This window comes from Saccostrea cucullata, unplaced genomic scaffold (genome assembly GCF_032062105.1).
Source record: "Saccostrea cucullata isolate Sc308-1 unplaced genomic scaffold, CSIRO_AGI_Scuc_v1 ctg2246, whole genome shotgun sequence".
Taxonomy (NCBI): Eukaryota; Metazoa; Mollusca; class Bivalvia; order Ostreida; family Ostreidae; genus Saccostrea; species Saccostrea cuccullata.
In genome coordinates this window covers 8,731-152,909 of record NW_026919055.1, presented here as the reverse complement: position 1 = coordinate 152,909, position 144,179 = coordinate 8,731, and the positions used below count along the sequence as shown (strand labels likewise).

General features: G+C 33.7%; 7 protein-coding genes across 8 annotated transcripts; 4 read left to right on the top strand and 3 right to left on the bottom strand.

Moving 5' to 3' along the window:
- Window positions 1-13,708: 13,708 nt before the first annotated feature.
- On the top strand, window positions 13,709-16,896 carry LOC134278542 (uncharacterized). The gene is made up of 3 exons (XM_062760848.1): window positions 13,709-13,919; window positions 14,069-14,140; window positions 16,424-16,896. Exons 1-3 carry the CDS (start codon window positions 13,724-13,726, stop codon window positions 16,894-16,896), a joined length of 741 nt encoding a protein of 246 aa, XP_062616832.1. The 5' UTR covers window positions 13,709-13,723.
- A 6,084-nt stretch (window positions 16,897-22,980) lies between these two features.
- Window positions 22,981-39,275, top strand: LOC134278533 (xylosyltransferase sqv-6-like). Its single transcript, XM_062760841.1, has 5 exons — window positions 22,981-23,295; window positions 33,683-33,770; window positions 34,042-34,215; window positions 34,837-34,982; window positions 38,688-39,275. Exons 1-5 carry the CDS (start codon window positions 22,981-22,983, stop codon window positions 38,823-38,825), a joined length of 861 nt encoding a protein of 286 aa, XP_062616825.1. The 3' UTR covers window positions 38,826-39,275.
- Window positions 39,276-48,809: 9,534 nt separating this feature from the next.
- Window positions 48,810-52,067, bottom strand: LOC134278521 (CD209 antigen-like protein D). Its single transcript, XM_062760835.1, has 3 exons — window positions 51,726-52,067; window positions 50,467-50,563; window positions 48,810-49,006 (listed from the first exon to the last, which is right to left on the bottom strand). Exons 1-3 carry the CDS (start codon window positions 52,065-52,067, stop codon window positions 48,810-48,812), a joined length of 636 nt encoding a protein of 211 aa, XP_062616819.1.
- A 4,282-nt stretch (window positions 52,068-56,349) lies between these two features.
- Window positions 56,350-109,717, bottom strand: LOC134278483 (lectin BRA-3-like). 2 transcript variants are annotated; one of them, XM_062760809.1, is made up of 3 exons: window positions 109,660-109,717; window positions 57,110-57,206; window positions 56,350-56,636 (listed from the first exon to the last, which is right to left on the bottom strand). In XM_062760809.1, the coding sequence occupies exons 1-3, from the start codon at window positions 109,708-109,710 to the stop codon at window positions 56,401-56,403; spliced, it is 384 nt and encodes a 127-aa protein (XP_062616793.1). In that variant the 5' UTR covers window positions 109,711-109,717; the 3' UTR covers window positions 56,350-56,400. The 2 variants fall into 2 exon arrangements, with proteins under 2 accessions (XP_062616793.1, XP_062616788.1); XM_062760804.1 differs by lacking the exon at window positions 109,660-109,717 and adding an exon at window positions 57,337-57,411.
- Window positions 73,695-79,273, bottom strand: LOC134278501 (perlucin-like protein). The gene is made up of 4 exons (XM_062760817.1): window positions 78,970-79,273; window positions 77,527-77,600; window positions 77,300-77,396; window positions 73,695-73,967 (listed from the first exon to the last, which is right to left on the bottom strand). Exons 1-4 carry the CDS (start codon window positions 79,271-79,273, stop codon window positions 73,732-73,734), a joined length of 711 nt encoding a protein of 236 aa, XP_062616801.1. The 3' UTR covers window positions 73,695-73,731.
- Window positions 86,948-99,747, top strand: LOC134278475 (uncharacterized). The gene is made up of 2 exons (XM_062760797.1): window positions 86,948-87,280; window positions 99,634-99,747. Exons 1-2 carry the CDS (start codon window positions 86,948-86,950, stop codon window positions 99,733-99,735), a joined length of 435 nt encoding a protein of 144 aa, XP_062616781.1. The 3' UTR covers window positions 99,736-99,747.
- A 6,714-nt stretch (window positions 109,718-116,431) lies between the features above and the next one.
- LOC134278512 (uncharacterized) lies at window positions 116,432-124,691 on the top strand. The gene is made up of 4 exons (XM_062760827.1): window positions 116,432-116,764; window positions 123,351-123,438; window positions 123,718-123,891; window positions 124,501-124,691. The coding sequence occupies exons 1-4, from the start codon at window positions 116,432-116,434 to the stop codon at window positions 124,689-124,691; spliced, it is 786 nt and encodes a 261-aa protein (XP_062616811.1).
- Window positions 124,692-144,179: the final 19,488 nt, after the last annotated feature.

The window sequence follows — 144,179 nt, the reverse complement described above, 5'->3', positions numbered from 1 at the left end:
TTGATTGGATACCAACAACTTTTACCCTTTGACCTTGGCCTTGAAATTTTAACTACTTTTTAAAAACTTTAACCTTGGTCACAACTTTTAAACAGTGGATACTAGGACTTTTATATTTCACATATGTATTCCTTGTGGCAAGACATTTCATTGGATACCAACAACCTTGACCTTTTGACCTTGACCTTGGAGATTTACGTTCTTATGAAAAAACTTTAACCTTGACCATAACTTTTGAACGGTGAGGGCTAGGGCTTTCGTACTTCACATATGTAATTATTTTGAGAAGACCTTTGATTGGATACCAACAACTTTTACCCTTTAACTTTGACATTGGAGTTTTTAACAACTTTTTTAAAAAACTTCAACTTTGGTCACAAGTTTTGAACGGTAGATACTAGGATTTTTATATTTCACTTATGTAATCTTTGTGGCAAGTCCTTTCATTAGATATCAACAACTTTGACCTTTTGACCTTGACCTTAAAGATTTACATACTTATGAAAAAACTTTAACCTTGACCAGAACTTTTGAACAGTAAGGGCTAGGGCTTTCATACTTCACATATGTTATTCTTGTGAGAAAACCTTTCATTGGATATCAAAAACTTTGACCCTTTAATCTTGACCTTGAAGTTGACTTACTTTAAGAAATTTTTTTACTTTTCCATAACTTTCATTTGATATGTTCATATTACACACAATATGTTATAAAAAATAACATCTCACCCACAAAGACACCGAAAGCGGTGGACCCCAATTCTTTGAATTTGCTTGTTTTATTTATAATTTCTTAACCATTTCCCAGTACCATATGCCTTATTATATTTCTTGCAGTGGACATTTTTGTAATACTGACAATATACACTGTAAGTTCAATTGTAGACTACTCTATGTATTGTTATATTTCCAGCGGGAACTTATTGCCTGAGACTATCTATTTCCATGTATGGATCTCATATCGGATCTTTGGAGATTTTGACAAAGGAAGGCACTAGTGCTGAAGTAAGGCATAAAATCTACAGCGGAAACCAGGGGAGAAATTGGTTTAATTATTCAAAGGAACTCACTCTAACACCATTAACAAAGGTACTTAAAAACAATATTTTGAACAACGAGCATTTGCTAGAGGTCACAATGGCTCAATTAAAATATGGACTAACTAAATACAATTCAAAGTCTAAATTAAAAAAAATAAAAAGGGTCCACTTTTTCACTTTAATTGACCCTCGATTATTCCGCGTTCGTGAACAAAATCGTATGTGTCATTGTATGAAATAAGCATGCTTTTATTTATAGCTATTCTAGCTTGCTTTATTTCAAAAATATAAACTTAAAATTTTTATTCCACAGATTCATTGAAGTTAATTTTCATCATACATTTTACTTGCGCTAGCTGACAAAGAAAAACAATGTCAGTCGATAAAAAACCATGTAAGAAAACACACATACATGTACATGTAACGAACCCGCTTATAGAAAATTCTTATTTTTGATTTTATAATAGTGATTTCAATTCTCCTAACCCTTTAAAAACATCGAACAATAAAAGTATATATATTGAATTCTGCTTATAATACAGCAATATAATTATCCTTCATGATATTTTGACATAAGCGTGCTTTACATTATGTTTTACAGTATATTATTTGGCACTGTAATGAGAGTACAAAGTTGAAGTGAATTGATGATTGATAATTATCCGTCCCTTACTCTTCTTTATAAGCCGATTTTTATTGTATATATATAATCCGTCCCTTACACTTTCTTTTAAGCAGGTTTTACTGTATGTAATATCCGTCCCTTACTCGTTCTTTTAAGCGGATTTTACTGTATGTATTATCCATCCCTTACTCTTCTTTTAAGCGGACTCTACTGCATGTATTTTCCGTCCCTTACCTTGTGTTATAAATGGATTTTACTGTATGCACTATCCATCCCTTACTCTTCTTATAAGCAGATTTTACGGTAGCTATTATCCGTTCCTGACTCTTCTTTATAAGCGGGTTTTACTGTATGATGTGGTTCTCAGAGGTAAAGCTTCAAGTGAATTGAGAAGTTTGTTTGCGTTACAGTATACTACATTGTTTTTGGCACGAAGAGGTGATGCTTGAAGTGAAAGTATATCATTTGGTACTTTGAGTCGTAGGCTTAAGTACTTAAAGAAGTATGTATGTGTAACAGTATTCTATTTCGTACAGTACTAAGATAAGAGGGATTAAGTGACTTGATAATTGTTGTAGATCATCATCAGGACCAAAGTTGGCGGGAACAGGAGAAACAGTTATAAAGGAGACATTGCTGTAGATAACATTTTACTGGAAAATGGAGCCTGTGTCTAATGACGTGTTTGACTGTAAATCTGGAATGTGTACAGACCAAGAACTGCCTCTAATTTTTTTTTTACATGAAAGAAGAAAATTAATTGTAAGATTTTTTTATATACTCTGTATCCAAATTTTAATCTTATCTATAAAAAAAATAATTTTTAGATTTAACATTAAATCTATTTTATAATAAACGTCACATGCTGATTTTTAAAGATTTTAGCTTTTGTATTTCTTAATGAAAAAAGGAAGATAATTTTGGGGGACGGAAATTGAAAATAAATAAACACAACATAATACAACTTTTGAAGAGAGAATATAAAGAACAGAAAATACCAGAGATGGGGCCAGATGCTTAGTCAGAAAAGCTTAATGGACCTGTCACATCCGTCATAATTTTATGTATTAATCGGGTTAATGAAATATTCCGTAGTCAAATTAAGTATTAAAAGAAAGGTTCCACAACTGTAGGAACATACAAAATAACATTACAAATATAAAATCCTCTCACAGATTTAATTTTACACTTTAGGCAAATACCCTGTCATTTTTTTTTAATTTATATTTTGTATGAGAGATCCAATACCTTTCATCATTTTTTAAAAAATCAGTGGCCTGTTTTCTAATCCCCGTTACATAATCATTACAATGGAGACTTACAAAAAATGATAAGAATTAAAGATATAATATTAATGTTGTTGAATTTTCTATCACTTTGATACCTTAACAGGTCATTTCATAAAGCGTTCTATTACGCTATTTTGCATAGGGCAGTAGAATATCTTGATCTAGCCTTGACGACAACTGAAACAAATAAAAAAATTTAATATGGATGTACGGATTGGTGTATATATTTTCTGACTTATTATACCCCCCGCTTGAAAAGCGGGAGGGTATATAGTGATCGGGATTTCCGTCCGTCTGTACGTCTGTCCGTCCGTCCGTCCGTCTGTTACGCTTTTTCTCTTATCCGCAACTCCTCTTATACTACTGAGTGAAATTTAATGAAACTTTCACAGAATCTTTATTACATATTGCCATTGTGCACCTCCTATTTTACTTTTTTATTCGACACATATTTTTACGTTTCCTAGAGCAAAGCATGGACATTGCCATTTTTTGTTTACCTATGACGTCACATAATAGAAGCTTCTGGATAACATTTGATTGGACGAGTTATTCCTCTTTACACATTACCGTAAAACAATATATAGCAACACATCGACATTATGGGAGGCGGGGGTATCATTTAGTGAGCTCATTGCTCACAGTACCTCTAGTTTTGGTTGTAAATGATGTAACTCAATTTCTTATATACAGTATATACTAGGAATATGTCAAATTTCTTTCATGATCAAATTCAACCTTTCTGCAACTAAACTTATTAGTATATATATTTTTTTCATACTTCAAAATCTTATTATTTTGATATTTTGAATACAAAATTAGAGAATCTGTGCGGTTACACTTTTTCATTGTACCAATATATTTTATAACACTAAGATTGTTATTTTCATTTTAAAAACTGTTTCTATCATCTGTCCTTAAAATAATCGCGTCTTGCTGTCTATTGTGTCTGAATACATGCTTAATCTATGGTATAAATAATAAGGTCAGTAATTTAGCTATTTTATCTTTACATGTTCATTTTTTTCAAATGATTCATATAATTATTAAAGATGAAACCGCTTCGTAGGAAATGTTTCTATCTCTACATATACCGGTAAACATGAGAGCATAAGGCGACTGAACGTCTGTTGATATGTATTTTACAGTTAAAGTTAATTAATTATGGAGTTAGTCTTAGAGCAAGATTCCAGTTCCCTCAGTCTAAGACTATCTCCAAAGGCGCAGCTGAATCCTTCAATTATTTACTTTTTTTCAACTATGTTATGACACCATACAAAGGTGTTTTTTTTTTAAATTGAGTATAACGAAAAACTAAAAAAAACAGTTGTTCATAAACATATCATAATGATGCAAAAGTAAAATATAGAGGATTACAAATAACCAGAAATTAGCTTTAATGCAAAATATGATGTAAGAAAACAGTACTTTTGAAAGCTTCATTAAGAAAAAAAGGACGGATGCTTCCCACATACAAATGTTGGCATAAATTAAGACATGTTAAATACACGAAATGAGTTCATGCAATTGATATATAATCGAAGATAATATAGTTTGACATTTGAAATAACTCAACATTCTCTAGAAATGCATTTTATTTCAGGTTAAATTAAAGTAAAATGGTAATAAAACTTATTGCAGGACTTACTGAAAATTTTATTTCTTTTTTTACATCTGAATTTTAGAAAGAAATGAGTGTAACTTAAAGTTCATAGTTTATAAGTTTTTCTAGCAATTGTTCCCACCTCTAATGTTTTAAAGGCTCTGCTTCTTTTGTATTGTTTTTTATGGATTGTGAACCTGAATTTTGATCGTCATCTCATTAATGTCCTAAATTAATTACCAGGGTTGTCCAATAAATACTGCCAGTTTATATCACCACTTTTTATCTCATATTTTCATAGTAAGAAGCTGGACAACAAAGCCTATTCGAGACACTACATTGAATATGAATGAAAAAGAATCTGTAAACTAGAGTGAAATTGAACGCTTTATTTAAGCTGCTGTAAAACTTGATAAGTATCCCAAAGAAATATTCAATGAAATTTGTGAAAGTTACAGCAACCAATGTATGTTTAATAGACACATGAGCAGGTACATTTAAATGAACAATAATGATATAATGGGCACCAAAAATAGCTATTGTCCTTGGCGACAAGGACTTAAAACTACTAATGTTCTGTTTGCCGAAAATCAAAATTGATCACTTATGGGTACCAATTGCACTCCTGTATTACCAAACCTATTTTTATATTCATATGAAGCAGAATTTGTACAAAATCTAATGCATGAAAAGAAGAAAACACTTGCTGTGGTCTTTAACTAGACTTTTAGGTATATTGTCAATTAACAATGGTAATTTCGATTCCTACGTTGATACGATATATCCTAATGAGTTGAGATAAAAGATACCACAGAGTCTGACACATCTGTTTCATATTTGGATATTTTACTTGAGAAAGAGGTTAATGGCAATCTAACAACCAAGCTTTATGATAAACTTGATGACTTGAACTTATGCAGCAATATACCTTCATCACCTGCATACAGAGTATATTTATCTCAGTTGATTCGATACGCAGGAGCATGCTCTACCTATGAACAATTTCCTAAAACGAGGTAAATTATTGACAAGCAAGTTGATTAAACAAGAATATCATCAGACTCGTTTAAAGTCATCATTTGGTAAGTTTTACAGTCGATACAAGACCTTGTCAACAAATACAATTTATCATTGAGTCAAATGCTGACTGACATTTTTCATACTAATTGTTAGTGTATTATTTATACACTGTATTGACAACGGGTTTTTCCGTTATTTCCTGATCATGACAAGGAGCACACGGCGGGTGTGACAAGTTAGCAGGGGATGATCACTCTTCCATGGCACCTGATCTCACCTCTGTCACCCTGTGACAATCTTATTAGGGAAGGCAGTTTGATTTCTGGAGGAGTCTAGAAAGCAAATTTTTTGCACAGAAATCGAAATGTTTTCTAGATGAAGGTACTAGAATTGGGAATCCATTTCATTAAATTTCTTCATAACAGCGTCCAAAACCAATCACCATGAAAAGTTAAGGAATTTTGGAGATGAATAGAAAGGTAATATTTTGTCAGACAAAAATATCTGCTAGATCTCTCACCTTTTGACCTTGTTCATTTTCCAAGCTTGAAAAAAAAACTCTCAGAAAAAAAAATCCAGGGAATCATAGTATCTACAATAATCCAGTATACAAAGGGCCATACTCAAAACAAGAGGCCCAAGGGCCTTGAATCGCTCTTCTAATAAATTGTACAATCTATCACTTCTATTAGAAGCCTCCAACTCTATAAGTATCATAAGACCCAAAATGAATCAACTTCCAAAGTTTGATAATATTTAGCCAGTTAAGACTGAAGATATTATAAAATAATCATAAAATGCCATAAGTAGGTCACAGTCACCTACCTTTTGATTAAAATTTTCTGAGGACTCAAGATACATTAATTGACAAAGACTGATAATTCTAATTAAATAAGTACCTGAGATATTCAAACGTAGGTCACCATGACCTACTTTTTGGTCAACATTCTCTGAAAACCCAAGATGCATCAACTGACAAAGTTTGGCGATTCTAAGCTTATTAGTACCAAAGATAATTAAATATAGCCATCAGATGTCAAAAGTACGTCACGGTGACCTACTTTTTGGTCGAAATTATCCAAAAATCCAAAATGCCTAAACTGACAAAATTTGATGATTCTAAGCCAATAAGTACCTGAGACATTCAAAAGTGGGTCACCGTGACCTACTTCTTGTTGGGCATTCATTGAAACCCTAAGATGCCTCAACTGACAAAGTTTGATGATTCCAAGCCAATAAGTACCAGATATAATTAAATATAGCCATTAAATGTCAAAAGTAGGTCACAGTGACCTACTTTTTGGTCGACATTCTCCGAAAACCCGACATTTTGCCTCTTTCCGAGCAACTAGGACATTATTTATGGAACAGCCTTCTAAGTTATTATTTGACATAAAATAAAATAATCTTTATATAAAGAAAACACGGTTTTGCACAGATAAGCAGTTCTGATGATACTCGCATCGTTATTTTTATTTAAATAAAAAAGCAAAAAAATAAAATTGTCATTTAATAAAAAAAAGAAACGTATACATCATCCTCAATTAAATTTCAAACAAACACAGTCGTGCATGTTTTACAAGCAAAACCAATGGGAAATAACATATTTAGATTTTAAATATCAGTATCAGTTAAAATATCAAATTTAAATGGCCTTCATTAATTTTATACAGAGTGTACAAAATGATCTTATTACAAAAAGTCAAATGTCTACATCTGGGAGACTCCTTATTCTCAACTCCGTTGCTTTCTGAAACTTTTGATATGGTTCTTCTTTTAGGGAATTTTGATATGACTTGAGAGATCCTGAATAGTCTCCACAGATTTGTTGACAGATTCCCAGTATGTGCCACGAGATATCTCTGAGATAAAAAGGTACGTGAATCTCATCATTATGAAGCAGCAGAGTCTGTAGATTACGTAAGGATTGCTGGGACCTGACCGTGTCACCAAGCCTGTGGTGATTCAGTATAAACAACATGTGCATCATCAATAAAGGTGGGATCAATAATGTATTTTTACTGATCTCCTGCTCTAACACTAATTCATCAATGTAACTGTACAAATGATAAAGCTTAATATCGCTTACTAAAGCTCTCCTCATCTTAGTACTTAGGGTATTCCTTTCCATGCAGTTTCTGTACATATCTGCATTAACATGATCCTGATACATGACATACGGCAATGACATCCTCTCCTGTGTTTTATGTAAACAACTGAGTGAGTCTTCATATCTACGTGTTTTGTAGAAGTACATAGCAAGATACAGAATGTCAGATAAACAGCCAAACTTACACGACTTTTTAAGTAATGTAGCTACTTTATCTTTATAACGAACCTTATTCCTATTTTCATTTTGATACTCACTACTTTGTAACAACATTGCGGTATTCCGTAGCACATTTGATGTAAAACATTGTAAAATGACTGACTGATACGGTGTATACCCTCCCCTTATTATCATCTCTATTTGTTTTATGTAAACTGCAAATTCCTCAAAAAACTGAATATCCTGCGAAGATACTGTTAATTCAATAAATAAGCAAATATCTAATTTTGTCATTGATATGATACTGCTCTCGTCTGTACGGAAACTAAGTGTCCCATTTGATATCGCAATACTTAGGAAAGGTCGAACTGTTTCACTTAATAGTAGACATGATATCCCCTTGTTATATAATGCATACAGCTGATTGAACAACGAGGTTTGAACAGAACCAGTTACTTTGACTCTAAACATGTTGTTTTGTGGAATAAAAAAGTTTGGACATTCCCCAGTATAAGCCATGTGTATCAATAATTTGAAGCTGTTCCAGAAACAAGTCAATAGGTTATCTGGTGTCCAAGACAGGGAGGTATTGGTATGTATGACCCAAAAAACAGTAGTTTTGATGAAGTATGAGCAAAGAACAGGTGTATTGGTCTGACCATTAATAACTTCTTTCAGGAAAATTTTGAAGAGACCATAACACAAAAACTGACAGTGATTCATTGAATAAACGAGTTTTTGTTCTGCTCGAGAGAAGGAAATTCTCCATTCGAGTTCATTTTCAGGTGAACTTCCGATAGGAACAGCATGAAATCCCCCTCTTAGGGGACGACCATTTGATTCTGATGGGGGGGCCTGGCAGATTTTGGAAATAAATAATCTGTCCCTGAAAATGTTGAAAATAAATAATCTGTCCTCCACTACAGAGAAAATAAATAATCTGACCTTGACTTCTGATAATTAAATATTGTAAAAATACCTTTTTTATTTACGTGTACTGTAATTTAATCTCAAAAGTCTTCAATTCAAATTTTTTTTGGGCTCGCTTCGCTCGCCATTTTAGAACCAAACAATATTTAAAATCAGATTACCAGACTGGATACTTAAGTCAGTTTATCAACATGACAATGTGCACTCAGTAGGTGTGAATAACTTTAAACACAAACCAATTCTTATACACCACAAAAGATCAATTTTCTTGTCGAATAATTATACTTTTCAGATAAATTAATACAAAATATACACAGGCAGATTTAAGGGGGACGTACATGTGTATGACCTCGGGGCCTCCCTTAAATTTTCAAAGTATGATACGAATAATAATGATAATGCCATATTTTGGGACAATACCAATATTTTTGTGCTTAGTTTTACTCTTAAAATACACAGAAACCCAAGAGCTTCAGGGGGCTTCGCCCTTAGGCCCTTTTCATTCAAAGTACGATATGACTTAATAATGTCATACTTTGGTACACATCTAACCAATTCCTACAAAAGTTTTACTCTTATACATATTGAAAAACCCAAGAGCTTCAGGTGGCTTTGCTCCCTGAACTTACTTCATTCAAAGTACGGTATGATCAGTATTAGTAATGTCATTCTTTGGTTCATAATAACCAATACCACTATAATAGTGCCTGGTTTTACTCTTAAAATACACGAAAACCCAACAGCTTCGGGGGGGGGGGGGTACTCCCTTGGCCTCCACCAGGGCTTCGCGCAGGACCCACAGGGGCCCTTACGGCGGCCCCAGACCTCTTGCCTGAACAAAGTTATACCTGTCCCCTCCCCAAATCCTGTAGCCGAATATGGTATATAAATGATTAGTCTTTTAGAATCAATTGCTCAAGGTACGGTAAGACATAAAAGAAAATAAATAATCTGTCCTTGTAAATCTTGAAAATAAATAATCTGTCCTCGACAGGCATGAAAATAAATAATCCATCTCAAAAAAATTTGCCAGCCCCCCCTCAGAATCAAATGGTCGTCCCCTTATTATATCTGAAACGATGGTCTCTTGTGGCCATCCCTGTTCACGACATCTTTGTATCCACGGTAGTGCTGAAGTAGGCCAATGGTGTGACTGGAAACAGTACGCATTGTCCGCTTCTGTATATTGGAACACAGAATATGTAGCACAAGGTCCGTGGGGGACAGCAGTAGGGATTGGGAAATTACAGGTCTTTAAATGTTGCAAATGGTGATCTCTGAATAATGAACTTGAAATAAATACTTTGTTAATCATTGCTACGCAGGAGAAAATGATTTCTGCATTATTTGATTGACTCAAGAGTTTAAGTCTGGTAAATCCCGGTGGTAAACCATCACAATCCATCAGGATCACAGTGTGGTGTGGGGAACGGTAGAGACTGATCTGAGAGGGATCACATATCACTTTGTGTTCTGGGTACCATAACATCCAATCAATATCAGAAGTACTCAGCCTGAATCCTTCACGTCTACTCCCACTTATCATCCTATCAAAGCCCCTCATGATGTACACAGGTTCACTCACCAATTCCACATTGTCCTGAACTTCTCTCCTGATCCTCACTTCTGTTGGACTCCCTATTTCATGACACAGTCCTATATATACAGCCTCTGACCGGCGAGGTATGTGATCCATTACTATATGTTATAAAGGAATCAGACAGCAAATACGTGTATCTGAAACATGAGGAATTATAAATCAATGTTTTCTGCTTTGTGTGAATTTCTTCATAATTTATTTATAGTGTTTATTGATTGACCATTCAATTACTTTCCATTGGTTATTTTGTGTTTGAGACACAGTAAACAAATCATTTTAATAAAAAAGCAACTTAACATATATGTCAAAATACTTTTTTAAGATTGATCAAATGATTTATACATTTATTAGTATTTTACGAGATTAATTTAATCCTTGTTTCAAAACATAAATTAAGTCTATACCGTAACCTTTTTATCCAAGGATAAATATGACATAATTAGTTCTAATAAGATGAAACCATTTTGGAGTACATTTATTTCTAAATACCATTCTATGACATACAATAGAGTACTTTGGATAAATGTTAAAATGCAGTATGACAAGGGGCACCTGATTAAATACATTTTTCTTTACTCATATAATTCATCTGTATGCAGGTATCAATCAATTTTGTTTATTTTAAATCTACAGGATATATATGATCCGTAGATAAACATATCGATGAGCGTAATAGTAGAAGGTGACAAACAGTATACAGACTCGTAGATAGGGGATCGAGCGTAATAAGGAATGTTAGAGATTACGAAATTGTGGCAGTTTTTGATTAAAGACGTCGTAATAAATATTTCAACTAGACTTACCTATTTCCCTTGAAAATGACCGAACTACAAGTATTCATTTAAAACAATAACAAATGTTCACCCAAATTTAACTTTCGGTTTGTTAAGTGACGTCTTTACCAGTACTCTTTTTCTGACTATCAATGACACATCGTTATTGTTAGCAAAATCAATGGTTTAAATAAAAGGTCACGTTACCTTTAAATACAATGGATGCGATTTAATATTTGACTCAATATCAAAAGAAACACATTGGACCATTTCATTTAATTACATTGTACATGTATTTCGGTTTAAATAGACAAATATAAAGTTATGGTTAACTTTGGAAAACTTTGTGTAAATTGTTTTTTTATGAAAGATGATAGTGCTTTGTTGTCGTCTGTTAAAAATTAAAGTTTAAAATTGCTGCCATGAATCATATACGGTGGCTTAATTGTACCTTTTTAACATTGAATTTTACATGCTGCTTTTTAAGTTTATAGCTTTTGTATTGCTAAATAGAACGAATAATGATACAATCAGCGATCCATCAGAAAACTACTTCGAACAAGACAATCTTGATGCAGAAAACTATTGTAGAGACGGAATAACACGTCATAGGGTTGACAAAATATTACGAGGTCTTATTTTATATGAAAAGAAAGGCCTTTCAAACATAAATGTCAGCATAAAATAATTTTATCTAAAAGTATCATAAAAATATCAGCAAATCATATTCTTATAAGATGGATATGGAGATAACAAACAGTATTTAATCTCCAGTTCTTTAAAACAATGCAAAACAGGAGCAGGGCAAACATGGACCTCCGAGATACAGAGGTGGGATCAGGTTCCATGGAGGAGTGAGCATCCTCTGCCGACCGGTCACATCCGCCGTTTGCTCCTTGTCATGATCGGGAAATAACGTAAAACATCATTTGTCAATATAGTGTATAAATAATTGACTTACAATTAGTATGAAAAACGTCAGTCAGCATTAAATGATTAATGATAAGTTGTATTTGTTGACAAGGTCATTGTACCGACCACTGAACTTGCGAAATGATGACTTTAAACGAGACTGCCGATATTCTTGTTTCATCAACTTGCTTGTCAATAATTTACCTCTTTATAGAAATTGTCACATAGAGCATGCTGTTGCGTATCGAATCTTTGAGATATATATACTCCTTATGCAAGTGATGAAGGTATATTGCTGCATAAGTAAGGGAAGTTGACGATAGAAATGATCAGGTCATCACGTTAATCATATGGCTTGGTTGTAAAATTACCATTTTCTGTTTTTTCAATTAAAAATCAAGTATGAAACAGATGTGTTAAACTCAGTGGCATCTTTTATCTCAAGTGGCATCTTTTATCTCAAGTTCACCAGGATACCAGTCTATCGTATCGACATAGGAATGGAAATTACTATCCTTAATTGACAATACGTCGTCGATATATCTAAATGTCGATTTGAAGGCCACATCAAGTGTTGTCTTGATATTTATTTCAACGATGCATGATTTTTGCTCTTTGCAGATGAACACTTAGAAGATTACTGACTTTTTTGGTGATTGAAATTTTTAGCGGACTATCATCAAAACGCAAAAATGTGCAAAGATTAGCAACCTCTAAAATAACCAGCTATACGGTAGCTCACATATGATTCGATACACAAGAGATTTTTTTTTACACATAAAAAATATATACCATTAAGTCGATGAAACAATTTTTTAAATATTTTCCTTTAAAGTAATCAATTCGCAAGTTCGATCTATGGTCGATACAATGACTTTGTCAGCAAATACAATTTATCATTTAGTCCACTGTTGACTGACTTTCTTCATACTTTTTGTTATTCCATTAGTTATACATTGAATTGACAAAGAATTTTTCCGCTATTTCCCCTTTCTGACAATGAGCACACGGCTGGTGTCACCGGTCGGCAGGAATGATCATTCCTCTTCATGGCACCTGATCCCACTTCTGATGTTTTGAAGGTCCAGTTTGCTCTTCTTCCATCTTGTATTTTTTATGAACTTGAGGACTGTTATCTCCAAAAAGTTTTTCATAAGGACAGAACGAATTTTTAATACGGTGCTTAATATAAAGTTAATAGATTCTAAATACTTAGAAATTGATATATGTATGTTTTGTATTTACAAATCCCGGTAAATAAAATCAATTAAGCTAACTACTTGTGTATATACCCTAACAAAAATGCTATTATAAAATCAAAGTTAAAAAAATTTCACTATAGTAAATCAAAGTTTTTACCATAGTGAACCAATGTTTTCACTGTAGTAAATCAAAGTTCAAAGTTTTTCCTATAATATTAAATCAAAGTTCCAAAGTTTTAACTTTGGTACTATAGTTAACAATAATTTTTTGTAAGGATATATGCTCTATCATTTAAATTGTAAACTAGCAGCCTAATCAAATCGTAATTTATTATATCAATTGATTGTTTTCTCAAATGTGAATAACATGTTTTGGTCTTATCAAAATATAAATAGTTCAACGTATAGCACTGACCTCAAAGATAGCAAGTGTTTCGCACTACTTAGAGACCGACATTACAATGCAACAAACGTTTTTGTTGACCTTTTGTGGATTTACTTTTGTTTTCATAGTTTGTAGCAGTGAATCTGAGAAAAGATTGTTAATTACAGACCAGAATGTTGTCCAAACCTTGACAGAAGAACTCAGGCTCCTTAAAACAAAGTTTACAAAACTAGAAAACGCTCAAACTCGTCTTATGTCCGACCTAAATAAAGGTATGTTTTGCTTAGGTTCTTTTGAATCCTATGTTGGAGTAAAATCCTTGATTTCAAAACCCGACACAAAAGAATTTTAAAGAATCGATCATGCGATTTCAAAAAAATTTAATGTAAATTTGTATGACTAAAACCAAGATGTTCAGCAGGCAGGGCCGTATACACGAGATGGGGAAAAAAGACCTGTCCTTCTTTCAATGAGACCAGTATTGTCTATTCAGGTAAGAATTATTGTCTGTATATTGATTAACGTCCCTCTGGAGAATTTTCAATCATATGGAGACGTAACTACTTGCCGAGATGGAGAGCTACAAATCTTTTCCCATACTCGACACTCAGGGTCATTGAGCTGGAAGGGATCTTTTTTTTTCTTTATAAACGTAACAAAAACCAAAATTGCTGTATGAATTTAAAATACTCTGAAATCACAACTTTCCTTTTTGGGGGTGAGTGGGGGGGGGGTAATTTTCGTTGTTTTCGAGGGATCAAGAGATCCACAAATTTATGCCCATCACGAAATGTAAATATTCTACTAGACGGGTCTTTATTTACGAAATTAAATCCCCATGAACCATCATTTTTCCTCAAACCACGAACATATGACCTTCCGAAAATATGCGATTTAACAGTAATCAATTTACCAGTTTATAATCAACATACATTTTGTGTCATTGGATTTTAATCCATATCTATTTCTTATAATGATATTGGAACATTAAAACAGTAACAAAATCTCTAGTACGAAGGTTTATCCAAAAGTAATGTAACATCGTCAATATAATTGCTACAAATCAACATGAAACATCAACATTTTAAATGACGGAAGCAATATTTACTTTTTATCAGACCTGAAAATTTAAATTTTACATGATTTATATTAGTTAAAATATGGCAACATTAAAAATACACGCTTGTCTTTTGACATTATCAAACACCAGTTTAACTTTTCCGCCCGACCTCTCAACGTTCGGTCGCCTTATCCCTTTGTTCATCATTCAATACCCATCATCATCATGAGTTCCCTGAAAGCATCCATAAATAACACTCTAATTTACATTTTTCACCCTGAGTCTTTTTAATGAACTCTATATACTGGTAATGTCCCCGTTTTGAAGTAAAAATGCATTACAGTTCGTTACATGGTTTTATTCCCCATCTGACAATTTCTTTGGTCAATGCATTCAAGTATATAACGCAATGTTTATAATGAGAAATAGCATTTGATTTTTAACTACTCATTTAGAAAATTAAATTATTTTTGTCTTCTCAAAATTGTGGGTGATAAGCAGCGTTTTAGACTTTTCTTATGTGTTTGTCTTTTTATTCTTAACAATATTCTATAAAACCTGACATTTAGTTGTGATGTGGACGACTACTGCTTGATGCTAGAAACATACAAATAAACATATATATATTTAACATTATAACACCGAAATTTGAAAGTTATTTAAGAAATACAAGGGGCCTCTCGGTAGATTTGATCACGTACCAACTAAAAGTTCATTCCCCAGTAAACTTTTTAACATTGTTGTTTATTACTTATATTTAATTTTAGGACGAATAAATTTCTAGTAAAACTGCATTTATTACACGAACGCCACCATAGCTATGTTATGACGCGCAATGACCTAGAAGTTGTTTGTTCTAGGAACTTCACTTTACCCCCATATTTGAATTTTTACATTCATGTTAAGCAGTCCAGTTCAGGAAATATCTGTATATAGTAAAAGAACAATGATCGCTGCTGAGAATAATCTTTTTCATATGTTCTTACAATATTTGAAGTCAAAAGCGGTGGTATCGCCTGTTTAAGTTGACATAACTTCAAAGGAATACCGGGTTAAAAGGTAAGTGCGGTTTTAGGCTATTTAGAGTTTTCAAAACCTTATTCACATCGAAAGAAATTTATTGTGCATCTCGTGATTGAAAAATGTCTACATTGTTTATTATTTTCTCCTTTTCTTCGTTATTAAGTTAGAAATATTCCAAAACAAATCGCATCGTGATAGAAATATGTACACAAATTATCATCTCGCTCTGTGATTCAGTCGCACTATGACCTCTGACCCCCAAATAACATTCACACAGAATTGAACATATTTTCTCTTCAATAGGTTCAGCTAGGAAAGATATTTGCAAATGTAAATATTTAAATTTATTTATGTGTATATTTTGCTGTAGGCCTATTATATTTAAAAATTTGACGACAAATATAAAAGATATGTGACATTACCCTTGGATCAACGCTAGTACAATTTTAAATACAAATATAGGTGCCTTTACCCAATCAAAAGATTAAGGTTCATGATGAATGTGACCGATCAACATGAATGCTTACTCTTTCATGGCACCTCATCCTACTTTTAAAAAATCCAGGGGGTATTTGGAAGTTCTTTCATTCTTTGCATCGTTTGTTTGGACTTCTTATGATAACCAATATTTGTTGTTGTTAAAACTTATAAATAATCACCTAAGAAATGAAAGGAAATATAAAATGTTTGTAGGTATTACCGGTGGAAAGGCTTATTATCAAAAGGGAAGTGGTGTCACAACATTGTGTCTACCCCACGATCCAGAACCTGTGCCGACCGACTTTCCGACTCGTCCATTTTCAGATGAAGAAGGTACACTTTGGGGAAGTGAATATCAATTCAGCTTTCGTAAAATTGCACATGATGATGACGTGCCATGCGCTGTTTGCCAAGTAACGTCCCAAACTACCATAATGATACCTGCTAAGCGAACATGCCCCACTGGTTGGAAGAAAGAATACTCTGGCATTTTGATTGGCACCAATGCACAGGATTATCCATCTGAATATATTTGTATGGATGAAAATCCAGATTTCTTTGAGGGAACCCGCAGTCATGATGATAATGGACGAACTCTTTATCCGATCAGGACGGTATGTGGTAGCCTCCCATGTCCACCTTACGGAAATCATCAGTTTGTTTCATGTGTCGTTTGTTCTCAATAAATCAAAGACATGTGCACACTTACTACTGAGACTTGATGTTCTATATCCTTTTACTATGCATCTGTTACTGTCTTCCTTGGATTGATTGTATATTGTTTAACGTCCCTCTCGAGAATTTTTCACTCATATGAAGACCGAGGTCATGTCACCGAGTGGACCTGATTGACCTGGTTTTGTAAGAAGGGTATGGAGATTACGAACAGTATTCAATATCAAAGTCCATAAAACAATACAAATTAGAAGCAGAGCAAATAAACACCTCCAAACATCAGAGGTGGGATCAGGTGCCATTGAGGAGTGAGCATCCCCTGCTGACCGGTCACATTCGCCGTGTGCTCCTTGACATGATCGGGACATAGCGTAAAAATCCGTCGTCAATTCAAAGTACATGTATAAATAATGGACTAAAAATTACTATGCAAAACATCAACAACTGACAAAATGATGACTTTAAAGCTGACAACACAGACAATACACAATTCTAAAATTTTATGCAAGTAAATTGTCTAAGAATTTTGATTCTAGGACATAAATTCAAAAAAAGAGAAATTGCATTTTTTTTCAAGCTTTGTCATTCAGATGATTGTGGATATTGACCCGATTGACATGGGAAAATAATAGCTCACAGGTAGAAATGCACGGCACACTGCGAGCGGAAATACCAGAGTTATCTTGTATAAAGCAATTTTCTTTCGCTGTCTCAGGAAAGGTATTAAAAATTTCAGATACTAACTGAAGATGATTCAGCTGCTGAACTTCGTAATTTAAGATATTAATGAAATCAAGCTTCAACATATGAGCACTTTCTTGAGAACTACATGTAAGAGATGTTGACGTTGTAATCACAACCTTTTGTAAAACACTACATATTTCATGCAGTGACACATATCTAGAAAATTTTTGATAGAGTTTTCATTTTGTGTCAACTTATGAACATTATATGACGAGCTTTAACACCTTTCTTATCAAATTTACCTACGCAGGTGACACGGATAAAGTGATTTGTATAGATGTGCAGCAGTTGAGCTTTTAGTGAAACGGTTTTCATGAAACTCCTCGTGTATTATGCCAAACTGGAATATTATCGTACCATAAGCTTTCATGGTCTTTAAACTTCTTTTTGGGCCCAAAAGCTGTCGCAGCTTGCATTCAGTATAAATAGATATTTCTTCAACCTTAAAACTGGGCATTTTGACATTCTTGATTGAAAAAAAAAAACAGAAATACTAAATTAAAATTATCACATTCTTGATAATTTTCTAGGAAAGTTTCAGATTTCTATTTTTTAAAGCAAAATATTTGATTGATTACCATAAAATATCATAATACTATACCTGGCATTTCATATATTCTACCATACGAAATCACCAACATTTGGACCCTCTAATTTTTATGTCTCCTGCTTGGCAATGTTTATGTCAAATCGCCTGCCATTGGGGTCAGTTGACGAGTTTGAAGTTCTTCACACATCTTAAGATTTCACGCCACACGTATGAAACATAATGTCCAGGAACCCTTTATACTGTAAACTTTGTAGTTCAGTCATATTGACGGTCCCCGATGTGTAGAACTTTTCAAAATCTGCAGCTCTTATCACTTCTTTATGCTGTACAGTTCTCTTTTCCAATCTTTTTTTCTCAGTCAACACAGTCAAAAACATTTTGTTGGCCAAATAAAAGTCAACATTGTTAACAATATCAACTTTCTATGTGTCAAAAATGTGTTTATACCCCGAATCTTATTTTTGTATCATTGACGTTTTTGAATACAGGTCCCTATTCTTAAGAACTTAAGAAGCTTCTTTCTTTTTATCTTAGTTTGGGATTAAAACGGTCTGGGAAAATTTAAACACCGAAAAAATACAATGTTTAGTGTTAGCACTGTCTTTTTAGCTCACCTAAGCCGAAGGCTCAAGTGAGCTTTTCAGAACAAAATGTGTCCGTTGTCTGTCGTTGTTGTTGTAAACTTTTCACATTTTCATCTTCTTCTCAAGAACCAATGGGCCAATTTCAACCAAACTTGGTCGCCCGCGTGGCGCAGTGGTTAGAGCGTCTGCTCTAGAGTCGCGAAGTAAAGATTCAATCCTTACGTCGCGGGTTCGAATCCCACTGCGGGACGTGGACACCGGTCCTTCGGATGAGACCGTATAAACCGAGGCCCCGTGTCGCAGTAGGTGTTGGCACGAAAAAGATCCCTCACTGCTCAAAGGCCCTAAGTGCCGAGCATAGGACAAAATTTGTAGCCCTCCACCGGCAAGTGGTGGCGTCTCCATATGAGTGAAAAATTCTCGAGAGGGACGTTAAACAATATACAATCAATCAATCAATCAACCAAACTTGGCACAAAGTATCCTTGGGTGAGAAGGATTCAAGTTTGTTCAAATGGAGGGCCGCACCCTTTTCCAAGGGGTTATAATTATGAATAGGAGAAAAATTAATGGCATTTGTAAAAAAAAAAAAAAACCTTCATCTCAAGAACCACTGAGCCAGGAAAGATGAAATTCATGTGGAATCATCCTCAGGTAGTGTAGATTCAAGTTTGTTCATATCATGACCCCTAAGGGGTAGGGTGGGGCCAAAATGGCCGATCAAAATTTAACATAGGAATATATAGGAAAACTTTTTAAAAATCTTCTTCTCAATAACCATTAAGGCAGGAAAGATAAAACTAATGTGAAATCGTCCTCAGGTAGTGTTGATTCAGTTTTGTTCAAATCATGATCCCCGGGGCTTGGGTGGGGCCATAATGACCGTTAAAAGTTTTATATAAGAATAAATAGGAAAAACCTTTAAAAATCATCTTCTCAAGAACCACTGGGCCAGGAAAGATGAAACTAATGTGGAATCATCCTCAGGTAGTGTAAATTCAGTTTTGTTCAAATCATGCCCCCCGGGAGGATGGTGGGGCCAAAATGGCCGTTAAAGGTTTTATATAGAAATATATATGAAAAATCTTCTTCTCAAGAACCATTGAGACAGGAGAGATAAAACACTTGTGAAATAATCATCAGGTAGTGTAGATTCAAATTCGTTCAAATAATGATCCCTGGGTTAAGGGTGGGGCCATAATGGCCGTTAAAAGTTTTATATACAATGTAGGAAAAAATCTTCTCAAGAACCACTAGGACAGGAAAGATGAAACTCATGTGGAATCATCCTCAGGTGTTGTAGATTCAAATTTGTTCAATTCATGACCCCCGGGGGTAGGGTGGGGCCAAAATGACCGATTAAAATTTTACATTGGTATATATAGAAAAAATCTTCTTCCCAAGAAACATTGAGACTGGAAAGATAAAACTCGTGTGAAATCATCCTTAGGTATTGTAGATTCAAATTTGTTCAAATCATGACCACCGGAGGTAGGATGGGGCCAGAATGGTCGATCAAAGTTTAACATAGGTATTTATAGGAAAAATCTTTAAAAATCTTCTACTCAAGAACTACTGGGCCAGGAAAGATGAAACTAATGTGGAATCCTCAGGTAGTGTAGATTCAGGTTTGTTTAAATCATGATCCTCTGGGGTAGGGTGCCTGGTCGATCAAAGTGTTTCATAAGAATATATAGGGAAATCTTTTAAAATCTCCTTTTAAAGTACTTCAAAGCCATGATTAGTGATATTTAATTTTTTATGGAATCATCCTCTGGTAGTGTAGATTCTAGTTTGTTCAAATCATGAATCCCTGGGGGGTTAAAATTTAAGCCCCCCTCCAACCTCAGTAAACTTTCATTTCTGATCTTATATTTGCTTTTTCCTAGCCGGTGTGCTCATGTGAGCGCTGTGGCCCCTGGGCCAATTGTTTTCTAATATTTTCTGTAAATCTACCGACGATAAATTTTTAAACGTTCTCGTCTCGGTCTTCCTGTAAGCAGCGCCAACATAATTATACGAATCTCTGCACAGTAAATGCTGTGTAACGAACCAAGGGACAAAACTCGTAAGTCTTTAGGTCTAGGCTTTTTTTCCATATCGTGTACCGTCACAATTAATTACATAGAGTATTATTATGTGAATTTGGTAAGGCCAAATAATCTAAAAAAAATAATAAGCGCTCATTATTTATAATGACAGGGTTATTATATCCCGCATGCAAAAATTCTTAGATCATTATTGCTGTAAACAATACTATTTGGATTCATTGATGAGTTTAAAAGCCTTTTAATAAACCAATCAAATTGCAGTATTATCAAAAGAGGTATAACAAAGTTGGTTGGACAAACTTCTAGGTCAAGGTTAAAATGTCAATATTCTTGGTATCTTAATAATGTCTAGTCACAATAAATACATCTGTGCAATATGAAAACAGTAGTATTAATGGTAAAAAGCTTATGGCTTTGGTTGAAGTATTTTAAAAGGAACCGGATTGTAAGGTCTTGATCACAATGTCAAAGACTTTGACACCCAATGATAGTTATTGTCATAGTTAATACACATATAAAGTTGAAAGCTGTAGCACAAACTAGTCAAAAGTTATGGCTATGGTTAAAGTTTGAAAATTGCTGGTAAACGTGGGTCAATATTCAAGGTCACGAGGTCACATTTGGTGATACCCAAAGAAAAGTGTTGACACGAGGAATACACCTGTGAGATATAAAAGCCACATTCCCATCCACTTTAAATTATGGGCAAGGTTATAGTTTATTGGATAGACGGACAAATATATAAACAGGCAAACAAACAGACAGACATACAAACGCACGAACAGGACAAAAACTATAATCATAGAATCTTTGATAAAAGGGGTTGTAACAAGTGTTTTGCAATTTTTTTACTGTATCAAAAAATAAGAAAATAAAAACTTTCTAATCAGTATTGTTTCAGCAAATTTTATTTCTGGGCGGTCCAGAAATTCCACCGATATCTCTATGGTAAGGAGTTTGTGTTGGAGACCGATTGTCATCCATTGGTGTACCTAAACAGAACTAAACTTGTAAATTCCAGACTTTTGAGGTGGGCAATAATTCATCATCCCTACAGATTTCATATTATTGCGAAAAGGGGAAAGGAAAACGTTGGAGCTGATTATTTGCGTCGACAGGAGTGAATCTGTGACAGTCAGTAATGAGTATACTATAAGAACATTGTTTTTATTATTTTATCTTTATGGAAAATTAAAAAAAATTGTATATAGGAAAGTTCTTTTTACTTCATACGTTAATTGTTGAACTGTAAAAGTACTTCGTACTTATTTAAATAGGAGAGGTGTGTCACAATTAACGTCCAAATATTGTTCCATACATTCTAACATACACGTTTTTCGCTATGTAAATGACTTATTTAAATGTCATAACTGTGTTCCATAATATTTTATCTGTTCAGTAGAATATACTTGGCGGGTTTAAATCCTGTGCTGTTATGTGGTCAGTTTGGGTGTTGCAATTGAGTAGAGAAGTACATCACTTGCACGAGCATTTTAGTAGTATACTTTTCTAAGTATATTCGACCAGACTTTACATCTCGTCTGAGAACCCATATTGGTCCAGGAAGCCATTCCACCCAAACAGCACACAGATCCAGAACTTTTAATTATGTCTTAGGCTAAATAAATGTGATAAATTTAAAGAACTAAGTCGTTGTATTCCTTTTGTGTGGCGACCAATCGGCCCGCCTGCGACAGTTATAAAAATTGAATTCCCTAATTATCTAATCGAAATGATATTCTGTTTTCATTGTTTCTGATTGTCATGCAGAGTTGTAAATAATAGATAACTAAAAAGAATTCGTACCAAAGCTCCTTTACATTTTTTTTAAATTCACATAAGATCATGTCAATAAAAAGTCATTTAATGGATTTTTTCCCAGTATCATGTAGGTAGAATGGATATAAAAATGTCTTCATACCGATTCTAGACATCGATTTTTTCCAGTCGTTATAACTGACACTTTCACGGGAAGCAATTAAATGTAATATATAAAAAATCGAAGTATTGTTCAATTGGAACTCTTTTGAACAGAGGTTAGGTAACTAGATGAAACGAGAGCGGATAATATATAATGCATTAAATATACCCAACTTTCTGATATCAACTGTTTATCGCTATATCATTAACTGGCGTCATACAAGAAGATAGCTAGCTCGAGCAAAGATGGCCGATCTGGCCTGTGTCTTATGCTTGCTAATTTTATTAGGAATACCTAAAAAGGCTATCGAAAACTTGACTTCAGGGTATTCTAAGTTAAACTATGGCTTTAGACTAGATAGGGGCATGATAGACTCCTATGTCGAGTACAGTATTCTAGAATGCGTCGGAGAATGTCTCCGTACAACTCGATGTGACTCACTGAATTATTACAAAGGAGCAAACTACTGTGAACTTAATTATGAAAACAAGACCAGTGTACCAGGGAAATTTGTAGAGAATGAAGGATGGATCTACAGCGAAAGACAGGACTGGGAGAAGGTAGGCATACTTTATATAGGGAACATTTATGATTTAGCTATTGGTAAGACTATAAAACACATTTCATTATCTTGTATAATTATAAGATATGTAGAGAAGATCATCTCACATATTGGTCATTTTTATGCCAACATTCGGAGATTTTTATGCCAACATTCGGAGATGAATTGTTTGTTTAGTGCTGTCCCTCCAATATTTAGTGCTTTTTGATGGAAATTGGTCTTTTGAACACGACATCTGCTTTGATTCAATATTTACGTAAATGTTTATAACCAGGTCTTCAAAATATTCTTATCAAATTTACTCAGTTCCATTGAAGGGTGTAGTCTTTCTCAAAAGACCTAGGAAAATCTATATTTCATCTTCGACACAGGAATACAGATTTGGATCCGTAACAGTGGTTAGAACGTCTGCTCAAGAGAAGCGAAGTAAGGAGTTGATCATTATGTTGCGGGTTCGAATCCCACTGTGAAACGTGGAGACAGGTCCTTTTGATTAAAACATATAAACCCTGGTCTCTTGTCCCACTAGGTGCTGGTACATAAAAAACCTTACTGCTCAATGGCCGTAAGTGCCCGTAATAGGACAAAATTTGCTATTTTCCACCGGTAAGTGGTGGCGTCTACATATGAATGAAAAAGAGGGACGTTAGACAACATACAAACAAACAAATCTACTGGCGACATAATTTAAATATTAAATTATATATTTTATTGAAGTTTATGTAGATTAAAATAATCCTATGAATTTTAGTTTCCGTAAAAAGCACAAAGTCTAGTAACAAACTATATTTGATTTTACATAATCAACTCATGTACAAAAAGGGACCCAACGCAATTATCGAAAGAAAGAGATGTCTCAGTACTTCGTTTTCTGTATAGTTCCGGAAAGACTTCAATACTGGTGAAAATGTGCGATTTTTATCTTGTTTAAGTGATCGACCAAACGTACTTCGACTCGCAGGATTCGATTTCGAGTAAATACATGTATAACCCAACTCAAACGCTAGTTGAATGAATGAGGTTTCAGTTTTTAGCTCACCTGAGCCGAAGGCTCCAGTGAGCTTTTCTGATCACATTTTATCCGGCGTCCGTCTGTCTGTCCGTCTGTCTGTAAACTTTTCACATTTTCGACTTCTTCTCAAGAACCACTAGGCCAATTTCAACCAAACTTGGCACAAAGTATCCTTGGGTAAAGGGGATTCAACTTTGTTCAAATGAAGGGCCACGCCCTTTTCCAAGGGGAGATAATCATGAATTTGTTAAAAATTAATGGCATTTTTAAAAAATCTCCAGAACCGCTGGGCCAGGAAAGATGAAACTCATGTGGAAGCATCCTTATGTAGTGTAGATTCAAGTTTGTTCAAATCATGACCTCCGGGGCAAGGGTGGGGCCAAAATGGCCGACCAAAGTTTTACATAGGAATATATAGGAAAAATCTTTAAAAATCTTCTTCTCCAGAACCACTGTGCCAGGAAAGATGAAACTCATGTGGAATCATCCTTAGGCAGTGTAGATTCAAGTTTGTTCAAATCATGACCCCCGGGGCAAGGGTGGGGCCAAATGGCCGACCAAAGTTTTACATAGGAATATATAGGAAAAATCTTTAAAAATCTTCTTCTCCAAAACCACTGGGCCAGGAAAGATAAAGCTCATGTGGAAGCATCCTCAGGTAGTGTAGATTCAAGTTTGTTCAAATCATGACCCCCGGGGCAAGGGTGGGGCCAAAATGGCCGACCCAAGTTTTACATAGGAATATATAGGAAAAATCTTTAAAAATCTTCTTCAGAACCACTGGGCCAGGAAAGATGAAACTCATGTGGAATCATCCTCAGGTTGTGTAGATTCAAGTTTGTTCAAATCATGACCCCCGGGGCAAGGGTGGGGCCAAAATGGCCGACCAAAGTTTTACATAGGAATATGTAGGAAAAATCTTTAAAAACCTTCTTCTCCAGAACCACTGGGCCAGGAAAGATGAAACTCATGTGGAATCATCCTCAGGTAGTGTAGATTCAAGTTTGTTCAAATCATGACCCCCGGGGCAAGGGTGGGGCTAAAATGGCCGACCAAAGTTTATATATAGGAAAAATCTTTAAAAATCTTCTTCTCCAGAACCAATGGGCCAGGAAAGATGAAACTCATGTGGAATCATCCTCAGGTAGTGTAGATTCAAGTTTGTTCAAATCATGACCCCCGGGGCAAGGATGGGGCCAAAATGGCCGACCCTAGTTTTACGTAGGAATATATAAGAAAAAATATTTAAAAATCTTCTTTTCAAGAACCACCAGGACAGGAAAGATGAAACTCAGGTGGAATCATCTTTAGGTAGTGTAGATTCAATTTTGTTCAAATCATGGCCCTCAGGGCAAGGGTGGGGCCAAAATAGCCAACCCAAGTTTTACATAAGAATATATAAGAAAAATCTTTAAAAATCTTTTTCTCAAGAACCACGGCCAGGAAAGATGAACCTCATGTGGAATCATCCTCAGGTAGTGTTGATTCAAGTTTGTTCAAATCATGACCCCCGGGGCAAGGGTGGGGCCAAAATAGCCGACCCAAGTTTTACATAGGAATATATAGGGTAAAGCTTGTAAAATCTTTTTCTCAAGAACCACTGGGCCAGGAAAGATGAAACTCAAGTGGAATCATCCTCAGATACAGTAGATTCAAGTTTGTACAAATCATGACCCCCGGGGAGAGGGTGGGGCCAAAATGGCCGACCAAAGTTTTACATAGGAATATATAGGAAATATCTTTAAAAGTCTTTCTCAAGAACCACTGGGCCAGGAAAGATGAAACTCAAGTGGAATCATCCTCAGGTAGTGTAGATTCAAGTTTGTACAAATCATGACCCCCGGGGAGAGGGTGGGGCCAAAATGGCCGACCAAAGTTTTACATAGGAATATATAGGAAATATCTTTAAAAGTCTTTCTTAAGAACCACTGGGCCAGGAAAGATGAAACTCATGTGGAAGCATCCTTATGTAGTGTAGATTCAAGTTTGTTCAAATCATGACCCCCGGGGCAAGGGTGGGGCCAAAATGGCCGACCAAAGTTTTACATAGGAATATATAGGAAAATTCTTTAAAAATCTTCTTCTCCAGAACCACTGTGCCAGGAAAGATGAAACTCAAGTGGAATCATCCTCAGGTAGTGTAGATTCAAGTTTGTTCAAATCATGACCCCCGGGGCAAGGGTGGGGCCAAATGGCCGACCAAAGTTTTACATAGGAATATATAGGAAAAATCTTTAAAAATCTTCTTCTCCAAAACCACTGGGCCAGGAAAGATAAAACTCATGTGGAAGCATCCTCAGGTAGTGTAGACTCAAGTTTGTTCAAATCATGACCCCCGGGGCAAGGATGGGGCCAAAATGGCCGACCCTAGTTTTACATAGGAATATATAAGAAAAATATTTAAAAATCTTCTTCAGAACCACTGGGCCAGGAAAGATGAAACTCATGTGGAATCATCCTCAGGTTGTGTAGATTCAAGTTTGTTCAAATCATGACCCCCGGGGCAAGGGTGGGGCCAAAATGGCCGACCAAAGTTTTACATAGGAATATATAGGAAAAATCTTTAAAAACCTTCTTCTCCAGAACCACTGTGCCAGGAAAGATGAAACTCATGTGGAATCATCCTCAGGTAGTGTAGATTCAAGTTTGTTCAAATCATGACCCCCGGGGCAAGGGTGGGGCTAAAATGGCCGACCAAAGTTTATATATAGGAAAAATCTTTAAAAATCTTCTTCTCCAGAACCACTGGGCCAGGAAATTTGAAACTCATGTGGAATCATCCTCAGGTAGTGTAGATTCAAGTTTGTTCAAATCATGACCCCCGGGGCAAGGGTGGGGCCAAAATGGCCGACCCTAGTTTTACGTAGGAATATATAAGAAAAAATCTTTAAAAATCTTCTTTTCAAGAACCCCCAGGACAGGAAAGATGAAACTCAGGTGGAATCATCTTTAGGTAGTGTAGATACAATTTTGTTCAAATCATGGCCCTCAGGGCAAGGGTGGGGCCAAAATAGCCAACCCAAGTTTTACATAAGTATATATAAGAAAAATCTTTAAAAATCTTTTTCTCAAGAACCACTGGGCCAGGAAAGATGAACCTCATGTGGAATCATCCTCAGGTAGTGTTAATTCAAGTTTCTTCAAATCATGACCCCCGGGGCAAGGGTGGGGCCAAAATAGCCGACCCAAGTTTTACATAGGAATATATAGGGTAAAGCTTGTAAAATCTTTTTCTCAAGAACCACTGGGCCAGGAAAGATGAAACTCAAGTGGAATCATCCTCAGATAGTGTAAATTCAAGTTTGTACAAATCATGACCCCCGGGGAGAGGGTGGGGCCAAAATGGCCGACCAAAGTTTTACATAGGAATATATAGGAAATATCTTTAAAAGTCTTTCTCAAGAACCACTGGGCCAGGAAAGATGAAACTCAAGTGGAATCATCCTCAGGTAGTGTAGATTCAAGTTTGTACAAATCATGACCCCCGGGGAGAGGGTGGGGCCAGAATGGCCGACCAAAGTTTTACATAGGAATATATAGGAAATATCTTTAAAAGTCTTTCTCAAGAACCACTGGGCCAGGAAAGATGAAACTCATGTGGAAGCATCCTCAGGTAGTGTAGATTCAAGTTTGTTCAAATCATGACCCCGGGGCAAGATGGGGCCAAAATGGCCGACCCCAGTTTTACATAGGGATATATAGGGAAATCTTTTAAAATCTTCTTTTCAAGTACTTCAAAGCTATGATTAGTGATATTTTTATGGAATCTTCCTCAGGTAGTGTAGATTCTAGTTTTATCAATTGCAAATGATGAACGCCTGGAGGGGGGGGGGGTAAATTCAAGCCCGATGTGCTCAGGTGAGCGCTGTGGCCCCTGGGCCTCTTGTTTAACGAACATTTATCAACTTATCGCTGCTGTGCGTGTGCTGTGCTTTGTAATTTAAGCACTTGAAGTTTGTTCGGTTTTTGGTCAGCATTCAAACATTCATAATTGGTCGTTTTAGATCATGTATTCGTTGGATTCATATTTATATTTGTATATTCGAATATTTGTCAGTATTGAATTTTTAAAAAATTATTCTATGGAAATTGTTTTAATTAGAGATGGTTTATTTAATTTTAAATAAATAAATCATATTACTAAATGTATCTTGAAATGCAAGATTTTTCATTATTATACCCCCACTTGAAAAGTTTGAGGGTATACTGTAATCGATATGTCCGTCTGTCTGTCTGTTACGCTTTGGGGTACCCGTCTCTTATCTGCAACTTCTCTTATACCACTGAGTGAAATTTAATGAAACTTTCACAGTATCTTTATTACATATTGCCATTCTGTACCTCTCATTTTATTTTTTGATCCGACGCATATTTTGGATTTCACGGCAACAGCAAAACGTGGACTTTGATAGTATTTTTTTTGGTCATTCATATTTTTTATTTCTGTCATAACATGCATCATACAAGCATTACAAAGTTACAACATAGTGGAGGCCAATATTTATACATAATAGACATAAAGTATTTCCATTAAACAGTTTTGAAAAAAAATGTACAATAATACTTACTACTTTTCTGTATCTTATTTTCACTGACAGAGAAACGTTTTCAAAAAAATTCCAACATTGCTTTATCATGTCTGCTTTTTTATGAGAGAGAGAGAGAAAAGATGGAAAAAAGCTCTATGGTTCTATAATATTTAAGTACTTCCAAAAAAGCAAGAAAAGAGGGCGTTATATTTTTCCATTTACAATTCATTATATATTGCTTAGCAATAAGAATAATTATGTTCAAGGATCTGAAAACAGTTTTACTAGAATTATCATATCCAAATATAATTTCTTCAGGTGTAAATTTAATTATTAAACCAGAAGTGTTACGAAGTTTATCTCTTAAATTAGACCATAAAGTAATGGAAAAAGGACACAAGCATATTAGATGAATGAGTGCTTCTTTAGTATCATGACAAAAGGAACAAAGTTCTGTTTCAGCTAAATTACATTTCATAAGTTTGCTATTTGTATAAAATATTTGATGTAAAAGTTTAAACTGAAAGCATTGAAGCTTCGTGTCCTTTGTTATTAAATAGGGTAAAGAAAATGAGTTTTCCATTTATTTTCAGGAATATGCTTTGATAGTTTTTCCTCCCATTTTCTTAACGCCGTTATAGAGGACTCTGCTATTTTTTCAACAAAAAATGATCAAAGTATTTCGTTACTTTAACGTTTCTTTGAAGTTTTAAAATATTTTCGCTTTTAATTTCATTTAACTTTTGATGATCTCTAATTACTTGCTTCCAATGTTTAAGGATTGCTGATAATAATCCAGTATATTCCACGAAATTTGTATTTAACATGTATTTATTATTAAATTGGTTAAAATTCATGAAATCGCCATTTTCCGTGATTAAATCATTAATGAAAAATTTGCCATTGGTAATCCATTTTCACTTAAACACATATTTTTTTCCGATTTTGATATTATTATTTAGCCATAGTTGTTGACTAAGAATTTCACAAGGGGCTGTGATAGAGTTTTGACTAGCCTTCCCCCAGGATATTAATACACTTTTCCAGAATGGATTAAATTTATTTGCAATGGTTTCTAAACCTTCAGATCTAAAATACCACATTTTGTCGTTTCCGAATTTTTGTGTCGTGTCGGAGAGCAAGAGTTTCCATGTCGAATGAATATTAGGGTCAAGTACTTTCATGACCCATGATATGTTCAAGGCTTGGCAGAAAGATGCTAGATGAGGAACCTTAAGCCCTCCGTTTTCTGTTGAATTATATAGAACGGTGCGCTTGATCTTGTCTGCTTTGCCTTTCCAAATAAACTCAAAAAACATATTTTAAAGTTTTTTTTAAAAAATCTGAAGGTGGGTCTGGAAGAACAGTAAAAAGTTGAACAAAAATTGGTAAAACCAGTGTTTTGAGCACCGTGACTTTTCCGAACGATGTGAAGTTTCTAAAAGACCAATCATTAATAAGCTTTTTGGCAGCTTGTAACTTTTCCTCATAATTATCGTAAGTGATATCCGGTTTGTTTGAGTCAAAAGTTATACCTAAGAGTTTAAATTTACCGTCATGGCCCCACATTATTTTTTCTTTTGTCTTAATCTCTTGACCACAGCCCCTTTTTGCACCAATCCATAAGGCTTGTGTTTTTTTCGAAATTGGGTTTTAGCCCGGAGCAAGCAGCAAAGGAGTTTATGCATTTTCATGCTAAGTTAAGGGATTTTTCATCATTTTCAAGCGCTAGAGAAGTATCGTCTGCATATTGGCTAACAAGATATTCTGAATCTTTAATGTTTATTTCTTTAATGTCAGGATTGTTTTTTGAAGAGGCGCTGAGGAGCTCTATCACGAGAATAAATAAATAAGGCGAAAGAGGGTCCCCCTGTCTTACACCTCTTCCTATTGTGAAGAAGGATGAAAAATGACCGTTGTTAAGCACACAGCTAGATGCATCGTGATAGAGTAGTTTAAACCATTTTATTATTGATCCCCCAAAGTTGAAAAATTCTAAAGTTTTAAAAATAAAGTTCCAATCAACAGTATCAAAAGCTTTTTCAAAGTCTAATAATAAAAGTATGCCGGGAATATTTTCTTCGACTCTTTGAATTAGATCATATATGAGACGAGTGCATTCTCCGATATATCCGTGTAAAGCAACTAAGGTTAACTTTTTATTAAAACATTTTAAATCTAAAATAATGAAATTCCCCTCTGAGTCAATGATTTCTTTACATATTTCAAATTCAAACGAGTTTTTAAATAAGATCGCAACTCCCCTGCTGCTGCTACTGTTTGAACTAAACACCCCTTTAAATCCCCATTCAGTTTTCCAAATAGTTTGCGTTTCCGTCGAGCTATGCGTATCTATAAGGAAAGTAATATCAAATTTATCTCGAGATCTGTTAAAAATATCCCTACGTTTTATATTATTTGAAGCAAGTACCCGACAATGTTGGCAACCAATTTTTAAATCATTCATAAAATAACAAAAAGAATATGATAAGATTGTTTGTTATTTCTACAGTCAGTCGGAAAATTGTTTGTATATACATGTAGACAGTTTTTATAGTATAAAACCCTCCCACACACTGATGTAAACACCCTCCCATTCAAGAAAAAAAAAACTTCCGCATTTTAAAGCCCCGGGATATTGAAAAAAAAACATACTGTACATTAAGAATATTTCACACTCTTATTTTAAACAAAACGATGTGAGCATAAAAATATTTTAATAATAGTTACATGTATTCTCATAAAATACAATTGTTAATTAAATACTACACATTTTGGCCTGACAGACGTGTGAAAAATTATTTACAATAGAAATATCCCAGGAGCTCCAAAAACACCACTCACACCGCCATTCGTCAACCGGAAGTCTCCCTATCATATGAGAGGCGGGGGGTATCACTAAGTGAGGTCATTGCTCACAGTATCTTTAATTTAGTTTGAGAAAAATAATAATTACATCAACAACAACAAGAAGATATATACTGGACAAAAAAGTTAAGGATCATCAATTTAAATATGTTTTACAAACACTGTATCATAATAAAACAGAATGTAATTTTATCATCGTATCAATTTTATATTTAAAAAGTGAAAATTAAACATTGGATGTGATAAATTTGTTTGTACACTCGATACGAATTGTTCATTACTTTAGAATTCGGCATATTATGGGTATACCTGAAAATGAGATTTTTTCAGAAGAGTCAAATTACGTCAGTATTTAGAATGATTGCCAGTACTTTGTATGACCTCCCCGCGAGGCCCTGCAGCGGAAACCCGTGCTGCCTATCAGCCGTCCAAGGCTAGCCTGAGGGATCTGTTGCCATTCCTCCTGCAATTCTGTCTGAATCTCCCGTCGATTTTGGGAAAGTTTAAGACGAACTGAAATGCGTTGCTAAAGAATGTTCCAGGCATGCTCAATTATAACTTCATGTCTAGAGAATGGCTTAGCGCGTCCATAGCAGGTTCACTTTCCATGTTCTCGTTTAAGATTCCGACTCCATGAGGTCGAGCATTATCGTCCATTTAGATGAAATCCTCCCCCAGAGTACATGCAATACGTCTAACAATAGTTTGAAGAATATCATTTTGGTATTTTAAACCTGTCATGTTACATTCAATAATATACAGATCAGCGTAGCAATCAATACTTAAGCCTGCCCAAATCATCACCAAACCTCCATTTACTCTGTATTGCTCAGAAATGACACAATCAGCATATTATTTCCAATATGCAATCCAAACAAGTCCTCTGTCATCATGGAAGTCAAAACAAAATTGCGTTTTGCCAGCTTCCGACATCCCTACTGCCATGGATTGTTCGTCCATACTCATATGTCTCCTCATAGCGTCTTATCACCAGTTCTGGCCAGATATACTGAAATTTTCTGATGTTCTTTAAAGAAAACCCTCTTTGATACTTTTTATGCCACGTACTTTCTTGACCAATATGTCCCGAAACTCATTAAACACGTGTGACTTAAGTATCGATTCGTGTAAATGACATGTTTTTAAAACTACTTAAGCCTTGTTGTCACATAAATTTATGGGTATGAAATATTATTCTTGTATAAAAATATGATCCCTCACTTATTTTGCCGAGTACATATTACATGAAGAATTTGTTTTGATGATGTATTTCTACAAAAAAATTTCGATTAGCAAATTTCACTAAGTCAGCGACAATAGAGAGCACTTGATTCGATGCTGCAAAATCGATCCGAAACTAGGAAAATAGACTGCTCTGTATCTGTATCATTCATATTGTGTGGGAATTTTGTACCATTGATTTGAGAAGTTGGGATATAAAGATTAAACAAGAACATTTGGAAATTCAAATAAATTTAGTTGTATGTAAGACGTAACTATACAAACTGATCCGTAACCGATAAAATGATAGTATATGTCAGGCATGTAAATGCTTTGTTTATATACCCCCGCTTGAAAAGAGGGAGGGTATATATTAATAGGGATGTCCGACCGTCTGTACGTTCATTCGTCACTTTGTACGTCCGTCTGTTACGCTTTGGGGTCCCCATCACTTATCCTCTGAATAAAATTTGATGAGATTTTCAGGGAATCTTTTTTACATTATGCCATTGTGCATCTCCTGTTTTACTTTCTGATCCAACACATATTTCAAGTGTCCAATAGAAAAACATGGAACTGCCATTTTATTCACATGGGAGGCGGGAGTATCATTCAGTGAGCTCACAGAATCTTCTAGTGTTTTTCAACCTGCTGCAAATCAGGAAAACTTACTCGTACTCTAAAAAGACATGAAGATATATGATCTGTAAGACTCTGGTCGTACACTTCCTACCAATGTGCTAATTTTATTACAGGAATTAGCAGGACCGTGCTCCAGTAATGTCTGTGAAATCAATGAAAAATGTATCAACGTCGGATGTAACACTTTCTGTCAGATATCAGGTTTGTTCATCTGAAATATTTTTGTAGCGACAAGATACTAAAAATTTCTTCTATCTGTTTTTTCTATCGTGAATTCTTTTTAAAATTGATAACTGTTTGTTCATTACACTTTTGAAACATATGCTAACGTTGCAAGCCTGGGTCTTCTGTTTGATTATTATTCTACTTGGTTCAAATAGCCAATTCTTGAGAAAGGTATTCTTCAAAATTCGTTCTTTAAAAGAAGTTTTTTTTTTAAATGTTAACATTTTCTTATTATTTCCAATAACAGATTGTGGGGACCCTTTCACCACTAGGATGACGTCAGACGTCGTTGAGCGGTGGGACGGTATTGGTGTGCAAAGACGAATACATGTCAAATGTTCTGATGAGTACCAGCAAAGCGGAAGTGGAATATTTATATGTAACAGAAATGGCAAATGGAACAGTGACATGAGTTGTAATGGTATCTTTTTTCTTGTAAATTTGAAAAAAAGCATTACCTTAATGTATGCCTGCTATATATCGATGGTTGCTTCGCTAAAAGCTGATGTATATTTTTATTTGTTCAGTTGCATTTTATAAAGAAAAAAGAAAAGGAGTTATGCACATTCATGAAACATTCGCATTTTGAGCCCTTACTTGAAATTTCGCTTACGTGGAGCAGCAGTTGAAGGCGTGCAGTTAAGGATTTGATCCTTACCTCATGGCTTTCATTAAACAAGGGCACGTAAAGATAGGGTTTTCCGGTTACAAACGTATAAAACAAGGTCATGTTAAAGTCGATACCGGTAGGATCTACTAGGTCATCAGTGCAGAGTACTGGTCTTGTGTATTGCTTGATACCAACTTGTATATTATCAAGACGTTTCTTATTTTTTGTCAATGACTCGTACATTTATTCTTGGGAAAATTCGTATTTATGTGATTTAAACAGTTTCGATTACACAAAAGCCAATGGTTTTTGAGCCTTGAAGAAAAATAGAAAACTTTTTCAAGTTAAGATAAAAAAAATTATGTTTAAAAAACGAGTATTTTTCCCTTTAAAATATCATATACTTACTTATCTTGTATCAATGTTTTTTAGGGAAAAGACTAGGATGTTTTAAAGACGAATTTCCAAGGGTCTTTGAACCTCCGGATTTTGTGAGATTTTATAATACAAATAGTCTCACTTTTTGCACTAGGCACTGCTTTGGAATTGATAAAGAATTCAAATATATCGGACTTCAGGTAAACTTTCTATTTTTTAAAGAGGAAACAATTGCAGTCGACTGAACATTAAAATGATTTCTGTTCTAGAATAGTCTTAGTTGAATTCCTTTTTCTCAACAGTTAATCTCTAATTCAAGAAAACAAAACGATTTTGGAGTTTGGAAATGCAGATTATAAAGGCATTTTTAGCTCACCTGAGCTGAAAGCTCAAGTGAGCTTTTCTGATCACATTTTGTCCGGCGTCCGTCTGTCTGTCTGTTGGTCTGTCCGTCTGTATGTAAACTTTTCACATTTTCGACTTCTTCTCAAGAACCACTGGGCCAATTTCGACCAAACTTGCCACAAAGTATCCTTGCAGGTAAGGGAAATTCCAGTTTATTCAAATGAAGGGCCGCGCCCTCATTCAAGGGGAGATAATTGGGAATTAATGAAAATTTGGTGGAATATTTTAAAAATCTTCTTCTCAAGAACCACTGAGCCAGGAAAGATGGAATTTATGGGGAAACATCCTCAGGTAGTGTAGATTCAAATTTGTTCAAATCATGACCCCCAGGGGTGGGGCGGGGCCAAAATGGCCGACCAAAGTTTTACATAGGGATATATAGGAAAATTCTTTAAAAATCTTCTTCTCAAGAATGACAAAGCCATTATTAATCATATTTATATGGAAGCATGCTCAGGTAGTATAGATTCAAGTTTGTTCAAATCATGACCCCCGGGGGTAGGGCGGGGCCAAAATGGCCGACCAAAGTTTTACATAGGGATATATAGGAAAATTCTTTAAAAATCTTCTTCTCAAGAATGACAAAGCCATTATTAATCATATTTATATGGAAGCATGCTCAGGTAGTGTAGATTCAAGTTTGTTTAAATGTAGACCCCCGGTGGTAGGGCGAGGCCAAAATGGCCGACCAAAGTTTTACATTGAAATATATAGGAAAATTCTTTAAAAATCTTCTTCTCAAGAATGACAAAGCCGTAATTCATCATATTTATATGGAAGCATGTTCAGGTAGTGTAGATTCAAGTTTGTTCAAATCATGACCCCCCCCCCCCAGGGTAGGGCGGGGCCAAAATGGCCGACCAAAGTTTTACATATAAATATATAGGAAAATTCTTTAAAAATCTTCTTCTTAAGAATGACACAGCCATAATTCATCATATTTATATGGAAGCATGCTCAGGTAGTGTAGATTCAAGTTTGTTCAAATCATGACCCCGGGGGTAGGTCGGGGCCAAAATGGCCGACCAAAGTTTTTAAAGATATATATAGGAAAATTCTTTAAAAATCATTTTCTAAAATATAGCAAATCCATGATTGGTCATGGGACTACTTTTGGATTTAAACTTTACAATAAAAAGCCATTTTCTACTTTTTCCTACCCTTGGTGCACAGGTGAGCGATGTGGTCCATAGGCCTCTTGTGTTATGTGTAGTATCAAAAGTGTGTAGCCTTTTTCATATAATTTTTAATCCCAGAAAGAAGAAAAGATGTTTCATTACAAAGTTAAATAAGAAGAAGATAGCATTGACTACTGCTACTTACCTATAGAAAAATTTAGAAGTCAAATAAATCATTATACCTTTATCTCTCTCCATTAGTATAATACGGGAATGTTAATGTTATCTAACAGATAACAGCAAATTGCGCTTATAGTAATGAAACTCTTTTGTCCATGGCACTTTTTAGCTCACCTGAGCTGAAAGCTCAAGTGAGCTTTTCTGATCAGCCATTGTGCGTCGTCCGTCTTTGTCTGTAAACTTTTCTCATTTTCAACTTCTTCTCAAGAACCACTGGGCCAATTGAAACCAAACTTTATACGAAGTATCCTTGGTTAAATGGAAATTTAAATTGTAAACATCAAGGGCCAAGTTCCTTTCCAAAGGGAGATAATCAAGAAAATACAAAATAGGGTGAGGTCATAAAAACACCTTCTCAAGAACCACTAGGACAGAAAAGCTGAAACTTATGTGGAAGCATCCTGGGGTATTGTAGATTCTAAACTGTTCAAATCATGAACCCCAGTGTTAGGGCGGGGCCACAATGGCTGACCAAAGTTTTATATAGAAATATATAGGAAAAAAAACTCTTCTCCTCACTGGGCTAAAAAGCTGAAACCTGTGTGGAAGCATCCTGGGGTAGTGTAGATTTTAAATTATAAAAATCTACCCCCGGGGGAAGGGCGGGCCATAATAGAGAATCCAAGTTTAACTTAGAAATATATAGGAAAAACTTTAAAAATCTTTTTCTAAAGAACCAATGGGCCAGAAAAACTGAAACTTATGTGGAAGCAATCTGGTGTAGTGTAGATTTTAAATTGTAGAAATCATGGCCCACGAGGGTAGGACGGGGTCACAATAAGGAATCCAAGTTTTACATAGAAATATATTGGAAACAACTCTAAAAATCTTCTTCTCAAGAACCTCTGGGCCAGAAAAGCTGAAACTTAATTGGAAGCATCCTGGGGTAGTGTACATTCTACATTGTTCAAATCATGATCCCTGGGGTTAGGGCGGGCCATTATGGGGAATCCAAGTTTTACATTAAATATATATGGAAAAATCTTTGAAATCTTCTTCTCAAGAATCACTGGGCCAGAAAAGCTGAAAATTGTGTGAATCTTGGGGTAGTGTAGATTCTGAATTGTTCAAATCATTACCACCGTTCACGGTAGTCTAGTGGTAGAGCGTTCGCTTCGTGATCGGGAGGCCCGTGTTCGATTCTCGTTCTCGGTGCGGCGTCAAACCTAAGACGTAAGAATAGGTAGTGACTGTTCCTTCGCCAAGCGCTCGGCATCAGAAGTGAAAGTCACGGGTGTTTCGGATATGACCTTAAAAACGTAGGTCCCGTTTCACGGTAGGCGCTGGCACGATAAAAAACCTTCACTGCTCAATGGCTTAGAGTGCCGAGTATAGGTCACAATTTGTAGCCTTTCACCGGCATGCGGTGAAGTCTCCATATGATTGAAATATTTTCAAGAGGGACGTTAAACAATAAACAATCAAATCATTACCCTTGGGGATAGGGCTTGGTCACAATTACTATTACAAAGGGGGAAATCTGATAAAGAACAGCATGACCAAAGTTTCTCAGGTGAGCGATGTGGCCCATGGGCCTCTTGTTTTTAAAAAAAAGTTTACTGCATACTTTATATGTAACATAAAAATATAAATATAAGAATTTTCATAAAAATAAAGAAGAAAAATGCATGGAAAATTGGTTTACATTTACCTCGCAACAATTAACCGTAAATTCTCTATATCATATTGCTGATTTCGAGATTATTTATTGCAATAAACAAAATATTTCTTTATGCATTCAAAATATGAACTGCACACAAACAAATCATTTTAATTCATTCTTTGTGTAAGTGTTTGGGGATATTCATTTCAAGCATAACTGAGCACAAAGAAAGTTTCATGACATCAAAATGAAGCCTTTTCAGGTATCTTACATTTTCATGTTTGTTTCTAGAGCGAGGTCTATTGAGATGGGCCTTATCTCGATGAAATCTAGTTTTGCTTCTAATGCACTTATATGAAAAAAAAGAGCAAATTCAAAGATAAAGATATACATTCTTAAAGAACGCTATCTTAGTAAAAAAAAAACACAAACGAAAAAAAAAACGGAAAAGTTTTTCTACAAAAAATGTTACATAAACTATACAAAAAATAAGAGGGAACAGCTCGAATAATTTTTTCATCTGCATCATATATTTTCAGGCTGGCTATGCATGTTTCTGTGGCCACCGTATGAGGAAATGGCCAAAACTTCCAGACGATGAGTGTAACGTTCCCTGCCCTGGTGACTTAAGTCAAACATGTGGAGGGCCGATGAAGAATGAAATATTTACTGTCTAAGAGGAATTGGAAAACTTTGGGAATAAGGCTCTCTCACCAGATAATAAGAGTCAAACGTCGAACTTATTAATGAGATATTTTTCAGAGGGGATTAAGAACGTTTAGTGCTTTTCCAACTGTATCAATAAGGGTTGAACTATTAAAAAACTTCCCACCCTACTGTGATGTCATAGATTAAAACAAAATAAGGAAATTATATTCATATCAAAGAGAAATAGATCTGTCGGTAGATTTCTTTCCAATTGCTTAGTGAATCAGAAGTCTCTGTCGAGACTGTAACTTTACTGGTTTGTACTTATAATAAAGGAAGAGAAAAGTAGCAGTTGGGACATAAAACTTAACAAAAGCAATAAATAGAATAATGATCGTTGAATAAGTATCTTTTAGTGGCAATATTGCAAGAAGACTACAACTGTAGGAGTAGCTTACAATAAAATTTTACAGAAGTAGGAGGAGATAGTTCACAGGAATTTTTATTTTTGGTTATCACAGCAACACCGTTCATCGAAATCAAAAACTGATATGCAGAATCTATGTATCTTAGTGAAGTCTACTTGTGTGCCAAGTTATATTGAAATCAGACCAAAACTGTAAGAGGAGTAGCATTTTGAAAAATTGTTTACAGACAGACGGACGGACGACGGTCCACGCATTACTATCGCATAAGATCTTCTGATCTCAAGTAGAGCTAAAAATAATGTTTTAATACAAAAATATTTTTTTAACATAAAACCCATGGGCCATATTGTCACCTGAGCACTGTGGCTAGGAAGAAAATGAAAAAAAAACAATCCAGTTTTTTTTTCTGTATATTTCCAGGTAAAACTTTGATCGTCCATTGTAGCCCACTCTCAGGGGTCAGGATTTGAAGAAAATTGTCTTGACACTACCTTAATGCTTCCATATAAATATAATCAATCATGTCTATGTTGTTCTTGAGAAGATGGTTTTTAAAGATTTTTTTCCAATAAATTCTTCTGAAATAATACTGACTCGGCGTTTTATACCGACAATCAATCCAATAAATTCCTATGTATAACTTTATATCTATTTTAGTCTCACCCTACCCCCGGGGGTCAGGATTTGAAGAAACGTGAATCTACACTACCTCAGGATGCTTTCACAGTAGTTTCATCAAAACCAGCCAAGTGATTCTTGAGATTTTGAAAACACGCCTCCAAATTTTTACTATTTCTTAATTATCTATTCTTGAATATGCTCCTGGCCATAGTCTTTTTAGGACAATCAAATATATAAACATACAGACATATAGACGCCCGGACGGGACAAAATCTATGAACTTACAATCTTTGATTAGGGGGTCATAAAATGTGTTTTACATTTTTTTCCCTGTACCAATAAATATATAAAAACTTTGAGATATATTATTTGTATCTTTCTGATCAGCAATTTTTTTTTTCATAAATCGGACGCAATGCATCAGACTCACACTTCTTAACTGAAAAATAGTTTTTAACAGGGTTTGACTTTGACATCTATCACGATAAAGTAAAATAATATTTCATTTGAAAATCGAGAAACAATACTATAAAAATACCGGTAGATAATATTTATTCAACGTAAAGTGTAAGCAGTTCCATTTATTTCTCAAGATAAATATACATTGTATAATTGAAAACAATTCATTATGATTCAAAACAGATCTAAAGAACAAAACAAAACAAAGTTGGACCTCACTGTTGATTCAATTGTCCTGCCAACCAATGATCATTGATTGCCTGAACTCAAAATTTCCGTTATCTCTTCAGGACACTGGAGAAACTCTATACATGTATAAGTGAACAAAGTTAAATGTAAAATTAACAAATACCAACTGTTCCTTTATTAGACGCTCTGAATTAGACTGGAAAATGCTAACAACATACAATCAATCTATTAAGTACAGGTCCATATAAGAATCAGGCAATCAGCGATAAGTCGAATGTCTCGGATTAAGCCAAAAATTTTTCACAGCAATACATGGAATAGTAGTAATCTAAACACAATAACATTTTTTTCAATTGGCACATATAGGCTGTGATATGTTACTAAAAATAGATTCTGGCACCCATGAGCCAAGATCTTGAGCAAAAAAGCCAGAAGTTCAATGCTTCAATAACAAGAATTGTTGTTTTCATAAAATAGCCAAAATTTTTTTTTTAAAGTAGAAAATTTGTACTTAAGTTATCAGTTGTCATGGAATTGTTATTTTGACCGTATCCATGGTAACCAGTGTCATGAAATGACACGTTATTTTGCCATTAAAATTTATTGTGATTTTAAAACTATATCAATTGAAACAGCAAACATATTATTTAATTTGTTTAACTCAAAAAAATAAAGCAATCTGTGGTCTTTATTTTTCCAGTTTAAAAAGTGTGGAAAAATCAAAAGGAAATTTTTAATGGAGATAAAAACTTGTAAGAAAATTAGATAAATTTCTTCATATTTATAGACAATTTTCTTAAAATTAAAAACAATATGCATTAAAATTGAGTTTCCTAAAAGAAAAACATCTCAATCAACATTTATTTTTCTAACTGTCGTATGTTATTGTTCAATATTATTTAGGTAATTTATTTTATTTACAAAAAATATGGTAAATCGATCGGGATCGGAATTCAATATATCATGTATCCATTTGGGTTCCAAATTTTCTCTGTCAATAACCATCAGGGATGTGTGATGATGATATGCATCTTTTATACCGTGCTTAAACCTTTATCAACTTGTAAAGACATTAATTTGCCATTTCCATTTGTTTTACATCTTATTCAGATTAAGCGAAGGGTTCATTGCTTTGATTTCATTCTGTGTTATTTTGCATCATAAACATCGTTCGTCCATCTTAGCTTCGTCTGACACCCGTAGTGACGGTAATCAGGGGTTGGTTGATTAAGTTATGTATAAATTTAAAAATTCTCAGTCTCTTGTTACTGAGAATTTCCTCATGTCATCGGCTATTAAGATGAAATCAAAAATGGATATTTAAACAAAATAATTCTGATAATCTGAGATTCCTCTGACTCTATCCCTTGCTTTTATATTGTGACGTGTGTATTCTCGGATTAATAGCCTGATAACTACACAATGACCATGTATGCACTTATTATTCAGGGATTTATGAACTATTCAAAATGTCAATTACTCCCTTCCAACGTTACTTATCGACAGTACATGTCCCGTTTGTCCATAAATATACTCCCCGCCAATGAAAACGCAACACTCTACTTTTAGGTTGAAAAATTATAAACGGGATATAAATATGTACCAAACAAGTTAGGACATCTTTTGCTTTGCCAAATAAGTTATTTAATGGTTGAATGGTTTTTTAAACCATTACCGAAAGTTGCTTTTTTAACCCTCTGAACAGATAACATTGAAATAAAACATCCCCCCTTCCAACAATTTAATCAAAACATGCTAGTCCGCCATGTACAATATTAATGTACGCAGTCCGATTTCTACCATGTCTTAGGTTTACTAGTGTCTTTATCTGAGCGAAATAAATATTCTTGGGCATTTTTAATTGCCTGTTGTTCAGATACAGCGGTCGAATTTTCTCTAACTTGGCGTAGTGTAGCAACTCTTGGACTTCCGGTCAAGAAACTGTTATTTATGCTTTTGAAACACATGAGCCTGAAGAGTGTTTAAATAGTGTTCATTTAGCATCTGCATTTCTTTTTTCTTTATTTTGAGAATTTCCACCATTAGCAACGAAAATCAGTCATTTTTAGGAAATATAGGCATCACATCCGGTAAAGAAAGAAGATTTTTTTTCTCGGGCTTTTAGTACATTACTTATGATAAACAGCTACAAAATCTTGAAAACCCAAAATATTGTTAAAGATTTTATTTAAAATTCAAAATTTTGATTTCTATTCAGAGGGCTAAAAAGCAACTTCCGGTAGAGGAAAGAAATTCATTCAACCGTTAAATAACTGATTTGGCAAAGTAAAAGATGTCCTACCTTTTTTGGTACGTAGTTATAACCTGTGTTTACTTTTCACCCTAAAATTAGAGTGTTGCGTTTTCATTGACGGGGAGTATATAATAGTCTGGTTGACAAAAGTATTGCTTAAATAAATAAATACTAATTTCAAGGTTGCTTTAGCAGGTCCAGTGCAATCTCTTGATTAAGCTATATAGCTTTAATAAGCTTAACTGAAATGTAAATATGTTTCATATTTACCTAATTTAATGGTGTTAATAATCTTTAATACATTGATCATCAATGTTGTTTTCTTTTCAAAATACTAAAAGCAATTTGGAGAGTAAGTTTTACATGCATAATATTCAGAAGAGTTCAAAGGTATTATCACTGCAACTAGGTGCGACTTTTTGTACATGCTGAAAAAATAACACATCTGAGAAAAAATTGACGTGACAAAAATTCTAAATCAAGCTATTTTCAATAGCTTAATAAAGCTATTTAGCTAAATCAAACCAGAGACATATAAAACCTAAATCAAGCTATATAGCTAAATCAAGAGATTGTGCAAGTCTTGTACCCAGTAGTCTACATGCAGTTGAACTTCAGTATCTCGATCAAAACCAATATCTTGGGTTAAATACCATGAATATGTTGATAGATTTTTTTTTAATACTTGTACACATAAAATTTAAAGATAACACAGTAGAACAAGCACTCTGAGAGTATTGAATAAGCAATACATGTCCCCTACCGGGTTTCCTTTTTCTTTAGGATGTCACTTTACAGTATGCAAAATTTATATGTCTTTTCTCGCTTCAAATTTACCTTGTTGACCTTCGGAATGAGTGCAATACAAACATAATCTTAAACCATTATGAAAAATTAAAAATGCCATAATTCTGTCAAAAATCAATGAAGCGAAATGAAATTCAAACTTGATCTGTAACTCATCAAGATACACTCACATGCCAAATTCAACTCGAGGTCTGCAAGAAAATCAGGTAGGACATATGGGGACAGACAGATGGACAGACAGACAGCTAGACAGACAAACGCAGAGGAAACCTATAGTCCCCTTTGGTTTCAAAAAAAAGTAATGCACAGCCAAATACCGATATTTAATACCATTTGAAAATATAATCAAAGCACATTGCAAAAGATCTTTAACAATAAAACAGTTTTACGACTTGGTGTTATGTTGTACAATTTATAATTTGCAAGAGTTCCTTAAACTGTTCATTATAGTCCACCATGGACTAAATAAAATCTAAGACAGTTAACAACCACTTAACCTTATGAGTCTTACAACAGTTCAAGTTGACCCATTATTTGTCACCAAAATAATCTACATATTTTGATCCAAGTCATTTACATTGTAAAACATGAATCAATATACTGCATAATTATTGCAAGGAAAGAAAACTGGAATATCACAGTTTTTTTTCAAAATTACTTTAATAATTGTAAACTTCTTTTTTTAAATGTGTAAATTATAGCTCTGTGTAGATGTGATTTGTACATCTTATATGACATACATTTCAAAACTAAAACCTTACCATAGTCTATACTATCACTCTGATATTTGTTCAACTGCATCATCTTTTTTTTTTTACCTTTTCTTCGACCTTGACCTCAATTATCAGAATTTTTTGTTAAGCTCAGTTTAAAAGAAAGTAGTCAAGATATTGTTTACAAACTGCATATAATGATACATATTGATACGATAAGAGCTCTTACACTGAATGAACAATTCTGACCTTTGACCTTGACCTCTTCTTATCAAAAACTTCATACATAAGTTTAAATTTTCATGTTACATAACAGTATCTGATAACAATCACTCAATATCATCAATCACATTTTTTCATCAATGTTAGCAAGTGCAGCAAACCAATACTTATCACCATCAATTTCAGTCTTCAACAAATGTATTTGTGAATCTTCTCCGGCTAGGCCCGAAAGAATTGAGGTGATTTTGATGGGGTTTAACCACTGATTAACCTTGAAAACAATTGTTCACCATTTGATTCTGTAATATTAAGCTGCTTCAAGTTAAAAGATTGTCCAGATTGAGAACTGAATCCACAGACTCTTCTGCTTTTCTTTTATGGTAACGTATGATACTTTCCCCTGCTGATGAAATATCTGTGCAAAGCTGTGCACTCAGGGCTTGCCTTTCCGCCAGTTACCATTTTCAATACTTCATTTGCATTTTGCATGGTTGTTTCCATTTCATCACTATATGTTGATATTTGCGAGAGAGTTTGGAAATTTGGTACATCTGAATCCTGTAAGAAGAAAATTAATTGTTCAGATGAAATCTGAAATAATTGTAATGTTATGCAATCAAATTTATACATGATGTTCAGATAATTTATTGTATTCTCGGGCTAAGAAAGTGCAGTGGCGTAGCGTGCATCAAATATATGTGTAGAAACTAGAAAATGAAACCGAAGGCTTCACTGAGGCGAGGAGGGCTGAAAGGGGGTAGGTGCGGAGCCCCTCCAGCTAGGGGATTTTGGGGGACCTCCCCGAGAAAATTAAAAAAAATAAATGCAAAATTATAGCACTTTTGAGAGAAGAAAATTGTTAATTCAAACAAAATATGTATGCTTGTTTATAGTTGTTTATTTGGGCATTTTGGGAATTTCGGATTTTGTGATTTTTGTTCTGTAACTTGTTTGCACCCTACTCTTCTGGGGGATTTCATGTACAAGTTGATATTAACTGTTATTTCAAAGACTAATATATGGAAATTAGAAAACTGTATGTTTTCAGGAATTTATGATAGCTGCAGCATTTAAAAGAAAATTAAAAAGACACAAGACACTTCAATCAGAAAGCTCACTTGAGTGTTATGTGGTCCAACATTACTGGAAATAAAATACAAACTTGTTAGTACTTACATTATCAAAATATTGCAGACAATCATGTTCTCTCAGATCATATCCTAGGGACTCTTCAGTAGTACATACATCATACTGCAAAATAAAATGAAAGATGAATAAATAAATAAAAGAAGTGAGTAAAGGTTTCATATTTTTAAATACTATAGGAAAATTATGAAGCATCCATATATATGACACCCAATTTAGGGAGGTATTTTTGTCCTGGTCAGGGGCATAGCCATCAGGGTACTTGGTACTTTTATGTGAACCCCTTAATAGGCGGGGGGGCTTAAGCCCCAGAAGTTGTTGAATTTTCAATGATTTCGATGTGCATATATTTGACCCTTCTGATGGCATTTTTCTCTAAAGATTGAAAATAACAAAGACAGAAGAATTCTTTTCAACTCTATTACTTGCACATTACCTATTTACATGCAGTAGTGTACATTGTATACAATTTAAAATGAATGCTCATAAATATTCACAAATCTGGTATCTAACTTTTTGCAACAATTATAAAACATGTAAAATATATTATTGGTTTTAAGGTAGTGTTACAGATGTGTTATGGATACTGAATTGTGATTTTTGAAGTCTCGCATGAATCCAAAATTAGGTTAATTTTTTTTGGGGGGGGGGGGTATCGTTACAGACTTAGCCAACTTGGGTTTTATTGTGTGAAATCTACAATAGAGAAACTCTTTAAGAATGTTATTACACTTGGAAAAAACTCAGCAATATTCGATTATACCATTCAATTGCAAAATCTGGGAAATCCTTTGATTTCAGTGAGGTGTATACTATTGTATTTTCTCCTAAAACTAATTCTGTTGATTTTCATTTACCGGTATTTTTTATTGTTAATTCTAAATTGTTTCTAAGTATTTGTTTTATTTTCAAAATTAAGTAATTATATTTTGCAAAAATGATGAGCATGTTTTACAATATTACGCCTGGTCGCTCTCCTTTTCTCTTTCTCTTCTTTCTTTTTTTTTTTGAAAATGATGTGGACATGCGACATTTGTACGTACAAACATACGCCTGGCTACGCGCCTGCTGGTAAATTGGAAATTGTTTTCTTCAACTTTGGGTTTCACATAAGCAAAATTTTTATTAATGCTTACATATATTGTGTTTATGAAAAGAATGATACTTTAAATGCTTACATATGATAGAGAATCCTGTCCATTGTCTAAATGGGAGATATCTTTGCTGTAACTTATCAGACAGCCTTTTGCATAGTCCTGCATAAGAAATGACATATTTATGAAGAACTGCTTTTTTTTATTGGTATGTTTAAACAATAAACATAAGTTCATAATCAATATTCCAAATAATTATATATACACTGTATATGTAATGCCCATCCAAAGAGTGATTTTACATTTCCTCAATTAAGTGAAATTTGAAAAAAAAAATTAAACAGATCTTGAAATGATAAACATTAAACAGTCACCTGAACCAATCACCAGTAACACTCCTAATCAGTTCAAGATATTTCTGCTCATTTCTGCATTTACTCCTTTTTGGGGTTTTGAGCTCCCTCATGTGATGGGTATGCACTTCCGAGGAGGTTCTAGGGCCATAACGATGGTATGGACATACTGTCATCGATGGATCAAATCTTGAAATAATAAATTATTCAATTTTTTATTTATAAACAAAATTCTCGACTTAATCATTATGAATGAATTTTATGCCTCCTTTTTGGGGGGAGTGTATATCCCCCACCCAACTACCCCATTTTTGGTTTGGTTTGCTTTGTGTGTACTATATTGAAAAATCACAATGATGTGATTTAAAAATAATAGGCCTAGTCAATAGTTCCAAACTTCAACACATACATAAAATGCTACTAGAAATATTGGATGCTTATTTATAGGATTTTTTTTTATTGCTACTGTTTATATCAGTATTATACATAAATCATTCGTCAAGGTAAAATCAGGGACCTTATATACTAGTAAATTAATTTTCTGAGACTGTGCAGATATTACAATTAAATTTCTATTTATGTGTGATATTGTGATTTTACGAGGACTGCAAATTTAAAGTCAAACTTAGTCAATGACTAGACATTTTGAGTTATAACAGCTGATTTCTGTAATCAACATATCGACCCGACGACAGTTAAAACACAAGCGAACCAAAATGAATATACATACTGGTGTCCTTTGAATCATATTAACTATGATTACATCATCTATAATTACAAAATAAAGAGTGTTTATCTAATTATTTACCGAAGTAAACCAATGCGCAGGGTAACCTAATCAGACACCCCTCCGGGCCCTCGCTGTCGGCCGCTGCACTCACGCTCGTCTGGTGACCTCCACTCAACTAAACGGTGTGTAGATACGTCTCTTTGACAATTGCCGAGTGTTGTTAATCCTTTTTCTTTTGGATATGGCTTGTAGAATCTCCTGCATAATGCCACACACCACATTTTAACACTTGATTTCCATCGGTTTCCATATTTCGCGCACTAGCGTGCCTAGCAACATCACGCCATCTAGCGATAAACGTGTTACATATCCAAGAACGGTAACCCGATTTCGCCAATATTGCTTGATTTTATCGGGAAAAATTTAACTCTGGTCGAAATTTTCCAAACTTTTTAGAACTGGAGTTAATAGTACAGAAAGTGCTTGATTAATATATAATTGCATTTTTACCAAAAGGTTTGCTGTTTTTTTATCCAAAGCCCTAAAGATGCATGACATTGTATAGATTTGCACTAACAGTCAAAATGCAATTTTTGAAATTATCGACCCGTAAAATTTAAACAAGGCGGAATATTTCCAATCTGACAAGTATTTGTCTTATACATGTCCTGTCTATTTCGTACATGATATATGAAGTGATTTCTCGAACCACGACTTATCACAAAAATTTGATTTTGCCTGATTCTTACGTGGACCTGTACTTAATCAATCTTACAATTTTATTCGATATTTCTACAGATCCATGTTTTTTATTGTATGTGAAAAAACTTTCTAATATTTACGAAAAATATTTACACACAACATGTACGAGCGTATGATTTATCTGATATAGTTGTTCACTACACTGCTTGCAACACTAGTGATATTTTTTACAAGTGTAGGAAAACATACTCAATGGTTTATCCAATATTTGTTAATTTTACGATTTTTAGCATTTTTAATCTTTTTCACAAATGTATGAAAACGTCGCCTCATCACAATTATAATCTCCCCAGATCCCACCACGACAAATATGTACACAGTCCCCTACCCAAGCATTATCCGGTTCATCTGGGTGCCAGTTGGAGTAGGAAGTGACGCCACGGTTGTTTCCTGTCCAGACAAATCTCCCCTCTTGGTCAATATCGTTGGCACCTATCCAATTGGAACAGCAATGCCACCATGTACTGCATTCCCCTGAAATTTTTTCAATGAAAATAAGAAATTGACTTTGTTTTAGTAGAAGAGCAAGTACAAATGTCGAGATTAAAGATCCTACTTGTTATCCAATACTAATCAAGGGTGAACCGGGATTAATACCAGGTTTTGTTCCATTCAGGCTGAGGCCTGAGTACTCCTTTGCTTGGAGCTGGATAACGAATTTGTTTCTTATTTACCCCAATTAATTCTTTATAAACATAATTCCAATCAACTGTTTTTCAACTAATCGATACGATTTACTATATGTTTGTATTACAAAGCATCATACGAGGGATGTTCGAAAAGTTTGTTGACTTTTGTCATATCTTTTTTTTTATTTGACGTCATATGTTAAAGTCATATTTAGTAAGTTAAAAACAATGCACTTAATAATGTCTGTAGTCGCATTTTCTGTAAAATGGACAAAAACACAAGACAACCTTGAAATAGAATTCAGAATTGATTCGTATTCTAAATTATGGCTTGATATTTTGCTTTGTTAAAAGGTATCAATTTAGGTAGTCCGTATTGAAAACGAAAAAAAACAAAGACGTTTAAGAACGTCACGGAGGAACAAAAAAGAATGAAATTTTGTGTTTTACTCAGGAAAATTTTTTAATAAAATTTCAAAATGTTGAAGGAATAAACAAAAATATGTCACAAGCGATTGGTGCATGTGTATACAAATAGTACAGGCAGTATTTTAGTGATAGAGACTGTATCGGGTGAGGACAATCTGAAAAGAAATCGTTTAACTGTAAAAATCTGAACAAAATCTTTAAAAAGTTGGAACCTCAAGGAAAGACATTTGAGCTACAAAGTTGCTTATCTTGTGACAGCAGAGTTCATGCAGATATAACAGAAAATCCAACCTTAACAAAGGAAATTATACATCGAGAACAATTGTAAAAAAAAATTAATGTCAAGTATTAGAAAAAAAGGTTTTTAATGCGTGGATATTGGATAACACTATGAAATGTATAGGGATAGTATTTTTTTTTTTTTTTACAAATTCTCGACGCTATGATTTGACATTACATTGCCATTAAGTGTGATCCAGGGGTGCAAAACATGATGAATTTAAAACAAAATAAAATTAATTTTTGTTAAATCAAATGGAATCTTACTTCATACATCAAGGAAACATATATGTTTACATATTATAATGTGCTTGTTTTAAATTTCAAGTGAGTAATATATAACGAAGATAGACATCGTCCACGAACTTTTCGATTAACCCTCGTACTGTAATATAATTTGTTCTTGTATCATAGAAAAATTATGCATTGTGACCTCACGATTTTTACCTAAAGCTAAAGTCAATTATACCTTTATATACCCCTGGCTTGCTAACCAATCAAATCTTGTGTTACAAGGTTGATTGGAAATAATATTTTTATCAAGAAAAACTGTACCGGAATCCCAGGCTGGCAGGAAGGTTTCTGTTAACCACGTGTTCTCTTCTTCTGTTTCTATGGAAACCAAGTAGGCCCCTAACCTTTCGCACTCAAACTGAAATGGACATTAAATTTATCAATAGCCATTAGACTGATAGGAAAACTACCATAAATGGGACACAGGCGTTTGTTTATATCAGGATATATGAAAACATGCATGATAATTGAAATTTTATTCTTCCCTTGGCATTTGGCCATGTAACCCTATTCTTGATTTGTAAGTAATAATGCATCTCATACAACAGCCAACCATCTCCTATAAAGATCAAATTTGTAGGTTTCAGATGAATTTTCTTTAGATCTGTTATCTTTGAATGTAAAGAATGTGAAATGAAATCGGAGAAAAATAGTTTAATATCATAATTAATATACGTTTTGAATACTCTTCTGTGAGCGTGCGTTTTTAAACAGATAATACAGACAATTTTCTCAATCAAGATCTTCAAAATAACATATAATTTAATTAATAGGTTTAATCGCTTTAATTTTCAGTTTTATAATAATTGACTTTTAAGTTATTTCCATCCTCAGAGTTTTAGTGGTTCAAAATAAAAAAAACCGCATTTATTTTCACTTTACTGTATATAGTTAAAATTAACCAATAATAGAAAATTAGTATAGGTTACCATCTTTTGTAAGAAGGTAGACAGTATTAAACAGAAGTGTATCTCAGCATTAATAACCGTTCATTTTTAGTAAACAGTATTACACACGTTAGGTAAAAAGTGGTTAAAATGCGCAATTTTGATGTTAAACGTTCCAAAGTAATTGCTACTTTAAAAAATTACTAGAATCAAGAATATCAGGGAAAGCATTTTACTTGATATTCAGGATAATGAAAATGCCAGAATACACGAGGAGTTATTGCTGTTTAAAAGATTTTAAATGATTAAATAATTAATTTAACAAAAAAAGGAAATATACATTTTTAAAAATCTTTCCTTAACTATTATTTGTTTTACACCTACTGAAAAGCGTTTATTTAAAAGATAATTTTCTAATAGGTATAAATAAAGATAGATTAATAACAATTTTTGCAAAAGCCTATGACATCACAGAAGGGCGGAAATGCCGTGATGACATTTTGTAAAGATTTTAAAACGGTTGTTACAGAAGGGAAGAATTCTAAAAATTGAAAAAGGTGAAAATTTTGTAAATTAAAATATTCTTTATTAGTCAATCGCAACCAATATTCCTTTTAAAAAAGTAATACATACATCTTTTTTTTGGTTTCTTTCATCTGCCTTCATTTGTTTATATTCCTTACCTTCTAATTTTGAATTATAATACCTCCAACCAGTTTCGTAGTCAGCTATAGTCACAGAATCACATGATTTATAAAGATGACATCTCTTTTTCTGGGAGTTGTAGCCCAGACAGTTACAGTTCTGACCACACATAGCGAAACATAGAGCGAGAGAGTCCGAATGGTGTGCTGACAGGAGAGTGTCGTAAAACACTGTATCATCTAAGTCAGTGTCCGCCAAATAATGAGACTGGAAGAGAGCCGCTCTTGTTGTCAACACACAGAACATTAAAAAGATGGCGCATCCCAGCATTGTGAAAAGGCTAAAGATTTAAAACAATGGCTGTAATAAATCTTAACTGTATATTGATATTAGAACGATACCATGCATAGTATATATGTCATTCATAGGCTATACAAATGTTTGTCATAGGTATATTCCTAAATCTTTCTTAATCTTTTTAGCTTCTCTTCTTATGTGTCTCTATAAGTTCACTGAATTCTTCTTTTAAACCTTTTAGAAGTCTACCCATGTAATTTGGTCGATTCTTAATGGATTATGATACAAATTAATTATCTAAAAGAAGAAAGCAGCACTTCATACATGATAGCAAAAGCGTAAATGGTTCTTGATATTTTGAATTGTATAAAATGACAGAATATATCGATCTGATTTTATTGTAGAAAATGTGGCAATTTCTATAACCTCTGAGAATTGAAGCAATATAGTCAGTCAACTTTAAAAACCTGGAATGCTAATGAAAATCTTATTTCTATTTTATCTCAAAGTTATAAAGAGATCCATAAAATAGCGCTACCAATTAATGAAATGAAATCCTAAACATTCTTATCTGAGTAAAATTCACGGAATATAGTTTTCGATATTTCCTTGACTGATTCCAATATTGCATTTCTGTATACTGTATTTGTATTCCAATATTGCATTTTCGAAAAATCCTTTTTTGTGATGTACATTTTTTAGTGGATTGAAGTAAAAATATTTGTGTTCGTGGAGATTTCATTTCGTGGATAAAGAGAGGCAGAGTAGTTATACTCGATTCCTTGTAGAAGTATATGACATTTTATATTTCCTGCTGGAAATACATTCCATCTTCTTACAGCAGAAACAACGGACGCCTAAAATTAGCGATTTCACAGTATGTCAATTTTGAACATCTGCTATTCATTATAGAATACTGTATTCGTACATAAATAATGACAGGTAGATATAGTTAAATTCTGTAATTTTCCATTAAATTAATTATATAAAGAATAAAGATACTGAGATGGAGTTTTCAATTATACTTGAAATACAGTAGGCTTAACAGGTTCAACCTCCAGGTTTTAAACAACGTATAGTTAGGTATTGCCATAAACAAGACAAGAGGTTATAAGTGAGCATACCAAGGTCTTATAAGCACTCTTTTAATATAAAAGGTTGAGTGCAGCCAATAGTTCGCAGTTGGTAAAATGCCTTTGTAATGTTTCGAATAAAGCGATCCATGTTCAGTTTACAATCAAAGAAAACATCCATTTTTTTTAAACATGATTTTAAAATTATTTACCCATCAATATTGATGCTGCATTCATTAAAGTAGATAATTCTGTATTTGGCGTAACGACAATAAGTTCTGTTTTTTATATCTTGATTCCTCTTTAAAAAGTTAGAGCGCATCCAAGTACTTATAACGGATAGGCAAATTTGCAAACGAGATACTACGTCAATGTAATTGCTAGGAGGTATTATTGCCATATATAGCTGATAATCATCTGCATAACTGTGGAATTTCATGTTATGTATAAGGCAGTTATCGAAAATTGGCTTAGCAAACAGGCTGTAAAGCTTTGGTCTAAGAACCGAATCCTTGGGAACGACAGATCGTAGATGGAAGTCTCTAGACCCTGATGAACGTGAAGCAATTCGTTGGTGTCTATCGCTTAGGTATCCATGAAAAGGCCATACTGGTGATGAACACTGTATGCTGACTGCTGTTTATCAGTTCGAGGAAACTATTTTATGTGACGTCGGAATAAATTTACATGCTAAATGAGGTACCAACGTGACTGACAAATCGACCAATCCGCTGAATGAGTTGGATTACTACAAAACATACTACGTTTGTAAAATGCCAGTTTTTTTTCAAATTGCACTCGGAAAGACATGTTGCATTTTTTCGACCATTTTTCATGCTTAACACAAAGTTTACATCATTATCTACTAATTCCATTTTACAAACTATTCATTAACAACGGTATTATTGTGGCTTTCTCCACTCCATTGAATAAGTTTATTCGTGCAAAAGTTATTGTATTCATGTACTCACGTATTGTCATGTTTACAAGACTTCAGGCGGTAATTTAACAGTATAGTTCCTTTTTAGAAAATATGCGATTAATTTTTACAGATTTTCTGTTGCATTGTAAATATCCAAGTCCTTTGAAATCAAAAAAAAAAAAAAAACAGAACAGCTAGAAATGTCAAAAGATAAAAAAAGACTAAAGCTCAACTTTTGATTTTAACTGATGAAAATATTTCTCTGCTGCCTTCAGAAAAAATACAATTTTACGAATCTGAAAGAAATTCACTTAAAAGTCCGAATAAAAACTAGTTTATTAGACTTTCTAAAAATTCTTACAAATGAAAGAAAATGGGCGCACTAGATGGGCTGTCGGCAGGAATCATTGACACGAAACAATTCAGATTTAAATGTCCAAGCACCATATAGTTTTAATGCATATGTTATACATCTTATAGAAACTGCATGGGAATGGATTTCTGTCTTATGTTTGTTTATTTGTAAATATATTTTTTTTCAATTAAAAGGTGTCAAGAAAGATAAATTATCTAATATATAGTATGCTGGATACATCAGCTGTACATTTACATGTAATATGATATACACTGTAATAGAAGTCTAACACTAAATAATTTTTTTTGCTCAGTTTTCAAATGCACTGAAAATATTGAATGTAACAGAACGATTGAAGTTGATTTTTTTAAAATTATATTCAATATTTTTTCATCAGGTGTAACTTTGTAGTTCAAGTTCATGTATGTTTATTTCCATTTGAGAACATTAGCACAATAAAAGACAAAATGTAAATGCATTGAAAAATAAAACAATGTAAAATACTTTATAAAACATAATTTGTTACTTTATTCAAGGAGTATTCAAAATTCAAAAATTTCAATCTCAAAGAAAAATAAAATAAAAGAAATCACTGTATTCGAACCTAAAATACTGCTTCCATATGACTCGAATCCAGCGACAAACCAATGTAGCTACCGCGGAACACTATACATTGCTGGTATTGAAATCATTATTTAAAGCCAAAGCCCTATACATTTGGACTTTGTCAATTTTCTACCAGAAAATAAATGTGAAAAGTTTAGATTTTGGTATTTCTGGGTCGTCTCTCCATTTTTTAAACAACTGGAATGCATTTTACGGTTAAAAATACACTGATAACACATTTAAAAAGTATGGAGAGAAGACCCAGAAACAACAAAATTAATGAAAAACGGCTATAAAAGAGTAGATTTTTCCATCATTTGACTCGTACGGCTATATTCAGGTGCATATTTCAATAAAATTAAACATTTTTAACTAAATATTTGCCCATTTTACATTTACCAACAACACAGTAATTGGCTAGGTTTTGAAAAAAATGTATAAATCAATGATATTTTTAAAATTCTTTTTATGAGCCACTATTCCTGCCGAATCGCCATCTAAAGCGCCCACTTTCTTTGGATTGTTTCTAGTGTATTGGTGTTTGATAAGTTTAAAAGTGTAATTTAGAAAGTTGGTGTATGCATGTACGTAGACTTGGTATTTAATCTATATATCATTCGTTTATGGAATGATTACAAAGATGCGAACGTTATGTACATGGTGACTTTGTAAATATTGTTTTCTAATAATGCAACTTTGAGATAAATATACACTTGTATATGTATAGACATGTATATGCATGCTACTTAATCCATACACAACAGTTATATATCAGTGTAGGTGAGTTTTTAATAAAATTGTGTAGAATAAATGTCGTACAGCAATACACTTTTGTTTTAGAGTGTATGAACCTTTATTCAACAAATGAATAAAACCAGTAGCATATGGTAAATATACGAATATCAAGTACATGTATAAAAACTAATTTTTTTTTTTACATGTGAAGAGATTGAGAGCGGTATTTCAACCTACTGAATAACACCGAAAAATAGCTTTCTTTGTTTATGTGAGCATGGAACATCTTATTTATTACTTATTCTGTCTTAATTTTTTACAAAAACAAATTAAATAGATATTACTTGACTCTCCGACAGGCATTTGAAATAATGTCGTAAATTGACCTGAACCACGTGTTTGTAGTAAAATGTAAACAAGTAGTAGACCAGCATGTTTTTTGAAGTATTTTCATTAAAGAACGAAAGATGATCTCTAATAGTGTTGATTTTAACCAGGAAAAAAGTGCCAAAAGCATTTGCAAGGTCCTGTTGACGACCATTAGAAGGGAAAAAAAACATGTACGAGCGTAGAGTTTAATGGTTTATTCGAGCTTTGTTGACTTCATGACTATTTGCTCGGCTTTTAACATTCGTAATATTTATTACAAATATATGAAAATATTCTCGATAATTTTTAATCTTTTTCACAAATGTAAGAATATGTTCCGCCACAGCCATAATCTCCCCAGATCCCCTCACGACACATATGTACACAGTCCTGTCCCGCTTTATTATCTGGTTCATTGGGGTACCAGTTGGAGTAGGAAGTGACGTCACGGTTGTTTCCTGTCCAGACAAATCTCCCCTCCTGTTCAATATCGTTCGCACCTATCCAATGTGAACAACAAAACCACCATGTTCTGCATTCCCCTGAAAGTTGTTAACAGAAAAGCAAAACATTTAAGTAAGTTCGTATTGGAAATTATGAGAAGTGGACTTCCTACCGGTGAGGAGCAAGTGCAAAGATCGAAATTAAAGACCCTATTCTGGTTTAATAAAGGGTTTTATCCCATAGACCTTTGGGCCAAAGTGCTCTTTGTTTGGGGCTGGTTAATGCTTTTATTTCTTATTTACCCAAATATATTCTTTTTAAACTTAAGTCTAAACAAATGCGTTATAATTAATCGATAAGATTTACTACGCATACGTGCTACAAAGCACCGTGACGTCATATAATTTGTTTTGGTATTTAGAACTATGCTCTGGGACGTCACGTCACGTTTCTTACCCTATGCAAAAGTCGGTTACATATATGTATACCGATATCAGCACCTGGCTTGCTAACCAATCATATCTTGGGCTACAAGCGAAATAGGAAATATTATATTTTTTAAAAAATGTACCAGGACCCCGTACTGGCACAAACGTTTCTGTTAACCACGTGTTTTCTTCCTCCGTGTCTATGGTAACCAAGTAAGCTCCTAGCTTTTCACACTCAACCTGAAATAGACATTATTAACTATAATACTGACTGGAAGAAATCATAAAAACTACATATCTAAAATGTATGTGACATATTTGTTTATTACTGTCAGGATGTATGAAATAATAACTGACATTTTCTTCTTACCTTTGCATTTGACCATGTGACCTTGTTCTTGATTTGTAAGTAATAATGCATTTCATACAACATCCAACCATCTCCTATAAATGTCAATTTAATTTTACAGTCGAGATGTTTTTATCTTTGAATGTAAAGGAGATTAAATTTCATGCAGAGATAAAACAAATCTGAGGAGGAATAAACTAAATATATAGTTTGATTCAGAATCTGGATTTACACATTAAAACTAATTGAAGGACAGATGATACAATCAAAAAATGGATGCCTAGTTTGGTATATATTTTATGGACTCGTTTCGGTAAAAAGGATGCGAATAATACTTTTTTTTTTTTACAATAATGGACATTAACGAAGAAGCACCGACTTTCACAGTTAACGGTTTACTTGGCATTTAAACCTGCATTGTGTATATAGGTACGGAATTGTTAATAGATAAGAACACCTTTTCTGTGGTCATAGATACTGCCGCGGATGTAGTTATGGGCACTAACATGTGAAGACGAGGAGTTGAGGGTAAGTGGGTTGTCTTTTTTCCTTAAGGACAACTGATTAATGCGTTGAAATAACCCGTTAATTTCGTTGAATTATATCTTGAGCTAAATATTTTATCGTATAAAAGCTTCCGTACATTGTTGTAGTGCAAAAGTAAGCTGTCAAATGTAAAAGTCATCGCCACTCGTAAAAGACCATAAAGAAATTTTAAACTTTCTAAGATGTTCCAACTCCGCATCTCTGAAACCATCCTTATTAATCTCTTCAAATATTTTTTTTCACTTCAAATCCCAATTTTGAAAAAAATTGAAGAAAGAATACTTTGCGGTAAAACCCATAAATTTTATTCGTTAAAATATGACCCAAGTTGCTACTTCCAGATTTTGTCATATCTCTAAATCTAAATACTTATGGCACGATATTATTGAATGTACATTAAATTATATGAAAGATTTTCCTTTAAATAAAAAAAATTAAGTGCATATTTGTTTTTTATATAAGAAAGGAAGAATTCTATACATTGTAAAACGTTTAAAATATCATAATATTTTAGAAATATCTTAATATTTTAGAAATAAAGTATCAAAGTCAGTTACATGTATAACCAATATGGTTCAAAACACATAGCAATACAGACATTAGTTTTTGTTTCTTTCAGAGGTCCTTAAGATTCAACAAATCATTATTTTTGAATGCTACATACCTTTTAATTTTGAACTGTAATACCTCCACCCAATTTCGTTATAAGTTATATTCACAGAATCACATGATTTATATAGATGACACGTCTTCCTTTCGGAATTGTAACCAAGACAGTGACAGTTCTGACCACACATAGCCAAACACAGCGTGAGAGAGTCACAATGGAGTACTGACAGGAGAGTGTCGTAAAATACTGTGTCATCTAGGTCAGTGTCCGCGAAATAATGAGACTGGAAGATGGAAGCCCTTGTCCAAGTCAACACAAAGCAGACAAGCAGACAAATGGTGAATCGTAGCATTACTACAAGTAATTAAGATTATTTAAAAAACCATAAAATCAGCACTACTGTGTAATACCGACAAAGTTTAGTAAAAATTTATTCACAGAATCATATGATTTATAAGAAAAAAAAACACGCCTATCCGCGAAATACAAAGCACAACATAACATCAGAAAAATGGGACATTTTAACATTGTGAGAAAGCAAAAGATTTAAGGCATGAAATTTTTCAACCTCCTTTCACTAATCCACCATTTGCAGTATTTCAAACAAAATTTACATAGTACGTATATATCCTAAGTGTTTGTATTATATCCTTAATATTAATACAATACGACCGTTTATAGGCTTTATATCTTAAATATATATTACCTCCCTTCTTATGTGTCTTTAGAAGTCAAGCATTCCTTCCTTTAAACCTTCTACGAATGCTATTAAGTCGATTTCAAATGGATTATTAATAATTTAAAACAAAGAAGCGCTTCTTATTAATTGCAAAAACATTCAATGATTCTGATTAACGAAAGGGCAGAATATCGATTTGATTTTATTGTACAAAATGCGGCTTTTTTTACCCACGATAATTGGAGCACTTTGCTTAGTTGATTTTAAAAACATTGAATTGAAAATGTTTTTATTTTATCTAGGAGGAATACAAAGATCCATAAATTCCTTTTTTAGATTAAATCATTGAAGAATTGTAAGCTGGATAATATTCATGGTAAATGTTTATTGATACTTCAGTGATAGGATTCTGAATTTAATTACTGTAAAATAACGTATTTTCGTGGTGTCAAATTTTCGTGGATTGAGGGGAAACACATGGGTTCATTGAGATTAGATTTTGTGGATGAGAGTGTTTAGTAGTTATGTACCTGTATAGCAGATTTTACATTTTGTAGTGAAAATGCATTCATACAGAAAAAAAAAAACGAACACAAACTCCACACTGAAATTATATTATATATAAGATTCTCCAAAAGGGGTTTTACCATGGCGGCCAGCCATTGTTGAATTTATATGCGCCATGATTAAACGAGCTGCGCCATGGTTAAAATGGACAGCCGCCATGATTATATTTGTGAAATGCAATATCTACAGACCTGCCTACCCTTTTCTTTGCAAGGGTGTAATTTCAGTAAATTTTTGGCGGAATTTCAGTGGTAAAAGCGTAATTAATCATGTTTTCCTATTTTGTTGTTTAACTATAATACTTTATTTTCTTTCAAAACAACTACAGTTGGATAATATTAAACAAAGCTGGCATTAACTTTTCTTTTCGATTCATTTATTGATAAAAAAAAAGTGTTGTAAAGTACCAGTATCCTATATTCAACTCAAATCAACCACACACGCTTAATGAAGTTTTTGGTCAATTGGTAATAAATCACTTTTTTGAAGGCTTGCGTTTGCATGTCTACACAAGTTGTACATAATAACACTGTATTTTACCTTTTTAACACTTACATTTCTCTATTTTAAACTAAATTGAGCGTAGAAATGGCTGCACTTATCGCAATATTATTTTTAATAAACGTAAGTAGTGCCTTCTTGTGTTCTTCCAAATCTTTGCTATACCAGTTTACGAATACATATAACTACCGGTACTAGGTATATTACGTACGTTATCGAACTGGTACTCTATTAATTACTTTTACTAAAAACTTCACTCATTTCAGCGAGTCGTACTTTGACTCTAAATTTAGACGTTCATAATGGATTTTAAACCAAAATATTAAAAGCGTAAAAATAATATAAGTGGCGTAATAGCGTAATTTTGTGGTAAAAAGCGGAAGAATTACGCCAAAAGCGGAAGGGTAGGCAGGTCTGTATAATCTAGGAAAAAAACGTCTAGAAAAAAAGGGATCTGGTCCAAATGTTCCTTTGTGAGTTAACTTAAAAATACTACCCATTCATCGGTTTTAAATCCAAAAAAAAAATCATTTCATACAACAGGCTACAACAATTTCTATTATTCAAAATTTCTGAATAATACTACCATGGTTATTGTATCAACAATTTTATTTTAATTCCTTTAAAAAGCACTACAATTTTGGGAAATTTTTGGTACATTTGTGACGTAAGATACAGGATAAATCCTTTTCAATTTAATTATTTTTTTAACTTTAAAAAGTGTTAGTTATTCCATTGTTTTGTCTTGCATTGGATAAGTTTAAAAATTGTAAAACCAATCATTGAGTAATGAAGATTATGAAGTCTAACACGCATTCGTGTTTTCGATCACTTTTCGCCCTTGCGCAGCTTCCTCTATTCGATTTCAAATGTGGAGTATCCTGATCATTGATTTTACAGAACTGACATATCATCATTGACTGATCCGTATCTGAGCCGCAGGTTTGCAAACATGTCATTTATTAAAGGATATTCGAAGGATACTGTATACCAAATTTAATAATGACAGATGCATGTACATGTAGCGATAGGTTTCCTGAAAACTTCCATCAAATAAATTTTAACCTATCTATGAAATACGGCGGATTACATGGTTCAAACTCAAGGTTTTAAAGACTTCTTCTTTGAGTTTCTAGGTTTCTGTCCAACTTCAAAGAAACTGAAGCGTTTGACGTTTATGTAATTATCAAGCAAGCCACTTGACTGATCACATCAGGTAACCAAAAAAAAGCTATTCCTTAATTACGTACCAATGATGTGATTTTTGGATAAGATATGTTAATATGCAAGAAATGGTTCATATTCATTTATAAAAATTTGTTCTAGGAAATTTATCAGAAATTCATAGTAAAAATAGTTTGACTAACTATAGTTTGCGTCAACTAATTATGAGGGTACGATCGGTACATTTAATTAAAATTTTGTTAACGCTCGATATTCGGACACTCGGAATAGGGTTGAGTCGCAAAGAACCGGGTCTAAAAAACTAATACACTGTACATTTTTTTCTTTCCTGTTAAAAGATCGCAAGTGGACTGGTGTAACTGAAAAATAAATTTAAAAGATAAATGGGCTTAAAAATTCTTATCTCAATTCCAAAAAAAAATTAATTAAAAAAAAGTCCTTACTCATCTATCAAGTACTCTGGTGGTTGATACTTGTACGAAGCGTGTTGGACCGATTTATCTTTGCAAACCAAAATGGCAGTATAAATGGGCTAAATTTTCGATAATCTCAATTTCAGGGTTAGGAGGGCTATTAAAACTATTATAAGGAATGTTTTGTTGTGGAAATAGTAAAAGAAGATGTTAGAAAAACACGGTTTGTAATATTTTGAGATGACAGTTTTAAAAACATGGAGTAATAAATCAAACAGCGCACTTTTTTGTGCGCAATAAATGTACAGTTTTGTCAATGGATGGCACTGTAGCTCTCCGGTCTGCCGATATATATATATATATTTTTTCGGAGAGCTACAGTTCTGCAACTAAATTTGTGGTTAATCTATGCTTGAGTAGACTATCCGTCAAGAAATGCAGTTTTAATTTTTGTTTAATCTTGTATAAAAAGAAGCATGGAATAGGATACAAAACCGACGGACTGCATGCAGGTAACATGAGATGTTAAGTTTTAAAAACTATTTACGATATATAAGTCGAGTTTTTTTTTGGGGGGGGGGGGGGTGTCCCTCATTTGGAAATGTTCTATTTGAGTTATTAAATATCTATATGTAAATAATAAAAGTAACGAAAAACCAGCTTTTGGAAAGCCTACTTCAAAAGTAGGAGGAGAGAGTCGTGTATTTGAAGAAAAAAAAACTCAAATTTATATACAAGGACAGACCGCTGTTTGAGGCCGGAGAGCGCGTTAAATGTTTTAAAAATGAAAAAAAAATTACGCTTACCATTATTTATTTTTTTCAAGTTATTACGAAAGAACATCTGTCACTGCACACGTTAAATGTAGAATATGCATCCACTTCCTGTACATGTAACTATGTAATTGTTGCATAATGCTTAAATTCTAGCAAAAAGCAATGTACATGTATATTCATTTACGTTTAATATATACTCTATACAGAATAAAAATAAAGTAACAATACTTATAACGGTTGAGGTAAATATTCACAATTTACTTGGGAAAAGAATAGAGGCTTACAAAGTGAGGACTATTCTATTTCCGACTCTCAGTTTTCAAAAATCGTACATGTCCTAGAAAACAATTATTTTCAAAAAATAGGTAATGAGAAATGTCTTTGACACATTTGATTTGTTTTTAATTTCATGTATTTAATGGCATAAAGGTTTGGCGTGTCAGGAAGACAAAAATATCTTAAAAGTATTTGAATTCTCTAAACAACAAGATATAGCAATAAAATACACGTACGATTTGTTTTAGGTTTTTAATTTTCTTGATATCAAAAGGTGTTAATCTCTATATTACGCAGTCTTCTTGTCAATGTAGTTTAACATACAGAATGCGTTCAGAGTACTTTTATTTTTAAACAATGTATTTAACTTCCGTACATTGTAAATACATACCAGTATGCAAAATGGAAAGTTTACCAATTCATATTCGGAAATAATTTTGATGCCTTTAATACATCCATTTTCCACTTCCTATACTTCACAGTAAATTAACCAAATTATCAATCAGTGCGTAAATCAATTTAAAAAATAAGGAATCAACCGCGCAGCCGTGTACGTGTTGTAGATGACGTTATCTTCAGACGACACAATTTTTTTTAAAATGTCTCTTTCTTTAAATAAAAAAATACTTTGTTTCAGATCATGTGCTGAACAGGATCTTCCTCTGTTAAAATTATACATAACGCAGGTGCGATTTACGTCAATGATACAACATAAACCCGCAATTTTTAATAACGTTACGACCATTGTAACGTCATTAACGTGTGACGTTACGTTTTTTGGCAATTCAAAAATTAAAGTTGGCAGCGAAAGGGTTAATTAGCTATAGTACTTTTTTGTAAGGGACCTCGCCTCGATGCCATTCACCAGTATTTTTCTAATCAGTAATACTTAAACTATCGCATTATTAACATTGTTTTGTAAACAAATACGAAGCTTTATTGATTATCAATGATTTTTTTCTTTGATGCTGAATATATCCACATAGCATGGTAATACCAATTAATAAGATTTGTAAACAGTTTGTTGTTCCGTCAGAGAAATTTAATTGCTAGAGATTATTAATAAATGAGAATTCAGCATGTTCATTACGCTTTAAATACATTACACTCAGAATATATAAACTAAGATATATTCATGTCCTCAATTTATTCTACGCTAGCCAAATGCCTGTACTGTAAAGAATGTGTGAAAATCAGTTCCCTGCTAGTCCTGCAACTTTGTTTATTTTTACCTCCTTAAAACACAAGACATACTTTGATGAATATTATCATTTAATAATGACGAAGAAAAGTTCTGAAGAATCAATGTTAAATTTAATGTGGCATTTACAAAAAAAAAAATCAAAAATTTGAGGTATATAACAAGATTAGATTGGCTATATAATTAAATGTTCAACTTAAAAGGGACATAATTAATAACTGTCTTGTACGTGCAAATACAACACATCATAAAATACAATAATAAGACAATATTAAATATTTACATTTACAAATGTTTTCCTTTATATAAACTACTGAAAGCAATGCGTATCTATAACTGTATAAATACCGGTAAGGGGTCAAGAGATCATAGATATGACGTCATAAAGGGTCGACACGCCGTCATTGGATTATATAAATGCCGTTGGGTTTGAAAAATAATGTAATATTAAAAATAATGTAATAATAATAGTAACAATAAAAATGGTAACAGTAATTATCAAGGATAAATATTATTAACAATAATAATAATAACAGTAATTATAAAAAATAAACCAAACAACTAAATAGGCAGGAAAGTCCATTTTTTAGCTCTACTGATCAGATACCAGAACAGTTTATGTGATAGTAATGCCTCCGTCGTCCGTCCGTCTGTCTGTCTGTCTGTAAACTATTTTTCAAAATTTAATCTATTTTTCAAAAATGCAACTTCTCCTACAGTTTCAGTCCGATTTCAATATAACTTGGCACACAAGTTGCCTACACTAAGACACATAAATCTGTGCATCGATTTTTGATTTCGATGAACGGTGTTGCCATGGTTACTAAAAATAGAAATTTCTGTGAAATTCTTTCAAAATGCTACTCCTCTAACAGTTTTGGTCCGATTTCAATATAACTTGGCACACAAGTAGACTATACTAAGACACACATTTCTGTGCTTCGGTTTTTGATTTCGATGAATGGTGTTGCCATGGCTACTAAAAATGGAATTTTCTGTGAAATCCCTTTAAAATGCTACTCCTTCTACAGTTTTGATCTGATTTCAATATTACTTGGGACACAAGTAGAGTACACCAAGATACATAAAATAGTGCATCGGATATTGATTTCGACGAACGGTGTTGCCACGGTTACTAAAAATAGAATTTTCTGTGAAATTTCTTTAAAACGCTACTCCTCCTATAATTTTGGTCTGATGGCAATGGCTTCTTTTCTTATCTTTTGTTATATGTACAAACCAGTAGAGCTACAGTCTCGACGGAGACCTCTGGTGTAATGTCATATCCCTTAAGATCGGCCAGTTTAGGAATTCACTCTTCTTCAAATCTAGCTGTTGCGTCTTCCAATTGTGATCCGCGACTTTTTGTCTTTCCTTCTTACCTTACGTGGCATTTGCCCATTTTTTGCTTCAGCATTGTCAATTTTTTGTGTCCTGCTTACCTTTTTCCAGCAATGTCTGCAGTTCTACAGTGTATTCACTACCTTCCTTGGGTTAAGCCTTCCTTCTCGTTGGTTTGGTCTGCTGTGATACCGCACAGTCTGTAGGTTTTCCCTGTCCCTTGTGGTCTCCCGAAGACACAGGAAATCCCCAATAAGTTTTTCTTCTTCTTTTGGCAGGGATTTAGAGAAGGTTATGATACACCTTCTAGCATCCACTGAAGTCCATGGGTGTTGAAAGCCGTGTTTAAGCTGCAGTTCAATCATACCATCACTGACTCTTATGAAAGGCTCGCCATTTCTCTGCAAAAGGACACTTTCACACTTGGACCCCGTTTCCTGAACAATATTCAACCTCACAACTCGCAGGTATTTTTCCAAAAAGGACTGTAGGCGAAGATCTAAAATTATCTTCGCACGAATTTTACCACCGTTTTTGTTGTAATCGACTGGAACTATCTGGTGTTTCTGGCCATTAAACTCTTGTTTGGTTTCCTCACTGGTGAGTGCTTTAAGGTAGCTTTGCATGTTCCAGTTCTGAACACTTCCCGACCGATGCGCTTGACGCAGGCAGATCTCGCAAGCTATGTAGCTGTTGAGTAAAGACGTGTTATCTCTAATTTCTTACCTTTTTCGACTTCGTTCAATTCTTTCTCAGCAGTGGTTCGAAGTATGTCGACGCGTTCAGCAATCTCCGCTGGCTTTGAAGGCCCTTTATGATCATTCTTGAATTGTTTCTTTCTCTTACCTCCCCTCCTCGCATGGGGTTCATTCTTTTCTTGTGTCAAAACCTCTTCCTCTGATGAATAATCAGATGCATTCAATTCTTCTAGGGATAATGGCTCTTCTTCTGAAACGAAACGAATATGCGCCTTACCTTGCTTCAATGGGGGTATGTTATCAAGCTGTTCAGATGTGTTCTGGACTTGCTCTTCATCTGAGATATCACAAACATATGTACCTCGCTTCGATCGGGATGTAAGCCAACTCATACCTGAGGAATTTATAGCATCACTCCAGTTCTCACCCGACTCCTCTGCATTAACCTTTGTTGTCCGATTTGGACGGAAGCCTGAAAAATAAAAAAAAATCCTCTAAATAAAAATATCTTTCTCATTATCTATCATCGAGTAATTTTATTTGCGGTCAAAAGAGGTCATATCAAATTTGGGAAACAAATATCCGAGAGTTCCATACTTTGCTTTTCCACATCAAAATATCCCGATGAAATGGGTAATCTTTCGTCTTGCGGTATACTAGTAGATGGCTCACATTCAGTCCTGATCATTTTGATTTGTTTTCCTCGGATGTACTTCCGCGCCTCTGTCGGTATTTCAAGATGACCATACCTCCCAAGAATCTCGAGCACGTCTTTTCTTCCATAATTTTTATCTGCTATATCTTCCGGGTTAACATAGAGATATTTACTCATATTTACTGTTGCTGACCGAACATCAGAGAGGGATTGTTCAATGAAGGCGTCTCTCTCCTCGCCTTGCTCTTCTTTCGGCCCCGCCTTACACCTCTGCATGTGGGCCTTAAGCCTGTCTGGACGATTTATTACATATCTATTGAACAAAGGAAATGGTAACAATCATGATAATGTAAATCACTTTCTATTCGCAAGAATTTTCGGGTTTTGCTAAAACGCGGAACGGAACGGAAAGCGGAACGGAACGGAAAGTATTATTTTGGATTAAATCACTTAAAATACACAGATTTTATCATAACTATCTATCTTGTACATATTCAATCCCCCACTATTTAAACAAGTTGATTTTGTCATGCTCAGTCTCTTATTTACGAAAATCGCTAACATAGCAGTCACCTAGAATCGAATTTGAAGAGGGGGGATAAACGAACTTGAAAAGTATTTGACAAGCAAAAACACAAAGAGAAGACAATTGTTTGATTTGGATGGGGGGATAAGTTCCAAATCCAACATCTTTCAGTACTATTTTTTTACCTTTAATACTGCCAGGGACCTATATGCTAACTTAGTATACACATAGGTCCCTGATACTACATTAATTTCATTCACTGAAAGTGTGAAGATGTCAACTTGACCGAAATTTCCGTAGTAAATTGGTTTTGACTAGGGGGGCAAATATTTGATATCTGGATGAACCATGGAAAGAGAAATAAAATGTAAAAAAAAAATATATTAAGATTTCGTTTAGGGGAAACCTTTACGGCAAGCTCGAATAAACATTTCTTATACACACTGCTTATTGAAATTTTATTCAAAATAGAGTCGCTTTCTATATATTTAAATTCTGGATGGAAAACTTTCATGTTGTAGATATAATACACAATCTCTGCATTCAATGAAGTTAAATTTTGTTTGTTTGCGGTACATATGTGTGGGGTTTTTTTTGGTAGGGGGGTGTATATGAATGACCCGTAAAAAATGAGTTTGTTTTCCCGCTCATCGGAAAGGTCTGAGAAGTTGTAATAGATATGCCCCCTTTTTGTGTCCAAAATATATATAAGGTTTATTATAAACCAATTTTTAATGTGGCTGTGTGCTACACAGATCCGAAACTGACACTCCCCCTTTCATGATTCGCGAATTCGACACTGCTTTCATAATATGAATATCATAACTAATTTTTACAGACATTGACACTCGAAACAAATTGAAAGGAGGGGGGGGGGGGGGTCAGTAAAAATTTCCAACATACAACAAATTTAACAAGCCAAAATATTGGGCATATGTCCTTTGCCCAAACACAAAAATCATATTTCGTGGGGGGAGGGGGGTGTCGAATTTCTTTCAGTATCGTTTTTTCACGGAGGGTGTGTATGACTCATGAATATAAAAAAATTAACAATAAATCTTAAGATCTATCAGAAATGACTTTTACTACAAGAATATTGCTCTTTTATGTGATTTATGTCGAATCTATGTTATTTGTTTGACAAAAATTTTCCGTTTTCCATTCCGCGTTTTAGCAACACCCATAATTTTCCATGTAAATTTGCCAGTCTATCTGTTCGCTAAAATTACATGCCACTGTATATTTGTATTTTAAGGATCTCATACAGCAAAAACAAAGTTCGCTTAAGAACTGTCTCTCTTATAAATATCAAATAGCTGAATCGCAAATAAGGTGTCGCGAAAATAAATTGATATACATTAATAAATCGTTAATAACCTCTTACTCATTTGCAACATGCCAAGAGGGAGACTAAACCGTAAACAGTAATTGTAAATCAGTAAAATACTTACATGAAGCAATAACAACAAGTCAGCCACTGCTTGCCTTTCGTCTTTGCATCCCTGACAGGGCCAAGTCCTAGTTCTTTTTCTTCATTACGTACTGCACACCTCTCAATTGACCTCATTTTCTTTGTTCTTTCTGCCCTTTTCTCTGGTATAAGTTTCTCAGACTGTTTCCTTACTTCTTCAGAAATAAATATACATACCTGGGCTTTGCTATCTTTTGATAGCTTCTTGTACTGCTTATTCAAGAAGGAACGAAATTCTTTTAAAGGTATCTCTGGGATTTCGCATTTCATAGCCCTGTCATTAATATAGCCATGCTCTAAAGAGTCAATAAAGACATCTACCTCAGTAGCGTGTTCTACACAATACTGAATCCACTTGTTAGAAGACTTAGCTAATGTCGATGCCATTTTAATTTTGAAATTATTCGAAGTAAAACTTTTTTAAGAAACAGATTAGATTTAATTTTAAAAAAAAAAATTATCACGAAATCCCTTACATCGGTATACCTAAAGTATGAATATACAAATAAAGGCTTTAAAGTAAAAATTAATTTCTTTGGTATTAAACAGCAGGCTGTATCAGATATACTGATTTAGTTCTCCAGTCACAGATAACCGTCAACTGACGAATGAGTATTAAACGACTCTTTATAGACTCAAGAAAATAATTAAGGATAATTATGCATTGCGACCGAGAGGAACACTCAGTAATTTTATTCTGTTCCTCGAGGTATTAATTTAAATTTAATTATGACATTTGGCATGAAAAAAATTAAGCCCGATTTACTACCAGTAATTAACTATAATTAGTACAATGTCAGAGTAAATAACTAAATTACACATAGCTTCAGGGAATAATTATCTTGAATTATCATGCAATTATAGAATTCAGGTTTGGTTAGTGAAATTTTAATTGTCTCTATCGTAAGAATAATTGTGTGAATTCAAAAATGGTGATTCTTATAGTTATTGTATTTTTTAAAATGTTGAATGTAAAATTTCTTTTTTTTTAATTTCGATATCAATTTTACAGTTTCGTATTTTTTAATATTGCAGTTTGTCAAATTTTATTGAGTATTTTTTCTATTTTTAATAATCAAAAGTAGTGTTTGTAATTGGTCTTGTTTTAAATTCTATTCATTTTAAACATTATGTTTATCCATTTTTAGAAAATATATATTAATGTAAATTACATGCGCATTTAAAGCAGAGTAAAAGATAATGTACAACAGATAGTATAAATATACATCGAAAACATTAATATGTTAAAATCAAAACAAAGTTATGCAAGTATTTGACATGTAAAATTATGTACATGTATGAAGTAGTTACCGTACAAGTTTTATTGGTTTTTCTCCAGTTACCCTATAGAAAGGTTAAAAGGCGACGCAGCCCTCTCGTGACCTTTTAACCTCTCTATAGGTATCTGCCATAATCTGGAGAAAACCAATTAAAAACTTATACGGCAAGTCACATGTACCATAGCACTCTCAGATTTTATGTGACAGAGAGATGATGTATATCACATTTTATTGCGCATTTTGCGCACTTGCAGTCATAAGGCGAGAATGGGCGAACGTGATGCAATGATCACGGATCTTGATTGTAAAGTATAAGCAATAAAATACGTTCAAATCAAATCATGGATCTTGATTTCCTTGAACTGTCGCAAAATTCACAAATGACAGATAGGCCGGTTGATGGAGGCGGAAGAAAACGTGTTTGATGGTATTTGGGATTTATCTCTTATTCAAGCGTATTTTCATTTGACCCAAGAGCCGGTTACACCTGAGAATGTTATACAGCATACGGACCGTTCTGACGATCGAAGTAGCGATCTGCGCGTAAATTAGGTATCGGAAGTGAAATTTCAGAACTTGAGAATTTAACCGAACCTGCACTCATTAAAAAGTAGCTAGACGTAAATTTGTTATGGAAGCTCGCAGAAAGATGGCCAGCTATATCCCCAAAATCACTGCAAATGTTATGTGTCGGAATACTAAGGTACTTTCGGGAGTGTGGCATACACGAACATTTCTTTGTAAGTTTTTAAACGGATTGTAAATCAAGATATCATTTCTGGTTAAAAGCTATAAACCTACTTCTTTTTTTATTGCTCTTTGTCAATATATTATTACCTGACACGTTATTAATGATTGAAAATAAAGATTTGTTTTATATGCAATTCATATAGGTAAACCTATAGGTTATGGAGGCTCCGCCTAAGGGTTATAGATTAGATAACCGGCAGATAAAACAATAGAAAAATGGCGACCAACGGTACATTACGCAGCTTTCAAAGGAATTAGTTTGTACGATATTCTTTTGCTGATATTTCATGTGATGAAATTATGTTTAAATGTCATAAATTTTTCATAAAATCTACACCTGTTATTATTTTTCGTCTCTTTTTCAATAATTGGATTTTAGTTGTAACACGTCATTTGATTTGGTAAAATATTAATCAATTTTATATAGCATAATTTGTGTACGTCACAATGAGTAACATATTTAAAACGACTTTACTTTTAAAATCTGTTAAAGAAGAAGGTACAGTTTCAATACAAATAAAGCCCTATATTTTTCTAAAATATGAAAGTGATATTAGAAATTAAAATTTATTCTTTCTGAATCATAGGAATTCTCTGCAGTAAGAATACACAAATGGTTTTTCGTCATTAACTTGAGCATTTTCCCGTATTTTCTTAAAAAGTTGCAGAAGAACTCAATTTTCAGTGGAATTTTCTTTCAGAAAACATACTCTGCCACCGTCGCCCGGCAAGATTTTGAGATATGTGATTTTTCATAGCGGTTTGCATAATATATCCAAAAATAAAAGCGGGCGACGGTGGCAGACACTATTTTCTAAAGAAAAATTAACAGAAAAACGAGTCATTTTGAAGCTTTTCTGCATTAAACTTAAAAATGTACCAAATTAATGACGTCATATTTTCAAGAAAGGCTCTTCTTCATGCCATATTCTTTAATGATTTATCATAATCATCTACTCAACTATTTTTTAAGCCAATTTCAAAACTTTTTAAGAACATTGAATTTTTAGGGCACAATAAAGCTTAAACCGTACCGTCTTCTTTGAATCCTTTTTTCGGAGGAAAAATTGTCTCATTGGATACAATGAAATTAAATTATAAGGAATCCAGCTTATTTCAACTTATATCATACGATATAATATCTTATTTTATTGAGAGGACACCTTTGAAACTGTATGCATGACTTTATTCATATTGATAACGCACAAATTGATGACATCCTCTGTTAAATATTTTTTTTTTCAATGTCAAGTGTCAAGTTGACTTCTAAATGTACGATGGAACAAGCATAGGATAGTCCAAGAGCCATCCCTCTTGTTAAAATTCTAAAAATGAAAGTAAGAACAGGAGGGGGGCAGGGGGGTCCTGTTCCCCCCCACTTGTTTTCCCAGCATTACCTTTTACTATTGAACATGCCCACTGAAAAGTTGGTTGCCCCCCCCCCCCCACTTCTTACCACAGTATAATGATATGAAGGAAATGGGAAGTAAAAGGAGCTTGGCCTTGGAAAAAGTTGTCCACCTCCAACCCCCTCCCCAAAGAAATAGGATTGTCGAGTTTGGGCAATTCCCATTTTTTCTTTCTTTTGGCTTGTCAACTTTCACAGGTATGTAAAAAGAAACTTCTCTGGTTGCCCCCCCCCCACTTTCAAAAACGATGCTACGTGCCTGAAGATATAGCAGACGTGATTGACTTGTTACCTGTGATCTTTGAAAACTGTTTTGTTTGCATGTCAGTAAGGTCTCATGGAAACATGATGAAGTCCTGCCAAATGTCGATGATGACCTGGGACACAGAACTACAACACCTTGGACACGTTTGTACTGTCCAGACCAATATATGAAAAGCACCCCTTGCTAGAAAAACACAAATAAACACAAATAAACCAAAACAGCAACAGAGGTAAGGATTGTTTTATTGTGTTATATATTAGTTTTCCATCAAAGTCAAATACAGGATTGTAGGCTGACGAAATATAAACCCTTTCTCCGTGACCTGAGTACACGTATGGAGGGTAGGGATTTTAGGGAAATCTTTAGAGAAAAAGCTGTATATTGAGTTCAGAAAAGTTGATGACGGCGGGACCTGTTGAATTTGCTAGAGGAAAATTTGAATGCTGCTATGAAGATAACCTTGAACATTGTACGATTTCTTCAAGATAATTCCTCACTTTTTTGTGAGGATGACTTGAGAGTAAAATTAGATATTTGAGGTAACACCTTGGAGTAGAGGCTGAGTATCGAGCTATGGGATGAAGGTTGGTGACGGCGGGGCTCGAATAGATGTTTTCTACCACATCCACAAAAGTCTTTATACTATAGGTCGGATACCTTAAGTTTAGAAGATTATTATTTTTGAAATGATATAAATGTATTGCTTTCTTGGGAATATTTCTTTATTCTGAACATGCAATGCATTTTCTTACATTAGATCAATTCGAGTTTTTAAGTTGAAATGCTCCAGTGGTTCTTGAGAAGAAAATGAATATGTTTGAAGTTTACAACGACGGCAACAACAGACAAATTTTGAACAAAAAATCTCACTTGAGCCTTTGGCTAAGGTGAGCGAAAGTATGTTGCCACAAAAGACGACTGGCTGTACCGTCAATGAGTTTTATTGTATCAGCTGACAAATTGATGACAACGTTTGCTTAAGTACACACAACATGTAGATATTTGTTTTTTTTCCTATCGATGTATAAAGCATTCGCAATGGTCAATCCGAAATCTGTTGACAATCCAATTATTATAGCAAACATTTAAAAATCTGTTTCACTAATGTTTGAAAACATATTCCATGTTTTTTTTTTCTTCAGATTATTGTTAAGAACTCAACTATTTACACAACTCTGCAAATTCTAAATTCACAGAAGTATAAAACATTCTCTATGGTTTTTCCCCACAATTGCTGACAACACAACTATTAACAATTAATGACATTTTTAATCAATTTCACAAATGTATGAAAACACTCCATCACAGCCGGCATCTTCCCAAAACCCCTGACGACACAGATGTACACAGTCCTGCCCCCCTGTGTCATCAGGTTCATCCGGGTGCCAGTTGGAAAAGGAAGTGACGTTATTGTTGTTTTCCGTCCAAACAAATCTCCCCTCCTGTTCAATATCGTTGGCACCTATCCAGTATAAACAGCAAAACCACCAAGGGTCACATGTCACTGAAATATTTAAAATAAAATGATTGATTATGTGTTGTTTAAAGTCGAGAATACTTCACTAATACGGAGACCACGCCACTTGCCGCTGGCATTAAAGCCATTAACCTCTTCCATGGCAAAGATTTGAAGCATTTCTAGACAAATTGATATTAAGATTTCAATGCATTTTTTCGGGTATTTCTTGTAAATTTTGTATATACCAATGTTTATACATATATTATGAAAACAGATATTGTGCAGTTTGTGAAAATGATAATGAAAATATCATTTTAGTTGTCATGGCAACGAAAAACACCATGATCCTACTGGAATTTCCATTTATTCAAGAATGAGTTACATTCTGTGTGGGTTTTTTAAAATGTTAAATATATTTTAAAATATTCATTTTAATTATTATTGTGTGGAAAGTTATGAGCATGTTGTACATTTTTTTAAAACCAATTTTAAGTATTTACGTGGGATGGGGTGAGTTTGGGAAGTAATTTCCAAAATTTAGCATTTTTACATATTACGTGTTACATGTACCACCGCATTGATTTCGATAATGGCAAAATCGCTTGAATAATGCACAAAGTTTAACTGGTTCTAGCAAAAAACTGGTACATCCAATAAAAAAAATTCCTGTATATTATTTTCTTGTAATTATTTTCTATTTCTAATGGTGCAAGAATTATTCTGATATTTGCAGTATTAACGAGGTTATGAATGTTTGTTCACACTATAGTCGTTTTTCAAGTCAGATGCGTAGAAATGCGTATATGCCATGAAAGGGGTTCAGCAACGAGGGATCTTTTGCGTGCCAGCACCAACTGCTACACGAGAGCTCGATTTAAAGGGTCTCATTCGAAGGACCAATCTCCACGTCTCACAGTGGGACTCGAACCCGCGACGTAAGGATCAACTCCTTCGTTACTGTAGAGCAAACACTCTTGTGACACGATAGCGGTGTTTTTGTTTGAAGTTTACTGTTCTGTACTAGCAATACAGAACGAGACTGTTGTGGGCGGAGCTACTTTCCGTTCTGTATTAGCCCTGTATACAGTGTTGTAATTGCCAACTATTCTGTATCTAAAATACAGCACGGTAAAAATAAATCCGATTCAATTTAGCAAAAACACGTACAAATAGTTATTGCTTATGTTTTCCTATTATAAATTTTGGAGAAATACCCGGTATTTTCCTGAGAATTTAAAATGTCAACATTTCTCAATCACTTTTTAAAAACTTATTCCACACAGAATCTATACACGTAATTTCGATCCAAACTTAAAGGAAAATTCGCAAAAATGGAAAACATCCTCTACGTGTAATTTTGATCTAAACAAAAAGGAAAATTCGCAATAACGGAAAATATCCACTATCCTCGTGCAAAATCATTCAAGTCCATTTTTTTCGCGTTTTTATTTTTTAAAATTCCTCTCGCTGACGACAGCCACACGTCACGTCTCTTTCACTTCAATTTTAATGTCGCAATTCAAACAATTAGAAATTCAAAATCTGTTACATCAATGTCTATCGAAAAATTTTCCGTAAATCCTGTTTTTGTAAATCTAGTTAAACCAGGATTTTAAGACCCCTGAAATATATCATGATTCAATATCCATCTACAATAGATCACAACAATTACTGTGAAATCCTCCACCTTATCCATTAAGACTGACTATCACTCGATTACGTCTACCCCGTTAAATTGTCAAAAATAATCTGACCGAATCTTACATTTTCCGTAAAATTATATTAGGGATGTCAACGAATAGTCGACTATTCGACTGTCAGTCGAAAGGAACGACTATCGAATAATGAGACCGACTATCGAATAAATAAAATACGATAAAAAGAGCGATAAGTCTTGATTACAACTTTTTGAAAAAGTTCATTGGTTATCTTTCTTTACAAAGTCATTACTAGCTATTCATTTGTGAGTATTATTCACTACGTAAGATCCTTTCAGAAAAATCAAACACCCAATTAGATCTACGTTTCATGGATTTTCAGTTCAGTTTTGAAAATTCCACCGCCGATATCAAGCGTGTGGAAATTTTTAGAGAAACTTAAGCTATTGCGGAACTACTTCCATATGCGTTATCATCTAACAAATATTCATCCAAATGAATTGGACGATGAGGCACAGGCAACTGTTGGAGAATTTGTCACCCGTTGACCAAAAAACTGTCCGCTACTCAGTCCGATTCTATTTCCAATTCTATAGCAAATATGGTAGTGAAGGGTTATTTGCCTCTAAGGATTGTGTTAGGGATGGCTTCATTGCATTTATGAATGAAGTTGCGCCTGCGTATAGAATTCCATCGAGGAACACTATCAAATCAAGAATCGATAAAATGTACTTTGAGCGATTTAAATTGATAGTTCTAAATCAATTATGTTTAAATGTAAAACAATATTAAACAAGATGTGTTTTAGAATAACTGATGCCCCAGTATGGCAACATAGTGAAGATTAATCTTTTCTTAAATGCAAATTTAATATATTGGTACCTAAAGTAAGGTATCCTAACTGGAAATACAATTGTGAAACATGAAAGTCCTATCACCATCTGTTCCAAATTACGGTATTTCCACAAAGAACACTGTAAAGTATGGAAGCCAAAGCCCTAACCATTCAAAAGTTATGGTCAAGGTTAAAAGATTTTAAAAGGTTAAACTGCAAGATCAAGGCAAAATGCATTTTGTTTGTTGTCTTCGTCTTATTTTGTTCAATTTTGTTCTAATCATCACGGGTATTAATATTAACTTAATATCAACAATACTGTCATTTATCAAAAATACTTTCAAGCATGCTAATGTGTTTTACTGCTTCAAACATCTGCTTTAGCCAATCAAAGAGTGTTTTACAAAACAATTGCATTAGAATGCAAATTTAATATATTGGTACCTAAAGTAAGGTCTCCTAACTGGAAATACAATTGTGAAACATGAAAGTCCAATCACCATCTGTTAGCAATTACAGTATTTCCACAAAGAACACTGTTCTATGGAAGCCGAAGTTCACCATTTAAAAGTTATGGTCAAGGTTAAAAGATTTTAAAAGGTTAAACTGAAAGGACTTATCGTTTTGAAGGTCAGTGTGACTTACACGGTTTTAAATAACAAAACAAAGATGTTTTCTACTCATTATTTCGTGGCAAAAGAATTATTTACGATTTTATTATTTTTTCATTATTTTAACTAAGTTCTTACGTTATCTAATAAATTTCTCTGGAAAATAATTGTTATACGCAGATCCATTACCTACACGTATATAGAACGATGCTAAAATATTAAATTTGAACAAGTGCATTATACAAATAATATTTTTATCAAGAAAAACTGTACCAGGATCCCAGGCTGGCAGGAAGGTTTCTGTTAACCACTTGTTCTCCTCTTCTGTGTCTATGGAAACCAAGTAGGCCCCTAACATTTCACACTCAAACTGAAATAGTCAAAATAGGTTATGTTATTGCCACTAGACTGACGGGATGGATTAATTAAAATAATCTAATTTAAATTTGAACGATTTATAAGGCAGATGCATTTTATATTTATAACATTATTATTCTTACCTTGGCATTTTCCCATGTGGCGTTATTCTTGATATGTAAGTAATAATGGGTTCCGAACAGCATCCAACCCTCTCCTACATGTATAAATATCATATCTTAAATTTGTAATAGCTTTTACCTAAGCTTGTTTTTATCTTTGAATGTAAAGAATAATCCAAAATAGTAAAACAAAATGGTCTAAGATAAAATAAATATACAGAGTAAAAACTTAATTTTTATTTTATCAAGAACTCGGCCTGTTTACGTGGAAACTGCTTGTACTTCAATATAAATATTTGTGATACGATAATATTATATATACATTATAAAAGTTAAAATTTGACAGTGCACTCTACCAATCCTTTAACCATGATCTTAAAAATGACACAAAAAGTCATGTTTTACATGTTCATTGAATATGTCTTATCTCATAGATTTTTAAAATTCTTCTAAGTTCATGTATTATTGGGTTTTAACTGAAGCAAATTTGTATAGATTGAAAAGGTTGGTTGCAGGTAGGTAGAATTTTAAACATTATAAAAGAAGATGGTGGAACAAGGCGGGTAGAATGCCTATAGCATCCGATATTAAGAAATCATATTCAGTATGTGAATTGAGTATTTCAATTCACTTCTAATTATTGAATTTCTGTTGAAATTATGAGGAAAAAAAACTTTTCTGAGAGAAAAAAAAATCTCGTAAAAAATTTTCTTTTATAAAATGAATAGATGGTATTCGTGGGATTCGAACCCTACCAATAAAAATCCGACGTATCAATAACATACTGCTTTGAGACTTAAGCGTTAATCACTATGCTACATCACTCATGGTGATTTTTGGCATTTAAATCATGTTTGTGGTATTACCCGCAACTTAATGGACTTGAAGTATTTCTCAAAAAGATGCGAATGTTGTGTCATAAAAGTGTACTTTTAAGGTATAGTGAGTCTTCGTTCCATGTTTTTGTAAACCAAAAAATGTGTATTTTATTGCAAACTTTTAGGATCATCTTTCAAAAAAATGGAGCGAAGACCCACTCATATTGAAAAAAATTGTTAAAGTACGTAAAAATGATCGTTTTTGTTCTTTTTAGTTTGTGTAAGCTTTTTCATAGGCAAATATTTTCTGTTTTTGTGAGATTTTTCTAAATTGTAGAGAATTTACATAAAGAATACTTTAATATTCGATGAAATATCAAATAAAATTTTGATTTAATTAAGATTAAAATTTTTACTTCTTATTTGTCGCACTATAGGCACTTCACCCGCCTTATCCACCCATCTTCTTTAATAATTTCTTTTTATTTTAGAAATACTATATTACTATTACTATATGTACGTTCTCTAATCATTTTAAAACCAAAATGAGTAAAAAAAAATATGTACCAATTCACTCATGTTTCTGTGTGTATCCAATGTATTAAGAATATTGTTATGATATTATTTTTGAGGAAATGTTTCGTACCTTCCAACATTGAATTATAATACCTCCAACCAGTTTCGTAATCAAATATAGTCACAGAATCACATGATTTATATAGATGACATCTCTTTTTCTGGGAGTTGTAGCCAAGACAGTGACAGTTCTGACCACACATAGCGAAACACAGCGTGAGAGAGTCCGAATGGTGTGCTGACAGGAGAGTGTCGTAAAACACTGTATCATCTAAGTCAGTGTCCGCGAAATAATGAGATTGGAAGAGGACTCCATCTGTAAATGTCGTGGTCAGGGCAGTCCACAGAATCAGACAGACCAGAACTCCTAACATAGTGAGAGTGGATTTAATGCATGGAATTAGCTGTATTTATAAATCTCAGCTTACGTTCAGTTATCCATCAGTTGCAGTATTGTTAATTATCTAAGGTCTATGTATTATACCTTTGATATTAGTGCCTGTAGTATATACTTGGAATTAATGCGATACCAGGTTATAAATAATATATATCTTAAATCTGTCACAATCGATTCTAGTTTCTCTTCTTAAGTGTATTTATAAGTTCAATTCCTTCTTTTAAACCCTTTAGAAGTCTACTAATGTTAATCAGCCCATTACTTGTGAATTATGATGTATTAATTTTATGTATTCAAAACATCACTTCATACATAATTGCAAAGGCATTAATGGTTCTTGGTGTTTTGAGGTGAACAAAAGGACAGATGATATCGGTCTGATATTTCCTTAACCTCTGGGAATTGTAGCAATATACTCAGTTAATTTTATCTGAGATCCATAAAGTTATGCTATAAATTTTTAAAATGAAATGAAAAGTATTCTTAATACGTATTAATTTTATAGAGGCGCAAAAAGTATCCATTTCAGCAGGGTGGTGGGACAGGGGTTGTTTCTGTATACAAACGTGCATAAATAAATGAACGATATTTACGGCTTTTAAAATTTATTAAATGTTATAAAAAGATAATGATATTAAGCAGTGATGCATTTGATGATTTTAACAAGTTCAGCTATGCATATTTACAAATCTACTTTAAATTATAGGTACTTGAAAACGAAATAAACATCATAGTCTTAATAAAAAGTAACCGATTTTCTTGATTGTACAAACTTTTTTAACAAAAGTTTGTGGATTTTTTGAAGTTATAATAAGGAAAAGAATCAATGTGTCAAATAGATCGCCTACGTACAATGATCAGATGCACGTGTACCGTTTTTATTAGAGGTCCAAATATGTTCCCTCGTCTGAAAAGTCTCATATCAACAGACATTTTCTTTTTTGTTACGATTTTTTTGCTCTAAGAAATGACGTCTTTAAATTAATTCGGTTATTCTCGAAATGTAGAGTGCATCCTGACAATCATGTAGTTATAATAAACCAGTATATCGATGATACAATGTATCCAATATATAAATATCAAATATTTGTCCCACCTGTATGTTTACACGGCAACGAAACTCCCCTCCTCTACGAAAGAGCGCACCAAGGGAGATAATCTCGAAACTTGCGTATTGAGTATGTTCATGGAAAATAGTTTTTAGCTCACCTGAGCGAAGGCTCAAGTAAGCTTTTCTGATCAAAATTTGTCCATTGTCTGTCGTTGTTGTCGTCGTCGTTGGTGTTGCTGTAAACTTTTCACATTTTCATCTTCTCAAGAACTACTGGACCAATTTCAACCAAAATTCCACAAAGTGTCCTTGGGTAAATATGATTGCAGTTTGTTCAAATGAAGGGCCAAGTCCTCTTCCAAGGGAAATAATTATGAATTAATGAAAATTTAATAGAATCTTTTAAAAATCTTCTCCAGAACCACTGGGACAGAAAAAATGAAACTAATGTTAACATCCTCACGCAGTGTTGTCGTGTTGATTAAAGTTTGTTCAAATCATGACCCTCCGGTGTAGAGTGGGGCCATAATGGCTGATCAAATGTTTACAGAGGAATATATAGGAAAATTTTATGCGGTATTTTAAGTTTGAAAACTTGTCATCTCTAAAAGGATACTGTATTTGTACATAATTGATGACAGATAGAGATAGGTTCATACATTCTGTAATTTTCCATTTAATTGTTTCTATAGAGAATAAAGGTATTTTCAACCTATACCTGAAATACACAGGCTTTAAAGATTCAACCTGAAGGTTTTAAACACTTCTGTGGCTTCTAGGTACCTTTCAGGCTTCACAGAAAGTGATTACTAACTGTGTAAGGAGACATAAACCTTACAGGAATTCTACCTATGCACTAAGCAATATATATGTGGAGAGAGCAAAAAACAATCCCTTAAAAATTCATCAGAAGGATAAGCATTGTTGCAAACCACGGCCAAATTGTACGATCCTCTCCCATTCTGGCTGTGTTTGAATGAAAAGAGAATGTTTCATAGCTTATTAAAATATTGACCAATGCGAGTACAACATGGTCGGAAAAAGAACATGGGCGCGATTCTTCACTACCCAATCGCAGTTTACGAAAGATTTTTTTTTGTTTATTGATGATGTTAGTGTTTTCAATCGCTGTGGAAACAAATATTGTCATTGGATGAACGTGATGTTACAGAAGACATGCGTGAATTTTCAAGATAACGACAAGTTATGTGATCAAGGAGCCACGGGAAGGAGAAAGCTATAAGCGCACATCAATAATGTAATTTTTGAATTAATTAATAAACAAGAAATAGTTTTAATTTAAGAAAATAACCAATAGGAACTTAAGAAAATAAAATAAAATTAATTATCTGAAATTCAAAGTAAAAAAAAATTAATTATATTGCAAAATTTGATTAAGTATAGTTTGATTAAACTAATTACAACTAACTATTGTACTTTTTTGTTAGGGGCTTCGCCGTGATCCCATATTGTGAGATATGAGCTCACTAAATGATACCTCTGTCTCTCGCATAGTTATAATAGCAGGGATCATGTTTTGCTCTGGGAGACCCGTTATAAGTGTCAGATGAAAGAAATATAATTAGGAGGTACTCAAGGAGATTGTGAAATTAAGAATTTGTTAACTTATTATAAAATTTTAATCTATATACCCTCTAACTTTTCAAGCTGTAGGGGGGATTTAAGGACATGTTACATCATATTGCTTTGATTTGTTTTTAGGTCTGATTTGAAATAAATAAAGCTTCCATCATGTTTAATTTTGTTGCTTTACGTCGATTTATAGCAATTTTATCAAAGTTGTGACATTACTTTTAGATCAACCCTCGTATTTGTAATACACAAACACATTCACACAAATAAAACGTTTTGATAATAACAAGATTCCTTTGTTTTGGATTAATACAAATTGTTTTCTAAAATGCTTCTTTTTAATCATTTTAGGTCTCACACAAGGAAATAATTTCACTATATGTTACTATATAGCTTTAATTAAATTAATTAATTAACTACACTCTCAGCAGATAATTCGTGAAATAGAAAATAAAGATTAATGCTTTGACAAAAATTTGAGATAAAAAAAAACCTTATGCGGCTTTTAAGAAAGAAAATTGAGAGTAAACATACCTACCCCGAAATACACGTCGGTTTTAGATGTTGACAAACAGCATACACACCATCCAAGAAGTTGCATCACGCGCACCTATAAAAGAGTTCCCTTTAATTCAGTGGCACAATTCTGCTAAAGATATTCCTAGTACATGAGTCCAAAATTAAAATTGTAGATCTAAAAAAGTTGCCAAAAATGAAAAAAAAAGCAAAAGAAATAGTCTTTCAGTCATTCCCGTATAATTCATACATTTACCAAGTCCATAATATTGAAAAATGAATTTAAGAGCAATGATATAACTTTGTGTTTGATTGATAAAGTAAACATCCTCTATCAATAAAATGAAGTTTTACACGTGAATTTTTTTTATTTTTGTTTTATGGATATTCCAACTCACCACATGCAAGAACTCCTTAACGGAGGTTATAACTCAGTAAAGGCAGCTGTAAAGTTATTAAAATCTTGTTCATATTTTAATTTTTATTGAACTTCGAAGCTTTATCAATATACAACTTAATTATAACAGAAGAAATTCTGAACTGCAAACATAAAAAAATATTGACTAAATATTTGTAAATCCAGATAACAGAATTTTTGGACAATAAAATGAACACTACTTTCCAGTAGGAATATTTCCAAACAATCAGAATATTACATTACTTGACCACTTGATTTTGAAAAATGAAAGGATATATCTTTAGAATTAAAGACCTTTTCTGATTATAAATTGACCACTTTTAAAAGAAAAGTTGATATACAAAATGCTCCAAAATTGTAAAGGAGGTTACACAAACACGTTTTGAAGATTAAGAGATAAAAATACTTTGTAAAACGTGTCAAACACACTTTAAAAAGAAGACGTCTTTGAATTCTAGGGTCTTGTCTGGAAGCATTCTGAAGAAGATGCCGGTCTCATCTGCATTGTAGATATCGTCTGGGGAGTACGTCTGTAGTAGTAATGGCAACTTTTCTTTCCAGAGGAGCATATGGGCAGACTGACAGTCAACCGATTTCTCCTCCCCACAAACTCTCTTGAATGAGATGCCCTGGCGAAATTTTAATTTCTCAAGCCAGCCACTAGATGCCTTGAAATTTGAAATGTTTAATTTACCGGCAAATTCCTCGGCTTTAGTGGCTAGCATTGGGCCAGATATGGGGACATTTTTGTCTCTGGCTGATTTAAACCATTTCAGCGTGGCCAATTCTACATCGTTAAATGTAGAGGATTTGGTGTTTTTTCTTTTGGGATTAAATTGATGAAACGCATCAATGATGCTTTCTTTATTTTTCAACCAGGTAGAGAGGGTGTTAAGGGGAACATCAAATTCTTTGGCAATGGCTGTCTTTGACTTTTCTCCTTTTTCTACTGCAGTGATCGCCTCGTACTTCGTTTCTATGGTTTTTTACATTTAATTTCCGTTTCACGCCTTTCCCTCCTAATGCAGACTTAGCATTAGGCGTTGTAATCCCCGATCTAGCTACCCCCCGGGTTGACCGGGTCCTTCACTAGATTGCTCGGAGGTACTACGCTGAGAGGATACTTGACGCAAAATGGATTCTTGAATAGTAGATACCGATCCGGTTATCCCCCCGGCTTGAACGGGTCCTTCACAAGATTGCTCGGTATTACTATTCAGTTCTTGAGATAGGATATCTTGTGCAATGGTCGTCATGATGACTTTGTGTAGAATCAAATAAAAATTCATAATTTATGAAAAATTTATTGACACGTCTCTAAATTATTTTCTCAAAATTATCGTCTCTCTGCCAAGTCAAAATAAGCTGTGAAGCGGTTTGTTTATAATTAATCAATTAATCAATTAATTATATCAGCACTCCAACGTCTCACAGGTGAAGTGTCAACTATGTAAACACCCAATTAACACGTCCATGCCAGCCCCAGGTGTTAATTGTTTTCCAGGTAAGTCCAGGCTGCGTTAATTTTACGCTTGATTAGCTTGCATGGCCAATCAAAACTTCGAGAGATAGAGGGTAAAAAACAATGAAATCAGTATAACGGGACCAAAATTTTGGTTCGAGAGATTGGAAGTTCGAGAGATCAGGAGTAAATTTGCTTAATTATATAGAGAAAAAAACGGGACCGGAGATTCACTTGCAGAGATAGAGAACTTCGAGAGATCGGAGTTCGAGCCATCGAGAGTCACCTGTATTTACACAATTAAGAGAAGAACTAAACAGTTTTCTCCTCTTTTTTAAAGCGATTTACAAAAAAAGTGTGTTTCGTTACGGACGTTATTCTGAATACTAGTATTTAAAAAAAAGAGTAAAGCGAATTTTAGACTTCCTATTAGCTTTACGAACTTATGTCGCTCAGCATTACTAAGGGTCAATCAACTTAATCAAATATTTATCAATATATATTATTGTCTTTTTTAACTGCAAATGTGAAATTGAAGATTTAAACTTCTATAACCTCCGTTACAAAATATATACAACTATCTTTTCGAAGAATCGGTGTGAATGCGTTTACATAGTGGTGAATTAAAAAAAAAACAATTAGAAAACATACTTTATTTGGAAAGAAAGGATAAAAATATTTGTTTTAACGTTTTTTAGGCAAATACATTTATTAAAAAAAAAACAAAAAACAAAACAAAACAAATAATTTTAACCTCCGTTACGAAATACCTTACTGAACCCTGTAATAATGAAGTGATTTATTGAATCCGTGTGAAGTAACTGTCACACATCAACATGATTTTTTAACAAAACTTATTTAATATACCATAATATGTGAAATATTCACTAAAAGACACAAACATCCATTTTTTGCAGAAAACCCAACCTCCGTAACATCGCTGGTTTTACGTATAAAAGAGTATAATTTCCCTGTACACCGCTGATAGTTCACATAAGGGTGACCTTTTTGTGCCCATACGCATTACGGAATATTTACAGAAGCCCATTTAGGACCTATCGAAAATATTATTGAATCTGATATAACGAATTGTCGAACTTGTTATAACGAATTTAATTCGATATAACAATTTCTATGAATTTGTTACAACAGTTTAAATCTGTTATAACAAATTTGTTGAATTCATTATAACGAATTCTTTAATTTGTTATAACGAATTAAATTCGTTAAAACGAATTCAAAAATTTGTTATAACAAATTAAATTCGTTTAAACAAATTCTTAAGTTTGTTATAACAAATTAAATTCGTAAAACAAATTCCAAAGTTGGTTATAACAAATTAAATTCGTTTGATCGAATTCAATAATCAGGGTCTATAGAAAAATATATATGAATTCGATATTACGATTTGTCGAATTCGTTTGAACGAATTTAATTCGTTATAACAAATTATGGAATTCGTTTCATTGAATTCAATTCGTTATAACAAGTTTTAGAATCTGTTTAAACGAGTTTAATTCGTATTTACAAATTTTTGTATTCGTTATAACGAAATCAACAAATTTGTTATAACAGATTAAATTCATTATAACGAATTCAAAGAAATTGTTATAACGAATCAAATTCGTTATAACAAATTCGACAATTCGTTATATCGGATTCAAAAATATTTTTCGATTGGTCCTAAATGGACTTCCGTAAATATTAGACATTTACAAAACGATAAAAAACACTATAATTATTATTTGTAATATGCAAAAACATCTAAGTTAAGGCCATTTTTACCACAATATTTTCAAAAATACCTTTATTTTATGCTTTAAACGCATTATGATTCTTATATTCCATTTTGTTGTCAACTTAAAGAGTAAACTTCCAGCACTATCTGGTAGAATTAAACACCTGAAATGTTGCACACGTCAGATTTTGTTGATTTTCTGTTATGTAGGTTAGAGGTTACGGATGTTAGAACCATCAATAATATCTTTATTTCTGAATTGTTGCTTAGAGGGCCCCAAGGAAGACTAGTGCATTACACTAATCAGGTTACCCTCTTAAAATAAAGTATTATTATTATGTTGTTCAACTTACACCACAAGAAAAAGTCCCTCATTAATCTTGCTCTTTTATGAATTTTTAGCAGTTTCTACATTGAGTGTTGAACAATGAACATTGTTTGGTTTAAATATGTTATAAAAATTGAATTTCCTTATCTATTCGAAATTACACACTGTTTTCATTGTTTCTGATTGACATGAAGAGTTGTAAATAATAGTTAACTAAACAGAATTCGTACCAAATCTCATCTAAAACTCTTTTGTTTTGAAGTCATATAAAATTATGTTAATAGAAAGTCATTTAAAGATTATTTTGTCCAATACTTATGTAGGTAGAATGCATAAAAAATTGTCTCCGTGCCGATTCTAGACATCAAAGGAAGCAATTAAAGTAATATGTAAAAATCGAAGTATTTTTCTATTTGAACTCTTTTGAAAAGAGGTTAGGTAACTGGTTGAAACGAGAGCGGATGATATATAATGCATTAAATACACCCAGCTTTCTGATATCAACTGTTTCTCGCTGTATCACTAGCTGGCGTCGTATGAGAAGAATGCTGGCGCGAGCACAGATGGCCGATCGGGCCTGTATCTTATTCTTGCTTATTTTATTAGGAATACCAAACAAGTCAATTGAAAACTTGACTTCAGGGTATTCTAAGTTACAATATGGCTTTAGACTGGATAGGCGCATGATAGACTCCTATGTCGAGTACAGTATTCTAGACTGTGTAGGAGAATTTCTCCGATCTACTCGATGTTACTCACTGAATTATTACAAAGGAGCAAATTACTGTGAACTTAATTATGAAAACAAGACCAGTGTACCAGAGAAATTTGTAGAGAATGAAGGGTGGATCTACAGCGAAAGAGAAGACTGGGAGAAGGTAAGTATACTTTATATAGGAAACACTTCTGATTTAGCTATTGGTTAAACTTTTCATTTTGTTAAGTAATAATAATATGTGTATATAAGATTATTTTCGCTACTGGTACATTTTAACACCAACATTCAGAGATGAACTCTTTGTTTAGTACTCCCCCCCTTGTGCTAATTGATGGACATTAGTCTTTTTGAACACGACATCAGACGGTGGACAAAACTTATAGAAAACACTTGTCAGAGTAGTTTAAAATAATCCTATGGATTTTAGTTTCCGAAGAAAGCACAAAGACCGGTAACATTCTATATTTGATTTTACACAATCAATTCATGTACGAAACGGAAAAGGGGATCCAACGCAATTATCGAAAGAAAGAGATGATTTTCGTGAATGTTGGATCTTTAGGGGACGACCATTTTATTGTGAGGGGGGAGGGGGGCTAAAAAATTTTGTTGAGACAGATTATTCAATTTAATGCCAGTCAACGACAGGTTATTTATTTTGAAGATTATCAAGGTCTTAATACATGTATTTACTTTCTTCTTTTCCTTACGATACCTTGATCAGTTGATATTAACAAGTGATCTATAGTAGAAAAAAAAGCAAAAGTGTTTTTTTTCTTTTATTATTAAAGATTTTGTTTGGATTATGGTTTATGATTAAAATACTAGCACTAAAAGACTATTATATAGTATTATATACTTTGTATTTATTTATCGTGAAATATTAATTGCTAGGTATAGTTCTTTGACAAGAAAATTTATCTTTTGGCCGTACTTGGCTGTACTTAAGAATTGACTGTACGTAAGAATTGGCTGTACTTAAAGTGATTCATTACACTTACTGAGTGCACAGTGTCATGTAGATAAACTGACTACCAGTATCCAGTCTGTACCACAAGTATTGTCTTATCAATGATGCTTACTGCTTTGTCTGTGATTTTCTCCTCCCTTGTGTAGTAGTCATACATGCATTTTCTTTCTTCTCGCATTAATATAAAAACTTTGCCAATCGGATTGATGCAGTCGGCCATTGTGTTACGTGGTTACGGATTTTTTAAAATCTCATTTTAAATACTGTTTGGTTTTAAAATGGCGAGAGAAGCGAGCAAATAAACATGCTAAATTGAAGATGTCAAGGTTAAATTAAATTACACTGAAATAATTAAGAAAGGTAATTTTCACAATATTTAAATATCATCAGTCAAGGTCAGGTTACTTATTTTCTTTGCAGTGAAGGACAGATTCCTTTTTCATTTTCAACATTTTGATGGACATATTACTTCTTTCCTAATTCTGCCCACCCCCCTTGGAATCAAATGGTCGTCCCCCTAGTTTGCTTATAAGACGGGGTCACGTCTATAAGTTTACTGTTCGAGGCCTCAAAACGGAAACCATGGAGAGAACACATGAATTTAATTTACGCTGTATGAAAGAGAAATTGTTTAGATCAAAATACAGCTGTACGAGAATTCTGTTTCAAACTGAAGAAAGTGATATGATTTTTTTACTCAATTTATAATGAAGCATTTAGAAAATTTTAAACTGAAAAAAAATAATTGTATATCACACTAGTAAACAAAGTAAACTCCTGCGCAGTATTACGACTGCGTGGGCATCATCCATTGTTTACTTCCACAATAATATTAAATCGGACTCGGTTAAATTCGGAAGATTCAAACAGGTAGACTTAGAAATTATAAATTTTTTACTCCAAAGTAAATTAAAAAAACCTTGAAGGTATACTAATTCACAGTTTTGTTTTTTAGTATGGTGATAAAAAATTAAGTTCTTAGCAAAAACTCTATAAAACATCACATTTGTGAAATCAAGCACGAAGTTTTTTTTAACCATGTCCTTCAGAAAAAAACTGTCACGTGACGGAGACGAACGGACGTTTTCGTTTGGGCTCCGTTAATTCTTGGCAAATTTTGCACCTTTAGGTGTTTTTGAGGCAAAATTTTGCATCAAACAGTGTATATAAGTTTATATCTATGTTTGACATTTGCTTTTTGCAATTTATTCGTTTGTATGGATTAATATATGGATTTTGACTTCTGACTACTGTGAACAACTGATCAGAGAGTACGTATTCACTTAACTTCTCTGAGCTATCGGTATTGTCGGTACCCTGAGTTAAAAAAAAAACATGGCACAATTCTTGAAACCTGTGTACCTTAAAGACAGTGAACTGTCAAAATTGTCTAATGAAAGGATTACAAATTTGGCGTTATTAGAAGCAGTGATGCATTGTATAGGCGACATGGTAAAATGCGTGCAATTAGACCGTGATCTCTGGAGGATTTATGTCAGTGATAAAGATAGCAGAGACAAAATCCTCATAGAAGGCTTTGACTTAATCAATCAGCACATTCAAGTATACGATTCGAACCCTTATTCCACGTGGGTAGAGGATCCTGAAAGTGAGACGTTAAAAATTACGATCTGCGGTGTTCCGCTATCAGTCGATGACTCTGCTATCTATTAGATGCTTAATAAGCTTGGGGTCAATCCTAAAAGTGACCTTAAATATGAAAAAATTAGGAACCCTAATAATAATAAAATGACAAGTGTCCTCAACGGGAACAGATTTGTATATATTGAACATCTGGGACCAAACAAAGCACTCCCACGCTTCAGTTATTGTGCAGGTCTCAAATGCAAGATATTCCATCGCGGACAAACCATTGAAAAACCGCCCCCCCCCACCTGTACAAATTGCTGGGAGACCGGGCATTTCTTCAAGATGTGCCAAAATGCACCCCGGTCTCAGCCTTAAAAACGAGGGCCATAAACCAGGCGATGAAATGTGTCCTCAGTTCACTCAAAACAACTCCAAACTGGTTGCTTTCGATGGGGATCAAAATATCCTTTCCAAATTCTACCCCTGTGATCTGAAGGTATTTGGAGAGCATTACAAGTCAGCGGAGCAGGCTTTCAACTCACCAAGGCAATGCGCTCTGGTGATCTTGTGGCAGCAGAACGTATTCGCCAGGCTAAATCCCCTCTCGAATGCAAGTTTATTGGAAAACCTATTCGTGCACCAGATTCATGGCTACAGGATGCCCCTTCCGTCATGGAGGAAATTACAGCAGAAGAATTACAACAGTGTAATGAAATGAAAGACCTCCTTACTTCCTCCAGGGCAGATGCGCTCTTCGCCCATTCTGTGTATGATCAATACTGGGGCACTGGATTAAACGCCGTTCAAACCCTTCACACAAAATCGGTGGCGTGGCCTGGTCAAAATATTATATTATAGGAAAGATCATCATTAAATTCGCAGAAAAGCTACGTAAAGCTCCAGGCAGTGCATGGTCTCGTCCGAAGAGCCTGAGATCAGGCTCCACCAACAAAAAAAGTCAACAGGGCCTAGACAACTACCTTAAAAGGTAAATCTTCAGACAATGGCAAATATCAAACTCTGTTCACTTAACTGTAGAGGTTTGAATAATTATGACAAAAGATTAATATTATATGATTGGCTCAATGATATTAAATGTGATATTATATTTTTACAAAAAACACATTTTGTTCAAGATAGGATTAACATTTATGACTCAAGGTGGCATGGTTCCTCTTATCACATTTTTTCAGATTCGCCACATAGTAAAGGTGTCTCAATACTATTTAATAAAAACTTTCCGTTTAAAATTCTTAATGTTCATAGATCTGCTGATAGTAGAATTTTACTGTTGAATATTGAATATGAGAAAAGAGTTATCTCTCTTGTTAATGTATATGCTCCGAATTAGAAAATCATAGAGAAGAATTCTTTTAAAAAGTTATGAAATGGATTTCTCAGTACACATTAAATGATGAAAATATCATACTTGTTGGAGACCTTAACTGTAAAATTTGCAAAGAAAAAGATAAAAGCGTGAAAGTTGTTAAAAATTTAATACAGAAATTCGATTTTAAATCAGATAAAGCAGGTCTAACGTGGTGTGACGGTAACAACTTGCCTAAAAGTAGAATAGATTATGTATTTATTAGTAAAGATTTTTGTTTTACTCCTGAGAATAAATATTTACGCTAAGCACCAAGTGTATCTAAAAATAGAATGAGTGATCATCTCTCATTAATTTTTAAATGTTCCGTTTCATCTAACGATAGGGGGAAAGGATATTGGAAATAAAATACTTCTGTTCTACAAGATCCCAATTATTGTTCCTTGATAAATGAATTTTTTTACCAAACTTCCCAAAGATATAGAAAATGAAAATAATGCTCACACTATTAAATGGGAATTGATAAAACATCACATAAAGAAAATAAGTATTAAATTCTGCACCAAAAAATAAATCTTTGAAAAGTAGAATTCAAAATCTTGAAAAAGATATCGAGAGGATAGAAAATAGTCACTATACACAAATCAACATGATTCAAAAAAGGGATCTAGAAAATAAATTAGACAAATTATATGAATATAAATCTAAAGGTGCTCAAATACTGTAAACCAACTTTCATTCGCGACGACTTTATTTCGCGATTAACTAGGGTTAGATTAGTTCGCGACGATAAATTTTCGCGAGCAAGCCTTTTTTGATCTGTTGTTAAGAGAAACAAAGACTTTAGGGACTGGTTCGCGGCGAGAAATATTCGCGATGTCAAGGCTCTCGCGAACTTCGCGAAAATTTCTCGCACGCGAATAAAAGTTGGTTTACAGTACGTTCGAGGGCTAAATGGATTGATGAAAATGAAAAGAATACCTCTTATTTTCTAAGGCTTGAAAATAAACATCAATCACATAATGTTATAAATACAATAAGAAAAGACGACCAAATCTATAATAAAACTGACGACATTTTAAAGCAGCTTTGTTTATTTTATGAAAATTTGTACTCGAGTGTACATATTCCAAAAGATGACATCGATAGCTATTTAAAAGATATTAACTTCGTTAACAATATTACAGAGGAGGAAAAAATAAATTGCGATAAATTTCCGTCTCTAAAAGAATGTTCAGAAGCAGTATATCGAATGAAACAAAATAAATCTCCCGAAATCGACGGTGTACCAGTAGAATTTCACAAAATTTTGGAAACACGTTAATAGATATTTTTACAATGCCTTAGTAGCGGCGTTCGAAAAAGGTGAATTATCACAAACACGAAAATGCTCTGTGCTTTCTCTTATACATAAAAAAGATGCCATAGATAAGCTTGAAAATTATCGACCAATTAGTCCTACTAATACCGATTATAAAATCATAGCTTTCGTGTTAGCGGAAAGATTGAAACGTGTTATAGATAACCTTGTAAACAAAAATCAGACAGGGTACATTAAAGGTCGGTTCATAGGTACTAATGCTAGATTAATATTAGATATTTTAGAATATTTTGAAAATAGTAATAAGGAATGGATTCTACATTTTTGCAGACTTCCATAAAGCTTTTAATTCAGTGGAATGGGATTTTTAAATTAATATTCTGGATAAATGTAACTTCTGATGCAATTTTATAACATGGATATTATATAATAATCCATATTTTTACATAAAAAACAATGGATGGCTCTCCAGACAATATTCAATGAAAAGCGGAATTAGACAGGGATGCCCTGTTTCAGCGCTCTTATTCCTTTTTTTTAGTGAAGTGCTTTCTTTAAACAAAAAATTCTTCGGCAGAAATAAAAGGTTTTAGCATCGATTCACTTGAAAATGAAATCAAATTTATTCAACATGCTGATGACAGCACATTTCCTTTACAAGATAAAGCATCACTAGAAAATGCATTAAAAATAATCGAAAATTTTGGAAAAGTTTCTGGTACAAAGTTAAACATATGAAAAACTGAGTGCATTCTTTTAGGACGACTAAAAGAAAGATTTAAGCAGGAATCATACATTTGCAAAACAAAAATTAACAGTCAAGCAATAAGATGCTTAGGCATACATATCGGAAATGATAAAACTGCATGTAATGAAAAAAAATTGGCTTAATAAACTTAAAGAGTTTGAAAAAATACTAGACTCCTGGAGAAAACGGAAACTTACTATTTTTGGAAAATGTCAGATAATAAATTCATTAATTTTATCAAAACTCATATACACGGCTAATGTTTTAGATAATCCGGATGGAAGTTTTATTAGAAAACTGAACAGATTGGTATATTCATGTATTTGGGGAAGTCGTGAACGCATTAAACGAAATACACTCGTTCGCGAAATTAATAATGGGGGAATAGGATTATTGACTTTGAGACGAAAGTAAAGGCATCAAAAGCGGCATGGGTTTCCAAAATTATAAATACCGAAAGTAGCTTAAAAGATCTTTTAAATGCATGTTTAATGCAATACGGACTTAATTTACACTACCTTGTACGATCAAATATTACTGATACTACAGACTTTAACGTACTCTCTAAGTTACCTCGCTTTTATAAGGAAGTTTTTTGTGCGTTTTATCAATGTAAAGCACAAAATGAAATAAGCGCACCGAACCAACTTTTGCGTGAAAATATATGGTTAAATAAGGATTTGAAATATAAAGGAAAAATTATTTATTTTAAAAACTGGATCGAAAGTGGTTATAAATATGTAAAAGATCTTTTTGATGAAAACGGACACAAATCTCTCACAGAAATTCAGAAAAACTTAACAAAAAACAAAACTATCTTTGTGAATACTTAGTAATTAAAACAATCTTTAGTAAATGGCAAGGTATAAATTCGAGTAATATTCCTTTTATCAATATTAACAACACCTGTAATTCATTATGTTCCCCAAACGAAGTTGGGGAACATATTGTTTTTACTCTGTTTCTTATTATTATTATTCTTATTATTTTTCTTCTTCCTGGGAAAATTTTGTCCACGAGTGATCTTGTAAACTATACATCCGACTTAGGTGAAACCTTTTTAGGGTCAGTAGGCATGTTATGTAGAGTTGCCGAACGAAGGTCATTTTGCGCGCACGTGCTTGCAAGAGCGCGCACGTGCAACACGTGAAATGACCAATATAATGGATATTGCCGTAACTTTTTTATTTTTTGATGAAATTTTTTGAAACTCATAATGTAAGGATACATTAGTAGTATAGACAAGATAGCATGGTCAAAATAGCAAGATCTAACGCGCATGCACGTGCGCTTCGCTCTGATTGGCTGAAACTAAAGTCTCAATATCTTTCATGTTTTTTTGACGAAATCCTTTGAAATTTTGAACATAGCCATGCATTACGATATCCTACAACATGATGTATAGCAATTATAATTAAAACACGTGTATGCACGTGCACTGCAATCTGATTGGTTGAAACTTTAAATAGCTATAACTCCCTTGGTTTTCAACCAAACAGCATGGGATTTGGAACATAGATATATAAAATGAACTTCTACAAGAAGGTATGGTCACCATGCACATGCATACACGTGCGTGTACGTGCGCTGCAATCTGATTGGCTGAAACTTTAAACAGCTATAACTTCCTTGTTTTTCAACCAAACAGGATGGGATTTGGAGCATAGATAGATATAATGGACTTCTACAAGAAAGTATGGTCACCATGCACATGCATACATGTGCGTGTACGTGCGCTGCAATCTGATTGGCTGAAACTTTGAACAGCTATAACTCCCTTGGTTTTTAACCAAACAGGGTGGGATTTAGAACATAGATAGATGTAATGGACTTCTACAAGCTGCGTGCACGTGAAATGAGTAAAATCAAAAATACACTTGAATAAGCGTATTTCTTAATACTTTTGGATTAAATACTTTGATATTTAGTATATTAAAATCTATAGATTGTGAAGACAAGATTATATCGTCATTACGCACGTGCATTCACATGCGCACGCGTGCAATGCTAAAATTTGAATGAAATTGGTACACTTCTGGGTAAACATTGTTAATTAAAGTATCAAATGCAACGAGTTTGTCTTATTTAATGAAGCTTATAGGGAATATGGCACCAAAAGGGAGTTGGGGAGCGTTTGGGGAACATCTGTAACGGTCCCCGTTACAATTAGCACTAGTTTTCATTTAAATTTCACAATAAAAAAGAAAACATTGAAGACAAAACATCAAAATTTTTCTACAAAATTTTATTGCAACATATGTCTCAAAGGCCGATTATGGAAACTATATGGTCAAAAGAATTTGATATCAACTGCTCAAATCAATGGCAAAAAGTATATGAGGAAAAAATTAGAAAAATTCTTGATAAAAATGTTGCTGAATTTAATTATCAACTAGTACATAATTTACTACCGAATAATCTCTATCTTAGTAAATGGAATAAAGATATTGATAAATACTGTCCAGTTTGTCGCAGTGAAGAGAATTCTAAACATCTGATCTTTGATTGCATTCAAGTTAAATCAATATGGAACAAAGTCTCTGAAATTATAGGTATAGATATTAGTTGGCGAAATATTGTTGTTGGTTTTAGTCATGGTATCAACCAAAATACTTTTGTTTTGAATAATGTCTTATCATTTATTGCATGTAAAATATTTTAATATAAAATGAAATGTAGAATTATGAAAAATAACATTACAAGTGAAGATATGTTAATTTTTTAGCTCTACGGGTCAGAGACCAGAAGAGCTTATGCGATAGTAATGCGTCTGGCGTCCGTCCGTCCCTCTGTCTGTAAACAATTTTTCAAAATACTACTCCTCCTACAGTTTTGGTCTGATTTCAATATAACTTGGCACACAGGTAAACTACACTAAAATACATAATTCTGTGTTTCGATGAACGGTGTTGCCGTGGTTACTAAAAATAGAAATTTCTGTGAAATTCTTTCAAAACACTACTCCTACAGTTTTGGTCTGATTTCAATATAACTTGGCACACACGTAGACTACACTAAGATACATAATTCTGTGTATCGGTTTTTTGATTTCGATGAACGGTGTTGCTGTGGTTACTAAAAATAGAAATTTCTGTGAAGTTCTTTCAAAACGCTACTCCTCCTACAGTTTTGGTTCGATTTCAATATAACTTGGCACACAAGTAGACTACACTAAGGCCAAAGTTTTTATTTTTTTTTTTTTTGGTGTACGATTTTTTGACACAAAAATATGCATTGGGCGGTCGAAAAATAAAAACAAAAATAATTTGGAACCTTGACATATTTTTTTCTCGAGTAGCATTTAAATGTATTCAAATAAAAATAATAAACACATAAGATTTTTCAACATTATTATTTTTTCTTACCATTCGGTTTTATGTCGACAAAAAAGAATCACGCGTCAAATGAGCCCAGAACAGAAATGGGAGTATCAGAGGCTCGATCTGTTTCTGTTGATGGTTTTCATTCTTCTGACTTACAAGAACGTGTTTCCACAAAAGACACATTGCACTGGGACAAATGTGGGTAAAATTAGGTGAATTGGCTATTCTTAGGTCAGCCTTTCCTCTTATGAAAAAGTTTTTGGAAACTCCGAAAGTGATGGATTGCTTTCACAATTTAGATACGTGTGTCTAAGGACCAACCTAGCCCCGAAATTTAAGGAGACATTTCTCCCTCAAAAAAATTTAGGGAGAAGTTTTGAAATTTAGGGAGACATCTTGGCGCGCGTATGTGGCACACATTGATAAATCGTTATAAAACTATTTCACTGTTTATAACTTACATACATTTCAATAATTTAATTCTGTGTAAACATTGTATTTAAAATGATAAAACAAGAGAAAAAGAATCTGAAAAGATATTTCCCCCAATTACAAAGTATATAAATATCTAGAAAAAAATAATAAAACCACATTGACATTAAATAAAATTTACTACTACTATTAAAATGTAAAAGTTTCTTATTGTCAGATTAATTGTTTATCAAACATTTTTTTCATTTTTACATAGTGGCACAAAATTAACCACAAACTTCTAAAATTTCTCTTCTCATTTGATTTCCAGGCTTCTGGCATAGTCATAACTTTGTTAATTTCTCTTCAAACTTCGTTTTCAATATAAAATTCTTTTTCTAATAAAAGTCTTGACGCACATATGCATGCCGATTGAACTACTTATGTTTATCGGATCCGATGTGTGACTTCTTAGGAAGTCAACAACTTCACAATTTAACAGTAAAATATGTCTGTATTTGACAATAAAAAGATCTAACATCTTCTCCAACATCTTTGGCATGACATCAATAGCTGTCCAGCTGTTTTGCGTCTTGTTGTGTATAACTTGTAACGATGGACTTTTTCATACCCGGAAGTGTAAAATCTAGAGGACTTCTGACGGAGTATTCGATGCATTGGTCATTAGAAACAGTCTGTAAGTGAGTCGCCTCCTAGGTTGGTCCTGACAGTCTGTATTTGTGGAGGTCATTTGAATGTTTAAGATGTGGTGAAATAAAAACAGTCGTTTGGTCGAGAAAATTTCGGATGAAGAGTCCAGTTTCGAGAGTCAGACACATTATTTTTATTTTTGTAAATCGCAAAAATAGGGTCGGCGGAATCGTAAACCAAGAGAAAAAAAACTTTGGCCTAAGATACATAATTCTGTGTATCGGTTTTTGATTTCGATGATGATTTCGTTACTAAAAAAAGAAATTTCTGTGAAATTCATTCAAAACGCTACTCCTCCTACAGTTTTGGTCTGGTTTCAATATAACTTGACACACACGTAGACTACACTAAGATACATAATTCTGTGTATCGGTTTTTGATTTCGATGAACGGTGTTGCCGTGGTTACTTTAAATAGAAATTTCTGTGAAGTTCTTTCAAAACGCTACTCCTCCTAAAGTTTTGGTTCGATTTCAATATAACTTGGCACAAAAGTAGACTACACTAAGATACATAATTCTGTATATCGGTTTTTGATTTGTTGCCGTGGTTACTCAAAATAGAAATTTCTGTAAAATTCTTTCAAAACGCTACTCCTCCTACAGTTTTGGTCTGATTTCAATATAACTTGGCACACAAGTAGACTACAGTAAGAACTTAAAGAGACTTAATCAAGGATCATTATTCTATTTATTGCTGTTGTAAAGTTCCTATTCCCAACTGCTTAAGTACTTTTCTCTCCCGTTCCTATAAGTACAAACCAGCAGAGCTTCAGTCTCGACAGAGACTTCTGGTTTGAAAAATGCTCTCATGAAATTCTATCTTGTGACTAAACGATCCCAAAGCATCTCATACAATTTTCACATTTTGAGATCGTTGGCATTAAACTTGTAATTATTGTTATAATATAACCTTTATATGAGGTATATGAGGGTGACCTAGCCCTCTATACATGTTGCTCAGGGGTGTGTTGGACAGTGTTTTGTGTGTTCCCCCAGCAACATAAAGGTATCATTTTCTATCTGTATCTATACTTGTCAATATACAAATTGATTATGCATTTACTCTCTTGATTTAAATATTGTTACATTTTTTGCTATCAAATCTAGGGAGCCCCTGGCACCCCTAGTGAGGGTTATTATAGGGGGACATCTGCGGATGTCATTACCCCAAACGCTATCTTGTTATCATGTTTTCATTTAATAAAGTATTAGAAAAAAAAACAAAAAACAAAAAACCATGTCCTTCAGGACTGTCTCAGTACTTTGATTTCTATCTAGCTCCGGAAAGACTTCAATACTGGTGAAAATGTGCGAATTTTATCTTGTTTAAGTGATCGACCTAACGTACTTCACCTCGCAGGATTCGCAGGTAAGTACATGTATAACCCAACTCAAACGCTAGTTGAATAAATGAGGTTTCAGCTTTTAAAGAACATTTATCAACCTCTCGCGCAACTAATTGCGGAGGGGATATTGCATCATCGCTGCTGTGCATGTGCTGTGTAATAGCGAGTCCGTAAAAGCTTGTGGTAAAGATTTAAAGAGAATATTGTGGGGAAATGTACCATTGATTTGAGAAGTTGAGATATACAGAATAAATAAACAACTAAACATATTGAGTCGTGTGTAAGACGTAACTACAAACTGATTCGTAATCGATAAAATGATTGTATGTGTCAGCTATGTAAATGCTTTGTTTTATACCCCCCTTCCTGCTTTTTTAAGGTGGATGTCCGTCCGTCTGTAGGTTTGTTCGTCTGTCTGTACGTCCGTCTGTTACGCTTTGGCGTCCCCGTCTCTTATCCGCAACGCCTCTTATGCCACTGAATGAAATTTGATGAGACTTTCAGAGAATCTTTTTTTTACATTATGCCATTGTACACCTCCTATTTTACTTTTTGATCCGACACATATTTCAAGTTTCCAATAGCAAAACATGAAACTGTCATTATATTCATATGGGAGGCGGGGGTAGTGAGCTCATTGCTTACAGTACCTCTGTTTGTTTTTATATTCTTCAATTCAGGAACACTCTCTCAAAAGAAATGAATCTAAATCACCAGTAAGACTCTGGTCGTACGCTTCCTACTAATGTGCTGATTTTGTTACAGGAACTAGCAGGACCGTGCTCCAATAAGGTCTGTGAAATCAATGAAAAATGTATAAACATCGGATGTAACACTTCCTGTCAAATATCAGGTTTGTACATCTGAAATATTTTTGTAGCGACAAGATACTAAAACTGCTGAAATTTTCCTTTATCTATTTTTTTCTATCGTGAATTCTTTTTAAAAATTAATAACTGTTTGTTCATCACACTTTTGAAAGATATGTTAACATTGCCAGCCTGGGTCTTCTGTTTGATAATTACGGAGTATTCTACTTGGTTTAAATAGCTAATCCTTGAGAAGGGTTTCCTTCCAATTTTGTCTTAAAAAAAATTTTTTTCTGAATGTTACATTTCCAATTTTTTTCCAATAACAGATTGTGGGGTCCCTTTCACCAGAAAGATGACGTCAGACAGCGTGCAGTGGTGGGACGGTATTGGTGTGGAAAGACGAATACATGTCAAATGTTCTGAGGAGTACCAGCAAAACGGAAGTGGAATCTTTATCTGTAACAGGAATGGGAAATGGAACAGTGACATGAGTTGTAATGGTAATTTTTTTTCTCGTAAATTTGAAAATATAAATTTGAAAATAGCATTATCTTCATGTGTGTCTGATATATATCAATAGTTGCTTCGCTAAAAGCTGATGTATAGTTTTATTTGTTCAGTTGCATTTTATAAAGAAAAAAAGGAAAAGGAGTTATGCACATACATGAAACATTCTTGTTTTTTGTTGAGTTCTTACATGAAATTTCGCTTACACGGAACAGTCGTTAAAGGCGAGCAATCAAGGATTTGATCCTTACCTCGCGGCTCTAATTAAACAAGGGCACGTAAAGACAAGTTCTCCGGATAAAAGTGTATAAAACAAGGTCCTGTTGAAGTAGTTACCGGTAGGATCTACATGGTCATCAGTGCGGAGTACTGGTCTTGTGTATTGATTGATACCAACTCGTATATTATCAAGACGCTCTTTATTTTCTGTCAATAACAAAAACAGTTTTGAAAGGGAAATTCTAAATCATGTAACATAAACAATCTAGATTACACGATAGCCAATAGTTTTTGAACGTGGACATAATAAGAAAAATTCTGCAAGCTAAAATAAAAGATTAGGTTAAAAAACGAGATTTTTTCCCTTCAAAATATCACATACTTACTTATCTTGCATAATTACTTTTAGGGAAAAGACTCGGGTGTTTTAAAGAGTACTCTACCTGGGTATTTGAACCTCCGGATTTTGTGAGATTTATTGAAACAAACAATCTCACTAGATGCACTAGGCACTGCATTAGAATTGATAAAGAATTCAAATATATCGGACTTCAGGTACACTTTCTATTTTTTAAAGAGGAACAATTGCAATCCACTGAACATTAAAATGATTTCTGTTCTAGAAAAGTTTTAATTGAATTCCATTTTCTCAACAGTTAATCTCTTATTCAGGAAAAAAAAACGATGTTGGAGTTTGGAAATGCAGACCATAAAGACATAATTTTTGTGTTTAGTATCAAAAGTGGGTAGCTTTTTAGCTCACCTGAGCCGAAGGCTCAAGTGAGCTTTTCTGATCACATTTTGTCCGTCGTCCGTCCGTCTGTAAACTTTTCAAATTTTTGACTTCTCAAGAACCAATGGACCAATTTTAACCAAACTTTGTACAAAGCATCCTTGAGTGAAGAGGAGTTTAAATTGTTAAAATAAAAGGCCAAGTCCCCTTACAAGGGGATATAACATTAAAAAATCTTCTTCTCAAGAACCACTGGGCCAGGAAAGCTGAAACTTATGTGGAAACATCCTTGGGTAGTGTAGATATTAAATTGTTAAAATCATGACCCCCAGGAGTTGGACGGGGCCACAATAGGGAATCCAAGTTTTACATAGAAATATATAGAACAAATTTTTAAAAATTTTCTTCTTAAGAACCGCTGGGCCAGGAAAGCTCAAACTTATGTGGAAGCATCCTGGGGTAGTGTAGATTCTAAATTGTTCAGATCATGACCCCCGGGGGTAGGACGGGGCCACAATAGGGAATCCAAGCTTTACATAGAAATATATAGAACAAATCTTTAAAAAATCTTCTACTCAAGAACCACTGGGCCAGGAAAGCTGAAACTTATATGGAAACATTCTTGGGTAGTGTAGATATTTAATTGTTAAAATCATGACCCCCGGGGGTAGGGCGGGGCCAAAATAGGGAATCCCAAGTTTTACATAGAAATATATAGAACAAATCTTTAAAAATCTTCTTCTCAAGAACTACTGGGCCAGGAAAGCTGAAACTTATATGGAAGCATCCTTGGGTAGTGTAGCTATTAAATTGTTAAACTCATGACCCCCAGGGGTTGGACGGGGCCACAATAGGGAATCCAAGTTTTACATAGAAATATATAGAACAAATCTTTAAAAATCTTCTTCTTAAGAACCACTGGGCCAGGAAAGCTCAAACTTATGTGGAAGCATCTTTGGGTAGTGTAAATATTGAATTTTTAAAATCATGACCCCCGGGGGTAGGGCGGGGCCACAATAGGGAATCCAAGTTTTACATAGAAGTATATAGAACAAATCTTTAAAAATCTTCTTCTCAAGAACCACTGGACCAGGAAAGCTGAAACATATGTGGAAACATCCTTGGGTAGTGTAGATATTTAATTTTTTAAATCATGACCCCCGGGGGTAGGGCGGGGCCACAATAGGGAATCCAAGTTTTACATAGAAATATATAGAACAAATCTTTAAAAATCTTCTTCTCAAGAACCACTGGACCAGGAAAGCTGAAACTTATATGGAAGCATTCTTGGGTAGTGTAAATATTAAATTTATAAAATCATGACCCCCGGGGGACGGGGGTAGGGCGGAGCCACAATAGGGAATCCAAGTTTTACGTAGATATATTTAAAGAAAAATCTTTTAAGAATCTTCTTCTTAAAAACCTTTGGGCCAGTAAAGCTGAAACTTATGTGGAAGCATCCTGCATGTGGTAGTGTAGATTCTAAAGTGTTAAAATCATGAAAAGAAAGGGGGTAGGGGGCATGATAGGTATAGCAAGAGGGATAATTTGGTAAAGAACTGCATCACCCAAGTTACTCAGGTGAGCGATGTGGCCTATGGGCCTCTTGTTTTAAATATAATTTTTAATCCCAGAAAAAAGAAAAGAATGTTTCATCAGACAGAATTAAATAGATGATAGCATTGACTTCATTTCCTAAAAAAAATTTAGAAGTCAAATAAATCATTATACTTTTATCTCTCTTCATTAGTTTATTACGGGAATGTTAATGTTATCTAACAGATACAGCGAACTGCGCTTATAGTAATGAAACTCTTTTGTCCATGGCACTTTTTTTTTATAGAAATATGTTTACTGTATTCTTTATACGTAACATTAAAATTACAAATATAAGATTTTTCGTAAAGAATAAATAAGGAAAATGCCTGGGAAATGGGTTTACATGAACCTAGCAACAACCTTCAATTCTCTTATCATTTTCTGATTTCGAGATATATAAATAGCAATACACAAAATATTTCTTTATACATTAAAGATATGAATTGCACACAAAAAAATCATTTTAATTCATTCTATGCGTACGTGTTAGAGGATATTCACTTAAAGCTTAACTGAGCATAAAGAAAGTTTCATGACATCAACATGAAGCCTTTTCAGCTATCTTACATTTTCATGTTGGTTTCTGAGAGCGAGGTCCTTTGAAATGGCCCCAATTTTGATTAAATCTAGTTTTGCTTCTAATGCACTCAAATGAAAAAAAGAGCAAATTCAAAGATAACGGTATACATTCTTAAGGATACCTATCTTAGGCAAAAAATAAAAATAACGAAAACGTTTTTCTACAAACATGTTACATACACTGTACAAAAAATAAGACGAAACAGTTCGAATGATTTTCTTTCATCTTCATCATATGCATGTATTTTCAGAATGGCTACGCATGTTTCTGTGGTCATCGTATAAGGTTATGGCCAAAAGTTCCCGACGAGGAATGTAACTTTCCCTGTCCTGGTGATGTACGTCAAACATGTGGAGGGCGGATGAAGAATGAAATATTTACCGTCGAAGAGAAACTAGAAAACATTGGCATAAAGTGACATCTTTTTTATCTTATTACCCACCTCTGCTCTCTCACCAGATAATTAGATAATTAGAGTCAAACTACGAACTTATTAATAAGATTTTTCAGAATGGATTAAGAATGTTTAGTGCTTTTTCAACTGTATCATTAAGGGTTGAACTATTAATATTGTTTTTCACCCTAACGTGATGTCATAGATAAGAAAAAAAAATAAAGAATTCATATTCATACCAAAGAGAAATAGATCTGTTTGTAGATTTCTTTCCATTTGCCTAGTGAAAAATGATGTTTGGTAAAATATTTTTTTAAACATAAGACTCATTGGCCATATTGCTCACATGAGCATTGTGGCTAGGAAAAAAAGCAAAAACAACCCAAGTTAAAGATTTTTTTTCTATATATTTCCAGGTAAAACTTTGATCGTCGATTATGGCCCCACCCTCAGGGGTCAAGATTTCAAGAAAATTGCATTTACACTACCTGAATGCTTCCATATAAATATAATCAATCATGTCTATGTTGTTCTTGAAAAGATGATTTTTAAAGATTTTTTCCAATAGATTCTTCTGAATAATTGCCGACTAGGCGTTTTATAATGATAATCATTCCAATATATTCATATGTATAACTTGGATCGTCCATTTCAGCCTCACCCTACCCCCAGGGGTCAGGATTTGAAGAAACGTGAATGTACACTACCTGAGGATGCTTACACATTAGTTTCATCTCTCCCAACCCAGTGATTCTTGAGAAGAAGATTTTGAAAACACACAACCAAATTTTTTACTATTTCTTAATCATCTCTTCTTGAATGAGCGCCTGGCCATAGTTTTTTATGGACAAACAGACAAATATATAAACAGACATACAGACGCCCGGACAGGACTAAAACTTTAAACTTAGAATCTTTGATTAGGGAGTCATAAAGAGTGTTTTACATTTTTTTCTTGTACCAAAAAATAAATAATTAAATAAAAAACTTAGCGATATATTATTTGTATCTTTTATATCGGTATTGTTTCAGCAAAATTTCAATTTTTCATAAATCGGACGCAATGGTCGGACTGATATACAGTTCTTAAATGAACAATTACTTTTTAACAGGGTTTGATTTCTATCACGATAAAGTAAAATAATATTTCATGAGAAGATTGAGAAACAATACTATAAAAATAAAATACCTGTAGATAATATTTATTCAACATAAAGATAAATTACATTGTATAATTGAAAACAAAACATTATGATTCAAAACAGATTTTAAGAACGAAAAAACAAACAAACAAACAAACAAACAAACAAACAAACTTGGATCTGTTGATTCAATTGACCTGCCAACCAATGATCAATGATTTCTCGAACTTCGAAATTTCCTTGACACTGAAAAAACTATATGTAGGTATATGTTAACAAAGTTTAACATGTAAAAAAAGATATCAACTGTTCCTTTATTAGACGCACTGAATAAGTGGAAAACAATAACATACAATCAATCTAATAATCAATCTTACAATTTTGGTTGATAATTCTACAGATAGACCGATGTTTTTTTTTTGTATCAGAGGAAACTTTTCATATTTGAATATTTACACACAACATGTACTAGCGTAGAGCTTTATGGTTTATCTGATGTAGTTGTTGACTTCACGACTATTTATACGGCTTGTAACACTTGTAGTATTTTCACATATGTATGAAAGCATTCTCAATAGTTAATTCGACTCTTGTTGACTTCACGACTTGTAACATTTTTAATCTTTTTCACAAATGTATGAAAACGTCCCCCGTCACAATTATAATCTCCCCAGATGCCCCCACGGCAAATTTGTACACAGTCCCCTACCCAAGTATTATCCGGTTCATTGGGGTACCAGTTGGAGTAGGAAGTGACGTCACGGTTCTTTCCTGTCCAGACAAACCGCCCCTCTTGTTCAATATCGTTCGCACCTATCCAATGTGAATAGCAATGCCACCATGTACTGCATTCCCCTGACAGTTGTTAAATGAAAATAAGAAATTAACTTAACTTTTTTTTGTAGAAGAGCAAGTGCAAATGTCGAAATTAAAGATCCTACTAGGACTAATCAAGGGTGTACCGGGATTAGTATCAGGTTGTGATCCATACACGCTAAGGCCAGAGTACTCCTTTGTTTGGAGCTGGATAACGAATTTGTTTTTTATTTACCCCAAATAATTCTTTTTAAACATAATTCCAATAAACTGTGTTTCAACTAATCGATATGATTTACTATATGTTCGTATTACAAAGCATCATACGAGAGATGTTCGAAAAATTTGTGGACTTTTGTCATATTTTTTTTAGCTCTTCTGAACCAAAGGCTCAAAGAGCTAATGCTATGGCCATTTGTTCGGTGTGCGTAAACTTTTGAGAATATGGGCCATAACTCATGAACCCCTTGGCCAATCAGTACCAAATTTGTCACAGGGTATCCTTGGCCCAAGGGCTATCATTTATACTAAAATAAGGGTTGAGACCTTTAAACAAGGGGAGATAATCAGGAAAACAAAACCAAAAGTAATGGTTGCTAATAAATCTTCTTCTCCATAACCACCAAGCAGATTTTCACCAAACTTGCATACAAGGATCAGGATATGTCGAAGATTAAAATTTGCACGGGGAATTACCCTTGGGCAAAGGGCGTGGTCTCAAGGTCCTTCAAAGTTGACGTAAATTTACAATTAATAAAAACGTGTATATTGTTTGAGGACCCAAGATGCATCAACTGACAAAGTTTGATGATCTTAGGCCTTAAAGTATCCAAAATATTCCTTCAAATCAATTTGAAAACAAATCCCCGCAAAATTTAAAAAAGTAGGTCACCGTGACCTACTTTTGAGTTAACATGATGTGAAGTCATAAGATGCATCAACTTAAAGATTTGATAATTCTAGTCCTTATCAAATCTTTAAGTTGATGCATCTTATGACTTCACATCATGTTAACTCAAAAGTAGGTCACGGTGACCTACTTTTTTAAATTTTGCGGGGATTTGTTTTCAAATTGATTTGAAGGAATATTTTGGATACTTTAAGGGCTATGATCTTCAAACTTTGTCAGTTGATGCATATTGGGTCCTTTAACAACGAAACCTTAAAAGTAGGTCACCGTGACCTACTTTTTGAACTTTATGACTTATCCTTTTAAAATCTTTAAATCACATTATTTCCGACACTGGGAGGTTTATAATCATCAAATCTTGTACTTTGATGCATCTTGGGACCTTGAAACATATTTATGGAAAAGTAGGTCACTGTGACCTACTTTTTGAATTTTACCTACGTTTGTTTTCGAATTGTTTAAAACGCATATTTTGATTACCTTCAGACAAACGATCACCAAACTTGGTCAGTAGATGCATCTTGGGGCGTTGAAAAATGTCGACCAAACGGTAGGTCATTATGACCTACCTTCGACATTTAATGGCTATATTTAAGTATCTTAGGTATTTATTGGCTTAGAATCATCAAACTTTGTGAGTCGATGCATATTTGGTTTTCGGAGAGTGACGACCAAAAAGTAGGTCACTGTGACCTACTTTTGACATTTTATGGCTTCACTTAAGTATCTACTGTACTTATTTGCTTAGAATCATCAAACTTTGTGAGTCGATGGATCTTGGGTTTGCGGAGAGTGACGACCAAAAGTAGGTCATGATGACTTACTTTTGACATTTTGTGGCTATAATTAAGTATCTCTGGTACTTATTGACCTAATATCATCAAACTTTGTGAGTTGATGCATCTTGGGTTTTCGAAGATTGACGACCAAAAAGTAGGTCACAGTAACCTACTTTTGACATTTTTTATGGCTATATTTATCTCAGGCACTTACTGGCTCAGAATCACGGTGACCTACTTTTGAATATCTTAGGTACGTATTAGCTTAGAATCATCAAACTTTGTCAGTTTAGGCACTTTGGGTTTTCGGAAAACATCGACCAAAAAGTAGGTCATGGTGACTTACTTTTGACATTTTATAGCTATATTTAATTATATCTGGTACTTATTGGCTCGGAATCATCAAACTTTGTCAGTTGATGCATCTTAGGGTTTCATTGAATGTCCAACAAGAAGTAAGTCACGGTGACCTACTTTTGAATATCTCAGGTACTTGTTGGCTTAGAATTATCAAATTTTGTCAGTTTAGGCATCTTGGGTTTTTGGATAACGTCGACCAAAAAATAGGTCACTGTGACCTACTTTTGACATTTGATGGCTATATTTAATTATCTCAGGTACTAATTGGCTTAGAATCGTCAAACTTTGTCAGTTGATGCATCTTGGGTTTTCAGAGAATGTTGCCCAAAAAGTAGGTCATGGTGACCTACTTTTGAATATCTCAGGTACTTATTTAATTAGAATCATCAGTCTTTTTCAATTAATGTATCTTGTATCCTCAGAAAATTTCAATGAAAAGGTAGGTCATTGTGACCTACTTATGGTATTTTATAATTATATTATAATATCTTCAGTCTTAAGTGGCTAAATATTATCAAACTTTGTAAGTTGATGAATTTTGGGTCTTATGATACTAAAAGAGTTTGAGGCTTCTAATAGAAGTGATAGATTGTACAATTTATCAGAAGAGCGATTCAAGGCCCTTGGGCCTCTTGTTTTATTTGACGTCATATGTTATAATCATATTTAGTAAGTTACAAACAATGCATTTAATAATGTCTATAGTCATATTTTGTGTAAAATGGACAAAAACGCAAGACAACCTAGAAATAGAATTAAGAATTGATTCTTATTCTAAATTATGGCTTGATATTTTGCTTTGCTAAAAGGATATCAATCTAGGTAGTCCGTTGTGAAAACGACAAAAACGATGACGTTTAAGAACGTCACGGAGCAAGAGATAAGAATGAAATTTCGCGTTACCCGGGAAAATATTTTAATAAAATTTTAAAATGTTGGAGGAATAAACAAAAATATGTCACAAGCGAGTGATGCATGAGTATACAGATAGTACAGGCAGTATTTGAGTGATAGAGACTCTGTATCGGATGAGGACCATCTGAAAAGAAACGGTTTAACTGTAAAAATCTTAACAAAATCTTTATAAAGTTGGAACCTCAAGGAAAGACATTTGAGCTACTAAGTTGCTTATCTTGTGACAGCAGAGTTCATGCAGATATAACAGAAATTCAAACCTTAACAAAGGAAATTATACATAGAGAACAATTGTTAAAGAAATAAATGTCAAGTATTAGAAAAAAAGGTTTTTAATGCGTGGATATTGGATAACACTGTATGAAATGTATAGGGATAGTATTTTATACAAATTCTCGACGCTATGTTTTGACATTACGTTGCAATTAAGTGTGATCCGCGGGTCCAAAACATGTTGAATTTAAAACAAAAAAAAATTGATTTCTGTTAAATCAAATGGAATGAAACTTCATACATCAACAAAACATATATGTTTACATATTATAATGTGCTTGTTTTAAATTTCAGGTGAGTAATATATTACGAAGATAGACATCGTCCACGAACTTTTCGAACAGCCCTCGTACTGTAATATAATTTGTTCTTGTATCATAGAAAAACTATGCATTGTGACCTCATGATTTTTACCCAAAGCTAAAGTCAATTATACTTTTATTTACACCTGGCTTGCTAATCACAAATCTTGTGTTACAAGCTAGATTGCATGGAAATAATATTTTTATTAAAAAAAAACTGTACCGGAATCCCAGGCTGGCAGGAAGGTTTCTGTTAACCACGTGTTCTCTTCTTCTGTTTCTATGGAAACCAAGTGGGCCCCTAACTTTTCGCACTCAAACTGAAATGGTCAACATTCAATTTATCAATAGCCATTAGACTGATAGGAAAACTACCATATATGGGACACATGCGTTTGTTTATATCAGTATGTATGAAAACATGCATGATAATTGACATTTTATTCTTACCTTGGCATTTGGCCAGGTGGCCCTTTGCTTGATTTGTAAGTAATAATGCATCTCATACAACAGCCAACCATCTCCTATAAAGATCAGATTTGTAGGTTTCAGATGAATTTTCTTTAGATCTGTTGTTATCTTTGAATGTAAAGAATGTGAAATAAAATTTAAGAAAAACAGTTTGATATAATAATTAATATACGTTTTGAATACGCTTCCGGGTGCGTTCTTTTTCAAACAGATGATACAGATAATTTTCTCAGTCAAGATTTTCAAAATAACATTATTTAATAAATAGGTCTAATCGCTTAAATTTTCAGTTTTATAATGATTGATTTTAAGGTATTTCCATCCTCAGAGTTTTAGTGGTTCAAAATAGAAAAATCGCATTTATTTTCACTTTACTGTATATAGTTAAAATTAACCAATAATAGCAAAATTAGTATAGGTTACCATATTTTGTAAAAAGGTCCACAATATTAAACAGAAGTGTATCTCAGCATTTAAAACCGTTCATTTTTAGTAAACAGCATTTCACAGGTTAGTGGTTAAAATGGGCAATTCTGATGCTAAAAGTTACAAAGTAATTACTACTTTATAAAATAAAAGAATTAAGAATATCTGGGAAAACATTTTACATGATATGCAGAATAATGAAAATGCCAGAATACACGAGGAGTAATTGCTCTTGACAAGATTTTAAGATTGAATAATTAATTTAAAAAAATAAAATATACATTTTACTTAACAATTATTTGTATTACACCTACTGAAAAGCATTCATCTAAAGGATAATTTTCTAATAGGTATAAATTAAAATTGATAATTTTTGCAAAACCCTATGACATCACAGGAGGGCGAAAATACCTTAAATGATGACATTTTGTAAAGATTTAAAACGGTGGTTGCAAGAGGGTAGAATTCTAAAAATCGAAAAAAAAAGTGTAAATTTCCTTCTTATTGAAAAATTCTTTAACAGTCAATCGCGACCAACATTGTTTAAAATACCAATGCAGACATCTTTTTTGTTTCTTTCATCTGCCTTAAGTTTAGACAAATTAGCTTTCCTTTGTTTATACCCCGTGGGGATCCGGGTTAGAATAGGTCCTCAGTAACCCCTTGCTTGTCGTAAAAGGCGACTAATGGGGCGGTCCTTCGGATGAGACCGTATAAACCGAGGCCCCATGTCACAGCAGGTGTGGCACGATGAAGATCCCTCCCTGCTCAAAGGCCGTAAGTGTCGAGCATAGGCCTAAATTTGCAGCCCTTCACCGGCAATGGTGATGTCTCCATATCAGTGAAATATTCTGGAGAGGGACGTTAAACAGTATACAATCAATCAATCAATCATTTGTTTATATGTCATACCTCCTAATCTTGAATTGTAATACCTCCATCCAGTTTCGTAATCAGTTATATTCACTGAATCACATGATTTATAAAGACGACATCTCTTTTTCTGGGAGTTGTAGCCGAGACAGTTGCATTTCTGACCACACAAAGCGGAACACAGCACGAGAGAGTCCGAACGGTGTACTGACAGGAGAGTGTCGTAAAATATTGTATCATCTAAGTGAGTTACCGCAAAATAATGAGACAGAAGGAGAGCGGTTCTTGTTGTCAACACACAGAACATCAAATAGATGGCGCATCCCAGCATTGTGAAAACACTAAAGATTTAAGGCAATCCCTGTAATAAATCTTAACGTCCTTTCAACATCATTTCAAGCCACGGTCCGGAGTCCGCATATGTAGCTCTCTCCTACCAGAATGGGAGAGGATCGTACATTTTGGCCGTGGTTTGCGACGATGATGTCCTTTCAGTTATCAATCAATTTCCGTTTTGCCAACAAAAATTACATAAGCATATATCCTAGGTGTCTGCATGTATAATATTCTTGATATTAGAATAATATGCATAGGATATACAATGTCAGGCATATCATTAATGGGCTATGCACACCGTTGCTTATGTCATATATATCCTAAATCTCTCATAGTAATTCTAGCTTCTCTTCTCATGTGTTTCTATTAGTTCACTCAATTCTTCTTTTAAACTGTTTATACGGCTACCAATGTAATTCGGCCGATTCCTAATAAATTAGGATACAAATTAATTATCTATAAGAAGAAAGCAGCACTTCATACATGATTGTAAAAGCGTAAATGGTTCTTAATATTTTGAATTGTATAAAATGACAGAATATATCGATCTGGTTTTATTGTAGAAAATGTGACAATTTCTTTAACCTCTGAGAATTGAAACAATATACTCAGTCAAATTTAAAAAAAAAAGGGATTCTATTGAAAATCTTATTTCCGTTTTATCATAAAGGCATAAAGAGATCCATAAAATCATGCTATCAATTTTTGAAATGAAATCCTAAACATTCTTAACTAAGTAAAATTCACAGAAAATAGTTTTCAATATTTCGTTGACTGATTCCAATACTGCATTTTTGATAAATTCTTTTTCGTGGTGTAGAATTTTTAGTGCATTGAAGTAAGAATATCTGTGTTCGTGGAGATTTCATTTCGTGGATAAAGAGATGTAGAGTAGTTATTTAAGTCCTTGTACAAGTATGCGACATTTAATATTTCGTGCTGGAAATGCATCCCCTCTTCTTACAGCAGAAACAACGGACGCCTAAAATTAGCGATTTTACAGTATGTCAAGTTTGAACACTTGTCATTGAGTAAAGAATACTGTATACGTACATAAATAATGACAAGTAGAATAGCAAAATATATTCTGCAATTTTCCATTAAATTAATTCTGTAAAGAATAAAGATACTGAGATGGAGTTTTCAATTATACTTGAAATACGGTAGGCTTAAAAGGTTCAATCTCCAGGTTTTAAACAAGGTATAGTAAGGCATTGTCATAATCAAGATCAGATGTTACATGTGAGCATACCAAGGTCTTATAAGCACTCTTTTATATAAAAGGTTGAATGCAGCCAATATTTTGTAGTTGATGGTAAAATGCCTTGGTAATGTTTTGAACATGCCGATCCATGTTCAGTTTAGAATCAATGAAAATTTTTTTAAACATGATTTTAAAAATTTTTTACCCATCAATATTGATGCTGCATTCATTAAAATAGATAATTCTGTATTTGGGGTAAAGACAATAAGCTCTGTTTTTTTAATCTTGATTCCTCTTTAGAAAGTTAGAGCGCATCTAAGTACTTATAACGGATAGGCAAATTTGCAAACGAGATGCTACGTCAATGTAATTGCTAGGAGGTATTATTGCCATATATAGCTGATAATCATCTGCATAACTCTGGGATTTCATGTTGTGTATACGGTAGTTATCGAAAATTGGCTTAGCAAACAGGCTGTAAAGCTTTGGTCTAAGAACCGATTCCTTGGGAACAGCAGATCGTAGATGGAAGTCTCTAGACCCTGATGAACCTGAAGCAATTCGTTGGTGTCGATCGCTTAGGTATTATTGTATCCATGAAAAGGCCATACTGGTTATGCCAAACGGAAATTCTAGGCGATTGATTAGAATAATGTGTTCAATCACATCGAAGGCTGCAAACAAGTCCAGCATCAATAGAACAACACTCGAGTCCATATCTAGTGCTGATGTTATGTCGTGGTGGACTCTCAAGAGAGCGGTCTCCGCTGAGTGATGAACACGGTATGCTGACTGCTGTTTATCAGGTCAAGGAATTTAAACTATTATGAAAAATATGAAGCAAATCGAACGCCTTTTTGTGTGCAGATCATGAAATGTACTGACCTCCACGGGTGTTTGTTGTCCTAAGCACATTGATCTTGACGCCTAAATTCTTACTTGGGTAGTGATACCTTTACAAAACATGGGTATCTAGATGAAAGTTAACTCGGCAACATGCGCCATCCCATGGTTTAAGTTTTATTAGGTGATTACACCTCCTATACCCGATTTCGCGGATTCAACGATACCCTAATATCGGGTATTATACGCGATTTCACGGATAATACCCGATTTCGAGTATTCTCTCCGACCTGTTTAATGCATTTATGAGTTACTACATAAAATACTACATGTGTTTTTCGAAAAGGCTAGTTTTTTAAATTGCTCTATCTCGGAAATATTTGATGCATTTTCTCAAGCATTTACACGCTTTGCATTATGTACATTATTACTTACTAATCCCATGCTCATATTTGCATACAAATGATTAACAATAATAAAAATTGAAGTTTTTCCCACTCCATTGTAAAGGTCCGTTTGTTTAGAGTTTCCCCGTGCTGTACTGCTAGTGGACATTTTGGGTTGGGTGAACATTTACAAAATAGCGACTACGGATCTTCAGTATGGAGCGCATTATGCACAAAAAATATTTTAAGTCAAATACAGTGTATATGAAGTAATTTAAACTGCTATTTTTACACCCTGAATGGGATATAGTAAAACATCCCTTAGGGTTTTTTTTAACATAAACTACACAACATATGTAGATAAAACTTACATACCATACAATTTTTCCTTCTTAGAAAATATAGTTGGGCTAATAAAATAAAATTGGGCCAGGAATTCCAGGCCCCTAAAAACTATTCCAGTTTGAGGGCACAACCAAGCATTTCGGTGAACACCATTAAGAAAAATTAATTCAGGTAGGTAGCATCGTTTTTTTAAAGAGGGTGGGGGATAGAGCAGTTATAATAAAAATCGACTAGCTCGAAGACACCTGACAAGTAAAATAGGTTCCAATATCTTTCACTACTAAATTTTATTCATTTACTACAACATTACCCTATTTAAATATACTGCAACAAAAATTGGGAAGGGGGGGGGGGGTCAAGCGGGAAATGTTCAATGAATATTTTCAACAGTAATTTTTTTACATTTGGGGAACATTTCCCTTAGCCCACTGATGCTACGTGTATGTTCCTTCACAGGCTAAAAAAGGTCATCAGATGTACTTATGTGGCGGGGGGGGGGGGGAGCTCCATAAAGTAGCTTTATATTCTGTACTTAATTATATATTGCATGATTACTAGTATATATAAGGAGGGGGCTCCACTGCCCTCGTTTAGATTCATAAAACCATGAATTTCATATGTCATTATTAACAATTCATTCCTAACATCTCGAAAATTTTATGGAATGCGTCCCCAGTATTTCATTTGTCGGAGAAAAACTCACTCCAGCTTTCAGCATCACACATGTTATTTACTCGTAAGTTTTATAACCTACATACCGATCATGTACTGATTTCAAATTTACAATTCAGAATTTGAAGCCAGGATTTATAATCACGTTATTTAGAGCCAAACTCCAAATTTCACTTTCGAATTAGCCCGAGCCAATGCTAATAACCTACTTGCAAGATTTTTTTATATTATTTCAAGGGGTCAGAAATACTGTGGTTCATATGTAAAGAATATATTTATATTATTCAGTAGTATTCTGGTTTTGGCATTTGGTATTTTGTGCAGATGTATACATGATATTCTGTGGAATACTTTTTTTTTTTTGAACCATTAAAAAATGCAGAATCTATCTAATAATCATTTTGATTTTTCAGATTATATCATTTGTTTGTATTAGTTGTTTCATTTTGGCACAACATGGTTCCACACTTCTTTATCCATAGTCGCTGACAGCTGTTGAAGTTCACCCAACCGAAAATGTCCAGTGAAAAGACAATTGCACATGATTATTCCTCGGTACAAAAAGCAACCAAACTCTGAGGTGTGCTCAAGTATTGACAATCCCTAACTCACGTGTTTGTAGTAAAAACGTAGTAGACCATCATGCTTTTCGGTTCATTCAAGAGATTGGACCATTGTTTGCTGTGAGCATGCGAGACCACGTGATCATGAATAATTTAATAATTTAAGTTTATTATCCGACTCGGAGAGAAAATAATTTTTACCAAATAATATTTCATAACTTTTAAAAGTGATGGAGTGGAATTGTCTTATTTGCGGAAAGTATATAACTTATATAACTTGATGAGACACCACATATACTTATTTCTTTTAAAATAATACACTAATAGGGCATATACATGTATAGCTTTAACCTCATCTTGACATTTTAAAATTCCTGATTAATTCGTCTACGTCTTTAAAAAGTTATCCAATCTCTTAAAAAGAAACTATTTTTCAATACATTTCAATAGTAAAGCGTAAAAAAGGTATTGACAACAATACCGCGTTTACAGTAATATAGCATTAAAACTACGTAGGCAAATCTAATAAAAATTGCAGATAATACGCTGTGAATTCTAAGGAACATTATATCAAATTTTCACGATAAAATTATGTTTTCTCGTAAGAATTTTTATGCAGTAAACCCGCGACCTACCGTAAAGACGTTATAAAAATTGAATTCTTTCATCTATCGAAATGACATTCTGTTTTCATTGTTTCTGATTGTCATGCAGAGTTGTAAATAATAGATAACTAAACAGAATTCGCACCAAAGCTTCTTTAACCATCTTTTTTTTAAAATTCATTTAAAATCATGTGAATAGAAAGTCGTTTTATGGATTTTTCCTCCAATATCATGCAGGTAGAATGCATAAAAAGTGTCTCTATTCCGATTTCTAGACATCGATTTTTTGCAGTCGTTGTGACTGACACTTTCACAGGAAACAATTAAAAGTAATATATAAAATATCGAAGTATTGTTCTCTATTTTAACTCTATTGAAAAGTGGTTAGGTAACTAGTTGAAAGGAGAGCGGATGATATATAATGCATTAAATATACCCTTTCTGATATCAACTGTTTATCGCTGTATCATTAACTGGCGTCATGCATTGATGAGAAGAATGCCGGCGCGAAAACAGATGGCCGATCGGGCCTGTGTCTTTTGCTTGCTTATTTTATTAGGAATACCAAACAAGTCATTTGAAAACTTGACTTCAGGGTATTCTAAGTTACATTATGGCTTTAGACTAGATAGGCGCATGATAGACTCCTATGTCGAGTACAGTATTCTAGACTGCGTCGGAGAATGTCTCCGGACTTCTCGATGTTACTCACTAAATTATTACAAAGGGGCAAATTACTGTGAACTTAACTATGAAAACAAGACCACTGTACCAGGGAAATTTGTTGAGAATGTAGGGTGGATCTACAGCGAAAGAGAAGACTGGGATAAGGTAGGCAAACTTTATATAGGGAACACTTCTGATTTAGCTATTGGTAAAGCTATAAAACATATTTCATTTTCTTGTATAATAATAAAATGTGTATTTAAGATTATTTCCTTTACTGGTAATTTTTTATGCCAAGATTCGGAGATGAACTCTTTGTTTAGTACTGTCCCCTTAATATTTTGTGCTATTTGATGGACATTAGTCTTTTACACGACATCAGACGGTGGACAAAACTTAATAGAAAACACTTGTAAGAGTAGATTAAAATAATCCCATGGATTTTAGTTTCCAAAGAAAGCACAAAGACCGGTAACATTCTATAATTAATTTTACATAAACATTTCATGTACGAAAAGGAAAAGGGGATCAAACGCAGTTATCGAAAGAAAGAGATGATTTTCATGAAGCCTGGATCTTTATGGGGCTCATTTGAATCATTTGATTCTGAAAGGGAGGGGGGCTGGCAAATTTTGTTGAGACAGAATATTCATTTTCATGCTAGTCAAGAACAGGTTGTTTTTTTTTCAAGCTTATCAAGGTCTTAATACATGTATTAATTTTCTTCTTTGCCTTACGGTACCTCGATCAATTGATATTAACAAGTGATCTATAGTTGAAAAAAAAGCAAGTTTTTTTTCTTTTATTTTTAAAGATATTTTTTGGATTATGTTTCATGATTAAAATACTAGTACTAAAAGCCTAATCATTTATATACTTTGTATTTATTTATCGTGGAATATCAATTGCTAGGTATAGTTCATTGACAAGAAAATTTATCTTTTGCGGTGCATAAGAATTGACTGTATTTAAAGATGTTTATTGCTTGCAGGCTTTACAATTTGTTATTATTCTTTTTCCCTTTCTTGTTTGAAGAAGGTAATGGAATCAGCCGAGGTTTGCCTAAATCTCTTAGTCTTGTTCAACCAGACACTCGACTGTCTCCGTAAATCTCCGATCAGCAGATCGGAAATTTACGGAGACAGCTAAGAGTCTGGTTGAACGAGACTAGAAAGCTCTCGGCCAGTCAAAGTTTACGGAGATAACCGAGCGACAACCGTGGTAAGGCTAATGCCATTAAAAAGCTAATGTTGAAAAACAAAATCAAGAAATTCAAAATGATTATACGGCCTGATAGGTTTTAATCGGTTTACTGTTTAGTTGTTGCTAAAGACGGTAAGCTTTTTTAAAAAGTTCTACTTGTATAGTTTTTTACTCAATGTAATGAAGCATTTATAAAATTTAAAACTGAAAAAAGTAAATGTATTTCACACTAGTAAACAAAGTAAACTACTGCGTAGTATTACGACTGTTTACTTCCGCAATAATATTAAATCAGACTCGGTCAAATTCGGAAAATTCTAACGGTTTTCTAGACTTAGTGTTTCTTAAATTTTTTTTACTTCAAAATAAATATATTAAAAAAAAAACGTGAAGGCATACTACTTCAAAGTTTTGTTTTTAGCTCACCTGAGCCGAAGGCTCAAGTGAGCTTTTCTGATCAAAATTTCTCCGTTGTCTGTCGTTGTCGTTGTTGTTGTCGTCGTCGTCGTAAACTTTTCACATTTTCATCTTCTTCTCAAGAACCACTGGGCCAATTTCAACCAAACATGGCACAAAGTATCCTTGGGTAAAGGGGATTCAAGTTTGTTCAAATGAAGGGCCACGCCCTTTTCCAAGGGGAGATAATTATGAATTTATTAAAAATTAATGGCATTTTTAAAAAATCTTCTTCTCCAGAACCGCAGGGCCAGGAAAGATCAAACTCATTTGGAAGCATCCTCAGGTAGTGTAGATTCAAGTTTGTTCAAATCATGACCCCCGGGGCAAGGGTGGGGCCAAAATGGCCGACCCAAGTTTTACATAGGAATATATAAGAAAAATCTTTAAAAATCTTCTTCTCAAGAACCACTGGGCCAGGAAAGATGAAACTCATGTGGAAGCATCCTCAGGTAGTGTAGATTCAAGTTTGTTCAAATCATGACCTCTGGGGCAAGGGTGGGGCCAAAATGGCCGACCCTAGTTTTACATAGGAATATATAGGAAAAATCTTGAAAAATCTCCTTCTCAAGAACCACTGAGCCAGGAAAGATGAAACTCATGTTTAATCAACCTCAGGTAGTGTAGATTCAAGTTTGTTCAAATCATGACCCCTGGGGCAAGGGTGGGGCCAAAATGGCCGACCCTAGTTTTACATAGGAATATATAGGGAAAATCTTTAAAAAATCTTCTTCTCAAGAACCACTGAGCCAGGAAAGATGAAACTCATGTGGAATCATCCCCAGGTAGTGTAGATTCAAGTTTGTTCAAATCATGACCCCTGGGGCAATGGTGGGGCCAAAATGGCCGACCCGAGTTTTACATAGGAATATATAGGAAAAATCTTTAAAAATCTCCTTCTCCAGAACCACTGGGCCAGGAAAGATGAAACTCATGTGGAAGCATCCTCAGGTAGTGTAGATTCAAGTTTTTTCAAATCATGACCCCTGGGGCAAGGGTGGGGCCAAAATGGCCGACCCAAGTTTAACATAGGAATATATAAGAAAAATCTTTAAAAATCTTCTTCTCAAGAACCACTGGGCCAGGAAAGATGAAACTCATGTGGAATCATCCCCAGGTAGTGTAGATTCAAGTTTGTTCAAATCATGACCCCTGGGGCAAGGGTGGGGCCAAAATGGCCGACCCGAGTTTTACATAGGAATATATAGGAAATATCTTTAAAAATCCTTCTCCAGAACCACTGGGCCAAGAAAGATGAAACTCATGTGGAATCATCCTCAGGTAGTGTAGATTCTAGTTTGTTCAAATGATGAACGCCTGGGGGGGTGTAAATTCAAGCCCGATGTGCTCAGGTGAGCGCTGTGGCCCCTGGGCCTCTTGTTTTATTATGGTGATTAAAAAATAAGTTCTTAGCAAAAACACTATAAAAGATCAATTTGTGAAATCGAGCATAAAGATTATTTTGACCCCGTCTTTCAGTACTGTCTCAGTATTTTGATTTCTAAATAGTTCCGGAAAGACTTCAAAATTGCTGAAAATGTGCGAATTTTATCTTGTTTTAGTGATCGACCTAACGTACCTCGACTCGTAGGATTCGATATCGAATAAGTACATGACATGTATAACCTAACTCAAACGCTAGTTGAATGAATGAGGTTTCAGCTTTGTGAAGAACATTTATCAACCTCTCGCGCAACTAGTTGTGGAGGGAATATTATGTCATCGCTGCTGTGCGTGTGCTGTGTAATACCGAGTCCGTAAAAGCTTGTGGGATTGATTAAAAGAGAATCTTTGAATTGTCAATTATAAGCTTCCATATACATAGTTTATTGTCGGCCGAAGGAGGGGTCGATCTATTTGTAGTTGAGTTAGAATGTGCACGTGGGGAATTGATTGATGTTATAATACCCCCGCCTGAAAAGCGGGAGGGTAAATAGTTCTCATTATGTCCATCCGTCTGTCTGTTACGCTTTGGGGTACCCATCTCTTATTCGCAACTCCTCTCATGCCGCGCTCTGAACAAAATTTGTTGAAACTTTCACAGAATCTTTATTACATATCGCCATTTTGGACCTCTTATTTTATTTTTTTAATGACACATGTTTGGGATTTCCCACAACAAAACATGGACACTCCTAAAATTTTCATACGGGAGGCGGGGGTATCATTTAGTGAGCTCATTGCTCACAGTACCTCTAGTTTTTCATCGCTTCCATATAAATTCTGTTTGTACTTTGACTTATATTAATGATTGTTTTTATAAGTTTTGAATTTTTTAAAATTTATCATCAGATATTCATTTTAATTATTCATGAATTTATTAAAAAGTGTTGCATGTACTGTTGCCCAAGTGCGGAGTGCGTTGGATATTGAACAAAATGTATTGAGTTTCCGGGTATGAATTACAGTGCCTGAAATAACTTATAAACTTGTAAACTGTTTTTTAAGATGAAAAGAGTTTTTAATACGTTAATTATACAGTTGCAATTAACACAACAATATTGGTATTCTAAATCATGTTTTACTTGGATTCATACTTATATATTTGTTTCGAATATTTGCGAGTATTGAATATTTTTGAAAAATATTCTAGAAAAAAAATTGTTAAACATATAGTGACGGGTGTAACAAACCTTACTAGATAATTCAATAAAAGAATGAGTATTCTACCTCTTTGTTCCCGCGAATACTGCTTTCCGAGATGCAAAAAGAAGGATATGGAGATAACGAACAGTATTCAATCTCAAAGTCCATAAAACAATACAAAATTAGAGCAGAGGAAACACGGACCCCGAGACATCAGAGGTGGGATCAGGTGCCATGGAGGAGTGAGCATCCCCTGCCGACCGGTCACACCCGCCGTGTGCTCCTTGTCATGGTCAGGAAATAACAGGAAAAATCCGTCGTCGATTCAGTGTATAAATAAACAAGAAAAGCTGACAGAAGTGAAAATACTAAAGCAGAGATATTCTATGGAAATTGTTATAATTAGAGATGGTTTACTTAATTTGATAAATTATATAACTAAATGTTTCTTAAAATCTTAAATATTTTTCATTATTTAGTTTGAGAAACAAAATAATTAAATCAACAACATATTCTTATATATAATATGAAGAATTAGTTTTGCGGACATTTATTACAAAAAAATTTTGATTAGCAAGTTTCATTTAGTCAGCAACAATAGAGAGCACTTGATTCGATGCTGAAAATCGACTCGAAACTAGGAAAATAGAGTGTTTGTGTTTCCGACTGTTCTGTTCCTGTAGCATATTGTGGGGAAATTCGGTACCTTGGATTTGAGAAGTTGTGATATAAAGATTAAACAACAACATTTGGAAATTCAAACATATTTAGTGGTGTGCAAGACGTAAATACAACACCCCTACTAATGTGTTCGGAACCTTTTATTTTTCGGTGTTCTACAAATTATAAAACCCGATGAGTTCAATGTAGCTCTGACAGTGGCTCGAGCGAGAGTTAGCGAGACTTTAGCGAGATAGGGTAAATTATTCACGGAAATATGGCTAGGAAGTGACTAGCACGTGGAGACATGGTAAACAGAAAAGTTATGTTGCGTTTTAGTTTTCATCACCCTATGAAATAAACTTCAATCGATCTTTCTTGAATTCATTCAATTTTAAATTAGAAGTAGTCTCTATGATACAATTTTTCTGCTGTCATGAATTAAAATTTCTTTTTGGACAAATATTTTGCATGGGAACTGGAACTATATTTTTTGGCGTCAGATTAGCAAATGAAGCACCAATGTGACTTAACTGACAAATCGGATGAATGAGAATTGCATTATGGGTTACCATACAAATACTACAGGAATTTTACGCTTGATAAATTCCTTTATTGTAGTATCGGTGAATACAATTGTCAGGTGGATTCCCTGGCCAACAGGTGATCACGAGTATTGTTATGTAAAAAATGCTTTGTCCATATAAATGCATACGAGAAGCTGCTCGTTTTCCTTACCCTTGAAGTGCTGGTGTTCTGAACTTGACACTTCTATGTATATACATTTTATTAAACATATTTTTCTCTAATAAACAACAAATTTAAAACGCCCGTGACATTTTTCATAGTTTCTAATGTCTGCATTTTGTTCATAAGAACATTTTTTTTTTATTTTGCACTCCATTGATATGGTCATAGATTGACCTGAACCACGTGTTCGATGTAACATGTAAACATGTATTTGGCGTAAACGTGTTCATTAAACGATTGGTCAGTTGCTCGTGGTAAGATCTCCTGTGCGCATTAATAGCAATAGCCATATAAGGCAAACAAAGGTTTGTCATTGTAGATGATGTAACACATTTTACCAGCTTATCGGTCTCTAATGAGCTGTAATTTTGCAGTAAACTATGATAGGGTGTATTAATTGTTATTTACCCCCCCCCCCCCCCCCTCTACTCCTTAAGCAACCCATTTCTGTTGAAAATCATGAAATTCTTTCAGAAAGGTGTGGAAACACATTTTTCACAGGACATGTTTTCAGAAGAAACAGACTATAGCAATGTCCCATTTACTGCCAATTTTATATAAAACCTAAACCACGTGTCTTGAATTTAAATCACAATAACATTTGTAGGGGTGTACAAACTGATTCGTAACCGATGAAATGATTGTATATGTCAGCTATGTAAATGCTTTGTTTCATACCCCCCCCCCGCTTTTTGATCGGGAGAGTATATAGTCATCAGGCTGTCCTTCCGTCTGTTCGTCCTTCTTTACGTCCGTCTGTTACACTTTGGGGTTCCCATCTCTTATCCGCAACTCCTCTTATGCCACTGAATAAAATTTGATGAAACTTTCAGAGAATCTTTTTTTACATTATGCCATTGTGCACCTCCTGTTTTACTTTTTGATCACGTATGTTGGGTTTCCAACAGCAAGACATGGAACTGTCATCATATTCATATGGGATGTGAGGTTATCATTTAGTGAGCTCATTGTTTACAGTACCTCTATTTGTTTTTATATTCTATAATTCAGGAACACTTCCTCAAAAGACATGAAGATAAATTATCAGTTAAACTCTGGTCGTACGCTTCCTGCTAACGTGATGATCTTATTTCAGGAACTAGCAGGACCGTGCTCCAGTAAAGTTTGTAAAATCAATGAAAAATGTATCAATGTCGGATGTAACACTTCCTGTCAAATATCAGGTTTGTTCATCTTAAATATTTTTGTAGCGGCAAGATATTAAAAATATTGAAAATTTCCTTTATCTATTTTTTCTATTGTGAATTCTTTTTAAATCAATAACTGTTCGTTCATTACACTTTTGAAACATAATATGTTAACAATTATGCCAAACTGGGTCTTCTGTTTGATAATTATTCTACTTGGTTTAAATAGTCAATCCTTGAGAAGGTTTTCCTTAAAATTCGGTCTTTTAAAAACTTTTTTTAAAATGTTACATTTCCTATTTTTTCCAATAACAGACTGTGGGATCCCTTTCACTACAAGGATGACGTCAGACAGCGTGCAGCGGTGGGACGGTATCGGTGTGGAAAGACGAATTCATGTCAAATGTTCTGAGGAGTACCAGCAAAGCGGAAGTGGAATCTTTATCTGTAACAGGAATGGCAAATGGAACAGTGACATGAGTTGTAATGGTAATTTTTTTTCTCGTAAACTTGAAAATAGCTTTTTCTTCATGTGTGCTTGATATATATCGATAAGTGTTTGGCTAATTTAAGCTGATGTATATTTTTATTTGTTCAGTGTCCTTAAATGAACTCAAGAAAAAAAGGAGATATGCACATACATGAAACATTCGTGTTTTTGTTGAGCTCTTACATGAAATTTCGCTTACGTGGAGCAGTCGTTAAAGGCGTGCAATTAAAGATTTGATCCTTACCTCGCGGTTCTAATTAAACAAGGGCACGTAAAGACAAGTTCTCCGGATACAAGGTCTTGTTGAAGAAGGTACCGGTAGGATCTACAAGGTCATCAGTGCGGAGTACTGGTCTTGTGTATTGCTTGATACCAACTGGTATATTATAAAGACGCTCTTTATTTTCTGTTAATGACAAAAACAGTTTTTCAAGGGAAATTTTAAATTATGTAACATAAACAATCTAGATTACACGATGGCCAATAGTTTTTGAACTTGGACAAAATAAGAAACTTTCTTCAAGCTAAGATAAAAGATTACGTTAAAAAACGAGTATTTTTCCCTTCAAAGTATCATATACTTACTTATCTTGCATAATTGCTTTTAGGGAAAGGACTGGGATGTTTTGAAGACAACTCTGCCAGGATCTTTGAACCTCGTGGTTTTGAGAGATTTAGTAAAACAAATAGTCTCACTTTTTGCACTAGACACTGCCTTGAAATTGATAAAGAATTCAAATATATCGGACTTCAGGTAAACTTTCTATTTTTTAAAGAGGAAGCAACTGCTAAAGACTGAACATTAAAATGATTTCTGTTGTAGAATAGTTGTCAAAATACAATTTATCATTGAGTCATATGCTGACTGACGTTTTTCATACCAATTGTTAGTCCATTATTTATACACTGAATTGACGACGGATTTTTTCCGTTATTTCCTGATCATGACAACGAGCACACGGCGGGTGTGACCGGTCGGCAGGGGATGCTCACTCCTCCATGGCACCTGATCCCACCTCTGATGTTTCAGAGGTCCGTGTTTGCTCTGCTCTTATTTTGTATATTCTTTAATGAACGTTGAGATTGAATACTGTTCGTTATCTCCATATCCTTCTTGTCGTTGAATTCCATTCTCTCAACAATTAATCTCTTATTTTAAAAAAAACGATTTCGGAGTTTGGAAAATGCAGATCATAACGGCATTCTTCTAATTGCAGTATCAAAAGTGTTAATCTTTTTTTAATGTAATTTGTAATCCCAAGATAAGAAAAGAAGATTTCATCATAAAGTTGATTAAAAAGATGATAACATTGACATAATTTCCTAAAGATAAATTCAGAAGTCAAATAAATCGTCATTATACCTAGCTGCAGAACTGTAGCTCTCTGCTTGAGAAAATTCGGACAGATAAAGCAGAGAGGTACAGATCCAAGCGTTTATTAACCTTCGATTTACGCCGACGAATTTTTGTCGCTCACGATGGGTATTTTTCCGTGTATTTTATACTTTCCTCAGATTTGAAAATAATTTTAAATGGTATTTAAGAGTCAAAATCAGCAAGCATCGAGCATTGAATGGAAAGTCAAAATTTTATTTTTTCAAAAGCTTTTGGTATGTGAAAGATTTTGTCTTACCTAATGCTAAAGCACAATTAATTTTTTTTAACGTATGAAGGGACTGGTATCCAAGGAAATTCATTTCCTTAGCAACAGGTTCATAAATCCTTATGAAAATCAATGATTTTTAGCCATTTTTCTATGAATATGTTTTCTAAATGTGATAAGATAAGATATTTTGGTTACCTTATTTGTTGAAAGATGGAATTACTTTATTCTCCAAAAATAGGAAAAACAAAATATCTGTAGTGATATCGTTGCCATGACAACGGGAAAAGAACATGGCGTCAATGCTTATTAATTTTGAAAAAATTACATATGTTTTTCACTCCATACACAAAATCTACAACCACCGCTGGAAAAATGAATTCTGTGATCTTGTTAGGGGTTATCTATACGTCATATCTATACAATAAAATTTGCAGGCAACTTTAGTAGAAAAGAGTTACAAATGGTTAAAATAGGTGACAATCTGGCATTTATAAGCTTTTTTGAAGGGCTGGAGTAAATTGAATACATGTACAGTGTCCATTATATTGGTCATATTGGTTCTGATCAAAGCTTACTCATAATTTTTTTATTGTTGATAAATAAATGCACATTCAATTTCAAAAGGAGTCTTATATTCCTCACAAACGAAACTTAGAAAAGGGGGGGGGGGGTGTAGGAATCACCTTGTTCACACATCCATATATGTAAAATTTTGACTTGTCCATATTATTTCAAATGAAAAACCACTGAAAGATCATACTTGATAATTAAATTGCTTATGATCTAGAGATGTGTCCAAAACTTGACCCAAGGTCATTTGAACAAGTTCAAGGTCATTGGAATAGAAGAATAGTGCAATCTTTGCCCATTCTGTAACATTTCTAATGAAAAGACTTGAAGTTTTATCTCGGGGATTATTTTTGAGCTGTAGGTTTGTCATGACTCATGACCTTTACCAAAGTTCATTTGGACATGTTTGACCTTGACACAAGGACATAGGTTTTCCATGGTCACTGCAGTAAAAGTGTACTATATGAGTTTGGCACATTTACATATTCAACTTCGAATGAAGAGAAATTGGAAGTTTGTGCTCAACACAACGGTTTTACTACCTATGACTTGAGTACATGTCATAGTCATTTGGGTATGTGTATCTGCATTAGCAAAATTTTAAAAAGGTTTTAAATTAATATTTGGACCTTTTTTGTAATAAAAAAACATTAAATGCAATAGCAGGAGGGTTGGTTTCATTTTATGAGCTTGCCCACAATAATTCTAGTTAATGAAAGAGAGTCACTATGACAGCTCACATAATTTTAAAGTAAAGCCACAACAATCAGGCATGTAGCATCAGGTTTGGGTTGGGTAGGGGGGAAAGACTATCTAATTATGAATCTGCATGCCAAAAATTGATAGTTTTTAAATTTACATCAATAAAAGAAATGCTAACAGACAAACAAAGAATGTTACTTTTGGATTGAATATTTTTATTTGATCCACTTTCATGAATACACTGTACAATTTATGGATCTATTTTCTGTGAGTCTCCGGTAACACTATCCACTCATCAATGGTCTATACGGTAAGAATGTATTCTCATAATCTAAAAAAGTGATAAAATTAAAATGTAATAATATTACGGTACACAGCTTTGCCTTCATATACTAGGAACCATTTCTTGAGCAATGATGATGAATGCAAAGCATGTTTATTGGAATCAATTAAATTCCAAGAAATCTCAATGGTTTATCATTTTATTTTAAAAATTTAACGTTTTTACTAAATGTATTATTTACATGTTTTTCCTGTCTAACATCCAATTCGGTTTCTGCATCTTTACGAGTTTGGCTTCAGGGTGCCGAATTTCATTCTAAAAACACAAGTATACGACACAAAGTTGAGACCGTATTGATTTTAGATATTCTTTAAATTTAAAAACTTGCAATAAAAAGGTCAACTGGTTCTAAGTTTTGTCAAAACTCTAAATTATGTTTTTTCATTTCTTTCCAATACCCCCCCCCCCCCAAGAAAAAATGGCGTATAGATATTCATTTCATAAATTTACGTGCTTTAAATCTAATGATGTTTATTATTTGAACCTAGTTATCTTAAATTAGTTCAGTGGTACCGGAGAAAATGTTAGCTGAATATGATTTTTTTTATAAGTAAACACTGGATGACATCAGCGAAAAGTTATTTTTTTTAATTCATTATTTTACTGTGGTATATAATTTTTATACAATTCAGTTACCACTAGTCCACTACATAATACAGTTGTCTGTATCAAAATACTTCCAAGGTAATCCCCTTTCCTTAATTAAGATATATTAAGTATAGAGTTAACCCCTGCCCCCTTTTCATTTTTTTTACGGACGCCATAACAAAGATCATTCCATTTTACAAATATTTCATAATAGTGTTGGTTTTCATAAATTCATAAATTTTCATGTAAAAAGCAGGTATTATCTTAAATGGTAAATAAAGATATCTACTATTATACATACAAAATATTTATTTATCCGACTTTCAATTATTGGTGAGTGACTTTGATTACATACATACCGTGAATACAATAAATTAAAAATGAACTAAATTCAAATTAAACTTTATAATTTGGGCTACAGTTATGTGACTGATCATGACCAACTTTTTCACGTTAGGCCCGCAGAAACAATCTACGTTGGGGGATTTAATTTCATTTGCTCATATTATATAGTTTCCTATCGACAATATTATTGAGGGGGGGGGGGGCATACCCCTCCTCCTGGTGCCTCAGGCCATGCATAATCTTTTCCTTTTAGTTATAGAATACTAAAGTAATGCTAACATATCAGAATTAAATTAAAATGTGCAAAAACACTTGCCAAGTGTTACATATTTTACTGCATGGTTAATTTATGCTACACATTCTTAAGTAACTGTTGTAATGGTAAATTGTAAAAATTTCAATCACTCACCGTAATTAAGACCCATGAAAACGCCAAAACTGAGGCTCAGACTGCTCCAAATTTGTAATTTTCTGCTAGCCTTCTGTACATTGTTATTGAAGTGAAATGTAAGCAAACTACCGTTTATTCCTCCTATGTTAGAGAGCAATACCAAAGGGAGGTAATTTGAAGCAAAAGTGACAGAAAATTATGGATTTAAATCAGTTATCATATATAAATGCTTTAGTTGCCTGCAGATTTTTTTCTTGATTCCTCTAGAACAAATACTGTTTAATAAATATTTCATGTTGATAAGCTTTAATGTAGTTGTAGATTTCTTATAGAGTACCTCAAATTTGCTGTTTTTAAAGCAAAATAAACCTCCAAAAACTATTTATATTTATCAATAGAATTTTAATAATCAACAGTTGTTAAAATAGAGTATATTTATATAAATAAAATAATAATTTAAAAAGCTTTTTTTATGACTAGTAATAAAAGAGTATTTGTTTAACCATAAATTCAAGTGTCATGTTAAAGTACAAAACACGCTCTCTGAAAGGCGCGTGGTTTCCATAGCAACAATGCGAAAAATTATTTTTTGCTTGCTTTTTTCTAGCATACCCTTTGTTCTGAAAATTTATATATGAGTTTTAACCAAATCTGTTTCTATGCCACTTTCCACATTTATTAACTAAATGCTCAATGCTTGCTGATTTTGACTCTTAATAATTAATCATACATTTAACTTCACTTCCTGATTATTTACATACCTTTTAACGCTTACAAATGTCTGTTTGTGGTTATGTACGTGAAATGGAACTCCTTTAAACCATATTATAAAACAATATATACGAGTACATGGCTATTTCGGACTATTTAAAGGTAAACAAGCAAAGTCAAAGAATTGTGGTCCCCCACTTTCGGTGTCTTTTTGGGTGAGATGTTATTTTTTATGACATATTTGTCTAATATGAACACCCTATAATATGTCATTTATTTAGAAATTATCATTGAAGTTGATTTTAAAAAAAAAATAATGTCAATCGTGAAGTTCAACGTCAAGGGATAAGAAATCATAGCATGCTCAGTATTATCTTGTCACAGGTAATGCACATGTCATATATGAAAGCCCTATCTCTTCTCAATATAAGGAACAAGATGTGTTTGTAAAACACTGATGACCCCGAATGGCAACATAACGAAGATTAAAATTTTCTTAAATGCGAATTAAATACATTATTACCCAAAAGTAGGGTTTTTCTCACAAGAAATACGATTGTGAAATACAAAATCCCTTGCACTACCTGTTCAAAAGCTATAGTCGAGGATAAATGTTTGAAAGGTAGGTCAAACGCCAAGGTGAAAGGGACTGAGTTGTTGGTTTCTTACGAAAAGTCTTGTCACACGTAATACATATGTGAAGGATGAAAACTCTAACCCTAACCGTTCAAAAGTTATGGTCAAGGTTAAATTTTTTCAAAAGAAGTCAACTCAAAGGTCAAAGGGTTAACGTTCTTGATATCCAATGAAAGGTCTTCTCACAAGGATTATATATGTGAAGTATGAAAGCCGTAGCCGTTACAGTTCAAAAGTTATGGTCAAGGTTAAATTTTTTTTTCATAAGTACGTACATGTAAATCTCCAAGGTCAAGGTCAAAAGGTCTAAGTTGTTGGTATCCAATGAAAGGCCTTGCCACAAAGAATACATTTTTTGAAATATGAAAGTCCTAGTATCTACCGTTTAAAAGTTGTGACCAAGGTTAACATTTTTAGGTCACCTGAGTTAACTCAGGTAACCTATTGCTATCACTTTTCGTCCGTCGTCGTTCGTCGTCCGTCGTTCGTCGTTCATCGTGCGTTAACATTTGAACATTTTCAGCTTCTTCTCTGAAACCACTGAACCAATATCAACCAAATTTGGCATATAGCATCTATAGGTAAAGGGGAACAAAAATTGTGAATTTCATGGTCCCTGCCCCCCTGGGGCCTGGGGGGTGGGGCAAAAACCACTAAAATTAGTGCAACTTTTAAAAATCTTCTACTTTACTCCTGGACATTAAGCAGTTTAACTGTTTACATGATTGTAATCAACATTGAGTCCTCTACCAAAATTGTGAAATTCATGGCCCCGGGGTCATGGGTTCTAGTGCTAGGGCGGGGCCAAATAAGTATATAGTGAAAATGCATTATTTCTTTGAAAATCTTCTTCTCTGCTACTGGGTATTAAATAAACCTACTAAGAACATAGTTATGATGAGCAAGAGTGCCTCTACCAAAATTGTGAATTTTATGGCCCCAGGGTCAGGGGTTCTGGTGTAAGGGTGGGGCTCTATAGATTATAATGGTGAAATTACATGAATTCTTTGAAAATCTTCTTCTCTGCTCCTGCGTATTAAATAAACTAACTAAGTGCATAGTTATGATGAGCAAGAGTGCCTCTACCAAAATTGTGAATTTTATGGCCCACGGGTCAGGGGTTTTGGTGTAAGGTGGGGGCTCTATAGATTATATAGTGAAAATACATGAATTCTTTGAAAATCTTCTTCTCTGCCCCTGGGTATTAAATAAACTAACTAAGTGCATAGTTATGATGAGCAAGAGTGCCTCTACCAAAATTGTGAATTTTATGGCCCACGGGTCAGGGGTTTTGGTGTAAGGTGGGGGAGTGGGGCTCTATAGATTATATAGTGAAAATACATGAATTCTTTGAAAATCTTCTTCTCTGCTCCTGGGTATTAAATAAATTAAATAAGTGCATAGTTATGATGAGCAAGAGTGCCTCTACCAAAATTGTGAATTTTATGGCCCCAGGGTCAGGGGTTCTGGTGTTAGGGCAGGGCTCTATAGATTATATAGTGAAAATACATGAATTCTTTGAAAATCTTCTTCTCTGCTCCTAGGAATGAAATAAACTAATTACAAAGTTTTGATGAGCAAGAATACCTCTTCCAAAATTGTGAATTTTATGGCACTATGGTCAGGGGTTCTAGTGATAGGGCGGGGCTCTATTGATTATATAGTGAAAATACATTGAATCTTTGAAAGTTTTCTTCTCTGCTCCTTGGTATTAAGCAGATGAACTACCTATATAGTTATGATGAGCAAGGGTACTAATCTTCCAGAATTGTGAATTTCAAGGCCCCAGGGTCGGGGTACCATAAAGGAGGGGGGGGCTGTACTTATATACTGAAACTGGATGAATTGTTCGAAATATGCTCCTTGGTATTAATCAAATATTTTTGAAAAGCAAGGGTGCCTTTTCAAAAATTGTGCAATGTGTGGATCTAGGCCTAAGGGTGAGGGGTTCATGTGTGATTGGGGCATTACTGATCATGCTGAATATTACTGATTACTTGAAATGCATTTTTTGTTCCCCTACCCTGCCTATGGGTATTAAGTAAACAAACTAAGCAACTGCTAAGTGTATTGTTATGATGATCAATGGGGCCTCTTTCAAAATTGTGAATGCCATGGCATCTGGATTAAAACATGAATCAAATTCAATCACTGGAAAGTTGTTGCATAATGCTCAGGTGACCTATAAGGCCCATGGGCCTCTTGTTTAAAGTAGTTAAAACTCCAAGGTCAAGGTCAAAGGGTAAAAGTGTTTGGTATCCAATGAAAGGTCTTCTCACAAGGATTGTATAAGTGAAATACGAAAGCACTAGCCCTTAACGTTCAAAAGTTATGGTCAAGGTTATAGTTTTTCCATAAGTACGTTAATTTCCACGGTCAAGGTCAAAAGGTCAAAGTTGTTGGTATCCAATGAAAGGGCTTGCCACAAAGAATACATATGTGAAATATAAAAGTCCTAGTGTCTACCATTCAAAAGTTATTGCCAAAGTAAAAGTTTGGGATATTTGCGTAAAAGTGCGTCAAACTCCAAGGTCAAGGTCAAAAGGTTTACTGGTACCCAAAGAAAAGACTTGTCACAAGAAATACACATGTAAAATATGAAAGTCATAGCTTCACTAAATCAAAAGTTATGGGCAAGGTTAAAGTTTTTGTGACGGACGGACAGACTGACACACTGACGGACAGACGAATGAAATTTAATGTCCTATCAAAAACATAAGAGTTAGGCGTAAATATATGAATAATTATAGGATACAAATTTTCTAAAAGCCAGGGAAAGCTAAGCTACACAAAATGAATACCTGAAGTAGCGACAAAGAATCGTCGGCGTAAATTGAAGGTTTTTACAACGCATGGATCTGCATCTGATACGCTACTCTACTCATAAACCCTTGGTATATGGTGAAGTCAAAAGACGGGATTGTTTTCGTCACGTGATCTCGAATCAGGAATGCACAGATTGCGTCATCGACAGAAATAAAGACACGTGTTTAAAAAAAATTAATCAAAGTTTTTTTTCAAGAATATTTAGGAAGCAATCATTGAGTTATGTTTATTGATTATTTATAATACACATCGGAAGCTTCAATATAGATTCTTAATCACATATTTAGAAGATATTGGATGAAACCATGTCTATTCATAGAATCGCATGGTTGTTTACTTGCGTTTTTCATTACCGAGATTAAAGAGTCAAGAAGTATCCCCAACGCAAATGTCGTCATTTACAAAAAAAAAAAAAAAAAAAAACAATTGCTGATTGGTCGACCGATCGAGAAAAAATTTACCCAGCTTCCATAAACACCGTATGCCAAGGGTTTATGAGGAGAGTAGCATATCAGAAACCCTTGGCTAGCGAAGATGATGGATCTGTAGCTCTCTGCTTTATCTGTCCGAATTTTCTTAAGCAGAGAGTTATAGTTCTGCAGCTATATTATACCTTTATCTATCTTTATTCGTTTATTACGGGAATGTTAATGTTAATTTGTAGTTTTTAAGAGGTAAAAATTACTTTAAAAGAAATCTTTAAAAAATTGAATTTTATTTTTACGTAAATTATCATTACAGTAAAACACGCAGCATACACGCTTTAAATGAAATGATGCTACATGTACCGGGTAATAGTGAGTGCGGAAGTATTTTCTATACCCTTACACTTAAAAATATTATCATCTAACAAATAAAACAAATTAATTGATAATTATAATGTTACATATAAAAGAATGCAGTAAACATATTCATTTTAAAAAAGACATGGCCAAAAAAAGTTTTGTTACTTAGGCGCAATTTGTTAACACGAATTCATTATACGGATATAACGAATTACGGATATAGCGAATTAAATTCACAGGTCCCCACGACTTCGCTAAAACCGAGTTTTACTGTACATGTAAAAGAATTTTCATGAAGAATAAGTAAGAAAGATGCATGGTAAACGGGTTTAAATGTACATCGTAACAACCCTAAATTTTCTATATCACATTTCTGATTTCGAGATTAACTATAGCAATACACAAAAATACTTCTTTATACAACTCAACATTTAGATATATCTGGTCCTGTTTTCAGTATTGATTTATAGGCTTTGATATTGGATACTGTCCGTTATTTCCATATCCTTCATATATCGAGGACGCCTTGTCAATTAACTATGGTTATTTCCATTCCTATGTCGATTTGATATATCCTGGTGAGCTTGAGATGAAAGATACCACAGAGTCTGACACATGTTTCATACTTGGATATTTTACTTGAAAAAGACGTTAATGACAATCTAACAAACTAGATATATAATACACAAGATGACTTTATAACTTTTCTATCGTCAACTTCCCTTATTTATGCAGCAATATACCTTCATCACCTGCAAACGGAGTATATTCGATACACAAGAGCATGCTCTACCTATGAACAATTTCTAAAACGAGGTAAATTATTGACAAGCAAGTTGATGAATCAAGAATATCAGCAGTCTTGTTTAAAGTCATCATTTCGCAAGTTCTATGGTCGATACAATGACCTTGTCAGCAAATACAATTTATCATTGATTCAATTGCTGACTGACGTATTAGTCCCCCGCTTGAAAAGTGGGGGATATTAATTTGGGTCTGTCCGTCCGTCTGTCCGTCATTCTGTCTGTCTGTAACGATTTCGTTTCCACACGATATCTCAAGGACCCTTTGAGCTTTCGCAATGAAATTTTGCATAACAACTCCCTATGTACAAAAGAAGAACACTATTCAATTTAGATCAAAAGGTCAGAGTTCAACGTCGTAAATTTATACATTATATCTATTTGTAACACTATCCTTTCCAGGCGATATTTCAAGAGGATTTTGAGCTTTCACAAAGTAACAGGTAATTTTATACAATAACTCCCTAGGACCTCTCTCACCCCTCTCAAAGTGTCCCGCCCCGTTTGTTTTTTTTAGTATTTATTGTATTACGTGTCGCTATTTTTAGCACAGGGGCATGAGGAGAGTTATTACGTATAAAACAGGTTCTCGGCGGACTTTTTATTCTTATTACATTAGAATTGTTTAATAAAGGTTAGATTAGACACCATGCATTGTGTAAAATTTTGACAATATCGAACGTGAATATATAAATACATGTATGTGACCTCATCTTTGCATATAATTTCCGTAAATTGGAAGCGGTTCCGTGGTCTAGTGGTATGTCTCTCGCTTCACATGTGAGAGGTCCCGGGTTCGAATCCCAGATGATTCATTTTCTTTTTTTTTCGAAATACTTTTTTTACTAAATAAAAGTATTCAGCATGTGAAATGAAAAATTTATGAGGTCTGGCTTGTACAAACTCATAGAATCATCATTACAGTGTGATAAATATTCCATATAAAAAGAATCTACTATACACATAATAAAGAATAAGCAATGAAATCTTGATATGCATATTGACATACATGTATTTTATTTGCTTCAGTATACATGTATACATTTAATAATTCTACAAATTCAGTCAGGGGGGTCCGACATTTTCCCTTAGCGGGGGACACGAATTCTCTGAATTAGCTTGTTCATACTAATTGTTAGTCCATTATTTACACACTAAATTGACGACGGATTTTTCCGTTATTTCCTGTTCCTGATTTTATGGACTTTGCGATTGAATACTGTTCGTTACTTCCATATCCTTCCTACATTAAAGATATGAATTACTGTAAAAAGCATTCTAATTCATTCTATGCGTAAGTGTTGGGTGGATATTTATTTAAAGCATAACTACATGTAGCATAAAGAAAGTTTCATGACATCTCCATAAAGCCTTTTTAGCTTTCGTACATGTTTATGTTTGTTACAGAAAGCGGGGTCTTTGGAGATGACCACCATCTCCATGATATCTAGTTTTGCTTCTGCTGCTCTCATATGAAAAAAGAGTGAATTCTAAGATAACGGTATACATTTTTTAAGAAAACTATCTTAGGCCAAAAAAACTCAGAAAAGTTTTTCTACAAAAGATTTACATAAACTATACAAAAATAAGACGGAACATGTCGAATGATTTTCTTTCATCTGCATCATATATTTTCAGAATGGAAATGAATGTTTCTGTGGTCACCGTATAAAGGTATGGGCAAAAGTTCCCGACGAGGAATGTAACGTTCTCTGCCCTGGTGATGTACGTCAAACATGTGGAGGGTCATGGAGGATTGAAATATTTACTGTCTAAGAGGAATTGGAAAACATAGGAATAAAAGAGCCAACCTTTTGACCTTATTACCCACCCTTGCTCTCTCACCAGATGATTAGAGTCAAACTACGAACTTATGAATGAGATATTTTTCAGAAGGGATTAAGAATGTTTTGTGATTTTTCAACTGTATCATTAAGGGTTGAACTATTTAAAAAAATTTTCTCTATTGTGATGTTATAGATTATAAAAAAATGAGGAATTTATATTCATATTCATACCAAAGAGAAATAGCTCTGTCGGTCGATTTCTTTCCAATGGCCTAGTGAATCAGAAGTCTCTGTCGAGACTGTGGCTCTACTGGTTGTACTTAAAATAAAGGAAGAGAAAAAAACCACTTGGGACATAAAACTTCAAAAGCAATGAATGAATAATGATCCTTGGATAAGTCTCTTTTTGTGGCAAGATTGCAATAAGACTACAACTGTAGGAGTAGCTTTTAATAAAATTTTACAGAAGTAGAAGGAGACAGTTCACAGAAATTTTTCTTTTTAGTAACCACGGCAACACTGTTCATCAAAAACCGATATACAGAATTATGTATCTTAGTGTAGCCTACTTGTGTGCCAAGTTATATTGAAATCAGATCAAAACTGTAGGAAGAGTAGCGTTTTAAAAGACTCTCAGAGAAATTGCAATTTTTAGTACTCATTGTATCACCGTTCATCCAAATCAAAAACTGATACATAGAATTATGTATCTTAGTGTAATCTACTTGTGTGCCCAGTTATATTGAAATTAGACCAAAACTGAAGGAGGAGTAGCATTTTGAAAAAAAAATGTTTAGACAGATGGACGGACGCATTACTATCGCATAAGCTTTTCTGGTCTCTGACCAGTAGAGCTAAAAATAATGTTAAGTAAGATTTTTTTAACACAAGACCCATTGTAACACAATTGATATCTACAGCTGTGTATTAGTGCTTTAAATAAATAAGACAGGCAAGTGTTTCTAGGGCATAATAATCCCTATGCTTGTCTAAGGAATATGTATTTTCTTTATTATAAATAATATTTATAATGTTAGTTATAATTATTGTGTGTTTCTCTTAAATCAGTTTATAGGTCAGTACTGTACATTGTAAAATAAGATGTTAGATAATAATTTAGTCGGTCAAATCGGGGACAAATAAACTTAATTACATAATTCTTGGAGGAGTTTAAGGAGGCTGGTGGGTCAACAAATTAATCCCAAATTAACCACCAGATTTAACTTATTTTTTCTAGATAGGGTATCTTTAGCTGTCAACTATCTTATGGCAAAGAAAAAATTCATACATTTAAGTTTTAAAATTTGATCATTTTTTATATCTTTATATGGAGCTCTCCTTTTAAAGGAGATTGAAATAGTCTGAAAATGGCTGCCATCCCCCAGCCTCTTTAAGCACTTACCAAAGAAACGAGAGAAGAGAACAGATGGGCATCCCAGATGGGCATCCCGTTTATGGGTGAGAATAATAAACTTCAACTAGTAAGAGTCAACCCCGAAGTTTTTAGTACAAACATTGGAGCGGACATGGAAATGACTCTCCATCTGCTGCAAAGGGAAATGGCAAATATACAAAACTAGGTTTGGCTTTCTTCGGACAAATGGCCGGAATAGTAAACAAACATCTCCGGTATAAAAAAAAAAAGAGGAACCGGGAGAGCCCAGGTAGACGGCTACTGAGATACTCAGAGAGTCACTGGACCCTGTAATTCCTCCCCTGAACAGGACTGGACACTTGGGATAGGTTTATGGAAATTCCGAACTTTTAACTTTGAAAGACTTTAATTTTAATTCCGAACTTTAAACTTTGAAAAGACTTTAATCTTTATTCTTCGAATCTTATTTAAAAACTATACGATCACTGTTGTTTTTGATGACTTGTATGCAACGTAATAAAATTTTGCTCACCTGATATTTCCAGGTAAAACTGTGGCCCCACCCTCAGGGGTCAAGATTTGAAGAAAATTGTATTTACACTACCTGAATGCTTCCAAATTAATATAATCAATCATGTCTATATTGTTCTTGACAAGATGATTTTTAACGATTTTTCCATTAGATTCTTCTGAATTATTGCCGACTCGGCGTTTTATAATGATAATCAATCCAATAATTTCCTATGTATAACTTTGATCGTCCATTTTAGCCTCACCCTCCTACCCCGGGGGTCAGGATTTGAAGAAACTTGAATCTACAGTACCTGAGGATGCTTCAACATTAGTTTCATCTCTCCCAACCCAGTGATTCTTGAGAAGAAGATTTTGAAAACACGCAACCAAATTTTTACTATTTCTTAATCATCTCTTCGTGAATGAGCGCCTGGCCATAGTGTTTTGATGGACAAACAGACAAATATATAAACAGACATACAGACGCCCGGACAGGACTAAAACTTTAAACTTAGAATCTTTGATTAGGGAGTCATAAAGAGTGTTTTACATTTTTTTCTTGTACCAAAAAATAAATAATTAAATGAAAAACTTAGCGATATATTATTTGTATCTCTTATATCGGTATTGTTTCAGCAAAATTTCAATTTTTCATAAATCGGACGCAATGCGTCGGACTGATATACAGTTCTTAAATGAACAATTACTTTTTAACAGGGTTTGATTTCTATCACGATAAAGTAAAATAATGTTTCATGAGAAGATTGAGAAACAATACTATAAAATACCTGTAAATAATATTTATTCAACATAAAGATAAATTACATTGTATAATTGAAAACAAAACATTATGATTCAAAACAGATTTTAAGAACGAAAAAAAAAACAACAAACAAAACAAACTTGGATCTGTTGATTCAATTGACATGCCAACCAATGATCAATGATTTCTCGAACTTCGAAATTCCTTGACACTGGAAAAACTATATGTATGTATATGTTAACAAAGTTTAACATGTAAAAAAAGATATCAACTGTTCCTTTATTAGACGCACTGAATAAGTGGAAAACAATAACATACAATCAATCTAATAATCAATCTTACAATTTTGGTTGATAATTCTACAGATAGACCGATGTTTTTTTTTTTGTATCAGAGGAAACTTTTCATATTTGAATATTTACATACAACATGTTCTAGCGTAGAGCTTTATGGTTTATCTGATGTAGTTGTTGACTTCACGACTATTTATACGGCTTATAACACTTGTAGTATTTTCACATATGTCTGAAAGCATTCTCAATAGTTAATTCAACTCTTGTTGACTTCACGACTTGTAACATTTTTAATCTTTTTCACAAATGTATGAAAACGTCCCCCCGTCACAATTATAATCTCCCCAGATGCCCCCACGGCAAATTTGTACACAGTCCCCTACCCAAGCATTATCCGGTTCACTGGGGTACCAGTTGGAGTAGGAAGTGACGTCACGGTTGTTTCCTGTCCAGACAAATCTCCCCTCCTGTTCAATATCGTTCGCACCTATCCAATGTGAACAGCAATGCCACCATGTACTGCATTCCCCTGAAAGTTGTTAAATGAAAATAAGAAATTAACTTAACTTTTTTTTTAGTAGAAGAGCAAGTGAAAATGTCGAGATTAAAGATCCTACTAGTTATCCAGGACTAATAAAGGGTGTACCGGGATTAGTATCAGGTTGTGATCCATACACGCTAAGGCCAGAGTACTCCTTTGTTTGAACGAATTTGTTTTTTATTTACCCCAAATAATTCCTTTTAAACATAATTCGAATAAACTGTGTTTCAACTAATCGATATGATTTACTATGTGTTCGTATTACAAAGCATCATACGAGGGATGTTCGAAAAATTTGTGGACTTTTGTCATATCTTTTTTTTAGCTCTTCTGAGCCAAAGGCTCAAAGAGCTAATGCTATGGCCATTTGTTCGGTGTGCGTAGACTTTTAAGAATATGGGCCATAACTCATGAACCCCTTGGCCAATCAGTACCAAATTTGTCACAGGGTATTCTTGGCCCAAGGGCTATCATTTTTACTAAAATAAGGGTTGAGACCTTTAAACAAGGGGAGATAATCAGGAAAACAAAACCATAAGTAATGTTTGCTAATAAATCTTCTTCTCCATAACCACCAGGCAGATTTTCACTAAACTTACATACAAGGATCAGCATATGTCGAAGATTAAAAGTTGCACGGGGAATTACCCTTGGGCAAAGGGCGTGGTCTCAAGGTCACTTCAAAGTTGACCTAAATTTACAATTAATAAAAACGTGTATATTTTGCTTACTATAAGGACTAGAATTATCAAATCTTTAAGTTGATGCATCTTATGACTTCACATCATGTTAACTCAAAAGTAGGTCACGGTGACCTACTTTTCTTAAATTTTGCGGGGATTTGTATTCAAATTGATTTGAAGGAATATTTTGGATACTTTAAGGCCTATGATCATCAAACTTTGTCAGTTGATGCATCTTGGGTCCTCGAACAATGTCACCTTAAAAGTAGGTCACCGTGACCTACTTTTTGAACTTTATGACTTATCCTTTTAAAAACTTTCAATCCCGTTATTTCAGACACTGGGAGGTTTAGAATCATCAAATCTTGTAGTTTGATGCATCTTGGGACCTTGAAACATATTTATGGAAAAGTAGGTCACTGTGACCTACTTTTTGAATTTTGCCTACGTTTGTTTTCAAATTGTTTAAAACGCATATTTTGATTACCTTCAGACCTACGATCACCAAACTTGGTCAGTAGATGCATCTTGGGGCGTTGAAAAATGTCGACCAAACGGTAGGTCACGATGACCTACCTTCGACATTTTATGGCTATGTTTAAGTATCTTAGGTATTTATTGGCTTAGAACCATCAAACTTTGTGAGTCGATGCATATTTGGTTTTTGGAGAGTGACGACGAAAAAGTAGGTCACATGTGACCTACTTTTGACATTTTATGGCTTTATTTAAGTATCTCCGTTACTTATTGGCTTAGAATCATCAAACTTTGTGAGTCGATGGATCTTGGGTTTTCGGAGAGTGACGACTAAAAGTAGGTCATGGTGACTTACTTTTGACATTTTGTGGCTATAATTAAGTATCTCTGGTACTTATCGACCTAAAATCATCAAACTTTGTGAGTTGATGCATCTTGGGTTTTGAAGATTGACGACCAAAAAGTAGGTCACAGTGACCTACTTTTGACATTTTTATGGCTATATTTATGTACACCACAGTCCAAAATGTACTGACATTCCCATTTTTTACTGACAAACTTAGAAAATTACTGACAATGTGCTGTCCTTACTGATAAACTTAGACAATTACTGACCTTTTTACTGCCGGTGCTGATAAACTTAGTCGATGCTGATAAACTTAGACAATTACTGACCCGTTTACTGTCCCTGCTGAAAAACTTAGACAAGTGCTGACATTTACTGATAATTACTGTCCCTATTGTTCTCGCTCTCGGGGAGGCTGCAGAGGTGTGAAATTGATTTTTTTTTTTATTTCAAAGAGGGTTTATTTGATTTTTTAATGAATAATTTTATTTATTATTAAAAAAATATATTTCTACTGCATATTTATGCCGCAATGATATTTATAAAAAGATTAAATGATCAATTTATGGAGAATAATGTGTTTAACAAAAATTTCATAAGGAAATATACGTATATAAAACTTCAAAGCTTTTCAGCAGAAACAAAATCATAAAATTAGTTCTGTGTTGTTTAGTAGCACAATGTTTACAGCAAATTACAGCCATGAATTCTTTTCCTCCCGACCATAAAAAAATATTTATTTATTCGTTCTTTTTAAAAAATTTACATTGTAAGTTTAGATAATTTCTTTCTTTTTTTTGCTACGGGCCTATGTTCATATTCATTGATCCTTAATATTCATTTATTTAATTAATATCCATTTAATTTTTTTTTAACAGAAAACATCTCCATGCAGGTCGATTTCTATGCCTGTTTAACTGTAGTCATGATTTGTAATGCACGGCAACTCATTCGATCTGTATTGTGTGATAAAATAAATATTAATAAATAAATAATTTTTTAAAAGAACGTTAGCATGTATATTGATACCAATTTATGCTTTTCAAACTAAGTAAAATACTCTTTGAAGTTATATTTAATTTGAAGGGGGGGGGACACATGCGATCTTTAATCAAGATGTATTATCACTTTTCAAAATAGGCACACATGCAGGTCAAAAAAAGTAATACTGCCCAGTTTAATTATTCCTCCTATTTTTTCTTAAGTTTGTATGCCTCACTGATCTATCGTAAATGTGGTAGACTTACATATGATAACACAAAAGGGAGAAAATTGACATCAATCTGATTAAAATCAGCTGTTTTGAAACGCTACCGCTTACGAAAGTTCGTAGCTTGACAAACTTTTTAAGGTTCGAATTATCAAATAATTATATTGGCAAGAGAGTATTCTGATTGCTTTTTTCAAAGGTGTTTGGGGGTAATAATATACAATGTCTGTGAAAATTTTGAGCCAGTAATAATCTTTATTTTAATTTTTTTGTGCTGGTGATTAATCTGTCAATAAAATCGGAATAATTTTTTTTACAGTTTCTCGCTTGTTTGAATGGTAAGGTTTTGATGTCGTACTGAGATGTGTACATTTCGTTAGTTTATGGTGCAGTAGAAAATTCTAACTCTAATTCGATACTGTAAATTAACCGATATAATGTAAACTAATCGTATTTGTAAGTATAACTCTATCGGGGACCTACAGTTACATATTAATCATCATGTATATATATATACTAACTTTCGTATATATAGATTCCTGAGTATGCATCAAAATCCATTTCTTTCGTATTAAACTTTTATTTTCCGAGGATTTATTTTAAGAATTACCAATAAAAAGGTTTTATAAATCTTAACGCTAATTACATAAAAAAGATAAATAATCGACCACTCATAGTGTTATTGGGAACTCTTGTTCAGTATTTATGAACCATTCATTTAACAAATACTGTATTAATGTGCTAATTTTATTCGTCCAAAATGATTTAAATTTGTCAGCTGATAATCAGCAGAATTATTGAACACACGATCGAAAACTCTGTAAAACACCTGTGTGTAGAAGAAGTCGCCTGAGGTGATCCAAGTGTGTACGGTAGCGGGAGAATGAGACAATAGGTGTCACTGCTGCATTATTAAGACCACTCGTTGGATTTCACAGGAAGTTAGTTACGCAACATTACGGAGACGGGTATACCTGTCTGTTTTCAACACATTAGGCTGTTCAAAATTAATTCTACGTTTAACGTCACCTCTAAAGTTCAAAACCTACGAGGGAGGGAGGAAAAAAATAAACAAACAAAAATTTCAAACACTTGTGAATTTATTCAAATAAACCTATTCTGTTCATTAATAAACACTACAACTGAGTAATAAGAGTATTGGATGTGACACCTAAGTTTATATTTCCCTAGCAGAGTTTTTCCTTAGAATGTTAATTGGTTTGAGTCTTTTTGTGGCCAAACAATATAGACAGAATGTGCAGGAAAGTGGCTTTTAAGTAGGCCTCAGTTGTCCTTTGGATTTATATTGCCAAATCCCCATGGTATCCTGTAAGGAAATGCTTCTTCTTGTGGGAATGGTTAATCAATATCTACAATTAAAATTATGATGACAATATTTAATACATTCTTATATTGAAATATCTTGAAATAGAATTATGTTGCATTTTTTCTCATAGTACTAGATCTGCTAGCTTTTTAGTTTTGAAAATGTAAATTCTAATGTTTGGATCATAGCTATTGCATGTAGTTTATTCTTAATACCTTCAATTCCACACACAGGACAAGGTTCGTCTGACACTTCTTGGAATATCCCAACCACTTTTCTTGCTCTCTTTCAATTGAAAGGCCTTATTTTCTGTAAGCTTCACACTACTCAAATGAAAAAGAATAGTATTATCTTTTCCAAAAATGTAGCTATTTGTAGGTACATAAATTATGAAGAAATCCATTGTCTTACTCATTACTGTTCCTTAATTTTTTACAGAAATGTTTAAAATGAAACTATTTAATAAAATTTAAATGATGATCTCATTGTATATAAAATTTTCACACACTTTGCACTCAGTAAAAAGTCTTGCGATTCTCTCCAAAATACCATGAAAAGTTCAGCCAACATTATCACGAACTGAGAGTCTGTCATTGTCGAAGTCTGTTAACATGTGATTCTAAGACTGACAAAAAATCAACAAACTAGACTTTGTCATTAACTTC

Bases quoted from the DNA above. Each gene is read 5' to 3' on its own strand.
- LOC134278483 (XM_062760804.1), bottom strand. From the start codon at position 57,399: ATGTTGTATGAAATGCATTATTACTTACAAATCAAGAACAAGGTCACA. The intron at 57,207-57,336 runs GTAAGAAGAAAA...TGTCTATTTCAG, and splicing joins TCACATGGTCAAATGCAAAG to GTTGAGTGTGAAAAGCTAGG. The intron at 56,637-57,109 runs GTACATTTTTTA...AACAACTTTCAG, and splicing joins TGTGCCAGTACGGGGTCCTG to GGGAATGCAGAACATGGTGG.
- LOC134278512 (XM_062760827.1), top strand. From the start codon at position 116,432: ATGCCGGCGCGAAAACAGATGGCCGATCGGGCCTGTGTCTTTTGCTTG. The intron at 116,765-123,350 runs GTAGGCAAACTT...ATCTTATTTCAG, and splicing joins AAAGAGAAGACTGGGATAAG to GAACTAGCAGGACCGTGCTC. The intron at 123,439-123,717 runs GTTTGTTCATCT...TTCCAATAACAG, and splicing joins CACTTCCTGTCAAATATCAG to ACTGTGGGATCCCTTTCACT.
- LOC134278521 (XM_062760835.1), bottom strand. From the start codon at position 52,067: ATGCTGGGATGCGCCATCTTTTTAATGTTCTGTGTGTTGACAACAAGA. The intron at 50,564-51,725 runs GTATGTATTACT...TGTCCATTTCAG, and splicing joins AAAGAAACCAAAAAAAAGAT to TTTGAGTGCGAAAGGTTAGG. The intron at 49,007-50,466 runs GTACAGTTTTTC...CCAATTGGATAG, and splicing joins CCTGCCAGCCTGGGATTCCG to GTGCCAACGATATTGACCAA.
- LOC134278475 (XM_062760797.1), top strand. From the start codon at position 86,948: ATGCTGGCGCGAGCACAGATGGCCGATCGGGCCTGTATCTTATTCTTG. The intron at 87,281-99,633 runs GTAAGTATACTT...ATTTTGTTACAG, and splicing joins AAAGAGAAGACTGGGAGAAG to GAACTAGCAGGACCGTGCTC.
- LOC134278501 (XM_062760817.1), bottom strand. From the start codon at position 79,273: ATGTTAGGAGTTCTGGTCTGTCTGATTCTGTGGACTGCCCTGACCACG. The intron at 77,601-78,969 runs GTACGAAACATT...TTATACATGTAG, and splicing joins TTATAATTCAATGTTGGAAG to GAGAGGGTTGGATGCTGTTC. The intron at 73,968-77,299 runs GTACAGTTTTTC...TAAATATTTCAG, and splicing joins CCTGCCAGCCTGGGATCCTG to TGACATGTGACCCTTGGTGG.
- LOC134278533 (XM_062760841.1), top strand. From the start codon at position 22,981: ATGGCCGATCTGGCCTGTGTCTTATGCTTGCTAATTTTATTAGGAATA. The intron at 33,771-34,041 runs GTTTGTTCATCT...TTCCAATAACAG, and splicing joins CACTTTCTGTCAGATATCAG to ATTGTGGGGACCCTTTCACC. The intron at 34,983-38,687 runs GTAAACTTTCTA...ATATATTTTCAG, and splicing joins TCAAATATATCGGACTTCAG to GCTGGCTATGCATGTTTCTG.
- LOC134278542 (XM_062760848.1), top strand. From the start codon at position 13,724: ATGCAACAAACGTTTTTGTTGACCTTTTGTGGATTTACTTTTGTTTTC. The intron at 13,920-14,068 runs GTATGTTTTGCT...GATGTTCAGCAG, and splicing joins TATGTCCGACCTAAATAAAG to GCAGGGCCGTATACACGAGA. The intron at 14,141-16,423 runs GTAAGAATTATT...AAATGTTTGTAG, and splicing joins GACCAGTATTGTCTATTCAG to GTATTACCGGTGGAAAGGCT.